General features: G+C 42.7%; 2 protein-coding genes across 2 annotated transcripts; both read left to right on the forward strand.

Moving 5' to 3' along the window:
* The first annotated feature begins 42,280 nt into the window (after nt 1-42,280).
* Nucleotides 42,281-67,551, forward strand: HTR3B (5-hydroxytryptamine receptor 3B). Its single transcript, XM_046638248.1, is given in 10 exon segments — nt 42,281-42,311; nt 42,573-42,724; nt 56,600-56,644; nt 56,967-57,076; nt 57,478-57,647; nt 58,173-58,330; nt 66,955-67,165; nt 67,300-67,358; nt 67,360-67,484; nt 67,536-67,551. Coding segments are annotated over 10 exon segments (1,077 nt in total).
* Nucleotides 67,552-91,583: 24,032 nt separating this feature from the next.
* Nucleotides 91,584-104,003, forward strand: HTR3A (5-hydroxytryptamine receptor 3A). Its single transcript, XM_046637873.1, has 9 exons — nt 91,584-91,726; nt 94,003-94,169; nt 95,271-95,315; nt 97,267-97,376; nt 98,854-99,023; nt 101,138-101,298; nt 101,653-101,863; nt 101,968-102,189; nt 103,705-104,003. The coding sequence occupies exons 1-9, from the start codon at nt 91,660-91,662 to the stop codon at nt 104,001-104,003; spliced, it is 1,452 nt and encodes a 483-aa protein (XP_046493829.1). The 5' UTR covers nt 91,584-91,659.
* Nucleotides 104,004-105,226: the final 1,223 nt, after the last annotated feature.

Below are 105,226 nucleotides of genomic sequence, written 5' to 3' on the forward strand. Positions count from 1 at the left end.
AAAAGCTTGTAAGCTCTCCAGGAACTGTTATCTAGCCCATCACCAGTTCCTAAGACTGAAGGAAAAAAAGGAAAAAGGAAAGAAAAACTGCCTGTGGGGTGCTGTTTCCCAAAACATAGCAGCTTGATTGTCTTGTCCACAAATATTTGTAGAAAAAGCTTAAAATTTGGATTCCTAACTAGTGAACTTTGTCTTACCATACCTGATTCATGGCAGTATTTTTAAAATGATAGCTCTGGAGTCTCTGTGTATGTGTGCCTATATATATGTTATATATATGTGTGATTTTTTTTTTACCTCCAAATGGTATAATTTCTAAAAGGAATTCTATTTAATCGACTTAAAGTACATGGTGATATAAATGTAATAAAAACTAACCCAAATGTCTTTCAAGGTAATGTGATATAAAATGATTTTTGGTAAATGAAAGCTTATTTGAAATTGTTGGTTTTATTGAAATAGGAATGTGAGTTATCAACACTCGATATGATGCAGACATGCAGCCTTTATTCTAACCTGGGTTTATTTACCAAATAAGCTCATGTTCTCTCTGTTACAAAGTTTTTTAGCAAAAATAATAACTTAGAATAATAGCTAATTTTGCCTAAATGTCTCATGAAGTCATGTAAGCAATCTAAATAACTATTGGGAAGAAGTAAACTAAATATATGTGAAAAAGATAAGTTCTTTGTGAGAACTTTGTGAGAATAATAATTATGTGTTATGGTGTATGTACTTAACGTCAAAACCTTTTGGTAACTTGAAACCTTAGAGTTCTGCTAAAGTAAGTTAAATGATAAGATTTATTGAGTATCTAATCACTTCCACATAAGAAATAATATTTAATATTAATTACTAAACATAGATTTGTAAACCTTTGGCTTCTTATTACAGAGAAACTGAAAAATATCTGAGATTACTGATAAACATGTTTTGTGCCGCACTGAGAAATTTTCTATGAGAAAGCACATGTTTCTAGACAGTGTCTGTGGATCTGCCAGGCAACAGGATGCCAATACATAAAAAATAAGGAGAGCAAGATGTATGTTTTCAGTAAAGAATATTTTAACTGATGGAGATATTTTTGTTTGTTTTGTTAAGAAAGATAAATTTGTCCTAAAGTACTGGGAGGGAAGAAGGAAGGCATGGGACAAATTCTGAATGTAAAAAGAAAGTTATAGAAGGTTTATGCAAGAGGAACTCTGAGGAAAGAGTTTCATGCAGTCAAGTTGGCTAAGATTAAAATGAATTTAATTAAGTGAATAAGTTTTAATATCAAACATAAGCTGGTACAAAAATTAAAATTTGATTTTCTGTCTTTTAAAAAGATAATTTTCCTGAGCTTTTAGTCTGCTCTTGATAAAGATATTATAAAAGGTTTTTCTTTATTTTTTAATAAGTCTACCTAAAAGATAGAATATCTATGTTTGGTCCAAATAATTTCCTATGTTCTAAAACAATGGAATCTCACTATTAAGAGAACAAAGTGTTTTGTTGTTAACTGTTTAACTCTGTATGTTTGCCTTTTATACATTCTGTTGTCACTTTGGTTAATTGGATAACTAAGCATTGTTTCACAGTGAGCTATGATCCTATTTGACCAATGTTTTAAAACTTTTTGATATTTTTGACAAAATTCCCCAAAAATTCATATCCTAAATAAAGTCATTCTTTTGACTTGAAAGTAACCTTGAGAATTTCCAATGGGTCCCTGAGATGTCTCAAAGAATTTGTTCTCTCTGTAAAGAGGCATATATTAAACCAGCTAGGCTTATTTCATATGTTAAATAACATGGGAGGCATTCTCAAATAAATGATGATAAACCTTCTCAGGTTATATTGCATGAGTGAATGTTGTTAACATAGTGTTTTAAAAATTATATAGCATTCCTAAAATTCTGATCTGTCCTAGTTATCAGTCATAATTCCAGTTATTTTAAATTTTCATGCATCACAAAAATAACCAAATTTCTTTTCAATTGCCATTTTTTAGTATTTTGTCATTTGCAGACAGTTGTTTTACTCTGATGTTTTTGCAAACATGTTTCATCTTCAGAGAGGTTCATGGAAAGGACTCTTACACTTACTCTAAAATACAAGTTTCTGATGCTTTCGGATTGCAAAACTGAACTGAGGAAGAAATTAGAGAACTCTAATGGAAAAACTGATGGCTTCATAAAACTGCTAACAGAAGATCAAAATCAAGAATTGATTACATGTGACTGAATGAACTGATGAGGATGATTACAATTTTTATGACTTTTTTGTTTGAAATAGTATTGATTTTTTTTAGTGTTTTGTTTTTCAGATTTAAGGAAACATTTTTCTCTTTTCTCTTAGGTTAATTATGACTTATAGCAGTTTGGTATATTATACCTTTGTAAGCAGAATTGAAACATCTTTTTCTCTCTGCCTTATCCCTCCAAAATTTGGGAACAGTTCATGAGTGAGTATTCTTATTTTCACGGCAATATAGTTATTTGCATAAGTTCAAAAGAATCTCTTCTCCTTATAACAGGACAGAATTGCAAACATTGGTTATATTACCAAGGCTTTGACTAGAATGTCATATTTGAGAGGAACACACATAGACTCAGATATGACCAAACAGCTTTATTCCTTTCTTTTGCCTAATTGCTCTAGCCAAAACTTCCAGTACTATGTTGAATAAGAGTGGTGATAGTGGGCATCCTTGTCTTGTTCCTGTTCTCAAGAGGATGGCACTCAGTTTTTGCCCATTGAGTATGATGTTGGCTGTGGGTTTGTCATATATGGCCTTTATTATGTTGAGGTAATTACCTTCTATCCCCATTTTGTTAAGAGGTTTTATCATAAATGGCTGTTGGATCTTGCCAGATGCTTTCTCTGCATCTATCAAGATGATCATGTGGATTTTATTCTTCAATTTGTTGATGTGGTGTATCACATTGATTGATTTGCAGATGTTGAACTATCCCTGTGTCCCTGGTATGAATCCCACGTGATCAAGATGTGTAATCCTTTTGATATATTGCTGAATTCAGGTTGCCAAAATTTTGTTGAGGATTTTTGCATCTATGTTCATCAGTGATATTGGCCTATAGTTTTCCTTTTTTGTGCTGTCCTTGTCAGGCTTTGGTATCAGAGTGATGTTGGCCTCATAAAATGTGTTAGGAAGTCTTCTCTATTCCCTAATTTTTTGGAATAGCTTGAGAAGGATAGGTATTAAATCCTCTCTGAAAGTTGGGTAAATTCCCCAGGAAAGCCATCTGATCCTGGGGTTTTGTTCTTTGGGAAGCTTTTGATTACTGTTTCAATCTCTTTCCTTGTGATTGTTCTATTCCAATTGTCTGTTTCTTCTCAACTCAGCTTTGGGAGGTTGTAAGAGTCTAAGAATTTATTCATTTCCTCTAGGTTATCCATTTTGTTGGCATATAGTTTTTCGTAGTATTCTCTTATAATCCATTGTATTTCTGTGGCGTTTGTTGTTATTTCTCCTCTTTCACTTCTGATTTTAATTATCTGAGCTTTCTCTCTTTTTTTCTTTGTAAGTCTGGCTAGCGGTTTGTCAATTTTATTTATCTTCTCAAAGCACCAGCTCTTTGTCTCATTGATCCTTTCTACTGCCTTTTTTTGTTTCAATAGCATTTATTTCTGCTCTGATTTTTATTATTTCTCTCCTTGTTCTGACTTTGGGCTTTGTTTGTTCTTCTTTTTCTGATTCAGTTATGTGTAACTTGAGATTCCTTATTTGGGATTTTTCTTGTTTGTTAAGGTGTGCCTATATTGCAATGAATTTCCCTCTTAATATGGCTTTTGCTGCATCTGATATGAATTGGTATGGTATGCTATCATTTTCATTTGTCTCCAGATATTTTTTTATTTCTTCCTTAATTTCTTCAGTGATCCATTGCTTGTTCAATAGCGTGTTGTTTAGTCTCCACATCTTTGTCCCTTTCTCAGCTTTTTTCTTGTAATTAATTTCTAGCTTTATAGGATTATGATGAGAGAAGATGCTTGTTATTATTTCAATTTTTAAAAATTTATAGAGTCTTGCCTTGTTTCCCAACATGTGTAGTGTATCCTCGAGAATGTTCTGTGCGCACCTGAGAAGAATGTGTATTCTGCTGTTTTTGGGTGGAGTATTCTACATATGTCTATTAAGTCCAACTGTTTTAGCTTTTCATTTAATTCCACTCTTTCTCTGTTGATTTTCTGTCTCAATGATCTATCCATTTATGTGAGTGGGGTGTTGAGGTCCCCTACTATTATTGTGTTATTTTTAAAATATTCCTTTATGTTTGTTAATAGTTGCTTTATGAACTTTGGTGCTCCTGTGTTGAGAGCGTAGATATTTACAAGCATTATTTCTTCTTGATGGAGTGTCACTTTGATCATTATGTACTGCCTCCTTTGTCTCTCTTTACCTGTCTTATCTTGAAGTCTACTTTGTCTGATAGAAGTATTGTGACACCAGCTTTCTTTTGTTTGCCATTAGCTTGGAGTATCGTCTTCCACCCATTCACTCTGAGCCTGTGTTTGCCATTGGAGCTAAGATGTGTTTCCTGGAGGCAGTAAATTGTTGGGTCTTGTTCTTTAATCTATCTTGCCACTCTGTGTCTTTTTATTGCAGAATTCAATCATTTACATTTAGCTTGATTATTGATGTATGAGGGCTTAATGCTGTTACTCATTTTTTGGTTTTCCTGCACTTACTTTGTTTCTTGTCCTGTGTGTTTTGGTCTACCTATTGAAGTATGTAGGTTTTTATGATGTGTTTCTTTGTTTGTTCCTTATTTATTTTTTGTGTTTCTGTTCTGATTTTTTGTTTAGTGGTTACCCTGAAGTTTGTATTCAGAATCTCATGTATAAGATAGTCCCCAAAGAGCTTTAAAGAACAAAGGTTGAATTTATGAAACTAATAAAGCCACTTGGAAATATTCGCCTGGTTCTTTGCTTACAGGATTCACAGCAACCTTACCAAATGAGTAAAGAAGGTCACTTCCCTGAAAGGTGCAAGAACTTCAGGATATTTGGGGGAATGTCAAGAAGAGACGAATCCACCCAAATCTATAGATTTTGTAGGCAAAATCTGATGACAAGTCCTTAGGTTGGTTTTCCTGGTCTCAAGAGTTCTTTAAAGTTGAATCTGAGATTCTCTTTTTTTTTCTTTTTTTTTTTGGTGAGAAACATTGGCCCTGAGCTAACATCTGTTTCCAATCTTCCTCCACTAAAACCCCTTTCTTTCTCCTCCATTAAAACCCCAGTACCTAGTTGTATATCCTAGCTATAAGTCCTTCTAGTTCTTCTTTGTGAGATGCCACCATGGCGTGACTTGATGAGTGGTGTTTAGGTCCATGCCCACGATCTGAACAGGAGAACCCTGGACCACCAAATCAGAACACATGAACTTAACCACCATGCCACTGGGCCAGCCCCTGAATCTGAGATTCTTTATGAAAAGTTCCTGCAAAGCAGATTTTTTAAACCCTATATGATCAGTTGTTATTCTTGTGGTACTTAATGTAAATAGTTGGCCAAGTTTATTGAAACTAGACATTTTACAAACCAGTGAGTCTTAATTTGGTTGCCTTTGGCAAAAATGAGGGTTATTTTAGAGAAAAACCTTATGTTTCAGTAGAAACTATAATACACATTTGTGGATATTAGATTCTAGTTCTGTTAATTGTCTTTGAAGTTTTTGTTTTCTATCTCTAAACTGGACTAGATCCTGAATTCTCCTAGCCTCCTCAAATATCTGGCTACAAATTTCCAAACTAATGTTTTCAATTTTTTTCTATCATTTTAATTTGGAATCATTGAGAACTGAAACCACATTTTTTCCCAAAGCCCTGCAAACTGAAGCTGGACAACTTGATATGCACTTAAGAGAGATTTATATCTGTTGCTGTGTAAGCCATTCAGAAAGATATCTGAACACTTGATGACATCATCAGAAATATTTCAAACTGCAAAAGATGCTTCAACCCTGACACCTATAAATCTTCTTGACTGGCTGCCCCTGGGCTCAGAAACTGGCTTATAATTTGCTCTAACCATTAACCTTGTTTTTCTTTTTGTTTCTCCAGAAATTCTTCTTATTAAATACCTGCTTACTTGTTTATACAATATAGGCCTAACTGTGGTAGCCCATCTGCATTGCAAACTTACTAAGAGACTGGTTCAATGAGATGGAAAAACCTACACCCCTTATCTGGAAGAAGCCAGAGCAGTCAGTTGTTGCCTTATATCCCTAAAGATTGAGGAATGAACAACAAAAAGGGGGGATTTGTAATGATGGACCCTCTATGACCAGTTCAAACTGATCCCATCTTACCAATGGAGTAATTAAGAGTAGTTTTTTGGGAACCAAGATACAACCCCTTGTTCAGTTAAGGTCAGTTGAGACCACCAACCCATCAACTGGGCCTGTGCAATGTCCAATAAGTGACCCTTTTGATGTGAAGGGGCTGAAAACTCCACCTTCACATCATACTAACACCATCATTTTGTTAACATATGTCCTATGAAGAGTAGTGAAGCTTGACCACATTTGAGCAGATCATCAATGACCTCACTTCTCCTTACCTCCAGTCATCTATCTCCATACTTCAGTCTGCCGTGTCCATCATAAATTTTGCCCCAAGCTCTGGATCAGGGAGACAGATTTGAGAGCATTGCCCCCTTGCAGATTGATCTCGCAATAAAGCTTTTCTCTTTACTCAAAAACTTATGCCATAATAACTGGCTTTTTATTCACTTCAGGTAAGAGAACCCCAATTTTATGCAGCAACACTAGTAAGTAGAAATTATCATTTGACTATCCTCAAGATAAAACAAATGAAAGATATTACCATTCCATTTTATGCAGAGTATGCCAAAAATCCAGATTTTACATGATGTATAAGGAGTTAGCAAGCCTATTTTATAAAATAATTTTCCTTTTATCTCCCAGCCTTGGGAAAGAGTCTGTGTAAAGTTGGGGCTTCCCTACCAAAAACATGACTTAGGATAAAAACCGGAAAGCCACCTAGGAAAAGAAAATAAAAATTTGTATAATGCAGAAAGTACCATGACTTAAATTAGGACTCTAGGTGACTTAATTTATTCACCCAGGACACCACTGAAGGGAAAAATCTTTCTCAAAATATCAGAATTTGAAAGAATAGATGAGGCAAGAAGAGTAACTAAAACAAATTTGCCTTTAGAAATCCAAATGTTTTTACTGATCTGATACTTGACTCTGGAAGAAAAAAATAACATTTTTAGAGGAAGTAATATCTAACTTTACTCAGCACTTATAGGCTAGGTAGTGGTCTGAGTGCTTTGCATGTATGAACTCATTTTATCCTCACAGCACCCTATGAAATAAGTATTATTATTTTAATACCTGCTTTACCAATGTGGAAACTTCCACAGGAAGGTTAATATTCCCAAAGTCTTTCTACTAATAAAGGTAGAGCCAGGATTCTCAGCTAAGCAGTGTAACTCTCTCTTTCTATAGCCTGAGGCAAAAGACAAGAAGATTCTGATTTAGATAAATCCTAGCTGAGAAAGATGAATAGTTAGAGAAGCAGCCTCTAAACATTTCTCTGAGGAGGTGAAAATTGAGCTCAGCTGAGAAAGACAGGGAAAGCTGAGAGAAAGACAATGGCAGTCTTGACCTTTAGTCAGAAGACTAGTTATAGTTGGGGTAAGCACAAGTCCCAGTTTGCCTGGGGGAATTCTGGTTTACCCCTATTTTCCCAGCCTGATTATTAGTAGCTCCTCCTTTCTCAGACCTCCAGGTTTGTATGATAAATTAAATGGTCACCCTACTTATGGCACAGTTTATCTTGAATTTAAGAAATGGTCCTAGAAAATCTTACCATAGTATTTCCCAGAGTCTTTCAGATATAGGTAAAATGCAAATCCCCAGCCAATTCTGGTACGCATGAGTCATTAACAAGAAGTGGTTAATCTGTTTCTAAAGAACAAAGCCAGAGGGAATAGAGGGCACCCCACTGAAAGTAGGTGATGTCACTGCCTTGAGTCTCATGCCCTTAAGAGACTGCAGCTTTTTCTCTTTTGTAAGCCAACTTCTATTGGCAATTAAGGCCTAGGTGCCTCAAGGCCATCCCTGAAGAGATAGAGACAATGAGGAGTTCAAGGAAGGAAAATATTTGATGGTCTCTGCCAGAGGGGTAAAAGCTAAGGGCAAAGGTTGAACGGGGCTTTCCATCCCCATTGGAGAAAAGAGTTTAGAATTTCAGAACTGGGATGGCAAAAGTAACAACTCTAAAGTTCTGAAACAATTGTTTGTTGTAGTATTTATTGTGTCTTATACTTTTCCAGAGTAATACATAGCAAGAAACTTAAAATCAAATGAACAGGGTGCTGAATAGACTGTCTGGACTCTTCAGCCATTTTTGTGAGGAGCTGCAACCCTATAGAGGAGGTGTCAGTTGCTTTAAGGAGTACAGGTAGTATTGCATTCTTGGGGCTAGCAGATGAGAGAGTTGGTCTGTGCAAATCAAGGAGTTCTAGTAGCAGGGAATAAAAAGTCTTAGGAAAGTACTTCAGCTTAAAATTGTTAGCCTTGTGTTTTGAAGTAGAAGATTCTCAACTTTCGTTCCCTTGGCTTTATGATCCCAACAACTATTGTTTTATGCTAAATCTCATTAATTTCATTGGCAAGACAGAGAATGGAATGAGGTCAAAACCAATACTATGGCTTGATCTTGTGAGTAGGTCTTTTGGTGTCTGAATGATATTAAAGAATAAAAATTTAGCCAAGTAAATTTAAATTGGCTGTATTCAGTGATTCATGTATGGGGCAGCATCCCATCTAGCAAGTGGAAAGGAGCTCTGAGGCACTGTACAATGTGGGAGGATTTTATAGGCAGAAAGATGGTGGGACAAAGAAGTTAAAAGAGTGGACTATTTCAGGCAAGCTCACTTTCCCTTGGGGTAAGACAGGGGGTCTTATCAGGCAGGGTGTCTCACTAGTGTTAATCAGGAAACTCCAAACTGATTGGTTTAAAATTCCACTCCTGGAAGAGGCCAAAACTGCAATTACATTAGATATTAGGTCTTGGTGGGGCTTAGCATAAGTGACTCCATTTGGGGCCTGTTGTTTCTTTTTAACATTGTTCTGGTTATAAGCTCATCTGAAGGACATACTAAAAGTATTTTGAACATCATGAAGTGATATTTGACTAAGTTTTGATTTTTAAAAGAGCTAAATATGCATTACTCAAACTGGATGGGGTAAAGAGCCCCTTTTCAATGATTTTGTGGACCTTACCAAGTAAACCTACACATTCAGGGCAGATTCTAGAGATTGCTTGAGGGAGGTTTCTTAGTACAAAATTTTTGTAACAAATATGACATTTTTGTTTCCTTTCTTGGTTGGGAATTCATTCTTAGTATTTAACCATACTAGAAAAGCTATGATACATCTTTTGTCATTTCCACTCATGTACACAGCTTAGTTGAAAATCTCTGTGTTGGTTATCATAAAAGCTAAAAATCTGAACCACTCATTGATGTGAGACCTCATCTTTGTCTTAAACTAAGCTACTAGAGCTACTTTTCCCTCTTACAAATGACAGATTGAAAATAGTTTTATTTTTCTCATAAAAGAACTTATATTTTATAAATTTATCTATTGTTTCATATAGTTCTTGTTTATTTTTATTTTCAGTTTTGAAAAATTAATAATAATTAATAAGTGTTATTTTTATGATTACGTTCAGTCCATAACAAGTAATAGTTATTTTCCTTTTATATTACTAATATAGTTTTGCATTTTTAAATAAATTAAAACTAAAAAGTGAGTCAATCAAGAGTTTGATTTTGGAGTGAAGGAATAAGATCTCAACAAACCTACTTTCCAACAAATAACAATTATAAACTCAGGACAAAATAAAAAACAAGTATTTGAAGGATCTGAAGATTGAACAGAGGTTTTAAAAGGGAATCAAAATGTGGAAGAAAGGTCTGGCAAGGGGTATGTACCCTATTTTTGCTTCTTTACTCAGACAACAGGCCATAGTCACAGCACGACACTGAATAGTTGAATCACTGATAGAAAACCAACCAGGTTTCTGGCCTGAGGGATCATAAACTAGAGCTTGGGACAAACACAGCACCCAAAAGTGAGGAACGGACTTGTGAAAAGGAGAGAAGTAGAGAGAGGATCCCTGGGTTCTCATGTAGAGTCTGCCCAAGTCTCTGGCTGACTCTTCTACCTTAGACACAAAGCACCTCAAAAAGGACAAAAGAAATCAGCTGAGCTGTTCCCTCCTCAGAAGAAATTGCAGTTTGGGTCTAATTCACTACTAAAATGAAAACTTCGATATTCATTGGAGGAAGATTTTACATACACACACACACAAATATCCTCCTCACTTTTTAGATATAGTAGGATCCAGAGTCTCAACAAAAAAAATTCATAATGTACAGGATACAATCCAAAATTACTCAGTATATAAAGAGCCAGGAAAATGTGACCCATTCTCAAGGGAAAAGACAATCAACAGGCCAAATCAAGATGTTGGAATTATCAGACAAAAATATTAAAGTATCTATGACAAGTATACTCAAAGAAGTAAAGGAAAACATACTTGTAATAAATGAAAAAATAGAAAACCTCAAGAGACAACTAGAAAATACAAAGAAAAACAAAGTAAAAATTTTGAACTTAAAACATTCAATATCTGAAATTAAAAAGTCATTTAATTGTTTTCATAGCAGGCTACATATTACTGTGTACAGGAAAAACTATAACATTGTTTTATGGAGTGTATAATACATTTAGGTGTAATACATATGACAACTACAGCATAAATGATGGCAGGGGCTGGTAAATGGAACTAAACGATTGCAAGATTGCTTACATTTCATGGAAAGGTGCAGTCCTAACTCTGGAAGTAGATTGTGAAAAGTTATGAATGCATATTTTAATCCCTTGTGCAACCACTAAGAAAATGATGCAAAATGCATAGCAAAAAAGCCATAATCTTAAATGGAAGTTAAAAATTTTTAAAATTCAAAAGAAGGCAGAAAATGAAGAAAAAAAAACCCCAGGAGAATATAGAAAACAAATAATAAAATGGGAGACCCAAATCCAACCATATCAATAATTACTTTAAATATTAATGGGTTAAACATTCCAATTACATAGCAGAGAGGAGCAAAATGGAATTAAAAGCTAGACCCAACTGTACTATACACAAGAGATGTATTTTAAATATAAAGACATATGTAGACTGAATGTAAATAGATGGAAAAAACAGATATGCCATGTGAGTTGGACTGAATGTTTCTATCCCCCTAAAATTCATATGTTGAAATCCTAACCCCCAATGTGATGGTATTAGGAGGTGGGAGCTTTGGGAGGTAACTAGGTCATGAGGGTGGAGCCCTCATGAATGAAACTAGTCCCCATATAAAGGAGACCCCAGAGAGCTTTCTAGTTCCTCTTTCCACCACGTAAGGATACAAGGAGAAGTTGGCGGTCTGCAGCCCAATAGAGTGCCCTCACCAGAACTTGACCATGCTGGTGCTCTGATCTCAGACATCCAGACTCCAGAACTGTGAGAAACAACTTCTCTTGTTTCTAAGCCACCTAGTCTACGGTATTCTGTTACAGCAGCCCAAACAGACTAAAACGCCATCCAACAATAAGGATAGGAAGGCTAGAGTGGCTATTACTATCAGACAAAATAGATCTCATGATAAAGAGTTTTATCAGAAAAAAAGAAGGTTGTTTTATAATGATAAAAGCATCAATTCATCAGGAAGACATAATAATGATAAATAGGTATGTGCCTAATAAGAGATCTTCAAAAATACATGAAGGGAAAATTGAAGGAATAATAAGGAGAAACAGACAATTCCACAAAAGTAGTAGGAGATTTTAACATCTCTCAGGAAGAGGTAGAGCAAGAGACTAAAAACAAACAAAAAAAACCAGTAAAAATATAACCTAACACATTATCAACTGCCTTGATCTAATTGATATTCACAGAATGCTACATCCAACAATGGCAGGATATTCCATTCAAGCATGCATGGTGCTTTCACATCAATAGAGCATATGCCAGGCCCTAAAACAACTCTCAGTCAAAATAAAGTCATTGAAAGCATACAGAGTATGTTATTTGACCACAACAAAATTAAACTAGAAATCAAGAACAATACAATATCTAGAAAAACACTCAGAATTTTAAAATAACTCATTTCTAAATACTCTAGGGTTCAAGAAAGAAATCACAAGAGAAATTAGAAAATATTTACAACTGAAAAGTAATGAATATACAACATATCAAAATTTGTGTGATGCTCCTAATGCCGTACCTAAAGGAACTGTACGCTTTTAAATGCTTATATTAGAAAAGAAGAAAGGTCTTAAATCAATGACCTAAGGTTCCCCTTTAAGAAGATAAACAAAGAAGAGCCAAGTCAACTCAGAGTAAGTGTAAGGAAGGAAATAATAAAGATAAAAGGATGTCAATGAAATAGAAAACAGAGAAAAAGAAAGTGAAAACAAAGCCAAAGGCTGGTTCATTGAAACATAACTTTAGAAAATTGATAACCTTCTATGTTATAGACTGAGTTGTGTCCCCCCAAAATTCGTATGTTGAACCCTAACCCCTACTATTATTGTATTTGGAGATAGGCATTTAAGGAGACAATTAAGGTTAAATGATGTCATAAGGTTGGGGCCCTAATCCTATAGGACTGGTGTCCTCATAAGAAGAGGAAGAGACACCAGGAATGTGCATGCACAGAGAAAAGATCATGGGAAGAGTGCAAGAAAGAGGCCATCTACAAGCCAAGGAGAGAGGCCTTGGGAGAAACTAACTCTGCCTGTACCTTGATCTGGGACTTCCAGACTGTAGAACTGTGAGAAAGTAAATGTCTGTTGTTTAAGCCACCCAGTCTGTAGTAATTTGTTGTGGCAGCCCTGGCAGGCCTGTACCCTTTGTGTAGACTAACCAAGAGAGAGAAAACACAGATCATCACTATCAGAAACGAAGGAGAGGTTATCTACAGATATTGAAAGGCTAATAAGAGAATATGATGACTAACTTTATCCTCACAAATTGAACAACTTAAGTGAAATGCACAAGTTCCATGAAAAATACAAAATTGACCCAAGATGAAACAAAGCCAAAATAGCTGTGTGTCTATGAAGGAAAGAGAGTTTATTATTAGAAAATTTCCAGAAAAGGGAAACTCAAGGCACAGATGGTTACACTGGTGAATTCTATGAAAATTTTAAGGAAGAAGAAACTGCCTCAGGCCCAGAAATTGGGCAGGGATCGTGTCTGTTTATTGGAATGTGTGCCCTCAGGCTCCTGATCATACATTCTTGGTTTCACACACTGAACTATACTCTTGTTGGCTGTCTAATTCATGCCTAGACACATCCTGTTCTAACTACCCCACAACTCTATGCAAGCTGGCCCTCTTGGCTGCCACTCTGACATTGCTACTCATTACAATAGTTGTCTCCACCTGACTTCTGATGGTTTAGCCCTGACACCTGGTCTCTGTTGTTTCAGTCTTATTCCCATCGCTACTAATGAGCTCAATTCTATAACAATATCTACTCCCAACAGCTCTGGCCTAGGGAGGAGAGCCACAACTGAACGTAGTCATGTTTGTATACTTCCCACTAATGCATTCCTGTTGCTTTGGTAAATGATATAATCTTTGGGTCCTCCCACAGAACATAATCAAGTGGTGGGTTTCCTAGCCTTTTGTAGCACATGCACCCTAACATTTCCACTGCTCTGAGCCTTGTAGTCCCTCTTCCACCATCTACCGCAGCCCTTCTTGCACTTTCCTCTCACTTAGTTTGGGCCATGATATTTTCCATGGTTCTAGGATCCATCTAAGCAGTGTCATTTATTAGTGTCATTCTTTAGTGTCATTCTGTGGGGTTCTTGCTGGGGTGTTAAATTCCATGCCTAGAAAAATACTCCCATATGGAAAAGTCTCTTTTATGCAAGTTTATGTTCTCCCCATTCCATCCCCTTTGGCTCTGGACACCAGTCTTACACGTGTGCTCCCAGCTTCCGCTCATATGTGTTGTCTAAGCTATGCAGCTCCTTTGGGGAATAGTTCTTTTAGGCCCAGCACATTCCCGTCTAGGTTATATATGTACTTAACCTAATTTTTAGTCTAGTGGCCAGGAAGGAGGTGGGGATGTATTCTGATGCAGGCTCATATTATCTTGTAGTGGAGATGCCTCTGCATTGTCCTTAAGCAAGGGGGTAGGGGATAGTGCATTATCCCATAGTAAGGAGAAATGGACCAATTCTGCAGGCTTAGAGGGTTCAGGAGAACCTGGGAATTCAGGATTTTTAGATGTATTAACCCAGATATCACCATCTTATGTGTCAGGAACCTTTTCTTTCCTAGTCAGAGCCCTGACCCTGGCATAGCAGACGTGCTTTTGTTGGGAATTCAGCTACTCTGCGGATTAAGTCCTGAGCCTGGTTCTCAGCTTTCTCTACCCTTCCACTACAGGAGATAAGTTCCTCTTTACATGCTACTAAGGAGGCTCCCTGGCTTTCACACTTAACTTTTAATTTCTGGTTAATCATTCTCAGCTTTTCCTTATTTTTTCTGGAGCTTTAGTCAAGATTAGCCATAGCCACTCGATACCACTGTATTTATAGTTATTATTACCTCCATACATCTCATACACCAGATATATTGCACTAGCTAACACACTTCTTTCTATTGGCATATCATCCTTATTCATCGCCAATGCAAGTTTTAACAATTGCACTTCTACTTTGTGCAGGGGCTACTTGTGAGTACTGATATCCTCTTGCCAGATGGATATCAGGTTATCCAACTACAAAATCCCCTCTTAGCATCCATTTTCTTGGACCAATCTTGGCACCAATCATTGAATGTTGAGTTCCCCAGGAAATAAACTCTGAGAAAAATCTAGTGTGCAGGACATTTTACTAGGGAATGCTCTTGGGATCACGAGGGAGGGGAATGAAATAGAATTGAACAGAAGGAGAAGTTTAGCTGTGATGCAGTCGTAACAAAGACCTCAGCTGATCTTGCAGGAAGCTCTAGATTTGGAATGAACCTTCTGAGTTGTCCTGAGTTGGACACGGATAGAGGGAAGGCCTTTATACCACCACATCAGTCAACCACTAGATGTGGGCCACCCCAGAAAGGGGATATAACCTTGGGCAAAGTAACTGTCTTCAGCCAAGGCACTTCTTAAAGTGGCTGACAACTGAGGGCTTTCTGCTGACAACACTCCCAGAAGCTGGGGGAATAATTCTTCTATTCCTGAATGTGGATCATGGTAGCACATCACAGCATCCACCACACCCAAGAATATAAGATTGGTTAATATTTGAGAATCGATGTAGTTCATCACTGCAAGAATGTAGCCAACTACAAAGTTACAGGGATCATGGTATTCATATAAGATCACCCTCACTTCTGACACCAACTGTAAATTTAGGCATCCCCAAAACCACTCTTAGTTTTGAAAATTCACTAGAGGGACTCATAGAACTCACTGAAACCTGTTATACTCATGGCTATGATTTATTATGGCCAAAGGACACAGATTTAAATCAGCAAAGGGAAGGTGTGCACAGGGTAGTGCCCAGTGCAGAGCTTCTATTGTCCTTTTCCTGTGGATTCAGGACAGAATTACTTTCCTGATATAGGCGTGTGACAATATGCAAAGTATTACCAACCAAGGCAGGTCACTTGGGCCTTAGTATCCAGAGATTTTTATTGGGGCTCCATTGCATATACATGATTGATTGAACACATGGCTGATCTCAGTTTCCAGTCCTTCAGGAGGTCGAACTGATGTTGTGTGACCCAAAGCTCCCATCCCAAATGATGTTGTTGACCTTTCGGCATGGTCAGCTCTCACTGTATATATCATGTAGTGTAGCCAGTCCATCAGCAAACAAAGACCTTCCTATCAGGCATGACATTCCAGGAACTTAGAGATTACATCCCGGAAGCTGAGAGGGCCAGACCTCCTTTTGGGCATGGTTAAATTCTTTAATATATAATCACATTAACCAAATAAAGAACAGAAACCATATGATCATCTCGGTGCATGCAAAAAAAGCACTGACAAAAACTTCAAAACCCAATTGTTATATAACTCACAGCAAGCTAGAAACAGAAAGAAATTTCTGTGACCTGATAAAAGACATCTATGGAAAACCAATGACTAACATCGTAGTTAAGATATATTGAGATGCTTCTCCTCAAAAATGGGGAAAAAGGCAAAGACATCTGGTCTCACTACTTTAATATTGTATCTGTGCACCTACCTAGTACAGAAGGCAAGAAAAATAAAGGCATGCATATTGGAAAGAAAAATGTAAATTTGTCTTTATTTGATATGATATGACTATGCATAAAATCCTAAGGAACCTACAAAATAACTACTGAAATTAATAAGTAAATTTAGCAGAGTTATAAGATATACAAAATCAACACACAAAAATCACTTTCATTTCTGTATACTAGTTACAATTTGAAAACGAAATAAAAATTATCAATTGCAATAACATTAAAAACATAAAACACATAAGAAAAAATTTAATAAAAGATACACAAGACCTCTTTGCACAATATTGCTCAATGAAGTTTAAAGAGCCCTAAAATAAACAGATACACTTTGTTCATGGATAGTGTTATAAACTGAATGTTTGTGTCCATCCAAAATTCGTATGTTGAAGTGTTAACCCCAACTGTGATGGTTTTTGGAGATGGGCCTTCAGAGGTAATTGTGGTTAGATTAGTTCATGCGAGTGAGGCCCTCATGATGGGATTAGTGGCCTTATAACAAGAGGAAGAGAGATCACATACATATCTCTGTGTGCATGCTCTGAGAAGAGGCCTTGTGAAGACAGTGAGAAGTGGCCATCTACAAGCCAGGAAGAGAATCCATTCCAGGAATCAAATAAATTAACACTTATTGGACTTCTCAGCCTACAGAACTGTGAGAAATAAATTTCCACTCTTTAAGCCACCCAGTCTATAGTATTTTTATTATGTCAGCCTGAGCTAAGATAGTGAATAAGTTTTATGCTATTAATTCTTCCCAAATTGATCTACAGATTCAAGATAATTTCATCAAAATCTCAGTAGGTTTTTTTAATAAACTAAAACTTATATAGAAATGTAGAGGAGCTAGAATAGCTAATAAAGTCTTGAAAAATACCATGTTTGGAGAACTTATACTATATGCTTTCAAGTCAGGTGCTGTTGGCAAAAGGATATGCAAGTGGCTCTCCCTGAGAGTCAAGTTTGTCCCCCAGGAGACATCTGGCAATGTGTGGAGACATTTTTGGTTGTCACAATTAGGGGAGGGGTACTACAGGTATCTAATGAGCAGAGGTCAGGGACACTGTTAAATATCCCATAGTACACAGGAAAGCTCCCCACAGCAAAGAATTATTTAGCCCAAGATATCAATAGGGCTGAAGTTGAGAAACCGTATGATAGACAAGTATATCACTGTAACAGAATAAAGAGTCCAGAAATAAATTCACAGAGTCAATTTTTCAGAAGAGGTGCTGATGCACTTCAGTGGGGAAAGAAAAGTCTTTCCAATAAATGGTGATAAATGACAAGATATTTGTATAAAAAAATGAAACGACTTAAATCTTACATCATATACAACAGCTAATGCGAGATGGGCCATAGATCTAAGTGTAAAACTGAAACTTTAATGCTCCTAGAGACAAAACCACATAAGAGAATACCTTCTCTACCTAGCCATAGGCAGAGCTGTGTTTGACAGGAAAGTACACTAAACATAAAAGAAAAAATTGATGAATTGGCCTCATCAAAATGAAAACTTTATGATCCTCAAAAGACTGTTAAGAAAATGGAGAGACAAGCCACAGACTGGGGGAACTCTTACAAAATTACTCATAACTAGGTGCATAAAGAACTCCTACAAGTTGTTAAGAAAAAGACAGCTCAATTTAAAAATGGGCAAAAGACTTAAATAGATACTTTAAAAAGTGGGATATATGAATGGCCAATGCGTCATTAGTCATCAAGGAAATGCAAATTAAAACTGCAATGTAATACTTCTACACACCCACCATGACTAAATATGAAAGACTTGAGAAAGTGTTGGAAAGGATGTGGAGGAACCTAAACTCACATATGTTGCTGGTGGGAGTATAAAATGGCAAAGCCACTTCGGAAAACAGTTCTTTAAATGTTAAACATACACCTTCCTAAAACCCGGTAATTGATTCCTAGGTTTTCACTGAGGAGAAATGAGGTGTGAGTCCACAAAAAGACTTGTACAAGAACTTCTTGGGCCAGCCCTGTGACCGAGTAGTTCAGTTCGTGTGCTCCGCTTTGGTGGCCAAGGCCTGTGCGGGTTCAGATCCTGGGCGCAGACATGGCACTGCTCATCAAGCCATGCTGAGGCAACGTGCCACATAGCAGAGCCAGAAGGACCTACAACTAGAATATGCAGCTATGAACTGGGGGGCTTTGGGGAGAAGAAGAAGGGAAAAAGGAAGACTGGCAACAGATGTTAGCTCAGGTGCCAATCTTTAAAAAAAATAAAAGAATGTCTGTAGTATGTTTATTCATAATAGTCCCAAATTGGAAATGATCCAAATGTCTATCAACAGGAGATTAGGTAAACAAATTGTAAAATATCCATATGCTAAAATATCATTAAGCAATAAAAATCAAAGAATTATTGATATATATAACAACATATTTGAATTTCAAAAACATTAAGTTAAGAGAAAGAAATCTCACACAAAAGAGTTCATACTGCATCTGATTCTAATTATATGAAATTCTAAAACAGGCAACAGATATGAAGGAACTTTTTGGAAATGTACTATATCTTGATTGAGACGTTGGTTACATGAATGTATACACTTTTCAAAACTCATCAGACTGTACATTTAAGATCTGTGCATTTTACTATCTGTAAAATTATTATTTCCATTGAACAGTAACAACAACAAAGCACAAAAAAGAAAAAGATTTTAAAAATAAAAGAATTAACAAGTGAGCTGGCCAACTGAGGGTGAAAGCTAGAGTAAAAGCCTTTAAAAAGCTGTTTCCAAAAATCTCATGATCATGTCAATAGATGCAGAAAAGGCATTTGACAAAATCTGACATTCATTCATGATAAAAACTGTCAGTGAACCAGGAATAGAGGGGGACTCCCCCAACTTGATAAAGAATATCTACAAAACCCTACAGGTAACATCGTACTTAATGGTGAGAAACTCTAAGCTTTCCCTCTAAGATCAGGTAGTAGGTAAGGATCTTTCCTCTCACTGTTCCTTTTCAACATCATACTGGAAGTTCTACCTAATGCAATAAGACAAGAAAAGGAAATAAAGGTATATAGATTGTAAAGGAAGAAATAAAACTGTCTTTATTCACAGATGGCATGATCGTCTATGTAGAAAATCCAAAAGAATTGACAGAAAAAACTCCTGGAACTAATCAGTGATTATAGCAAGGTTGCAGAACACAAGATTAATATATAAAAGTCAATCACTTTCCTATATACCAGGAATTAACAAATGGAATTTGAAATTGTAAATACAATACCATTTACATTAGCACCCCCAAAAATTCAATACAAAGGTATAAATCTAACAAAATGTGCACAATATCTACCTGAGGAAAGCTAAAAAACTCTTGTGAATGAAATAAGAGAACTTAATAAATGGAGAGATAATCTATGTTCATAGATAGGAAGACTCAATATTTTCAAAATGTCAGTTCTTCACAACTTATCTATAGATTCAATGCAATTCCAATCAAAATCCCAGCAGGTTATTTTGTGGATATCCACAAACTGACTCTAAAGTTTATATGGAGAGGAAAAAGACCCAGAATAGCCAATACAATATTGAAGAAGAAGAACAAAGTTGGAGGACTGACACTACCCAACTTTAAGACTTACTATAAAGCTATGGTAATCAAGACAGTATAGCATTGACAAAAGACTAGATTGTAGTATTGGCAAAAGACTAAATAGATTAATAGAACAGAATAGAGAGTGCAGAGAAAGACCCAAATAATTATAGTCAATTGATCATTGACAAAGGAGCAAAGGTAATACAATGGAGCAAAGATAGTATTTTCAATAAATGATGCAGGAACAACTGGACATCCACATGCGAAATAAATAAATAAATCCTAACACATAACTTATACCCTTCACAAAAATTAACTAATAAAGGATCACAGACCTCAATGAAAGCATGAAACCATAACACCCCTAAACAATAACACAGGAGAAAACCCAGATAACCTTGGGTATGTCGATGACTTTGTAGATACAACACCAAAGTCACAACCTATGAAAGAAATAATTGATAAGCTAGACTTCACTAAAATTAAACACTTCTGCCCCATGAAAGCAGTGTCAAGAGAATGAAAAGAAAAGCCACAGACTTGGAGAAAATATTTGCAAAAGACACATCTGATAAAGGACTATTATCCAAAGAACTGTTAAAACTCAGCAATAAGAAAACAAACAACCTGATTGAAACATGGACCAAAGACCTTAACAGACACTTCACCAAAGAAGGTATACAGATGCAAATAAGCACATGAAAAAATGCTCCACATAATATGTCATCAGGAAAACGCAAATTAAAACAACAATGAGGTACAAGTACATACCTATTAGAATGGTCAAAATCTGGAATACTGACAGCACTAAATGCTGGTGAGGATGTGTAGCCACAAAAACTCTCACTTATTGCTGGTGGGAATGCAAAATGGTACAGCACTTAGGAACACAGTTGGACAGTTTCTTACAAAACTAAACGTACTCTTACCATACTATCCAGAAGTTGTTCTCCTTGATATTTACCCAAAGGAGTTGAAAACTTATTTCCATACTAAAACCTGTACATGGATGTTTATAGCAGCTTTATTCATAATTACCAAAACTTGGAAGCAACCAAGATGTCCTTCAGTAGATGAATGGATGAATAAACTGTAGTACATCTGGACAATGGAATACTATTCAGCACTAAAATGAAATGAGCTATCAAGCCATGAAAAGACATGGAGGAACCTTAAGTGAATACTCATAAGTGAAAAAAGCCAATCTGAAATGGTTACATACTGTATGATTCCAACTATATGACATTCTGGAAAAGGCAAAACTCTGAAGAGAGTAAAAAGATCACTGTTTGCTAGGGAGTTGGATGGGGTATGAAGAGGCAGAGCACAGAGGATTTTTATGGAAGTGAAAATACTCTGTACGATACCATAATGATGGATTCACATCATTATACATTTGTCCAAGCCCATAGAGTGTACAAGAGTGAACTGTAACGTAAACTATGGACTTGGGGTAATTACAACATGTCGATGTACCTTTATCCATTGTAACAAATAAACCACTTTGGTGGGGGATGTTGACAATAGAGGAAGGTATGCATGTCGGGGGGCAGGGGGGTGTATATGAGAAATCTTTCTTTTTGGTCTGTCCTTTTTTTCTTTTCTTTTTTTTTGTTTTGTTGAGGTAAAATTGGTTTATAACATTAAATTTAAGGTGTACATCACTATATTTCGATTTCTGTGTAAACTACATTGTGTTCACCACCCAAAGTCTAATTGCCATCTGTCACAGTACACATACACCCTTTTACCCCTTTCACCCTCTTCCTTCTTCCCTTCCCCTTTGCTAACCACCAATCTATTCTCTGCATCTCTGTGTTTGTTTGTTGTTGTTGTTGTTATCTTCCACATATGAGTGAAATCATATGGTATTTGGCTTTCTCTGTCTGACTTATTTCACTTAGCGCAATGCCTTCAAGGTCCATCCATGTTCTTGCAGATGGCAAGATTTCATCTTTTTTTAATGGCTAAGTAGTATTCCATTGTACATATGCCACATCTTTATTATCCATTCATCTATTGATGGGCATTTAGGTTGTTTCAAAGTATTGTGAAAAATGCTGCAATGAGCATAGGAGTGCATATATCTTTTCAAATTAGTGTTTTCATATTCTTTGCATAAATATCCAGAAATGGAATAGCTGGATTATATGGTAGCTCTATTCTTAATTTTTTGAGAAATCTCCATACCGTTTTCTATAGTGTATGCACCAGTTTACATTCCCACCAGCAGTGTATTACTGTTCCCTTTTCTCCACTTCCTTTCCAACACTTGTTATTTCTTGTCTTTTTAATAATAGCCACTCTGAGCGGTGTGAGGTGATATCTTATTATAGTTTTTTTTTTTTTTCGTGAAGCGTTCCATATATTTTTTTATTAAGGTTATAAAAGTTAACATCCTTGTGAAATTACAGTTGTACATTATTACTAGTCATGTTGCAGGTACACCACTTCACCCCTAGTGCCCTCCCCCCACCCTCCTTTCCCCTGGCAACCACCAATCAGTTCTCTTTGTCCATATGTTAACTACCACCTATGAGTGGAGTCATGCCAAGTTCGTCTTTCTCTGTCTGGCTTTTTTCACTCAACATAATACTCTCAAGGTCTATCCATGTTGTTGTGAATGGGACAACTTTGTCCTTTTTTATGGCTGAGTAGTATTCCATTGTATAAATATACCACAACTTCTTTATCCAATCATCAGTTGCTGGGCACTTAGGTTGGTTCCATGACTTGGCTATTGTGAATAATGCTGCAATGAAGATAGGGGTGCATAGAGCTTCTGAAATTGCTGATTTCAGGTTCTTAGGATATATACCCAGTAGTGGGATGGCTGGGTCATAAGGTATTTCTATTCTTAACTTTTTGAGGAATCTCCATTCTGTTTTCCATAGTGGCTGCACCAGTTTGCATTCCCACCAACAGTGTATGAGGGTTCCCTTTTCTCCACAGCCTCTCCAACATTTGTCACTCTTGGTTTTGGATATTTTTGCCATTCTAACAGGTGTAAGGTGATATCTTAGTGTAGTTTTGATTTGCATTTCCCTGATGATTAGTGATGATGAGCACCTTTTCATGTGTCTATTGGCCATCCGTATATCTTCTTTGGAGAAATGTCTGTTCATGTCCCCTGCCCATTTCGTAATTGGGTTATTTGATTTTTTATTGTTGAGTTGTGTGAGTTCTTTGTATATTATGGAGATTAACTCTTTATCGGATAAATAACTTGTGAATATTTTTTCCCACTTAGTGGGCTGTTTTTTTGTTTCAATCCTGTTTTCCCTTGCCTTGAAGAAGCTCTTTAGCCTGATGAAGTCCCATTTGTTTATCCTTTCTATTGTTTCCCTCATGTGAGGGGTTATGGTGTCCAAAAAAATTCTTTTGAAGCTGATGTCAAAGAGTGTGCTGCCGATATTCTCTTCTAGCAGACTTATTGTTTCAGGCCTAATCTTTAGGTCTTTGATCCATTTTGAGTTTATTTTAGTAAATGGTGAAAAAGAATGGTTGATTTTCATTCTTTTACATGTGGCTGTCCAGTTTTCCCAGCACCATTTGTTGAAGAGACTTTCTTTCCTCCATTGTAGGCCCTCAGCTCCTTTGTCAAAGATTAGCTGTACATAGATGTGTGGTTTTATTTCTGGGCTTTCAATTCTGTTCCATTGATCTGTGCAGCTGTTTTTGTACCAGTACCATGCTGTTTTGATTACTGTGGCTTTAGTGCGTTTTGAAGTCAGGGATTGTGATGCCTCCAGCTTTGTTCTTCTTTCTCAGGATTGCTTTAGCAATTCGGGTCTTTTGTTGCCCCATATGAATTTTTGGATTCTTTGTTTGATTTCTGTAAAGAATGATGTTGGAATTCTGATTGGGATAGCGTTGAATCTGTATATTGCTTTAGGTAGTATGGACATTTTAACTATGTTTATTCTTCCAATCCATGTGCATGGAATATCTTTCCATCTCTTTATGTCGTCGTAGATTTCTTTCAAGAAGGTCTTGTAGTTTTTGTTGTATAGATCTTTCACTTCCTTGGTTAAATTTATCCCAAGGTATTTTATTCTTTTTGTTGCGATCGTGAATGTGATTGAGTTCTTGAGATCTTTTTCTGTTAGGTCATTGTTAGCATATAGAAATGCTACTGATTTATGTATGTTGATTTTATACCCTGCAACTTTGCTGTAGTTGTTGATTGTTTCTAATAGTTTTTGTATGGATTCTTTGGGGTTTTCTATATATAAGATCATGTCGTCTGCAAACAGCGAGAGTTTTACTTCTTCATTGCCTATTTGGATTCCTTTTATTTCTTTTTCCTGCTGAATAGCTCTGGCCAACACCTCCAGTGCTATGTTGAATAGGAGTGGTGAAAGTGGGCACCCTTGTCTTGTTCCTGTTCTGAGAGGGATGGGTTTCAGTTTTTGTCCATTGAGTATGATGTTGGCTGTGGGTTTGTCATATATGGCCTTTATTATGTTGAGGTACTTTCCTTCTATACCTATTTTATTGAGGGTTTTTATCATAAATGGATGTTGGATCTTGTCGAATGCTTTCTCTGCATCTATTGAGATGATCATGTGGTTTTTGTTTCTCATATTGTTAATGTAGTGAATCACGTTGATTGACTTGCGGATGTTGAACCATCCCTGTGTCCCTGGTATAAATCCCACTTGATCATGGTGTATAATCTTCTTGATATATTGCTGTATTCGGTTTGCCAAAATTTTGTTGAGGATTTTTGCATCTATGTTCATCAGTGATATTGCCCTGTAGTTTTCCTTCTTTGTGTTATCCTTGTCAGGTTTTGGGATCAGGGTGATGTTGGCTTCATAGAATGCATTAGGGAGTGCTCCATCTTCCTCTATTTTCTGGAACAGTTTGAGAAGGATAGGTATTAAATCTTCTTTGAATGTTTGGTAGAATTCTCCAGAGAAGCCGTCTGGTTCTGGACTCTTATTTTTGGGGAGGTTTCTGATTATTGTTTCTATTTCTTTACTTGTGATTGGTCTATTCAGATTCTCTATTTCTTCCTGATTCAGTTTGGGTAGGTTGTATGAGTCTAGGAATTTATCCATTTCTTCTAGGTTGTTCAATTTGTTGGCATATAGTTTTTCATAGTATTCTCCTATGATCCTTTGTATTTCTTCGGTATCTGTTGTGATTTCTCCTCTCTCATTTCTAATTTTATTTATTTGAGACTTCTCTCTCTTTTTTTTAGTGAGTCTGGCTAAGGGTTTGTCGATTTTGTTAATTTTTTCAAAGAACCAACTCTTTGTTTCATTGATCCTTTCTACTGTCTTTTTTGTTTCAATATCATTTATTTCTGCCCTGATTCTTATTATTTCCCTCCTTCTACTGACTTTGGGCTTTGTTTGTTCTTCTTTTCTAATTCCGTTAGGTGTCGTTTGAGGTTGTTTATGTAAGATTTTTCTTGCTTATTGAGGTGAGCCTGTATTGCAATGAATTTTCCTCTTAGGACTGCCTTTACTGCGTCCCAAATAATTTGGAATGGTGTGTTTTCATTTTCACTTGTCTCCCGATAATATTTGATTTCTTCTTTAATTTCTTCAATAATCCATGGTTTGTTCAGTAGCATGTTGTTTAGTCTCCACATTTTTGGCGCTTTCCCAGCTTCATTCTTGTAGTTGATTTCTAGTTTCATAGCATTGTGATCAGAAAAGATGCTTGATATTATTTCAACCCTCTTGAACTTATTGATGCTTGCTTTTTTTCCCAAGATATGGTCTATCCTTGAGAAAGTTCCATGCGCGCTTGAGAAGAATGTGTAACCTACTGTTTTTGGATGAAGTGTCCTATATATATCTATTAGGTCCATCTGATCTAATTTTTCATTTAATTCTATTATTTCCTTGTTGATTTTCTGTCTGGATGATCTGTCCATTGGTGTTAATGGGGTGTTGAGATCCCCTTCTATTATTGTATTACTGTTGATGTCTCCTTTTAGTTTTGTTAAGAGTTTCTTCACGAATTTTGGTGCTCCTGTGTTGGGTGCATATATATTTATGACTGTTATGTCATCTTGGTGGAGCGTCCCTTTTATCATTATATACTGCCCCTCTTTGTCTTTCATTACCTGTTTTGCTTTGAAGTCTACTTTGTCTGATATAAGTATGGCAACACCTGCTTTCTTTTGTTCATTATTGGCTTAGAGTATTGTCTTCCACCCCTTCACTCTGAGTCTGTGTTTGTCTTTGGGGCTGAGGTGTGTTTCCTGGGGGCAGCATATTGTTGGATCTTGTTGTTTGATCCATCCTGCCACTCTGTGCCTTTTGATTGGAGAGTTCAATCCATTCACGTTTAGTGAGATTATTGAAACATGGGGGCCTACTGTTGCAATTTTATCACTTGCTTTCCTGTGTCTTTTGATTGGAGCATTCAGTCTATTTACATTTAAAGTAACTATTGATAAGTATGTACTTATTGCCATTTTGTTAATTTTTTCTGGATGTTTTGTAATTCTTCTCTGTTCTTTTCTTCTTCTCTTGTTCTCTTCCCTTCCATTTTTTAGCTAGTACCTTCATACTAGATTTATTGGTCGTTGATCCAGTACCTTTCCTGTATATTTATCTTTACCAGTGATATTTTTCTTTGATAATTTTCTTATTCCTATTTGTAGCCTTTCTTTTTCACTTAAATAACTCCCTTTAACATTTCTTGTAAGGCCAGTTTAGTGGTAATTAACTCCTCTAGTTTTTGCTTGTTTGGAAAGCTCTTTATCTCTTCTTCCACTCTGAATGATAACCTTGCTTGGTAGAACATTCTTGGTTCTAGTTTTTTTCCTTTCAGTCCTTTGTGTATATTGTGCCTCTCCCTTCTAGCCTATAAGGTTTCTGCTGAAAAGTCAGCTGATAGCTTTATGGGATTTCCTTTGTATGTAACTTGTTGCTTTGCTCTAGCAGCTTTTAGGATTCTCTCCTTAATTCTTGACATTTTAATTACAATATGTCTTAATGTGGGCCTCTTTGAGTTCATCTTGTTTAGTATTCTCTGTGCTTCCTGTACCTGGAGGTCTGTTTCCTTCCCCAGATTAGGGAAGGTTTCAGCTATTATTTCTTCAAATAAGTTCTCTGCCCCTTTGCCTCTTTCTTCACCTTCTGGGACTCCTATAAGACAGATGTTAGTATGCTTGATGTTGTTCCAGAGGTCTCTTAGACTGTCCTCATTCTCTTTTCTTTTATCTGTTCAGCTTGGGTGATTTTCCCTACTCTATTGTCCAGATCACTGATCCACTCTTCTGTATCATCTACTCTGCTACGGATTCCCTGTAGTGAATTTTTCGTTTCTATTGTATTTTCAGCTCTGATTAGTTCTTTTTTATATTTTCTAATTCTTTATTGAAGTTCTCCTTGTGTTCATCTATTCTCCTCCCCAGATCAGTGAGCATCCTTATTACTATTAGTTTGTACTCCTTATCATGTAAATTGTTTATCTCTATTTCATTTAGTTCTTTTTTTTCCCCTGAGGATTTGTCCTGTTTCCTTATTTGAAACATATTCCTTTGTCTCCTCACTTTGCCTATTTCTCTATGCTTATTTCTAGTATTAGGTAGATCAGCTATGCCTCCTGAACTTGGAAATGTGGCCTTATGTAAGAGATGTCTTATGGGGCCCAGCAGCATGCTCTCCTCTCATCACCAGGACCAAATGATCCAGGGGTGTCCCCTGTAGGCTGCACATGCCCTTCTGTTGTGATGGGGTTGCTATTGCTGTGAGTGCATGGGTAGGCTAGGCTGGCCCACAGGCCAGCTGGTTATGAGTTTCAGCCATATTTGGCTGCTACAGGCATTTTACTGAGTGCAGCAAGCCCTGACATGGCTGGCTGTGAGGTTGGTAGCACACAACTACTGCAGTTTTGCTGGCAAGTGAGTCAAGCCCCCAATGTGGCTGGTTGCTAAGCCCAAGGACACACAATTGCTGCAGGCCTCCCTCCCCCTTGTGGTTCCCTGCTATGCTCAGCTTCCTCTATGTTGGTGAGTGGGGAAGGCTTCAAGTGAGGCTAGCTGTGTGGCATGTGGTTGTTGTCAGCTCACTTATGGATGGGGCAAGCTCTGGCAAGAAGTGACTCTGCTGCGCTGATGGATGGGGCAGCACACAACCATTTCAGGCTTTGGAAGGCAGGGCAGATCCCCTGTGTGGCTGTTTGCAATCACCAGCAGCACAAGTCCACTGTGGGCCCACAAGTCCACCACAGGCTCATTGGTAGGTGGGGCAGTCCCTGGGGTGGGCTGCCTGCTGCCTGGCCATGCTTGATTGCCTTGAGTGCTCTAGTGGGTAGGGCAGATGCCTGCACTAACAGACTAGAAGGAAGATTCCAATGGCACCTGCCAGCCTCTGTGCGAGCACAACTGAACAAGGTCACAGTAATGGCTGCCACCAGTGTCTCACTCCCTGGGGGTGGGTCCAACCATCTCCTGCCTCTCCAGGATGCATTCTGAGTTTAGTAAGTGAGTCTCTTTTACCAATGGACTATGCAATTTTTTATCTGATGCTTTTGTTCTGGTTCCAGGTCAAGTGATTCTGTGTGGGGGTCCTTTAAGAGCAAGTTTTTCTTTCCCTGAAGTTCTGTAGTTTCCCTGGGCATATTCTCTGTTGGCTTTCAAACCCAGCAATGCCAGGTATTATGGAAATCTGTGTACCTTCCCCTCAATTTTCCTGTGAACCTAAAACTGCTCTAAAAAACATAAAGTCCTAATAAATAAATAAATAAATAAATATAAATGAAGCAAAATTAAAAAACACTGTATCCATACTAGTTTTAATAAGAAGACTGTGGTAGGAACTTACCTAATTTTCTGAAATTAGTAGCCTTAGATTTCCTCCAAGGGCTAATCATGTAATTTGGAGTTAATTCAATCTCCAAGATTCTTCCAGAGTTACAAACTAAGAATGTGAAGGAGTTGGCACCTTTAGCAATGATGGAACACCCAAGAGTCTTTAGTCTGGAAGACTGCATTAGTCCTGTTCCATTATGATCAATAAAAATGGGTTGAATAAGTAAATAAGTGCACATATATTGTTATGGTCTGAGTTGTGTCCCCTAAAAATTCATATGTTGAAGCCTTAATACCCAGAACCTCAGAATGTGACTATATTTGGAGACAGGGCCTTTAAAGAAGTAATTAGGTTAACATTGGGTCATTAGAGTGGCCTTTAGTCTAATAAGACTGGGACCCTTGTAAGAAGAGGACATTAGGACACAGACACATACAGAACTTAGGAGTGACAATGTAAAGCCACAATGAGAAGGTGGCCCTCTGTGAGCCAAGGGAAGAGGTGGCCCTCTGTGAGCCAAGGGGAGAGGGCTCAGAAGAAATCAATCTTGCTGACACCTTGATCTTGGCCTTCTGGCCTCCAGAACTGTGAGAAAATGCATTTCTGTTGTTGAAGCCACCAAGTCAGTGGTATTTTGTTACGGCAGCCCTAGCAGACTAACATATACATATTGTGTTTGACAAGCCTAATAGTTGAATTCGACAATTATTTCTTGAACATCCACTACACTACTTTACTGTGCTAGATGCTGGCTGCATGATTAAGGCACAGCCTCGTTCCCTGAAGGAGCCTTCAGTATAGAGGGGTAGACAAATATGGCGGTGGGGAATGATTCGACACAGGCTCAGAAACACATGTGCACAATCAGCTTACACACTGTATGCACTTTATGTTTGTACTACCCCTCTATGTACTTTACCTAACAGAAAGATATTTGGGGGCAAAGACTTAGCACCTGGCCAAACTACCATTGCTTTAACAAAAACTTTTTAGTTATAAGCAATAGAAACCAGCACAAAGCAGCTCAAAGTAAAAAGTGGTCGGGAGGGCGATTTTTTTTTTTTTTTTGGAGGCCAGAGAGCAATATTGTAGTAGTGCAGCCGGGCTGTACAAGTACTAAAACCAGTTCTTGGAGAATCATCGGAAGTCAAAATTACTCCTGTCTTTGTTGCCACATGTGTTTTCTCATCCTTTCTCATCCTCAACAGGTCTGTTTTCTTCTTCTTCTCTGTAGTCCAGCATTCTTTGCTTCTCTGTGGAAATGGTGGAAATTGGCATCACCCCAGCCCTGGGTCCATGACACTTTTCCAGCCCCAGCACCACTAACCAAGTGGCTAGTGACTTATTTTCCTGGTTCCAAGTTCTGGGAGAGAGTCTAGTGGTCCACTTGGACCAAACGTCCACCCCTTATCCCATTAGCTTTGGTCAGAGAAGGTGAAATAACATCTATGTCCACTGGAACTGGAGAAAAAGGCAATTCTCAGAGAAGGGAAGTGTAGACAGGCAGACATTCCGACAGTTTCCTTTTACAAGCATCAAAGTAGAATTTGATAATAATTGAATGGAATTGAATTGAATAATTGAATCCGTCCATCTATGAGTGAGTCTATTTGCATTGATTTCAACTTGTGGTTTTCAGATCTGCCTGCACATTGGAGTCACCTGTGGAGTTTCAGAAACATGCTAACGCCTGCTCTTCAGCTTGCACCATAACATCAGAATCTGTGGAGGTGGGGCCCAGGAAATTTTTAAATACTCCAGATGATCCTGATGTGCTATCAGCATTGCAAGTTACTCGTTTAGACTTCACATCAGTATAACTTAGACTTCAGATTTTATGATTTCATACCTTATTCTTAAAAGACGTGATCAAGTTAGGAATCAGGTGTCTGAGCTAAAATTTATGGCAAAATCATCATTGATTATTTGGGGAAGAGAAGTGCTTTCTTCGGGAGGGTTAGTATTCATTTGAAAATAGCTGTTTATATTTCTGTATGATTAGGCTCCCAAAAAGTCGATCATCGGGTTCCTTGGAATGTAACTGTCTTCTGGAGAAATAAGAAACTTAGTGCCTCCCGTAAATCTTCACCGTCTCTGCAGTGGAAACCTTCAGTGGTCTTCCTAGATCTTCTCAGATCCCTTTTGACTGTTTCTCTGCATCCCTTCTGTGTGCTATTGCTTCCAAACATCCACACCTAGAACTTTTGTAGACCTCTCTTGGGCTAGCAAAGCTTTGCCTGCCCAGAAAAAGAGCAAGAAATGCCTGGGAGTTGTCTCCCTGTCATCTCGGCCCTCAGGACCATAGCTAGTGACTGACAGGTGTGAGTGAGAGTAGGACAGCCAGGCTCCCTTCCTAATGAACGAACTCTTAGTGTAGCTTTCACTGTCACATTTGCACGTAGAGTCAGGTTAAAACCACCCTTGTTCCTTAGCTATTCCATTGTGCGTTCTTCTGTAATAAACACTCAGACGCAGATCCCTATCTCAGGTAGGCTGCGGGAAAACCCAATCCAAGACAGTCAACTTTATGGAATTTTATCCTTTCAGTCTAATATTAAAATTCTATATGGTTTTTAATAACACAGTTTAAAACTTTCCAGAGGTGGAGAACCAAGGCTTTGTTTATTCCTACTCTTAGGAAGAGGACGGGGAGGTTACCCGCTAAGAAGTCACTGAGTCGCTGGGAAACTTGGAAGCTCCCAGGGGCAGAGTTTGGAGGAACAAGAGTAAGGAAGTAAGCGGGGAGGAATTGATTGACAGTTGTAAGCAGAGTGGAAACAAACGAGAAGGGTTGGTGTGAGTTGGGGTTGGGGAACCTGAAGAGGGATATTTAGAGCAAAGAAAAAATCGTGGTGGCACGAATAGAGGCGTGACATGACTTTCAAGTCATGTAAAAGTGTTCCGGGATAATAAAATGTAAAATAGGTTGGAGTTTTCTGGGGCTGCAGGCATGATGGCTGCCACAAGGCGGCGCTCTGACTACATTTACTTTGGTTTCCACCTAGCTTTGCATTTTCCTATTCCTCTGCTTGGAGTCTTCAGGGGCTCTAACTAGAGGTCTGTCACACTCTAGCCATAGTCAGCCAGCCTATCATTAGTGCCCAGGCTTCCTCCTGGAGCAATGACAGTGTAAATTTCAGCTATGGCAGAACGGGGACAAGTACAGCTGTTGTGCATTTTAGAATAATTGCTACAGGCCATTTGGTGACAGCTTTATAATAACAGCACTTATACAGACTTATACAATATTTCACTTTTCCATTTTATTTCTCCCTCAACACTTGGTATCGTAGATTTGTTAATCCACTCAACTCATGTGAATGTGGAATTATCTGCCCCCAAATTTTACGAAGTGAGGCTTGCAACCCCTTGGAAGTTCCCATATTCTCTTCTCTCACCATCCAGCTTTTCCACCTGCTATTCCCTGCGCTGGGAGCTCCACGATCCCTCTCCTCACCTAGCTGACTATCTTTACCTGGCACAAATGCCATTTGTAAAAAGTCTCTCCTCACCCCACCCCAAATCTGGGCTTTTTTTTTTTTTACCTCCATCCTCCCCAGTTCACTCATCTGCTGGCATTTATCTCATTGTATTCTAAGAGTTTCTTATCTATAAACTCCACCCTAAGTTCCCTGAACTTTCTTATCTTTATAACCCCAGTGTCTACCACAATTCCCCACACAGTGAGTGGATGAATGAATGAATAAATGAATAAGACAAGCTCTAAAAGATCAAAGCCCTTGCCCCATCTTGAGTCCAGAGCAGAGATGGCAATATCCAGAAATTTAGACCTGAACCAGAATAACTTACTGGCTGCCATGATTGACAGTATCCAGGCCTCTCCATAGGAAACTCCTAAATGGCCTAAATGGAAAAGTCCTGGGCCCTGCAGTGAGCCACAGATCATGGGAGATTCCCCAGTGCTGGCACAGCAAGACTTCGAGGATTAGGATCTGGGCAGAAGACCCAGACAACAGCTTACTGAGTAAGACTATCTGCCTTGCATTGCCGTCTAAGCAGCTTCCCAGAACTGACGTAGTTGGGGCATAAACAGAAGCAGAAGGCCCATGGTTCTATGTTCCTCTGGGTTTTGGGGGAACATCTCACTCTTGATGACTGCAAGACCCCTGAATTTTAGGCACCTTCTGAGAAAATCAAAGAAGGTCATGGATACCTTGCATCTGTGTCCCATGTTTATCCTTTGCACTTCTTGCTAGCCACTTCTAGAGCAAACCAAATAAAAGCAACCTTGCTCTGAATCCAAGTCATCATTCTCGCCCGTCCTTTGTGAGCTGGGTGATATAAGGATAGCATATTGGATATGGTTGTGAAAAATCTGGGCCCTTCTTAGTGTCATCTGTCTCACATAAACCAAAATTCTTTTCTGCGCATTTGTTAATCTTCCTTCCATCCTTCTCCAACATTTGATGAGCCCTAGGTACCAAGCTCTGTGCTGGAGATACAAAGATGTATAAGATACAATGCTCTACCTTCAAGGAATTCACAGAATTCTGGAAGAGATAGGAAAGTAAACCTATAGACATACGACACTTGAATAAGTGCTATAACAGAGGTGTCTGCAAGGCCCTGTGAGTTCAAGGGGGTGGGTTATGATTGCAAGTAGCTGTTTAGTAGCCAGCTGGTGGAAGGGGCCCTAATTTGCAGCGTTTGCTGATTTCCCTGTGGCAAATACTCCTAACAGGGCTGATTCCAAATTACTAACTTGCTGTCACTGAACACAGCTTTGGGAAGGGATGTCCACAATTGGCTCTTTTGACGCCGTGAGAGCCACCTCCAGTGCGCCTCCATGATTACCGCCTTGTGAGACCCTGAGCAGAGAATCCATCCACACTGTGTCTGAGCTCATAAATGAATTCTGTCTTAAGCCACTAAGTGTGTGGTAATTTATTATGCAGCCACAGAAAACAAAGCAGAGCCTATTCTACCCCTTTTACAGATATGAAAACTAAGGCTTAGAAACAGTAAGCAGTGTGACCGAGGCCGTGAGCATCTAGCAAGAGATGGAGCTGGGAGGCCAAACAAGGTGTGTCTGACTCCAAAGCTTGGAACCTTGGCTCCTATGTTCTATGACCCCCCCCATAGGAAACCGTGTCACAGAACCTGGAAGGGTCAGAGTCACGGGGAACGCTGTTCCTTGGTTTATTTGTTTGCTTACTTGTTTATTTATTTATTTATTCTTAGGGACCAGAAAATATGCATGATTATTAAAAATGAAATTCTGAACCAGAAGGAAATCAAGTGTTGAGCCTGGCTCTGGACTTGAAGTGGTGTCCTGGGGTCACCTTGATATTTATTTCAGGGGATAATGCTATAGAGTAAAAGAAATTTCATATGGGACTCTGCTTATTAAATATTTGAGTTTGGCTCGAGTGTCCATTTCTGCTTTTCTCCTCCAGCCTGACCAGATGTGCTCAGAAAATTTGGTTCCCCCTGAATATGTACATCTGTCAAAATTCCTGTCCATTTTAGCACGACTGCCAAGGGAGTGAACAAAGAGAGTTAGAGATTAACTTCAAAGAACTTTGTTGGAGAGGAATAAAGATATTTAAGGCCTATTTTGTAAACTAATTGCATTTGCATATTTATGGGATTTACTGATATAGCAGTAATTAAAAACTATTTAGTAGTCTTAAAGGACACATAACTCAGTTGCTGTTTGCATAATAAACACTTCCTTATTATGTCTGCATAATAAACCCCTTCCCCCTGCTTCTTCCAAAAGATACTGGTCCATTGAAGAGGTGTCATGTCTTACTTGGAAATAACGGAGAAATGAAGTGCAAGGGCTCATGGGAATGTGGAGGGGGGACTTCTGAAGAAACATGTTTCTGGGTACTCTATTAATGATAGGTCTGGCTTGAACTACTGTCGGAGAATAGTAGATTCAAACCTCAGATTAGTAAGTCTTTCTTTTTTCAGGTGATATTTAAGAAGACTGAATTCATAGCCCCTGATAATTCCAATTTTTTATTTTAGTACACTGATCAGCTTGAGGGGCTGGAATGGGGTTCACTCCCACCCTCATCCTTCCTAAGGAGATGTCTAAGGGGGTGAAATCTTTCACTGATGGATTGCTAGAAACAACGTGAGTAAAAAGTGCTCTATTTAAGGAGTGAGAAGAGACAGTTTTCATGAAAATTTAAAGGTTGAGTGGGGAAGACATACTAAATCTAAAGGCACTGAGTGAACAAAGTAAAGCCTGACAGGACAGTAAGGCTGGAAAAAGGAAGATCTGAGCCATCTCATGCCGCAGAGCAGGGTGACCAAAGAAAAATCAGGAAGCATCTGTATATAAACCACTTTGAAGACAAGTCTCTCGCGCAAAACCTTTCCCGTCTTGGCAGAATTCATCAGCCAATAAAGAGCAGTAATGGGCAGGATCACCAGACTGTTGTTAAATTAGCTAATGAAGGTCGTAATGTACCTGTATTACACATCATTAGCAATGGCCTTCCAGTAACAGATGGGTATATGAGACAGTGAGACAAAAAGGGAGGGAAGCACGTCCCAGAAGGTTTGACTTAGAGTCATGGCTTACTAAAACGCGTGGCAAGAATACAAGGTCGATATCATCTCGACTAAACCTTTGCGTAAAGGCAAGCTTCTGTGTTTCCTTCCCATAAAAAGTGCTACTTATATAGACAGGCTGCCTGCAGCTTGCCTTTCTCTTGTTCTAATTCATCCCATAGGTAGAAGCCGGCAATTTAGCAAACTGATGGGAAGGGCTGAGGCTTTGATGGCCAGATCGGTCAGTCATCTTAACTCTTGACAAAGCCCCATTTTTCTGGCCACCCTCTCTAAAGGGTATTTCTCAAATAAAATTTCCGTAATTTTGTATCAAAGTTCCTCTACCAGGCTATATTTATTTATTTTTTCTTTTTCTTCTGAAATATTTTCAAATGCAAAGTAAAACTGGAAGAATGGTAGAAACACCTCGCCCCCCACCATTTCAGACTAAGTTGCCAACATGACACCCCTTCACCTCTGAGTACTTAGCGTGTTATTCTTACAAACGAGGACATTATTTTACATCATGTCAAAACAACCAAAATCAGGAAATCAACACTGCTGTATTACTGCCATCTAAGCCACAGACCCCATCTGAGTTTCACCAATTCTTCTTGAAATATTCTTTATAACAAAAGGGTCCAATCCAGAATCACACATTGCATTGAGTTGTCATGCCTCTTTTATCTGCTTTTGTGTGATACAGTTTCTCAGTCTTTCCTTAACTTTCATAACCTTGATACTTTTCAAGACTATATGCCTGTTTTTTTGTAGAATGTCCCATGATATGAGGTTGTCTGATGTTTCCTCCTGGATAGATTCAAGTTACGAATTTTTGGCAGGATGATAACAGAAGTGCTGTTGTATCTTCTTGATCCTTCCTATCTTGTGGCACACAATTCCAGTAACTGGTGATGTTAATTCTCATTTGATCAAGGTGTTGTCTGCCAGATTTCTCCACTGATAGGTTTTTTTGTTTGTTTGTTTGTTTTGAGGAAGATTAGCTCTGAGCTAACATCTGCCACCAAACCTCCTCTTTTTGCTGAGGAAGACTGGCCCCGAGCTAACATCCGTGCCCATCTTCCTCTACTTTATATGTGGAACGCCTGCCACAGCATGGCTTGACAAGTGCTGTGTATGTCCACACCCGGGATCCGAACTGGCGAACCCCAGGCCGCTGATGCAGAAGGTGCGAACTTAACCCCTGTGCCACCAGGCCGGCCCCTGAAAGTTTGTTTTTCAATCTTTGTAATTAATAAGTATTTTGTGTAAATGTCCTGTTCCTCATCAAACTTTTCACCAGCTAGTTTTTATCACTTACTGATGTTTCTTGAGTGAATTAATCATTACCATGAAGGTTCCATCATTCCTTCTGCATTTATTAGTTGGCGTTCTAATTTAAGGAAAAGCTTTCTCTTCTTCCCATTCATTTATTTACTTAAATCAGTATGGATTGGTGGATTATTATTTTATTTAGTGGGTTATAGTTCCTTATCACCATTATTGATTTTGATGCTCCACTTCTCCCAGATTTGGCCAATGGGAGACCCTTCAAGCCGACCATGTCCTTGGATCACAACCCCATCCTTCTTTTAGCACTTCTTTACTCTATGATACGGTGAGATGTTCTAGGCTTTTCTTATATTTTCTCTGCCCCAGCCCTGGCATCAGTCATTTCTCCATCTCTTCCTTTCAGGTTGGTATGGTACTTAGAAACTAAGATCTGAATTTTAGGTGGACTCATTGCTATTGGGGTGTCCCTGCTCCCAGGCCCTCTAGTAGACAGAGCTAGGGTTATATGTGTGTATGAACATGTGCACACAGACATCTGCATTTGTATTTACTTCTGCATTTAGCTACGTATCCTGAAAACCATGAGTTCACACTGACACCTCTAAAACCAACTCAGCACCACAGGGTTCCTCCTAGGTTTCTCCCTTTCCATATTTGTAACTCTCTTCACAAATAGCAGGAAACCAATCAGGCTACATTTTATTGGTAGATGAAAATTCAGAACAGAGCTTCATGGAATCTAACCAAATGGACTGAATAATTAGGAGAACAGGGATCAAGTATATACTTTTCCCCCTCGATTCGCTCTGTGAAAACTTATCTCAAACCTGTGCTTCTACATTCCCATTTATAGTAAAAAGCAGGCAGATGTTGGAAATGATATGAAGTTTAGTGTCTGTTTCTAGAGCATCTAGGGGTCTACCAATGGAAGATAGAGTTATATAGAATTACACATCTTTTTGCTTAATAATGAAGAATGAATGGGTACTCAATCAAAAAGTGGAAAAAAAATTTACTGAATGATATTAAACTTTAGTAGTTCTCATCTTCAATAAGCCTAGAAGCACTCTCTGAATTGTGGGCAGTGAAAATTTAAGAAGCACTCCTATTTATCAAAAATCAACGTTTCTTTTAATTTCAAGGACTCAGGAAAAACAAAAAGCCCTTTTCCCACTGTGTTGTTAGCAGTCGTTCTTCATTAGAGAATACCAGGTTTCCATCAGCCTTGTGTAATTCAAGAGTCCAATAAACACTGTCAAATGCTGAAGATGTTACTGCATAAGTCTGATTTAGAACAGCTATTTGGATCTCAATTATTAATGAAATTAGTGTCCTGAATGTCAGCAAGAGCATTGCCTTAGGTAAAGGCTGTAAAGGAAATCATATTAGTGTGGAATTTCCTCTCCTTTGGGGCTCCTCTCAGATTACATTATTCACTTAGCTAGCTCCTGTCAGGGAAATTGAAATGCTGGCTATGATCTGATCCTGGGGCAGAACCAAATGGAGAAGTTAAGGAGTATCACGATGGTGTCAATTCCAAAACATTTGTGTGGTGGTGCTGGTGTTGCCTTTGGTCCCATTTAGCGTTTATAAAGTAGTGCCAAGCAAGGACAGCATAAATTGGCAAACAGAGGAGAATGGAGTAAAGAGGAGCCCTTTTAGGAAAAATTGAGTGGCATTCGATCCAATAGGCAAGTTTGCACTTCTCCTCTTTGGGACGTGCCCAGGAACACGATGGCAAGAGCAATGGCTCCTCTGTGGCCATTCATCCCAGTGGCTGCCTCAGGTGAGTCCTCTTATGATCTCACTAGACATTGAATATTAACTCAGAAACTAGAGTAGCTCCTCACAAGTGCTAATTTTTATTCATCATCTGTAAATACCAGTCCCATGAAGCTACATGGAAACCAGTGGCTTGTTTTGACTCGGCTCCTACAATCACAGGTACATGTACATGCAGAGTCACACAGGGAGGCTTTTTACCTAGCTGAAAATGTGCTCTGAAATGTTAGATTTGTTTGATAAATCTCTCCTTCTCTAGAAATCAAGCTCTCTCTGCAGCAATTTACATTGAGAGTTTGGGGCATTCTTTTTCAGATTTGTTTTATGTCTGAATAATACATTTTTCTTATTCAAAATAGTCTTGGCTTCATTATAAGTTTTTGGTAACCCGGAAGAAGAGTCCCTTGGACACATCATGGCTACAGACACCTGGAGATCATTTTGATATTAGGCGCTTTACGTCCAGCCGTACAAAGTCTGTATAGCTGAACATATCTCTAAAGACGAGTACTATAAACTTGCATGTTTTGAGTGTGCAAGTCCCCTTAAAAGCACATTAGGCACTAACATAAAATTTCTGGAATTAACTTCCGTGGTACCAATGTTAACTCTACTGAACTGAATCATTTGAGTTAGGATACAATCGATTCTTAGAAAAAATGCACGAATCAAGAATTTATGTTTATGCTGGTGATTCCCAATATCCCACTTTCTTGAGGGTTCTCCTAGAGCTCGCATCTGAATTTCCATGTTTTAAAATATAACTGGAAGTGGAATGAGTCAATTATGGAGATGAGGAAGGAATTCGGTAGCCAAGCAGCTGGAAATGATTTTTTTATTGGGTAGAGAAGAAAAATAGCCACTTATCATTAAAGTATAAAAGTCCTGGATGTTGAACTTAAAGGATAAAAGCATATCTTAATTACAAAAATGAAAACAGAGGAAATTTCATTAAATGCCAAATGGGTTTCTTAGCAGAAAATAATTATGAGCATTAAACTAAGTAAGATAAAATAGAAAAATGAAGGTAAGAAAACAGAAGAAACTCTTAATGATGTCTCTTTGTAATGTTTTGCATTAGGCTTGATTTTTGTTCTAAATGTGGCAGAAAAAAGTGTTTTAATACTGTCTAGTAATAGTGCTTGACCATAAATCATACTGAAAACATTTGTTGTAGAAAAATCAGCCCTTTGGAATTTTTACCAAGTTAGTATCGAGGTGATTCATAAATACAAGAGCATTGAACCAACTACCAGTTCACAGCTGCTCCCTGGAGGCAGTATGTGTGCTGGGGTGGGGGACCTGGCCCAGGAGAACCATTCAGTTCCTGCTCCACTACTCAGCAGCCAGGTGACCCTGGGCAAGTTAATTCATCTCTTAGAGATTCAGTTTCCCTGTGAGCTAACTGTTTTGTATATTCATGAAGGTCAAATAAGATAGCATTGTGAAATTATAAGATGCAACACAAATGTAAGATGTTATTGCCCTGAAAACACACATACCCAGAAAATAACAATGGGCTGTTTCTGCCCAATAATGTACACCATGCATCATGTCAGTCTTCCTTGTGAAGCGTTACTCAGTGCTGGGCCTAAAATTCTTAGGGAGCCAGGTCGGTGTGGTGTCATGATTAGGAGCTTGGGCTTTGGATCCAGATCAGCTGTGTTTGAATGCCAACCTCTTCACTTGCAAGTTCTATGACCTTGGGTGGTACTAACCTCCCTTACGCCTGTGGTCCCCCACCTGTAATAATAGTGACTCCTCATAGAGGTGTGGGGTACCTATCTCCTAAGGCTGTTGTAAAAGTGAAATGAGATCATTTATGTAAAGGGCTCTTAGCCCAATGCCTGGCATACAGCAAGTATTCAATCAGTATTAGGTATTCGATAGTACCACACACCTAAACCTCTATTTCCTTGTAACCTCTCAGATGTATGTATAATTCTCTTATAAAGATAGGGAACTCACTAAAGCAAGAATAGCTCTTTCCATTGAAGTGCCCAGAACACTTTAAGATAGGTGTGTGTGAGCGTAACTCATTAATACAAGGAAAACAAAGGAATAATTCTATTGTGTTCTTATCTTTCTAAAAAAATCTCTCTTCACCTAAAAGTGCTTGATAGCTTAGTGCTTAACACATTCTACTTTCCAGAAATCTTACAAGTGAATTATTTGAAGCTATCATTAGCATTCAAGGAGGCAGTGCAAGCGAGGCGTCTTTCCTGGGTCTGGTGATAGCTTCCATCAGCGTCTCTTGAAACATCACTGAACTGCGAGTCATTTAGTGCTTGTGTGAATGTCACATTAGCTTTCAAGGGGCATAATTTACTGTTAATTAATGGTCACTTAAATTCTTAATCTCTCTCCTGTAATTGATCTTTCTCCTCAGGCAAATTTGCATTCATAGGAGAAATGTAATTTATTATTTCTTCCCATTTTAAACAAAGAACTCTTTCCCCTTATAGTTTATTTAAGCACACTTTTTCATTTGCTTCTTATTTTCCTCCTATCTTTGATTTTTTTCTCTTTTGTTCCTAATTCTAGCTTCCAGAACTGTCTCTTTTTACCCAAAGACTTTGACACAGTCTAGAAAATATATATTTATTCATAGGGGCCCTATGAATTGTTTCCTAGCAAAGATGGCAGAGGGGAATTTGAGTCTTCCTGAGCAGAGGGTGGAGGGAACACACATTCATTGCTCAGAATTATGTTTTAACTCTGTCTCAGGTAGTTTCCTCTATTGAAACATGTACATTTCAGTATTTCCCCAAGTGGGACTTGGATTGGGAGCTTCCAAGCGAGTTAACGGTGAAGTTGCCCAAACTGAAGTTGTCAAGAAAGGCACCAGACCAGCATTGCTTTGTGCTCCTGACTTCTCTCACCTGGGGTATGCCAACAAGAAGTGGTCTCAGGTAGAGAGATTCACAGTGCATTTTTTGACAATCACAGTTCACAAAGCCGTAAAAATGATGCCTGATGCAAGTTACCCACCTTAGTCCCGCACGCCTGCATAGCTGATGCCACTTGAGGCATCTTCTTGGGTGAATAGTTAGGGAGTTAAAATGCTCATTGGATTCCCAGTTCGGATGGTAATGAGAGTGAATATTCTACTGCCCACAATGAGCCTGGAAAATCGCACCTCCAGCATCATTGTTAGCATTTTGGTCACACTGACATTGATAAGTCATCGAAATTGCTGCCTGTGGCAGCAAGCGACGTGACATCATTCATAAAGAAATGGGTATAAACAGGACTGTCGCACAGGGAGAGGATATCTCATTTACAGTTTCCTGCTGGATCCCACATACCTTCAGCAGCTCATCAAAATAACCATCAAAACCACTGAGAGCTGAGCTGAATTCACGCGCAGGACACTACAGATAGATTTCACTCACGCACTGTGGCAGGAGGTGTGCAATTTGCTTCAGTCCAATGACTTAGCGAAGCTTTGAATCCCCCAAGGGCTGGCAAAGCTTGTGAACAAAATATCTTTTTGCAATTCAGAGAAAGCCCTCACAAATTTGTCACTTCCAATTGTTGGTGCTCATTTCTTTTGCTTCCTTTCCCTTGGCCTCTCCTGCCTCAACGCCAATCACTGTTTCTCTACAAATCAAGATTCTTGGGTCATAGGAAATGGTTGTTCCCTGGAACCAGAGAAAATTTTCCCAAAACAAAGATCTCATTTTCTGACAAGTGCATTTTAAAGACAGACTGAGGGAGAAAAGAGTTTTTTTTAATTATTTGTTTGTTTTTAGAAGAAATGTAGGAATTGAAATCTCAATAACCCCATTATTTAGAAATCCACCCAGATCTTTGAGTTCATTGGTTTGTCTAGTTTATGCTTGGGTTTTCTAATTAATTGCTGACTTACAAATGGAAAAATCAAAAGAAAAATCCAAGAGGGAAGTTAATTTCTGCATTAAGTGTATAGGAAGGTTTCTTCCAGGTACCTGGAGAGGATAATACAGAAATAAAGAAAGAATTCTGTCTCCAAGATGCGTGATTGCTGTAAAAATGGAATTACAGGTATGGTTTGCGTCCACGGAGATGGGTTGATTTATTTATCTTCATAATGAGATTTCTCCATTGGGCACTTAGGCCATCAGCTTGCTTGAAATAAGCATCTGACAAAAAGCCTGCCAACTGGCTTTGAACTTAAGCAGATTGGGGTGAGCTAAAGACTATGTCCTGCTAGGAGCCATCAAGTCCTGAACAGTCTGAGATCTCCCAAAGATGCTAAGTTTCTCTTATTTTCATCCTTACAGTGATAGTTGTAAAGAATCGTAGCCATAGATACACCTCATCCCAGGAATTCTGCTCTCGATCATCTCCTCAAGAAACTATTACAGAAATATCACAAGGAAGTGAGGCGAGTTCACGACTGGACGCAGGTCACCACTGTGTACCTGGACACATTTGTCGGCGCTGTATTGGATGTGGTAAGGGCCATCTTGTCCTTTCCTCTTCCTGTTACCCTTCTGTAAAACCACCTGCCATTTATGCAAGAGCCTAGGAGGAGTTTTATTCTGAGACTCTAGTTGAGCTGGTAGGGAAGTTGTGCTAGACTCATTTTAGCAGTGAGCGTGAGGCAAAATGTTTATTAGGCAAACCACACTTTCTAGCCCCCAACTTACATTGTGAGGGGCAGATAGTCTAAAAATATGAGTTTCATGGAATCAACATGTTTTAAGAATTGTGGTCATCGATCACAGCACATATTTTATGAGTATTGCTGAAACCGAAAATGGTAATAGGTATTTTTTTCTACAGTTCACATTCCTTAGTGATAATAATAGTAGATTTAAGAAAACATTCACCGCTTACTGCCTGGAATTTTAAAAAGAGGAAAAAGTACCTTGGTATCTTGAGTTTATAGGGGACTTTTATACCTAAGGTGTTTGCTAAGGATGGTGGGAAGATTTGTTTATTAAATCATGTCTTTTCTACTATATCTGAAAAAAGGGTTGTTGAGGGAATTAAATGAGAAAATGCAGTAAAGCAGTTAGCAGAGGTCTTAGTAAGCCCACGATAAATGATGGCCCTGGCTAGTATCCCTGCTTCCTCTTTTTCCTTTTGCCTGATTACAAAGTCTCCAATATCGGTAGCTTCCAGATTTATTTTGATTTCCCTTAAAAGCAGACTTTACTAAGCTTGTTTTGTTAAAGTAGCTTAATAGCAGTTTTTCAATCCACTCCTCAAAACTTTTCTAATTGAGGTATAATATACATATATTGACATGCACAGTGTTCAGTTCAATGAGTTTTGATAACTGCCTGCACCCATATAGTCCATATCCCTGTCAATATATCAAACATTTCCATCACCCCAGAAAGATCCCTCATCTCATTTCCTTCCCAGTCAATCCCCATCCCCTCCATCCACTGAGACAACTACCATTCTGATTTCTTTCATCAAAGATTATCTTTACCAGTCCTAGAACTTCATACAAATGAAAATTTATTGTATATACTCTATTGTGTCTGGGTTTTTCACTCAGCATAGAGTTTTTGGGGGTCACTCATGTTGTGTAAATCGGTAGTTTTTCCTTTTTATTGGTAAGTAGTATTTGGTTATGGATAAACCATGATTTGTTTATCCATTCGCTTGTTGGTAGGTGTGTGGGTCATTTCCAGTTTTAGGATATTATTAATAAAGCTGCAATGAACGTTCCCGTACAAGACTTTTGATGCACGTATGTTTTCATGTCTCTTAGGTAAAGCCTAGAAGTGGAATAACTGGCTCATAGTATAGGTTTATGCTTAATGAGAAAGTGCCAGACTGGTTTACAAAGTGATTGTACATTTTACACACCCACCAGTCAGCTATGAGAGTTCCCATTGCTCCACACCTCCACCAACATTTGGTGTTATCAGTCTTTTTAATTTTAACCATTCTGGTAAGGCTGTAGGGTATTTCATTGTGGTTTTACTTTACGTTTCCCTGATGGCTAATGATTAGGGCCTCTTTTTCATGCACTTATTAACTACTTACATATCTTTCCCTGTGAAGTACCTGTTTAAGTCTTTTCCTATTTTTTTATTGGGTTGTTGGTCTTTTTGTATTATAGATTTGTAGGAGTTGTTTATATATTCTGGACATAAGTCTTTTGTCAGATATGTATTGTGAATGTCTGTGTCTTGTCTACTCATTTTTCTAATGGGTCTTAGGATGAACAGAAATATTAAAATCTAATGAAGTCCACTTTTTAATCAATTCTTTATTTATGGTTAGTGCTTTCTGGGCACTGTCTAAGAAGTCTTTGCTACCCTAAGGTCATAAAAATATTTTCTTATATTTTATGCAAGAAGATTTATAGTTTTTAGCTCCTTAGATTTAGTTCTGTGATCTATTAAGAATAAATTTTTGTGATGGTGTGAAGTAGGGGTCAAGGCTTTTGTTGTTGTTGTTTTTGTGTTTTGTTTTGTTGGGTTTTTTAGTTTTGGTTCTTGGTTTTTTGCATTTTGATAGGAGTTGTTCCAGCATCATTTTTTTGAAAAGGCTTTCCTTTCCCCCATGGAATTGCTTTGGTGTCTTGGTTGAAAATTAAATTGACAGCTAAGTTTTGGACTATGTCTCTTGAAATCAGGTAGAATAAGTCTTTGGATATTGTTCTTCACTTTTAAGATAATTTGGTTTTTTAGGACATTTGCATTTCTACATAAACTTTATAACCAGCTTGTCAATTTCTGTTTTTTAAAAATACCTTCTAGGAGTTTGTTTAGAATGGTATGGGATCTACAGAGAAATTTAAGGGAGAATTAACGTCTTAATATTGAGTTTTTCCATCCTTGAATATGGATATTCTCTCTATTTATTTGGATCTTCAACAATGTTTTGTAATTTTCAATGTAGAAGTTTTACACTTACTTCTATTAAATTTATCCCAAAGTTTTTTGGTTTTTGTGGGTTTTTTTGGTGAGGAAGATCAGCCCTGGGCTAACATCTGTTGCCAGTCTTCCTCTATTTTGTACGTGGGATGCCACCTCAGCATGGCTTGATGAGCAGTGTGTAGGTCCATGCCTGGTGTCTGAACCTTGAACCCCGGGGCCACCAAAGCAGAGTGTGAACTTAACTAAGCCACTGGGTGGGCCCGTATCCCAAAGTATTTTTGATACTACTATAAATATTACTTAACATTTTTTATTTTCTAGTTATTTGTTGTTATAAAGAAATATGATTAATTTGTGTGTTGACTCTGTATCCTGTGATCTTGCTGAATTCACTTACTAATTCTAGTAGTTTTTTATAGATTGATTAGATGTAGATTAATTGGACATATACAATCATGTCATCTGCAAATAGTTTTACTTCTGTCTTTCTAATCTATATGCTCTTTATTCTTCTTTTCTTATCTTATTGCATTGCCTAAGGTCTCTACTTCATTGTTAATAGAAGTGGTGAGAGCAGACAGCCTTGTTTGTTCCCAGTCTTAGGGAAAAATCTTTCACTGTTAAGTATGATATTAGGTATGGGTTTTTTGTAGATGCTTTTTATCGGACTGAGGACATTCTCTCCTATTTTTTCGTATGCTGAGAGGTTTTTCTTTTTAATCCTGAATGTATATTGAATTACATCAAATATTTTTTCCCTATATATTTGGATGATCAAATGAATTTTCTGTTTTATATGGTTAATATGGTAAATTATTTTGATTTACTTTAAAATGTGATACCACCTCTGCATTCCTAGGATAAACCTCATTTGATTTTGGTATATTATTCTTTTTATATGTTTCTGTATTTGAATTCCTACTTAATTTAGATTGCATCTATGTTAATAAGGGTTATTGGGCTATAGATTTCATTTCTTGTAATGTATTTGTCTGGTTTGGGTATCAGGGATATCTTGGCCGTATGTAAGTAGTTGAAAAATGTCCCCTCCTCAATTTTCTGAAGGAATTGTGTAACACAGATATTTTCCTTTCTTACTGTTTGATAGATTTCACCAGTAAAACTATCTGGGACTGGAGTTTTCTTTGTGGGAAGCCATTCAAATGTCAACTCAATTTCATTAACATACATAGGAATGCTCAAATTTTCTATTTCTTCTTATGTCAGTTGTGGTAATTTGTATTTTTTAGGAAATTCTTCTATTTCATCCAAGATGTCAAATTTATTTGTTTAGACTATTGTCTTTTTATTCTTTTAATGTCTACAGGGTCTCTAGTGATACTGCCTTTTTCATTCCCTGTATTGGCAATTTGTATTTTCTCTTATTTTTCCTTGAACAGTATTGCCAACAGTTTATCAATTTTATTTATCTTTTCAAAGAATCAAATACTGGTTTTGAATTTTCCCTTTGGTTGTTTTCTATTTCACTGATATCTGCTCTTATCTTTATTTACTTCCTTTCTTCTACTTATTTTGCATTTAATTTGTTGTTCTTTGTATAGCTTCTTAAAGTGGAAACTTAGATCGTTGATTTTAAAACTTTTTCTTTTCTAATTTTAGCATTTAAAGCTATAAATTTCCCTCTAAGCACTGCTTTAGCTACATCCTACAAAGTTTTGATACATTTTTAAACTGAGGTATAAATTACATAGAATTAAGCTCATCTTTTTAATCCAATCCCTTCCTCCTACCACCAGTCCCTGGCAAACACTGATCTTATTTTTTTTTCACTATAGTTTTGCTTTACCGGAATGATCTATAAATGCAATCATATAGTATTTCACCCTTTTTGTTTTGGCTTTTTTCACTTAGCTTAATGCCTTTGAGGTTCATCCATGCTGTGTTGTTGCATATATTAGTGGTAGTATTCCATGACACAGATGTACTGCAATTTGTTTATCTGTTTACCAGTTGTTAGACATGTGAGTTTTTTCCAGTTTGGGGAAATTATGAATGAAGCTGCTATAAACATTTGCATACGTTTTCACTTCTCTTAGATACATATCTAGGTGTGGGATCCCTAAGTTGTATGATAAGTCTGTGTTTAACGATATGAGAAACTGCCAAGTTGTTTTCCAAAGCGGCTGTATCATTTTGCTATTTCCACCTGCAATGTATGAGAGTTTCAGTTCCTCCACATAATCACCAGCACTTGATATTGTCAATCTTTTAAAATTTTAACCTAGTAGATTTGTGGTGGCAACTCAACGTGGTTTTTAACTTTCGTTTCACTAAAGACTAAGAATGTTTAACATCTTTTTGAGCACTAATTTGCCAATTGTATATTTTTTGGTAAAATAGTTGCTCAAATATTTTACCCATTTTAAAAATAGGGCTATTTATTATCTTCTTATGGAGTTGCAAGAGCTCGTTGTATACCTTGGGTCTATTTCTGCACTCTATTCTGTCCAATTAATCAATATGTTTGTTTTTACACCAATGCACTATCTCCATTCTGTAGCATTATAGAAGTCTCAAACTCAGATAATGTGAGACTTCCAATCTTGTTCTTCTGTTTTAAATTGTTTTGACTCTTCTAGGCCCTTTGTATTTCCATAAAAATTTTGGAATTAATTCATCAATTTCTATATTAAAAAACTACTGGAATTTTTATTGGGATTGCATTAAATCTACAGATCAATTTGAGGAGAATAGACATCTTAACAATAGTCTTCCAACCATGAGTACAATGTATCTCTCCATTTGTTTAGTTCCTTTTTAATTTCTCCTAGTAGTGTTTTGTAGTTTTCAGTGTTTTGCAATATTTTGTTAAATTTATTCATAAATATTTCACATTTTTGATGCTAACATAAGTAGTATTTTAAATTGAATCTGTTGCTAGCATATAAAAATACGATTGATTTGAATGTATTGGCTTTAGATCCCTTGACTCTGCCATCTCTTATTAGTTTTAGAGGCTTTTTTGTAGATTCTTTCAGATTTTCTATGTAGAAGATCATGTTGTCTGTGAATAAAGACAGTTTTATTTCTGTCTTTCCACTCTTTATACTTTTATTTTCTTTTATTGTCTGTTGCACTGGCTCAGACCTCCAGTACAATGTTGAATAGACGGTGTACTGTTCTATAAATATCAATTTGATAAACGTGTTTGATACTGTTGTTGAAATCTTCTATAACCTTTTAGTTTTTTTGTTGTTCTGTTAATTTCATAGTGAGGAGTGTTAAAATCCCCAACTATAATTGTGATTTGTCTATTTTTCTGCTGTTATTAGGCACACACACATTTAGGATTGCATGTCTTCTTAATGAATGGATTCTTTTATCATTATGAAATGCCCCTCTACATCTCTGGGAAAATTCTTTTTCTTGAAGTTTTTCTTATGCTTGCTTTTCACATGGTATATATTTTGCCATCCTTTTATTTTCAATCTACTTGTGACATTGTATTCAAAGTCCTTTCCTGGAGAGAGCATGTAGTTGAATCTTGCTGGTTTTTTTCAACTTTTTATTTTGAAATAGTTATAAATTTACAGGAAGTTGCAAATAAATTTATAGGGAGGTTCTGTACACCCTTCACCCAATGTCCCCCAATGTTAACATCTTGCATAAATATAGTACATCAATAGTAAATACTAATACTAAACAGTAAATCAATACTAGAAAATTGACATTGGTGTAATCGACAAGAGCTTATTCAGATTTCTCCAGTTTTAGAAGTACTCATTTGTGTGTGTATATGTGTGTGTGCTATGTAATTTTATCATATGTGTAGCTTTGTGTAACCACCACCACATCAAGCTACATGATCATCACCACAAGGCTCTCTGGTTCTGCTCCTTTCTAGACACAACACTTTCTCCCCCCAGTCTCTAACCACTGGAACACGTAAATCTCTTTTCCGTCTTTATAATTGTGTTAGTTCAAGGATATTGTATAAATGAAACCATGCAAGATGTAACCTCCGAGATTTGCTTTTTACATTTAGTATAATTCCCGTCAGGTTCATCCAAGTTGTTGTGTGTACCAATAGTTTGTTCCTTTTTGTTGCTGTGTAGTATTTCAGGGTATTGCTTTTTTAACCTGTTAATCTATGCATTTTAATTACAGTGTTTCTTCCATTTATCAATACCATCTTGCTGTCTAGTTGTCCCATCTGGGTTTTCTTGTTCTTCTTTTCCTCTTATCTTCCCTTATTTCAGGTAAGTTAAAGCTTTTTTATTATTTTATTTTAATTCTTCTGTCAACTTTTCAGCATCTCTCTTTGAATTATCTTTTAGATGTTGCTTTAGGGATTTCTCTGTCCATTATTCACTTAATATGGTGTACGTAGAATTAAAGTTATTACACTTCACATAAAATGTGTGAGTCTTACAACAGTAAAATTCCATTTACCTGCTCTCCTGTCTTTTGTACTATTTTGTCATCAATTTTACATTTACATACATCATATACCCATAATACAATGTTGTTATTTTAATGTATTTTGTTAAAAATAACAAAATTTCTCTTTAATTTATTTTAGTGGAGGTGTTTTTCTGTGTTAATATCTTAGTGCTATGCTATGAATCATAAACTCTGATTTTTTTGACTGAGAATTAGGCATTAAAACCGATGGAAAAATAATTTGAAACTAAAAGTATAATTGATATATTGTAACAGGATTTAAGTTATTTTTTCACCTGATGCAAGTTATTTTAGCATAATTTTCCTCCATCTTAAACGCTAATCATTATTTCTTTGTAAACAGGAACATTTAAATGATACACAAAAAATCCCCCTTTTAGCAACCAAGTTCACTTTTCCCAGCTGTATTTTCCCACTCACAGTAGTGAAAGTATTAGATCTAAGATCTTAGAAAATACTGTTTAGTTAAATAGCAGGAAATCCCCACCCCTACTCCAAAAGGCCTACAAGAAACCCCAAAAAAACTCCTTTAAATCTCTTCTCTAAATGTATGTTGAACTAGAATTTTGGAGACTTAATTTCCTGGGGCTGTATCTTCCCCTACTTAAGAAATGTTAGTCCTTGCTGTTAGTTGTGGGTGGGTTCTTATGACTGTATTGTTCATCAGACACTGTACAATGGGAAAAACATCATTTGAATAAAGACACATGAAATGAACAGTGTCATGTGAAACCTCAGGGCAGAGGTATAATCAGTCTTGAGTAAGGGATTAAGACCGCCTTCTGGGTCTCTCCTCATCCTTCCACTTTCTAGCTTCATATTGATTAAGATTAAGTAGAATTGCTCAGACTTTCCTTTAGAGACTTATCTGGAGACAAATATAGAAAAGGAGTAAAATCTTTATATTAATATTTTCCCTTGGAACAATTGTATCAGATTGAAAATTTTTGTCTAACTCTTTCTTTCTACCCCAATAAAAGAAAATAAAATCAGATTCCTTGTGGTACTTAAGGGGAACACCATTATTTTTTCAAAGATGTGTTTTTCTCCAGTGTTTTGGAATATATGAATTTTTTACTAGAATATGTTAAACATAGTATATTATTTGATATGACAAACTTTCCTTCAGAATCTGGAAAAATGTTATATTCCATCCATCTAGTTTTATCCCTATCTAATGTCTTGACCTTATCTTCTACAGGTGCTTAATACTACGATGAAACTGAACCCCTTGTTGTCTCCTGCCTGTATTCCATCCATTCTGCTGTTTCCTCCACTGACTATCTTCCTCCTCATTCTCCATCTGCAAGATAGTATAGTTCTTCAAATCTCAGCTCCTGGAAGAAATTTCCCTCAATTCTCCCAGCTGACAGTGGTCTCCTTCCTTTAAACACACTGAAGTCTGTATATTTCTTAATTCACATTTTATTTGTTAAAATGTCACATACCTTAACTTATTAACAAGCTACTTGAGGCAAGAACTTTCTTACTCATATTCAAATTTCCCACAATATGCAGCACATATTACTTCAAAGATACTGGATAGATATTTGTCTAACAAATTAATTAACTAATTAAAATATGTAAGTACCAGTTCTAGGATGATCTTTATGAATGGCTTTGTCTAATATGCTTTGCAAATGTCTCTATTCCATTCAGGTGCGCTAAGCCTAAAGTTTGTTCCAGAAGGTAGGGCCAGTTTTGAAGGACTCGATAAAATCACTCACAGATTCTGCTCAGACAAGGACACTCCCAATGTGAATAGATAACTTGTCAGATGCATCTGCCAGCAGCTGAACTGCTGGCAACTTTTGTTTGATGTGAAGAGCCTTCAGCCCAGCTTTCATCACTGCACCTCACTTCCATTACAATGTTTTGCCTCCTGTTTTGTTTATGTGAAAGACTACAGTCTTAGAATTTCTGGGTATTATGAGTACCTTAGGGAAATCTGATTATAGAGATAATCTACTCAACACTGAAGAGTTTCAATTTGTTTCTATTGAATTTTGTCAATTCCGAATCCCAGATACCTTTGTATTCCAGTCCATTGACTAGAGCCTCCCAGCCAGACGTTGAGGCATCTGTTTCTATAGTCTTCGGAACTGGGAAAGATAAATAAGAATGTGCGGGAATTATCTGTATATTTGCTAACCACCAATTTAGATCTAAATAGACTCCCTCTGTTAGGAAGACTAATGAATTCCAATTCTCTGAAATATCCTTTGCTTTTAACAAGCAAGATGGAAGGTATCTAAAGAAAAAAAAGGGAGATACACAGAGAGAAAAGCTGTGAATAATGCCACCAGAGAGCCAATTATGTTCACCAGCTGGCATTGAGAAACTTGTTTCCTTTGACGAGAAAAGATTTCAGATTTAGCCCCAAACTCCTTTTTGACTTTGCATTCTTTAGGGCTGAATGATGAATCTTCCCAGACACCCCCACAAGATGTTGGAAAATAATTCTCAATACTGTTGTTAAATGTAAGATGACAAAGCAACGGGCAAGAAGAGTTAAGGAGTCACTATGGCAGTAAATAAGAATCAACTGGATAAAACAATAGTGAAAAGGAAATATTAAAACAGAGACCTTCTCCCCAGCCACGTGACTGAGTCAAGGCGATGCATTCATGACGTGGCGTGACAGCGATAAGGACATTTCATAGCAGTAGAACTATATTTGTTGTGAAAGAGTAGTTAACAGCCACATTTCCCAGTATAAACGACATTTTAGCTTGTTCCCCCCCCCCCCCCCTTTGGTGGGGAACCCTCATTGATTGCAGCTAAGCCTAGAACTGAGCCTTTGGGCTTTGGTGGGTGAGACATGATCTATTTCAGGATCTCTCAGCTGCTGGAACTTGGAAGTGGTGTCACCTAGCTCCGAGCTCTCAACAGTGGTCTTTTTTCAACTACTAGGACCCCTGCATGGCTGATCTTGTCTGGAAGGCCCCTCTGTACGTCCTCCAAGCTCTTCCTTGGGAAAATACTTGCGAATTTGGTCTTTTCACTTTGTGTACAGCTTTAAAATCTGCCTCTCCCAAGTACCTACTTGAAGTCCATAAAAATCTGTAGAGCAAGTCTGCTCAGACCAGCCTCTGTGGAGCCACCGAAGTAAGGTCACTCCATATCTGCTCGCAATACCTTTTTCTTTCTCAAGGTATCTAGAAATGCTTATTCAATAGCAATTTGCTTTCTTGAGTGCAAAAAAAGGGAAACTTCAATCTAAAACGTTTATTGTTTTTCTTTTAAATGATGCCACCGTGTGTATGCCTGTATAGTCTGTGTACGGCACAATTCTATGTGCACCATCCACCTGGACTAAATAGCAATGGTGCCTCCGTACCCCCACCCAACTTGGATTGCAGAGTGTGGTAGTCTTGACCTTATGCACAAAGATTATATATTTTTGATATGGTGGGATAATTGGCTGGATAATTAATTTAGTATACTCTGCTCTGGGGAGAAAAATGGAGCTGTTATTTGCTTTCATGCCATCTACTCCCCAAACTCTATTATTTTACTAAAACTTGGTATTGAACTAAACATTACAGAAATAAAAAGGTCATTTACATGACTCTTTATCTTTGAAACTAAGACCCCAGGGGAAATATTTTAGGCATTTTATTTCACGTCTTCATGTTGAATTTTCTGGTCCTCTTATTCTCTTCTAAAGATGCAAGTTTTAGTCACGACTATACATGGAAAGGAATGAAAAATACAAGCTCAAGGAGAATTCATTCATAGCTTGTATCAGCCTGCTTGTAAATTCCCTGAAAATGTCTTCAAAAATGACTTTACTTTTCTTTATTACATTTTTTTAAATAGTTGAGATATAATTCAACCACAAAATTCATCCATTTAAAGTATACAATTTAGCATTTTTTAGTATATTCAAAGTTATGCAACCATCACCACTATCCAATTTCAGAACATTTCATCACTTCAAAAAGAAACCCCATACCATTAGCAGTCACACCTCATACTTCACCCCCACCAGCCCTAGGCAAACACTAACCTACCCTCTGTCTCTACAGATTTGCCTCTCCTAGACATTTCATATAAATGAAATCATACAATAAACAGCCTCTTATGACTGACTTCTTTCACTTAGCATATGCCTTCAAGGTTCCTCTATGTTGTAGCATGCATCAGTATTTCATTACTTTTTACTGCTGAATAATATTCTATTGTATGGATATACTGTATTTTGTTTATCTCATCCATTGATGGACATTTGGGTTATTTTCACATTTTGATCATGAATAATGCTACCATGAACCTTCCTGTGCAGGTTTTTCCATGATGGACTTACATTTTCATTCTCTTGGTTACACACTTAGGAGTAGAATTGCTGGGTTATATGGTAACTCTATGTTTAACATTTTGAGGAACTAATAGACTTCCAAAGTGGCCGCACCATTTTATAATCCTCCTAGTAATGGATGAGGGCTCCAGTTTCTCTACATCCTTGTCAACACTTGTTATCTTAGCCTCCTAGTTGGGTGAAGCGGTATCTCACTGTGGTGCTTACTTGCATTTTCCTTATGACTAATGATGTTGAGCATCTTTTCATGTACCAACTGATCATTTGTATATTTCTTTTGGAGAAATATCTATTCAAGTCCTTAGCTCACTTTTTTAATGATTATTTTTACTTGGATAAAATGCACATAACATAAAGTTTGCCATGTTAACCATTTTTAAGTGTACAATGCAACAGCATTAAGTACGTTCTCATTGTTGTGCAGCCATCACCACCGTCCATCTTCAGAACTCTTTTAAACTTGCCAAACTGAAACTCTGTACCCATTAAACACTAAACTCTCCATCACTCTTTCCTCTCGTCCCTGACACCCACCATTCTACTTTCTGTTTCTATCAATTTGACTACTCTAGGTACCTTATATAAGTAGAATCACACAGTGTTTGTCCTTTTGTGACTAGCTTATTTCACTTAGCATAATGTCTCAAGGTTCATCTATGTTGTAGTGTGTGTCAGAATACCCTTCCTTTTTAAGGCTAATATTATTTTGTATGTTTATATTACATTTTCTTTATCTATTCATCCATTGATGGATACTTGGATTACTTCCACCCCTTGGCTATTGTGAATAATGCTGCTATTCACATGAGTGTACAAATATCTGTCCGAATTCTTGCTTCCAATTCTTTTGGGTATATACCAAGGAATGAAACTGATGGACCATATGGTAATTCTATCTTTAACTTTTTTGGGAAGTGCCTGCCATGCTGTTTTCTGCAGCAGCTGCGCCATTTTACATTCCCACCAATAGTGTATAAGAGTTCCAATTTCTTCACATCCTCACCAACGCTTGTTATTTCCTGCTTTTTTTTTATAGTAGCCATCCTAACGAGTGTGAAGTGACGTTTCATTGTGGTTTTGATTTACATTTCCCTAATGATTAGTGATCGAATTAGTCAGCTTGGACTGCTATAACAAATACCATAGACTGCACAGATTAAACAATAGAAATTTCTTTCTCACAGTTATGGAGGCTGGGAAGTCCAAGATCAAAGTTCCAGCTGATTTGCTTCCTGATAAGAGCTCTCTTCTTGGCTTGCAGATGGCTGCCTTCTCACTGTGTCCTCACATGGAGGAAAGAAAGAGATCTTTCTCTCTTCCTCTTCTTCTAAGGCCACCAATCCTAAATGGACTAGGGCCCCACCCTTATGACCTCATTTAACCTGAATTACCTTCTAAAACCCCATCTCCAAATACAGTCACACAAGAATTTGGCAAGGACGCAATTTGGTCCAAAGCAGTGATGATGAGCATCTTTTCATGTGCTTGTGGGTCGTTTGTCTATCTCCTTTAGAGAAATGTCTATTCAAGTCCTTTGTCCACTTTTAATTTGTGTTTGGCTTTTTGTTGTTGAGTTGTAGTTCTTTATATATTTTGGATGTTAACCGTTTATCAGATATATGATCAGCAAATATTTCCTCCCATTCTCTGGATTGCCTTTTCCAGTCTGTTGATTGTGTCCTTTCATACCCATCTTTCAATTGGCTTATTTTTCTTTTTATTGTTGAGTTGTAAGAGTTTGTTGTATATTCTGGATACAAGGCCCTTACCAGATACATGATTCACAGATATTTTCTCCCATTCTGTGGCTTGTCTTTTTATTTCTTGATGGTGTCCTTTATAGCACAAAAACATTTTGTTTTAAAAACAAAAACATTTAATTTTGATGAGGTCCCATTTATTTTTTCTTTTGTTGCTTGTGCTTGTGGTGTCAAATCTAAGAAGTCATTGCTTGATTCCGAGTCGGGAAGATTTGCTCCTGTTTTTTATAGGAGTTTTATAGTGTTAGCTCTTACATTTAGGTTTATGATCCCTTTTGAGTTGTCTGTATATGGTATGAGATATTCCTTTTCTTTGAATTCCTGAGAACATGGTAGTTTTAGAATGTTCTTTACTAGATTAGATATGAAAAAATTAGTAAAGAGATTTCTTTCTTGGTTATCATTTTTGAAGACCTTTTAAAAAAATCACTGACTCATTGCAGACATAGGAAATCACACCTATTTATATCATTGAAAATATACCTCGTTTACATTTAGCTCATTCAGTCTGTTTTATAAGCAGGGAAATCCAAACATAAGGTAACTTAAAAGGAAAGGCTGTCGATAGCAGCTGAGATAACATTCATTGAAAGATTATGAATAATGTCTTGATTACAAATAAAAACTTGGTCTCATCTTTTCAGCCCAGAATTGGCTAAGACTCCATATCATTTTTTAGTCTGATTAATGGCGGAGTAACTAATTAGAGTGGGAAAGAGATGAGCAAATCATTCAAGATGTCAAGTGCAGTTGAAGTGCCATTTTGTCATAGGTCATATAATAAAGCTCATAGTGACAGGTGTGCATAATAAACAGGAACTGAGAATACTCGGATCTTGAAGAGTCAAGGTAATGTTTTTAAAATCAGCATTATTTAGTTAGATTTGATTTTCTTCCTCCGAATTGTCATAATGTTGAATTGGGCTTTGATTTACTGACGTGCTAAGATTTGGTATGGATTTTCTTTCTGCTTTGCAGGATGCACAGAATCAAAAATTAAAGCGAAGTGTATGGTACCATGAGGCAAATGATTATATCTCCTCCTGTGCATGCTGGACTCCTGATCTTGATCTCTCGCAAAATATAATTACTCTAAGGAATAGATATCATCTTCATGTTTACAGTTCCTCAGATCTACAGCAGACCTGATGTATTAGAATCCATGTAAGTGGATGGCCATGGTTTCTGGTTGGGGCCACCATCTTTAGGAGTTGGGTGGGAAATCCTCTCCCCTAACAGATAGTATACTAATAGGCTGATCAATTGGGTTATTCATCCAAATCCCTCTTTGGTGAGGTTGACATTGCCCCTTTTGATAAGTTTCCTTTTTGGCTTCTCCTAACACGTTTGGGATGATGAATTTTTATCCTGTAACTCCAGCATGTTTGATGACATTCGAGAGATCTCCCTACCTCTGAGTGCCATCTGGGCCCCTGATATCATCATTAATGAATTGTAAGTGTGCTGGGATACATTTCTGTGGAGTTTAGACTGCTTAGAATATGCAGGCCAGTGCTGTTTACTTTCAGCCATTGTTATTTTTTGTTTCCCAACTTGAAGAGGAGAAGAGGAGCATGTTATTGGGAATATTCAGGTTAGAAGTACCACAAGTTGACATCATTTAAGATTTGGATTTGATTCCTAATGCTTGTGTTATAACATAGCAAGTAAATTAACATATGAGATTGTCATTGCTGAACCCATCTCTGCCAGGGTAAATTATCTCATGGGAAAAGTGCTTCTGTCTTGGCACTTCTAGGCTAGTCCTGAATGTCATCATCACTACCATCTCATAATTATTTGTTTGTGTATTGAAATGACTAAAGCTCTCTCTGTAACTACAAAACTTCATATAGTGTGGACAATGAAAGGTCACCCAACCTTCCCTATGTTTATGTGAACTCATCTAGGACAATTAAGAACTCTAAGCCCATCCAGGTGGTCTCTGCACGCAGTTTAGGGACATACGCTTTTCTGTTTGATAGCCAGAATTGCAGCCTAACCTTCAATAGCATTCTGCACACAGGTAAACCATGAAAGGTACAGTCTGCTAGCGGGAAACATGCCTGTGCTGGGTTGGCACACATAGGTGAAATTATATTATGCCATTCCTCAGGTCTATTTTATTCTTGCACGTAATTGACTTTTTACAAATCTAAATCTCTTCCTGTTGTTATTTGGCTCCTGCTGTAATTCAGACCAAGTACAGTATTGTGCCCAGATGTATAGCCCGTTGCTGTTGTTGGTTTGGAAATACAATATTAGGCCTCCACTGCCAGTGAGAATGTTACAGAAGTCACAGGAGCAGTGCCGTCGTTCTATGGATAGTGAAATCTACACCCTAAATTCATAGGGGTTTTTTTCATGGCTAGAAAGATCTTATTCCGCACATCTACCCCTAATTCAAAATGGTTATGTTGAACCTCATCTCAGTAAGACTGTACATCTGGGGGCAGGAGTAAAAGGAAGGATTTGATCAGGAGTTAGAAACATGAGTTGATGTTGGTGTCTCTCTCTTTACAGGGAAGTCGATTGTTTCTGCTGTTCTCAGTGGATGATATGGACCTGGCCTTCCTCAGGAGCAGAGAAAACATTAAGCATGACAAAAAGGCATTTTTGAATGACAGTGAGTGGGAACTTCTTCCTGTGCCCTCAACATATAGCATCCTGCAGAGCGGTGCTGGAGATTTTGCACAGCTTCAGTTTAATGTAGGTCCTTTCCCTTCCTGACCTGTTGCCCACTTCTCTGTAATCTTTGGCCTTCTCTATTGGAATCTCTGCTCTGTTACATAGTCTCATTCATTATCATCCAGGAACAACTGATTCGGATGGCTCTGGACATCCACTTGCATCCCGGCATTTCAGAGACCAGAGATTCAGTCACAGATCTCAAGTTCCTGCTGTAGGTATTTCATACGTGAACATAAAGACAATGGTTTGGAGACCTGAACCACCTACTCCACAGGAATCTTCAAGCCTTTCAATACAAACTGACATCCTCATTTCTAACTGCTACTGAGAGAAAAGAAAAAAAAGAGAAAACCCACACACAACAACGACAAATTCAGAGAAGAGTGTTTCTTCAAAATTATTGTCCTGTTTTTAATTGAGTAAATTATTAATTAATTCCAGATGCAGATACATAAAATTATTATATTATTAACTTGAATATTTTGAGAAATTAGCTAACAAATCACCTGCAGGATCCTCAGAGACCACTGGTAGTTTCTGGACCGGAGAGAACGACGGTCCTAAAAGGACGTGATGAGAACCCGAACTTCTCAGATGCGCCACTGGGAAGGCTCTTGGTTGCATTCTTCAGAGGGAAATTTGTCCAGCAGGAGCCTGAGCGGCAGTGGGAGGGTAGGACAGTGAAGCCTGCTGCTGTGCACTCCAGAGGCACCACTCTCCCTTCCCTGGCCCTCCTGGCAAGCCGTCCTGATACGTGGTCTGCAGCAGGTTCATGCAACCGGTAGACTCACATCATTAGTAGTCAGCTCTGCTTTTCTGCACAAAGTTAGCTAAGGTGGTAGTAGTTGGGGTAGGTCTTTCATGCCAGGTAATGGATCCAATTGAAAAACAGAGACTACAGACAGGTCAGGATTGCACACAAGATGAATTCTCCTGGAAACAAACCTTTTGAATAAAAAGGAAAATTCAGACAAGACTAAGGTGCTATGGTTACAATGGATAATTATATGCCAAGGGTGGGTGGTAGTGAAATAAGCTATTATTGAGGGCACACATGAAGCTCTGTGGGTTAAAAGGTGGTGTGTGCAGCTTTCCAGCAAAACTCTTGTTAAATCAGGGCCTCTTAGAAACAGCTGTGTTTTGAACCTGACTAACGTCTAATGCTGGGTCCTAGCTATTTGCGACTCACACCTTCCTAGCGGTGGGGTTTGGGTTCTTGCCTATTCTGCTTGGGTTTTAGCAAAGCTTGCATTGTGGGTTTTTTGTCCACTTTTTTTAGCGAGGGAAAGGGAGGGGTAAAAAGAAAGCTTTTTTAATTTCAATGAGTTTCTTGGCTAAGAGTAAACACCTCATTAATTTTAAAGATATCAGCCCGCAAACATTATTAATGCAGCCCGAATAATGGAGAGCATTAAAGGGAAATGTGAGGGAGTAGCACGTGCGAGGTGGAACACCGTCACCTACCAAGCGCTCCGGAGAACGCTGCACACACCATTACCTACACCGCACGGAGGAGACAAACAAAGGCGAGAGACGGGGCAGGTAAACAGGAGTGTGCCTGCACACCCACACACGCGCACACACGCTCTCACTCTCTCCATAGGGCAGCCATTATTTGTAGTTCCCTGTCACCCTTCATCCTAAATATTAATCTGTCTTCTCAACAGTGGCAAAGTTTTTCTATGTACGAGTTCCATTACTAAATATGATGAAGAGGTGTAGAAGATTGTTTAAGGAAGCAGAGGACCTCAGGAGACAGTTTCCCATTCCTTTGCTCTGTTCACGACCATGCTGCTTCTCCATTCACAGCATTGACATCGAGGCGTGCTGGAAGTGGGCATGTTCATGTTCTTGGAGCTTTTCCCTGGTCCCTTTGCCCTGGGGGCTAAGGTGGGTTATCTAGCAGGGCTGGCTTCCACCCTGACCCTCGGGAAAAGAGTAGGGAAAGAATCTGGAGTAGATTCACAGATCATATTTGGTCGGGCAGGGAGCCAGACTCAGGAGTGATTCTGCACATTTAAGAAAGCTTAAGAAAGACTTAAAGTAGATTCAGTGACTGTCCTGGTTCTCTGTCTCCCTCAGCCTCTCTCACCTCCGTGCCTCCCCGTTCCTGCTGTGTGCACCGTGGTGAGGCTCATGTTCTCTTACTCCGTGCCAGACATCCTACTCTGAATTTAGCAGCCGAGGCACTCTGGCGTCCTTCAACAGCCCTCGGCCGATGACGTGAAATTCAGAGCCTGGTTCCATGCCAACATGGGGCCTGCCAGGGTCCCAACGGCAAGGGGCCATCTCCCTCTTAATCTAATCTCCTGCTGTGTTCCAGGCCAGGCTGGGGCTGGGGATAGGTGGGGTAGGCAGGAGGAACAGTGACTTATTCTAAACATGTCTTCACCCTGGGCCTGAAGTACACTGCTGCCATTGATGCTAAGCCCAATGCTCCAGATGCCCTGTTAGTGTCAGCTAATGTGCGATCATATCTGTGGGCTCTAGGGCACACGCTGTTTATGAGGAGGCACCACTGACGCTTTGGAGTCAGGCTGCATTCCACAGGGAGCCCGGGGCACAGGCATTTCTTCCTACAAGGATGTCTGTGTACAGCCTGGCATCCAGCAGCCACGGGAGGGGAGGTTTCCTCCAGAACATTATTGGAGTTGCTGGTTCCCAAAAACAGCAGGGTGAGCATTCGATTTCTGTATGGTAATGTTCTGTTTTGTTTTTTTAAAGAATGGAGGTAGAGTGGCCGGCCCCATGGCTGAGTGGTTCAGTTCGCATGCTCCACTTCCCCAGCCCAAGATTTCACTGGTTCGGATCCTGGATGTGGACCTGGCACCACTCATCAAGCCATGCTGAGGTGGCATCCCACATGGTAAAACTAGAAGGACCTGCAAATGGAATATGCAACTATGTACTGGGAGGTTTGGAGAGAAGAAGAAAGAGGAGGAGGAGGGAGAGGAGGAGGGGGAGGAGGAGGAGGAGAAAAAGAAAAGAATGGAGGTAGAAGTGGGAGTAGGTAGGAATAAAATTTAAGAACTCACGTTGGATGGAGCAGGGTGGACAGCTGTGGGAACTAAAGTGAGTCCAACCACAGATATCCTCACACTGAATAAGGTGTTCACTCAGGCAGGAATTGGGAGGCCTATAGGGGACTCCTAGAAAAATTCAGAGGGGCTTTTGAGAGAGAAATGTGCCTCATTTATTCTCTTTTTCTGACATAATTTTCCTTTCCAGGTTAGGGTAATTTTGTTGAGGTAGCCACTGAATGCAGCTCATACACTTGACAGAAGATCCTCCTGAGCTCCCCCAGATCACTCCAGAGAGAAAGAGAAAGAGACAGAGAGAGAAACAGAGAAACAGAGAGAGGGAATGAGAATTCAGAGCCCTGGAAACCTTTCCAGGGTCACTCAAGGAGTCCTGGACCCAGCCCAACCCGTGGCCAGATCCAAGAAAGTCTCTGGTGCAAGGATCTTACGTAAATGGCAGCAACTTTCCCCTTCTTTCGGAACTGGGAATGTTGAGAGGGGCTTGGAAGAGGAGGAAAATGGGCTTCTGTATGAAGCGTGAGTCTGGGCGTCAAAATTCCAACTATGTCATAAAGACGGTCATGCAAAATTGAGTACTGGTGGGGTCTACCATCAAGGAGGCAATTAGAGGCTAACCTTGGGGCCTATTCCATCTCCAAGGAGCTCTCCACACACACATTCTGAATTAGATTGATCTCTTTCATTAACATCAATAGGCTCCAAATACCTTTGTGTACTTATTATTACCTGGCTTTAATGGATAATGAAATTGTGGCATAATATTGCTAACACCTGAAGGGTGTCTAATGGAGAACACGGACTGAAACTAAAGTGCTTTTTCTTCCTTTTCTGTGGAATTTAAAGGCACCAGCTCCTTTAGTCCGTTAGAAACGATGGGCTCTAGGTAGGGGCAGTTCTGCAGAGAGCAGTGACATACCTTCCCTCAACATAAGCAGGGGTTACTGCCTTTGGCGTCACCCCCAGAGAGGTAGCCGTCAGAGGACTAACCTCAATTGGAGAGCCCCCATTTGGGCTAACTCCATTCTCCCACCCTGTTGGAACTAAAAGTAGCATTATTAACACACTGTAATACAACTCAACGCACATCTGTTGAGCTATTACAATATGCCAGGCTCAATGGTAAGCACTGAGGACACAAGCATGAATAAAACGAGACTCCTGATATCAAGAATTTCAAAACCTGCCCAGGGAGACATAATAACAATAACTGCAAAACCGAGCACTTGCTCTGCGTCAGGCATCATTTTAAGTTTGTACGCACAATCCTGACATTTCTGTGAGATGGGTACTCAAGTATCTACATTTTTACAAATGGGTGAATTGAGGTGCGGAGAAGTTAAGTAACTTACCCAAGGTTACAGGGTGACTGGTGAAGCCCGGACTTAAACCCAGGCAATCTGACTCCAGAAACTATGTGCCTAATCCTTTATGATGGTGACACACAACTAAACATAACGCAGTGTGTTCCAGCCCATTCTTTGGCATCCATGCACTGTGTGTTACTGGGCGAGTCGCCTGTATTCGTTTCCTAGGGCTTCTCTAACAAAGTACCACAGACTGGGTGGCTTAAAACATAGAAATTTATTCTCTCACAGTTCTGGAGGCTAAAAGCCTGAAATTAACTTGTTGGCAGGGCTGGTTCCTTCTGGGAGCCCTGAGGAGCATGCCTCTCTCCTAACTTTTGGTGGTTGCTAGCAATCTTTGGCGTTCCTTGGTTTGTAGATCTATCACTCCAATCTCTGCCTCCATCTTCACTTGGCATTCTCCTTCGTGTGTCTCTTCTCTTCTTGTAAGGACACCAGTCATATTGAGTTAAGGGCCCACCATACTCCAGGAAAACTTCATCTCAACTAATTAGATCTGCAACAATCTTGTTTCCAAATAAGGTCACATTCTGAGCTTCTGGGAAGGACAGGAATTCTTGGGGGCATTATTCAACCCAGTACAGTCTGCTGCCCTCTGGCACTCCAAAACTCATGTCTGTCCCATGCACAAAATGCAGTTGCTCTGTCCCAACATCCCCAAAAGTCCTAATCCATTCCAGCAGCAACTCTAAGACCAAAATATTTCTAAACCCAAAAAAGTCCAAATATCATAATCTAAATCAGGTGTAGACTCTGGTTATGGTCCATTCTGGGGCAAACTTCCTCTCTGTCTGCAGGCTTGTGAAATATCTAACTACCAGAGTCTGGTACCTGATCCCATAAGATGTCGGGGGGGAAGGGCAGGGACCTGTCCTGTTAACACGTCTCCCTCCAATATTGAGGATAGTTCCTGACACTCTGTTCATGCTCAATTAATGTTTCTTGAACAAAGGAATAAAGGGCTTTGAGGATCAAATGAGATATGAAAACAAAACATTTCTAAAGACTGTGATAAAATTAGAGTTTCTTTAGGCTGCGCTTGGCTTGTAGAGAAAATTAGTTTGGTCCATAGGTAATATCACCCCTAAATCAACCTAAAGAAAAAGGCAGGTCCTTTGTTCTTGAAGAAAACCAAAGCCGCAGGTACTATTTGGTCTGTCTTAGGAGTGGGAACATCCTTGCTAAAGGCAGGAACATGGATGAAGTGGTTTTGGACGGCCTGTCTAGTTTTACTCCTGTATAAGCCAAACATAGATGGAGATTTCTGCTTTATGTTACCACAGAAGGTAATTTTCTGTTTTTATACTTACATATTTCCTCTCTACTTTCAGCTACTGTTGATATCCAGTGAGGAATATCCTCTCCTAGGACCGGGTACATAATTTGTGGGGCCTAGTGCAAAGTGAAAAGGCAGGGCCCTCTGTTCGAAAATTATTAAGAATTTCAAAATGGCACCAGCAGAGCATTAAACCAAGTGTAGGGCCCTTCTAAGTGCTTGGCTCTGTGCAACCACATGGGGTGCATGCCCATGAAGCTGTTCTGCCTCCCAACATCTTAGCTCTTGCCACACCTCTCCCTTGGCCCCTTGGGGAATATGTGGTTTGATAAAACTGCACTTTCTGGAAATCAGGGACGCTCATAAGCCACAGTGCTCATCTTTGGTTCTGGCCCAGATTCACATTCACTCTCTGCATCAGGCTCTGTGTGGAGAGGAGTCATCGCAGCACGTCTGTTTACACAGGAACTTTATTTAGAGAGTACGGCAGCTCATCTCAGTTGTACCCAAGGTGTTTGGCACGGCAAAAGTAAACTGCTGTCTAAAAAAGGGGAAATCAAGGCATGGAGAGGTCAAACACCTTACCCAGGATCACTTAAACTGGCACATGTAGACAACTTGAATTGAGGGCTCAGGAGCTCTGTTCCTTTGCCTCTAAGCCTGGGTGGTTTTTTTCACTTAACATGTCCTCTTGTACTTTTCTTTAGGGTGGTATTCTTGGATTTACATCTCCTTCATGTAATATCCACCGTGAAGTCTCGACAGGGTCTTCCTGCTTCTACCCACCAGAGACAGCAGGCTTGGTTGCCCCCAACCACCCCCTATAGCCAGACCACCAATAGCCCAGGCTGGGCCCACAATGCAAGGCCCCCTGTGGACTCTAACCATTTGACTCCCTTCTTACTGCCCCCACCTGACCACAGTGGTCTCAGTCATAGCATGACGAAGGGAGCTAGAGAGGTGCAGCTTGATGACAGCTCGTGTTGTTGTTGTTTTTCTTGTTGACTGCACTTTGGTAGAAAGGTATTTTAACCAAATTATTGCAAAGCAGTAATTGCTGCTCCTGTTTAGATATTTGCAGCCAATCGTGTTTAATGTGAAAGACAACAGCCAGACTACAGTCCGCCAAACAGCTCCAGCCTGCCAAGCTCCACTGCGTCGGGATATGCTCTCAGACCCGTTGGCTGGGGAGCCCCCACTCTCATCAGCCAGGTGATATCTGGTCTCATCCAGCCAAGCTCTGCCCCTGCCACCTTCTGCTCCATCCCTGGCCTCTGCCTTGGCTCATTTCTATGTGAGTCCCTTCCAGAGAGGGAGACAGAGACGAGGGAGAAGAACTCACAACTCAACTCAGAGTCTGCTCAGATCAAGAGGACGCTGTACAGGAAAGAACACCGGGTTTGGAATCAGAAGATGTGGGGCACATCCCAGCTCTGCCACTGACTCAACTTACTTAAGGGGCTGAGCTTTGTTTTTAAAAATCTATGAAGGGGGGATGTTTTATTACCTGCTAACAGGCTCACAGTGAGGATTAAATAAATCACATCACAGGTGTAAAAGCATCAGTTAGCACACCATCTGACTCATAGAAAGCATTCATTTGTTCGGTGAATCAGAGAAATGGGAGATTTCGCACATTATTTTTTTCCAAATCTGACAACAAAAGGTCCAGAACATCCATTTGTTCAGCAAATATTTATCAAATACTGTAAGATAAGTATTCTTTTTTGGCCCTGTGAGGGGTTAAAAAAAAGTTGCTGCTCTCACTCTCAAAGGGTCCACAGCCTGGTGGGACAGTAGCCCTGATATTTCCTGGTTTCTCTCCAGGAAGGATGAAAACAGAGCTTGTGTTTATTAAAGACACTTCCTATCACCATCCCAGAGAAGTTAGGTATAAAAAAAATGGCAACAATCATTGTAATTTTATGAGACTCAAATTCCCAGCTGCAAAACCCACTCAGCAGCTCTGTGCGCCCAGCCATACCACAGGCTCCTCGGATATCTTCAGCTGGCCCCTCGCTCAGATCCACATTCCGCCTTCGCCTCCTGCTCTGTGCTGCTGGAGACTGGGCGGCGGCCTGCAGACATGGGACCTCTGGTCATGTTTGGCCGGTAGAGGGCAAGGGGAGCAGTGGCAGGAGATGGGAGGTAGGGAGAGTGAGTAGGGAGCTTCTCTCTCCATTTCCTTCCCTGTGGAGTCCTCCTGCTGGCTATGCCCCTAAGGGGAAGCCACGACTCCTGTCTGACAGGCCTCTCTCTTCTCAGGCTCCAGTAACATTCCCAGCCCTGGGCCCCTTCCAGCTCACTCAGTGCCCCTGCCCTCTGCAGCACTGCCCTCCTGTTTCCTTATGTCTGGCCCACACCCAGTCAAGCCCGCCTCAGATTTCCCAATTTAATTGCGCTATTTCTTCCCGCCCAGACTCTGACAGATACGCAGGTGCTAAGGCACTCGCATTCCAAGTAAGAGGATAGACTAAACCAAAAACAGTACAATATATTGCATAATAAGCAATTTAAGAAGAAAGATTTTGGTGTAAAGCTGGTTTTAAAACAGTTTCTCACTCACCAGCTGTGTGAGTTTGGACAAGCAATTTCATCTCTATGAACCTCAGTTTCCTTGCGTGTAAGATGGAGGTGATGAGACCAGGCCCTTAGAGCTGTTGTGAGGACTGAATGAGATGAAGCATCCAACCAGTGCCTGGGCTCCAACAAGCGGTAAATAAATGGTAGCTGCTTCCTATTATTACAATTATTAATAATATTAATATTAGCTCTACATAAAAGCCTAAAGGATTTTTTTTCCTATTTTCTACATCACAAAACAATCTCCTATTTCTAAACTACATAGACTTTTCACATTATGCAAACATGTTTGGACTTCAGGGAGCGTTCTTGGCTATGGATTTGGCCAAACATTGTTGTGTTGGCTTAGACCCTCTTTTCAACAGATTCCCTGGGCAGGTGGTGATTCTCAGGTGCTCACTGGTCTATGTCGTGAGGCTGCCGATTCCCAGCATCTTCCTCATGCTTGTGGACCTGGGGAGCTTCTAGCTGCCACCCACCTGCTGTGCCAGGACTGTGTTCAACACCAGCGTGCTGGTGGGCTACACCGTCTTCAGGGTCAACATGTCTGCTGAGATGCCCAGGAGCACAGTGAGCACCCCTCTGGCTGGTAAGCAGCCTTGGGATTACCAGACCCCCATGTATATAACTCCCCTCAAAGATCTGATGCTGCATTTCAGACGAGGAGAGGGAGAGGCCCCAGAGGCTCAGACGAACTCCACCTCTCCTGGTTCCTTCCCTCAGGGGTCTTCTTCACAGTCTGTATGGACTTCTTGGTTCTCAGCTTATCTAAGTGCATCCTGTTTGGTCAAATTCCTCCACAGTGAGCAGCACAGTGGGCAGGAGCAACCCCTCTTGTGCCTTCGAGGGGACACCAATGCTGACGGGCCGAGAATGGATCCCAGGGCCCCAGCTTGCTGTAGTAACAGGTTTGGGAGAAGCCTTGAGGACCCTACCCTGTCTTGCTGTTTCACCCTCAGCACCGGTTCCCACTGATGGAGCGCTAGGCTGTGTGAACAATTTGAAACTCCTGCTTCTTATCCTCTGCACTGCATTTTACATTATCATTCTGGGGATGGAAGACCACTTCCTGCTGGCTTTCCAGAAAGCCTCGTTTTAGCTTGGTGGTAGGGCCCTCAGTCACCTTAGTTTTTTTTTTTTTTTTCCAATTTCAACCAATTACCTAAAGTGACTGAGTTAATGACTCCAGAATAGTAGAGTGCTGGTGCACTGACACATGGAGTTTGTATAAATTTGGGTTCTAGTAGCTTAATATGAAAAAGTATAAGAATCATCTCAGCCCCTAAACTCAGACTGAGCCAATGTGGGCTGGCCCCTAGCTTAGAAAATCTCCTGGGTGGATCAAGCCAAGACATCCTACTTATACAAGGCAGCTCTGTGCAGCTCAGCACAGCCTTGCCTCTCCTCAGCAGATAGAGAGAGTCCCCAACCCACTGCCCAGGTTTGCCCACAACCTTCCTTGAAGGACCAGGCCATCAGCTTCAGGGAAGTCCAAGGGGGCCTCAGAAGCCTCTGGCTCACCTAGGGTTAAAAAGCCCTTGAGTCCCCATTGCCTCTTTTCATTCAGCCCAGGTACTCACACCTAATGGGCTCCTGAATGACCCAGGAGGAATGCAGTCATGATGAAAATGTATGAACAGTATGAGGTAGACAGTGGAAAGTAAGCCTGCCTTCTTATCTGAGTTCACTCCCCAAAAGCAACGACATTAGCAATCTTTCTTTCAGAAAATTTCTAGGCATACAAGTATATATGTATGTTTTAACAATTTTTTAAAAAGTGTAAGACCAGTCCATCTCCCAGTCCTGTGTTGGACACTTATTCAGTCAACCATTCAACATAACCTTTACTGAGTGTCAATTGAGTCCTAGACATCATGTTAGACACACCAGAGAATACAAAGTCAGTCAGTCACAGATCATTCTTTACATGACTTGATTCTCGAGGTCAACCTTGTACAAACCAGAACACAAAATCCCCACCATATCTGTGTCCTGAAACTCCTGTTTCCACTACCCTGGTTGAGTCCCTCTTCCTCTGTGCCTCTTTAGTGCATTACTGTTGGAAGGAATCCAGGTGCCAAGTCTCCCAGCCCCTATCTAGCACAGCATTTAGTCAACACACACTGTGTGGAAGGCACTGAGCTGAGGAACAGGCTAAATGCATGGCCCTTGGGTTTAAGGAATTTATAATCCACTACCCTGTGTTAGTCTGCTGTGGCTGCCATAGTGAAATCCACAGACTGGGTGGCTTAAACAGAGATGCATTTTCTCACAGTTCTGGAGGCTGGAATTCCGAGATCAAGATGCTGGCAGGGTTGGTTTCTTCTGAGGCCTCTCTCCTTGGCTTGTAGATGGCTGCCTTCTCTCTGTGTCCTCATATGGTCTTCCCTCTGTGTGTGTCTGTGTCCAAATTTCCTCTTCTTAAAAGGGCACTGTTCATATTGAACTAAGGCCCACCCAATGACCTCACTGAACCTTAATTACTTCTTTAAGGGCCCTTTCTCCAAATACAGTCACATAATGAGGTATTAGGGATTAGGATCCAACATATGAATCTTGGGGAGGCACAATTCAGCCCATAACACTCACGTGATTGTGGAAGTTTGGCAAATACAACATCTGCAGGTTAGGCCAGCAGGCTGGAGCCTCGGGGAAGAGTTGCGGTTCAAGTCTAAAGGCAGTCTGGGGCTGGCCCCGTGGCCGAGTGGTTAAGCTCGCGCGCTCCGCTGCAGGCGGCCCAGTGTTTCGTTAGTTCGAATCCTGGGCGCGGACATGGCACTGCTCATCAGACCACGCTGAGGCAGCGTCCCACATGCCACAACTAGAAGAACCCACAACGAAGAATACACAACTATGTACCGGGGGGCTTTGGGGAGAAAAAGGAAAAAATAAAAAAAAATCTTTAAAAAAAATAAAAAATAAAAAATAAATAAAGGCAGTCTGCTGGCAGAATTTCCTCTTCTGCTGGATAGGTCAGTCTTTTTCTCTTAAGGCTTTCAAATGATTGGGTGAGGCCCATCCACATTCTGGAAGATAATCTGTTTTACTCAAAGTCTACTGATTTAAATGTTAACCCCATCTAAAAAATACCTTCACAGAAGCATCTAGAAGAATGTGTGACCAAATATCTGGGTACTGTGGCCTAGCCACATTGACATATAAAATTAACCATCACAGTCCTAATGGCCCCTTAGCTTCCCTCTATGTCCACAGCTAGCTGTCCAGAACAGAAGAGCCCTGATCACCTGGCACTTGGGTAATGAATCAAGACTTCAGTAGCCAAATCTGAATTCAGCCTATCTTAGGGCAGGTCCTGGGGCCTCACAACCCGAATCCTAAGATTAGAATCTCAGCTTTCCACAAAATTTCCCTCCACTTATATTTGCCTTTCTTCCTTTCTCATTGCTTTCTATGACATTTTTTTTTTTTTGGATTGGCACCTGAGCTAACAACTATTGCCAATCTTCTTTTTCTGTTTTTATATATATTTTTTATTTCTTCCTTCTTCTCCCCAAAGCCCCCCAGTACATAGTTGTATATTTTAGTTGTGGGGCCTTCTAGTTGTGGCATGTGGGACACCGCCTCAGTGTGGCCTGATGAGCAGTGCCATGTCCGTGCCCAGGATCTGAACTGGCGAAATCCCAGGCCTCCGAAGCGGAGCACGTGAACTTAACCACTGGGCCACGGGGCCAGCCCCTGCTTTCTATAACAGAGTTTTCAATCAAGCCAAGCCAACCTGCATGCCATTCTCCTCAGGAAGGGTTTTATTTCCATCAAAGCCTCCACTTTTGACATGCTCTTCTTTTGTTTCACCAAGTGTGTGTCACTATCTGAGAACCCTGCTCAAAATAGTCTTATTCTCTCATCTTTTCACCTGATCACCCTATGACTCAGTCCCCTCTTCTCTGTCTTTAGTCTTATCCTACCTTATAGCCTTCTGTCTTTGAATGTTTCGTGGCCTCGTGTGTGTGTGTGTGTGTGTGCATCACTCGTCAGAGAGATCACACACTCCCAGAACAGTAATCCTGTTTTCCATTTCTAGTTTATCCCCATCTCTGCCCAGGTCCATACAGAGTTTTGCTCACAGTGATTCTGCAATAACTACTGCAGACCTACTCCTTCCAGCTCACGGCTGATGGTGGACACATTTCTAGTGTGTCTTCCCAAGTCTGAGGGACAAAATCTACCCAAGGTCAGACACATGGTCCCTCAGCATCCCTCACTCAGGGCCGCCATCAGGAGCTGGTGGGCAGAAGAACACAGCGGGCTGACAGTCTTTGCTCCTAATGCAGCCGCAGAGGACACAAAAGTCCAAAGCTGTTTGTTAGGAACTTTTCCAGCACTAAAATTGCCTTTAAAAAATACCTGTCCCCCATCCCCCCAAAGAAAAAGAATTTAAATTCAAACAGCCTTTACCTGCATCCTCCTTCTCTCATTACCTCCCAGTTAGTGCTCAATGCCAATTGTCCATGAAATTCCACTGCTGCTGTTAATGAAATGAGGAACATAAGAAGTTTGTGAACAGGAAGTGTCCATGCAAACCTCCACCTGTTTCCCTCCTCACTTCCCACTTTCTACCGCTGGCCTCCTCTGCCTCCACCTGCTCAGGTAGCCTCTGAATTGATCCCTAGGTCTCTCTTCCTCAGTTACTAGAGGAGGAAGAGGTCTGCAGTAAGCTCTTTCCTTTCCAGCTGTGCCATGGGGAAAGCAGCTGGTTTTGGTCCTGGCTCCATCACTATCTAGCCAGGGGACCTTGGCTTAACTTAGAGCTTCAGCTTACCATGTTTGAAGTTGAGGCTGCTTATACTTATTCTACCCACATCACAGAATTTTGAGGAGCAGAATGACGAATGTATTTAACAGCACTTTGAAAAGTAAATAATACGTCACAAAATAAAAACGAGACCCGCCTGCTATCAACAGATGGGTTCTAGTCTTGAGTCTTTGGTGTGACGCCTCTCTTCCAACTACCTCTATCATAATCCAGTTATAGGCCCTGGTTCTCCCCAGAAGTGCTTTTATTCCAGGACCCAAAGGCCAATGGCTGAATCCATCACATATCTCCTTCTAGGGGACTTGGGGTGGGGGGGGGGGGGCGCTGCCAAAGGGACTTCCCATTCCACTTCCCACACAGCTCACCTTTGCTCCCTCCCTAGTGGACGTCTCCCAGGTTCTTTACATCAGCCTCTAAGAAGCGGCCCTTCAGGAGGGAAGCCTAGCCACTGAGCTGGGCCCCAGTGCGGACTTCCTCTGTCTAAGTACCAAGTGGCCCTCACCTCAACATGGCAGCCAGGGACTCATTCTAGGCCCCAGAGTCAAGTGTGCCTCCTGAAGCAGCACCATTATTAACAAATGGCACTGGCGACCTCCTCCTGGAATAGCGTCCCTCTGCAGTGGGAGGAAGATAGGGTGCCCGCAGCCCTTATTTACAGAGCAGCTTTAGCTCAGCCCCTCCAAGTGTTTATAAATTTCACGATGCCTGTTTCATAGAGGAAGGAAACTGAGGAACAGAGCAAAAATGGGATTTTCCCAGCTGTGAATGCTCCTACCATATGCCGTTTCCCAGAATCTAAGGTAGTTTCAGCACTCACTAAGAAATCACAGCTCCCATTCTAGGGACTTCACTGACATCTAGAATAAGGAATTAGTTAAGCACAGCCCCAGGCTAGATGGGCAGCCCTGCGTTCATCATTACATCTCAGAACAACTTCCAATTGCTGCTGCTATGATCTCCCATAGCCTCCCCAGCCTTTTGTATGGTCAATAATCAGGTGGCAGAGGGTCTCACCCTCGTCCCAAGACATCCCTGTCTCCCTCTCTGTTTGTCCTGGAAGAGAGAAGCCATTGTGGTTAAGTAAGCTGAGCCCTCATCTCTTACATCTCTATGACCCAGCCAGTCTCCTGTGGTCCAGCTTTAAGCCTGGATGGGTCAGACCAGGAAGCAAACCAAAGAGCTGCCCTGGATAGCAGAAGGGGATGCAGCTTAAGTTTTTTCTCTACCCTGTGGCTCTGAGGTTTCTAGAAAACTTCAGATCTTGGGTTTTAAAGGTAAGGAGTTCCTCCATCAATTCCCCACTGATGGATGATCACCCCAGGGCAGAGACCCCAGCTCCCGTGTTCCCTCCGGGAAGGCTGTGCCTCCCTCGCTGCACCCCCATCTGTGCCCTGGAGCCCACCTCAGGCATCTTCCTGGCCTGTTCCCTGGCTCACACTCCCTCTCAGCAGCCGGAAGCTCTCAGTCCTGAGTTATTTACCTGCCGAGACAGTAAGAGCTTCATAATTAGCTGAGCAACAGCAGGCAGGCTTTTATGAGCAGCCACGCCCGCCACCACACTGTGGTGTCCGTAATTGAAATGACCCACGCCAGTGATTAGATTAGGGGGCTGAAGCAGCCCAGCGTGCCACCCTCAGCCCCCGCCCCTGTCCTGTTGGGGGGGTGATGTAGTTAAGTTTGTGCTTCATTGGGCAGAGGCCATAAAGCAGGAATTGCAGTGGAGCTTTCTGCAGGGGCGGGAGGGCACCGCTAGGCAACAGACTCCAGATCTGGGCCCTTTACCTTGTCCTCTCTACCTCTTGCCCAGCCTAGTGCCACGCTCCAAAGACCTGGCGCCTGTGTCAGTCTAGTGGGATTATCAGCCCTCCTTGGTGTCACTAGGGACCAGGGCTGCATAGGGACCAGCATGGCCAGCCCTTGATCAGACCCTGCTCCCAGTCACCCCGCTCATCCTCCTTGGGGAGCTCCAGGCCGAGAGCAAAGGGAGTCGAGGTGTTGTTGGCAGTTCTTTTTCTCCCCACCTCCTTGGCCAATCTCAGCTTTCCAGCTCTTCCCCTTACAAGCTCCCTTCTCCACCCCAGTCCCATCCTCCTGCCACAGCCTCCTCATGGGTGGTGGACACCAGAGGCTTTGGGGTCAGAAACATTCATCTGTTCCACTACAGAATAGTCACCCAGAGCTGACACAGATTTGGTCTCAGTGCAAACCTGAGGGTTTGGCAGAAGCTGCCTGGAGTTCTGTCTTGAGACAGATTTTGGGGCCACAGGTGGGCTCTGTGGGAACAAATGCTGTGATCAACTAGTGATGTCTGCCATAGGCAAGGTGGATCAGAGGATAAGCAGAGCTAACTTTTATGGAGGGTTTCGTAATGTGCCGAGCACTGTGCTGAGTGCTTAGCTGGTGTTATTCTAGAACCCCTAGACGTCAGCCCGGGAAGCAAGAGTTTACTGTGTCCACTGCTGTATTTGCAGTGCCTACGGCAGTGCCTGGCGCACAGTGGACCCTCGATCAGTATGTCGATATGTGTTGGGTGAACCACATATTCCCTCTTTCAAATTCCAGTTCCACCACTTATTAGCTACGTAATTTGGAGAAGTCATTTAAACTCTGTGCCTCAGTTTCCTCGTCTATAAAATGGGACTAATATTAAACCTAGCTTGTAGCATTATTACGAGAATTAAATGAGTTGCTACATGTAAATTGCTTAGAAAAGGGTCTGGCACATGCTAAGGACTTAAGTGAGAGTTTTTATCATTAGTGTCAATATCTCCATTTCACAAGTAATATCACTTATATCGATGCCAGACACTTCTCAACGTGCTCTATCTCTCTGATCTCCTTAGATAGATAGATAGATAGATAGATAGATAGATAGATAGATAATACTAGGGTTATTATGAGGATTATGTATATTATGAGGTATGTATATATAATGAGATCTCATAGTGTATATAATCCTCATAATAACCCTAGTATTATTATTATCATTCCCATTTCACAGATGAAGAAACTGATGCACAGAGAGGTTAAGTTGCCCAATATCGCTAAGCTAGCAAGTGGCAAAACCAGCATTCACATCTGAGCGGGCTGAGTCCAGACCCCACGCTCTCGAGGAGTCAGCTATACTCAGGCACACTCTGACTCCAGAACTTGCCCCCTTGGTCATTACTTCTTAAAGCAGGCTCATATTTGCCCACCTTATATACGGATGGAGGAGAGGGCTCAGGATAGAAGGTGGGAGTTTGAATTCCAATTCCACAGCTCCTGGGGTTTGTGGCCTAGGGCAAGTTACTGAGTTCTCTCAGAACCTCTGTTTTTTTCCCACCTGTAGATTCTGAGAAAGAGCTCTTCTGCCAAAGTGCTGTAAGGATTGAATGAGATAAGATTTTATGAAGTGCCAAGCACAACACCTTGCATTAGAGCGCTGAGAATGAAAGCAATTATTATTATTACTCACCACTTTCTACAGGGCTGTTGCAAGAGCCCAGAGAGATCACATATGTTAAAATGCATGTAAACTCTAAAGATTTCCTGCTCATAGAATGGCCCCTGGATCTGCAGCATCAGCATCACCTGGGACCTGGTTAGAAATGCAGAACCTTGGGCCCTCCATCAGAATCTGAATTATAACCAGGTTCCAGACAATTCACTTGCACATTACAGTTGGAGAAGTGTGGATCTAGAGAAGGATGAAGGTAAAGGGAGATGGTGTGAACTCTGGGAGGGGGCCGCACGACAGGCCTGGGAGCTGGGGGCTCAGGGGCAGTACAGCATCATGTGGAGACCGCCTCTGCCACCAGGGCAGCTGGGCCCGCTGGGCACCTGCCAATCACTGCTCTCCACTTGGTAATCTGCCCTCCCCACAGTCAGAGCAGTCAGACACTCAGTGCAGCTGGGCGGGTGGCTGAATTACAGGCTGTGGGCAGATGGCGGAGATAGCTCTGTGTGTGCCGTCCAAGGAGAGACGGGAGTGCAGGGGCAGGAAGGCCCTTTCCACGGCCCTCCTTCCCCTGACAGCAGCCACACTCTTTTCTGGAGAACCAGGCTGCCAGCCCAAGCAACCAGGCACCCCTTTCCCCGAGAGCCCGCTCACTGCACGAAGCAAATTCCTGAGCCGTCCGGCCTGCTGTGTCATGGCCACAGCCTCTGGATGGACCTCGATCATGTGACTCCCTCTCCTCCCGGCAGGAGCTGCCTCTGATCAGATGTAGCCTTTGTTCACCCAAACCCTCGCCTCTCCCCAGAGCTTGACACATCAGAAAATCAAGCAGAAGCAGACCTGAGACTGGAGCGGCCACGCCATGGTCATCCTTCCATAGCCCCGGCATCTAGTACAGGCCTGACACAGAGCACCGGCACAGAAAGTTCTGGAGGAAGGAACGTGCGCTCCAGTTTCCCTGAGAGGCAGCCAGCCAAGCTGCACTAGGTGAAGCACCTTGCTGCCACCTCGTATCAAAGCACTGGGTGTTAGGGGTGGGGAGGGGAAGAACCCTAGGTGACAGAGTAGTCCGTGCTGCTGTCACTGCTCATTCTCCTGCTTCCCAGAGGTGCCAGTGCTGGGAGGAGGCGCCAATCAAGTGAAGCCAACACTCTGTCTCCCTATTCAGGTCTCCAAGGTTGCCCACTGGCCTGCTCTCCCTGCCACCGTGTCTCAGCCCCGGTCCCTGGGAGGGACGAAAGCTCTCTGCATCTCCCAGATCTTCCCCTGCTGGTGATATTTCAAACACCCATTAGGTTTTATGGGTGCTGCTTCCAGGGCTAAGGGGGTGGCTCTGGGGCTGCACTCCAAGCCCTTAGCTCTCCTTACAGGATGCTAATCCTCCTGGCCGCCTGGCCCATCTCCCCCTCACCCCTTGCCCACTTGCCTTCCAGCCACCGGGACACTCTCCCTGCTACCTGAAGCTCCCACTAAGGGTAGCTAGGCAGGTCAAAGGCTTGTCACTGTGGCTTTGTAGGCCTGGAGTCCTCCGTTCTGCCTCTTTGGGGAGCAGGGTGTGTATGCCTATACGTGTGTGTGTGCATGTGTGCTTGTATGTATGTGTTTGAAGTGGTAACTCAAAGTTGGAGGGAAACCAGACCAGCTCATTCAAAGCCCTCATTTTGTAGATGAGGCTGGGAGAGGATAACTATAAATCCAAGATAATGGCAAAGATGATGGTAACGATGCTGATTACTGATAGCTAGTACCTATGGGAGGCTTACTGTGTGTCACGCATTGTATGAGGACTTCCCATATTGCATCTAACTTAGTCTTCATGGTAGAGAAAATTTACAAATATGGAAACTGAGGCCCAGAGAGGTTAAGTAACTTGCCTGACATCAGACAATGAGTAAGTGAAAGAGTAGAACTTGAACTCAGGGTGATCTGACTTAACGTCTAGTAGCTTTAGTATCGAGATATTAGTACAGTCCTGCATCACTTAACAATGGGGATGCATTCTGAGAAATGCATCGTTAGATTTCACCATCGTGTGAACCTCATGGAGTGCACTCACACAAACCTAGTTGGTCTAGCCCACTACACACCTAGGCTATGTAGTACTAATCTTAAGGCACCAGCGTCATGTACACAGTCCATAGGTGACTGAAACGTCATTATGCGGCACATGACTATATCTAGATGTAGCTAGTATCTCTAGCATTTAGAGGGATGGTGACAATAACTGGTACCCTCCCAGTCACAGGGAGCTGTGGCAGTTAAATGAGCTCCTGTAGGGATGGAAGTTGCAAAGGTGATGGATTATCCTTCTCAAATGCAGAGCCCAGAGGTGAGCTAGGGTCTTCTGCTTCCCAATGCAATGCGTTTCCCTCCAGGCTGCATCCTGCTGGGAAAGAGCCCCTGCCCCAACACGCTCAGGCTAGAAGATGTGCATACTGCCTTGGGCTGGAATCCTGAGGACTCCATGGGCTCTTCTGCCCAGGCTGAAGAGAAGGAGGTGGGAAGGGCAGAGGGAGAGGTCAGAAATGGGGCTGGGCCACTACAGGTCAGGTCAGGATGGGGGCGGTCCAGATTTGAGGAGAAGGCTAGAGAAGGCTGGTGTGTTGGAGCCCTTGACAAGCCTTGATGATGTGGGAAAGTGATGGGGCTGGTTGGAGGGTGGAGTAGAGGAGGCTGGGTTTAGGAGAGGATTATGTGCACAGTGCTGAGGGAATTCTCTTTCAAAGAAGAGAAGGAAGATAATGGGGAGAGAGTCATTCAGGCCTAAATTCAAATCCTGGCTCCACCATTTAATGGCTTCGTGACCCTGGACAAGTTAAATCGTTCTCTGAGCCTCAGTTTACTCATGTGTAAAACTGGGATAATGATGTCCAACACCTAGGCTGAAGACTTTGCAGGTAGACAAGGCACATAATAGCTGCTCAAAAATGTGGTCCCCTTCCCCTTCCTGCCAATCATTTCTAACTAGAGGACTCTGGGCAATTTACTGAATTTCCTTTATAATAATAACAGTAATAACAAGAGTGACTATAACTCCCATTTACCAAGCATTTACTACGTGACAGGCACAGCACTAGGAATCTTACTCATATTCTCTCATCAAATCCTCCCCAAAACTCTATGGGAGATGCCCTGCATCCATCCTGCCAAGCCCTAGAGTCTGACTGGCTCATCCAAGGCTATGTAGCCAGAAAGTGGCAGAGCTGACATTCGAGCCAGGTTAGTCAGGAGAGGCTCAGTTGTACTGTGGTAACACGTGACGCCCTCACGGTGGTGGTTTACAGCAGCGTGCTGTGTGCCCACCGCAGGTCAGCTCTAGCTCTGCTCCCTGTCCTCCCTCTGAGACCAGGCAGGTGGAGCAGCCTCCAGCTGGGGCATCGTCAGTCACTGTGGCAGAGAGAAAGAGATCTCACAAGGAAGGGTCTTGCCTGGCCTGGAAGACACACCTGTCGTTTCTGCTCACAACTCGTTGTCCCATTGTCCTCACCACGCAACCAACCCAAACACCACAAGGCCAGGAGGTGCAATCCTTCCAAGCGCCCAGAAAAGGGGACAACTGGAAAATTTGGAGGATAGTACTGGTGGTCGCCATATCCAGTTTCTAATCACCACACTTGACTGATTCCACGGTACAGTGAGCCTCAGTTTCCTCATCTGTAAGGAGGGAGTAAAATTCTCCCTCTCTGGATTGTCATACTGACTAAATGACATAGTAACAACAAGAAGTCCAAACCTGGCAGCACCGAATCATGGCGATCTGTGTTCACGTGTGAAGTTCAGGAATGTTTTGGGGTGGGTCAGTTCAACCCTTGTTTGGTGGAATGACAAATCGAGCTGTAGAATTCAGAAGGTTTCCTTGGAAGGAGAGGATGTGCTTTGGAAAGTGCTGCTGCTCTCAGGGCTCACGAAGTCACCTTCACGGGAGCCCGAAGGGGAAGGAAAGCTTCCAGGATGACGAGCAGTGGCAACAACAGATGCGCAAATGCGATTACGTCAGCAAATGTGCAAAGTGCTGTATGCTTTTGGAGGACTCTTCATTTAGGGCTAATTAAGTACTTGAAAGCAGGAAGATTGAGAGGGTTCTCTTGGGGAAGCTACTCCAGGCCAGCAAGGCACTTCAGGGTCTATTTACAGCGGTTGGAAAGCTCCAGAAGAGGAGGAAGGGGGTGGCTCCACTCGGAACAACGCTCCGGAGGAGGAACATGAGGTTGTCGGGGCTGAAGTCACCTGGGACCTCGCAGGGTCCATCCACCCCAGCCTGAGGGTCTGAGGTTTTGTGGGATGTGAGAAAACAGACCTGGGGTTTGTACCGGTGGCTGTGAAGGGGGAGCTGCCCGAGGAATGGTTTGTATTCGTTTCCTATGGCTGCTATCACAAATTACCACAAACTTAGTGGCTTAAAACAACACAGCCATGTTCTCTTACAGCTCTGGAGGTCAGAAGCCCCAAATCAGTTTCACTGGGTTCCAGTCAAAGTGTTGGCAGGACGGGTTCCTTCTGGAGGCTCTGAGGGGAGAGTCTGTTTCCCTGCCTTTTTCAGCATCTAGTGGCCTCCTGCATTCCTTGGTTTGTGGTCCCTCCCTCCACCTTCAAGGCTCACCACTCCAGTTTCAGTTTCTGTCATCACATGGCCTTCTCCTCCTCTGTCATCAAATCTCCTTCAGCATTTGGGGATGGGAGGGAAGTCAGAAACAGTTTCATGGGCTTCTGGATTGGAGATGTGTCGTAGCAGCAGTGTTAGGACAATAAAAAAGTCAGAGTTGGGAAAATGTTTGCAGTCACTGGCCTCTAATACAGAACCGAAAGAAGTTGAGTTCACTTTCCACTCTACTAACTGGTAGGACATGTGATGACATTTAAGGCTGACGGGGATAATCCAGGATAATCTCCCCATCTCAAGATCCTTAATGTAGTCACACCTGAAACTCCCTTTTGCCACATAAGGTAAGATTCACAGGTTCCAGGGATCGGGACCTGAGTGTCTTTGGGGCCATTATTCAGCCGACCACATGGGACATCTGAGATGGGTTGGAAAGTAAAAGGAGCAACCATGAACTCAGTCACACTCCACAGATCGCCCCCTGGGAGCTGGGGTAGGGGAACTTCTCGGCCATGACCATGGGTGGGACCTCTGTGGGACCATAGGAAAGCCTGTGTACACACCTCTTCCTTCAGCTGTGTAGCCTGTGCTCCACACACAGGGCTACAGAGCAGCAAAGACACGTCATGTCATCAACCAACCCATCCGTTAACAAATATGCGTCCTATTTCAGGTGATTCAGGAGGCCACTCAGACCTGGGGCCCTGCTGGTTCTCCAAGTAGGAGATTCAGTCAACAAATATTTCTTGAGCCCCTAGTAGGTATCAGGCATTGTCTAGGTACTTGGGATACGTCAGTAGACAAAGCCCCCAAAGCTCCCTGCCCTCACAGAGCTCGCATTCTATCAGCGGAGACAGAGAACAGAGAATCAACACATGTCAGTCATGCAGAGTGTAAGGACCTGATGGGGCTGTGGAAAAAAGAAGAAGCAGGGCGGGGTAAGAGGGATCAGGTGTGCTGGGCGGGATGGATGAAGATATCGCATCGAGTGGCCATGGTAGGCCTCATAGAGCAGGTGAGATGCAGGCAATGACTTAAAGGAGAGGAGGGGGGATTAGCCGAGTGGACATCTCGGGGAGAGAACTCTGGGCAGAGGGAGGAGCTGAGCAAAGGTTCTAAGGCGGAGTGGACAGAACAATGGGAGGGTCACAGCAGGTGAGGACAGAGTGGGAACAGGGGCCAGATGGGCTACAAGGGCCTCTGTGGAGCAAACCAGGCCAAACGGAAAAGAAAAGAGAACACAAAGCAAAAACAGGTCTCTGAACCCTCTGGTATGGGACTCTGGAAAATCCTCTGAACTGGGAGCTAGTTCTGGAGTGAGGAATTGCATGACCTTGCTGAGGTCACTTATCCTTGCTGAAATTCACTCTCCTCACCTATAAATCGAGAACTGTGCACCAGATTCTTTCCCTCATCCATTCATTCAACAGACGCCAATAAGTGTCTATGATGCCCCAGGCCCATGGCACAGCCTTGCAGACTCTAAGGTGAGTCATGCACAGCCTCTGCCTCCCTGCGTGGGGTCCTTCCTGCTCTAATACTCTGTGCTGAAAGAACTGAGGGGCTTGGGGCTACAGTTGAGAAGGCATGATGATGGAAGGACTTTGATATCAACAAGGAATTTGCCTTCTGAATAGTCCCAAAGGAGAGCACTGGATGTTTTAGAGAAACAGATCTGAGGGAAAGATTTCTGCAAAAGTGAGATGGGCTGTCATGAAAGTTCTCCTCATCATTGGAGTTCTGTGAGCAAAAGCTGAAAGATCATTTACTGGGGATGTCATAGAGATTTGGGTGCCAGCTGGAGACTAGACCAGGTTAACACCCAAGGGTTAAGGCCCAAGACATCTCTAGATACCTCTCACTCTGGAGGACATTGATACAAAGGCAGGTTGTGGCTGTTGTGATTGGTCAAGGGCCTTGCTCTAGTCTGAGAGACAGATTGTTCTCCCATAAATGCCAAGATGAATGAGACAGTGGTCCCTGGAGCAGGAGGGCCATGTGACCACCTCAGTGGATCCTGCCTCTGCACCGGGTGGAGGGAAGAATGCTCCTCAGCTGAGGCCTCCTGTGAGCCCTCACTGCCTCCCCCTTGTTAGGAATGAGGCTGGTACTTCTTCCATGCCTGCCCTCTCCCCATTGTCCCACCACTCTATCTACTCACATAGGACTACAGGCTATTTCCTTTCTCTGGGTAATGGCAGCTCAGGGGGCCCAAATGTTCCCCATTCCAGGAAACACGTTACTGCACAGGCCGCCCAGTGGTCACCTGAGTCTCACTGTGTCACCGTCCAAGAGAGCAGCAGACCGGAGTTGTGGCAGCAGTGGGACCATGGCAGTCTGTTTGGTACCTCCCCGGAACCAGAGGAGGCAGCCAAGGATCCCGGCTCCTGGGCTGGTGGCATCCTTCCTACCTTAGTTGACAGACCCCCTACCCCCAAGGAAGTGAGGAGAGCTCCAGAGCACAAGTACTAGATATCTCCACTTTTCTTCCCTAATACTATTTTCTTCTGCTAATACCATTCATTCACCCAACAAATATTTATTGAGCATCTACTTTTGACCAGCACTCTTCTAGTTTCTGAGAATTCATCAATCAACAAAACACATAGAAATCCCTTCTTCTAAAGTATGGTATCTTCAATCAGTGGTGTTGGGAAAACTGAGTATCCACATGCAAATGGATGAAACTGGATCCCTATCTTACACCATTCACAAAAATAACTCAAACTGGATTAAGGATTTAAATGTAAGACCCTGAAACCATAAAACTCCCAGGAGAAAACGTAGGGAAAAAACCCCCTTGACATTGGTCTTAAGCAATGGTTTTTTGAATCTCACACCAAAAGTACAAGCAACAAAAGCAAAAATAAACAAGTGGGACTACACCAAACTAAAAAGCTTCACAGCAAAGGGGACCATCAACAAAATGAAAAGGCAACCTACAGAATGCTAGAAAATATTTGCAAACCATATATCTGATAAGAGGTTAATATATAAAATATATAAGGAGCACACACAACTCAATAGCAAAAAAATAATAATAATCTGATTAAAAAATGAGAAAAGGACCTGAAGAGACATTTTTCTAAAGAAGATCTTCAAACGGCCAACAAGTACACACACAAAAATGCTCAGCATCAGTAATGAAATGAAAAGCAAATCAAAACCACAATGAGATATAATCTCACACTTCTTAGGATATCTATTATCAAAAAGAGAAAAGACAACAAATGCTGCAAGGACGTGGAGAAAGGGAACCCTTGTGCACTGTTGGTGGGAATGTAAATTGGTGCAGCCACTGTGGAAAACAATATGGGTCTTCCTCAAAAACTTAAAAATAGAACTACCATATGATCCAGCAATCACACTTCTGGGTATATATCCAAGGGAAATGAAATCAGGATCTCAAAGACATATATACACTCATATGTTTGCTGCAGCATTATTCACAAAAGCCAAGATATGGAAACAACCTACATGTCCATCGATGGGTGAATGGATACAGAAAATAAGATTATATATACAGTGGAATATTTATTATTCAGCCATAAAAAGAGAAAATCCTGCTATTTGCAAAGTGATGAACCTGGAGGGTATTCTGTTAGGTGAAATAAGCCAGAGAGTGAAAGAAAAAAAAAGTCAAACCCAAGAGGGTAGTCGCTAGGTGGTTGCCAGGAGCCAGGGGTGGAGGAAATGGGGAGATGTTGGTCAAAGGGTACAAACTGCCGGTTATAAGATGAATAAGTTCTGAGGATCTAATATACAGCCTAGTGATTATAGTTAATAAAAGTGTATGGTATACCTGAAATTTGCTAAAGTATTAGATCTTAAGCATTCTTACACACAAAAAAAGATAACCATGGGAGGTGATGGATATGTTAATTAATTTGATTGTGGTCATCATTTCATGATGTATACATATATCAAATCATCAGACTGTATACTTTAAATACACTCAATTTTATTTGTCAATTATACCTCAGCAAACCTGAGCGGGGAGTAATCCCTGCCTTTGTGGGGTTTACATTCTAGAAGGGGGAACAGATAATAAACAAGACAAATGAAGACCACATAGTATGTTAGGTGGTGACAAATGCTGTGGAGAAGGAAGACAAAGAGCCATGGCGGAGCGTACTTTTAGATAGGGTGGTCAGAGGAGGTCTCACTGAGAAGGTGACATTTGAGGAAGGTGATGTCCACTTGGGTCGCAGACACACTGTTGTTTTCCAGGTCTCCCCTCCCCTATTCCCGGGCTTCACCCTCAGGCCACTGTGACAGGCTGCTCAGGAACAACCCCTTGCAGGTTGTGTTGCGGTATTTAACTCTTTTAGAGTGTTCACAACCCATTACCTCACTTATTTATTCACTCTATTGATCCCTTTTATTTGTAATGGGAAGGAAATGATCAGATTTTGAGTACATCCTATGTCCTACCCTGTGCCACGTGATTTTCACCCAGCATCTCATTTAATCCTCACAGTGAACTATGTGGATGAGTATGGTTATGTCCAATTTAGACATGAGAAAACCGAGGTTAAACACTATAGGTATCTTGACCAGGATCATGTAACTACTTATCTGAGGAGCTGAGATTTGAGCTCAAGCCAAGTCTGACTCCAGAGTCCGTGCTATTTTCCTAACACCATGAATTGTTATTTTCATAATCGTGTGTGTGGTAGGAAAGAGGGAGCAGATGTCAGAATATCTAGGTGAGGGGACAGGCATAATTTGAACCAGGTGATGCTGATGTTGCCTTCTCCATCCCAGATTAATAATTGTTGAACTACAGTATTCTCAAAAGAAGTCCTGTGAATTTGGTAGATAGATCAATCTAGTGGGCAGGCCAATTACTCCTTTATTCCCATGTTTTACATGATGAGACCGAAGCTTAGACAGTTCAGTTGGTTTGCCCAAGGTGACACGGAGTTTATGATGGAACTAGGACTGGACCTGGTTTGTATTCCATTCTTCCCATTGATTCTTCTTAAAAACTCATTTAAATTTTTTGACTAGGTAATATATTTACATCGCACAAAATTTAAAAGCGTAAGAGGATAAATAGAGAAAATAAGTCTCCCTCTCTGCCCTATTCCCTCAGATCCACATCCCCCAGAGGTAGCAACCGTTATGGTTTGTTGCTTTCCTTTTTGCTTCTTACCCCAGTAGAAAAGGTAGAAGACAGAGTCAGATCTTCGTGAGTGCTGCCCTAGCTTGGCTTAGGGTTCTAAACCAGGCTTGGACACCTATAAGCTGAGTGACCTTGGGAAAGTCACCAAATGTCTCAGAGTCGTAGCTCTTCATCCATAAGATGGGGATGTCGCCTACCTCAGCGTGCCCTAGTGAGTTTCAGAGTGAATGCGAGAATATGCATGAACACGTATTGTAAACTGCGCGGTGCGCTACAAAGGTTGGTCGATGTTATTATTCTCGGCCTCTGCTTTCTTCTCTCTGGAAGAGCCCAGAAATGACCACTGTGTTCTCACTGCCTCTCAAAGACAGTGGAGCGGATGGATGGGAGATGGGACTCATTTCTACAGGATGAAAGGAAATGATTCAAATTGTACCAAGAGCAATTAAAGTTAGATATTAGGAGAAACTTTGTTTTGGAATCCCAAAGGAGCTTGTGAGGTTTCTTTCTTTGAAAATTTCTCAGAAAATACTAATAACAATATATTAAGACACTAATCTTCCTGGAAGCAAGAGGATGGCTAAAAAGGGCTCTCCAGTCCCTTCCTTTCTAGAAATTAGAATTCAAGTAAGAGAGAAATTTAAGCCAAACCATCTTCTCTCCCCAGGTCCAGTTGTGGGGTGGCCAGATAGACTAATGGGCACTCACCAGGAATAAGATGACCTCTTTGGTCCCTTCCTCCCTGGAATTTAGCAATTCTCTTGACTTAAAAAGAAATTTAAGCCAAACCACCTTCCGTCTGCAGGTCCGGCTCCGGGGTGACCAGATGGGCTAATGACCCACCCCCAACCCCATTAAGGCCTTGCCTTTGCTACCAGCCCACTAATCCCAGATGCACTTTCCAGGGTGACCTTCTGCCCTGGAGACCACCCTGGAGTTGGCTCTGTTGTTCGGGGCACAGAAGAAAAGCTTCCATCTCACGGAGATGAAAGAGCGCAAATTTGATGGAGGTTTGGGGAAAGAGGTAGGCAGAAAGTGTCGTCTTACAGGAAAGGGACATACTCAAGAGGTTGGAACATCACCATCTTGGATACCTGTAACGACTGCAGTGACACCTCCATCCTCCTGCGCCACAAAGGAGGGGAAGGGTTAGAAGGAAGGACAGGCCCCTGCCTGCTCTACTCCCTCTCATACTCCTGATTTCCTATGGCTTGTGTGAAGGATCACCACCTCCCTTAGGAAAACAAGTCCTCAAATCTCCAAAGTTTAGCCGCAGGAACATCTCCAGGCAGACGGCGCAGTGGGACCAAGCACCCCATCTCAGTCCCTAGGGCTTCACTTTGCCTGGGTGCTTCTCTCTCAGACCCTTGCTGCTGTCACCATACTGGCCTACTCAGGAACAAAGGCCACCGGCCCCCATCTCCTCCCCTTGGTGCGAAGGATGAAGGTTGGGAATTCCCACAGGAATATATATTAAGGGAAGAGACAGGGAAATAAGCAAAGGGGTATGAAAGGACCAGAACAGTCTGCCTTGCCCGGAACAGGGTGCTCAGCTCCCCTAGACGTGCTGAATCCTTCCTAGTGTCCCAAAATAGCTTCATAGAGTCGCAAAGGCACAGCACAGCTTCACAGGCCGCTTGCTTGGGTTTCGTCATTCCTACTCCTTGCCTATCTGCACGTGGAAGATGGCAATGTAAGCACCCAACTCCTAAGACCAAACTCTGGGTCCTCTTGACCTTTTGGGGTCAATATTGAGAGAAAAAGCCCCACTGTGCCACTTACTTCAGGATCTGGATCCTGTCTGGTTAGAGGGCAAGAAAAGGGCCTCTTCTCTAAGTAACAGGAGATGGGAAATAACCACATCTTTCTGAGGAAGCCCCGCCCCATGTACCCAGACTCTACAGAATAATATTACACTCCAAAAACTCTAGCATCACTTCCATACTATGAGGAGGGGCTGCAGAGGTTGTCAGTTCCATATTTATTGTGAGGCCTGATCCCTAACATTTGCAGAAACTGGCTTTGCTGAGACCAGGATGGTGGACAGCAGTATTTCTGAACGCTCTTCATAGAGAAAATAGTAAACTTAATGGTCCATTAACTTACTGCATATTCTTATGACACTCTTTAATAAAAATATCTTTAATTAGTGGGCTTATGTAGGGCCAGCCAAAAGAGCCTGCCCTTTCAACAAGAGCAATCAAGGTGGGAGTGGGGACCCCCATCCATTCCCGGGACTGCAACCAGAGTCCAATCAGCCTGGGTCTAAATCCAAGAGAATGCTCTGGGACTCCGTATCACCAGGTGGTTAAGAACTCAGGCTTTTGTGCCTGTAAGACCTAGTACCATACCTTCCACTTACCAGCTATGTAATTCTGCACAGGTTACCTAACTTCTCTGTGCTTCAATATCCTCACCTGCAATATGGGAATAATAATATCTTCTTCATAAGAAATAAGGGTTGAGTAGGCTAAAGAGCTCGGCACAGTGCCTGCCACATAGTATGCTGGACAAATGGTAGGTACTGTCAGCGGAGTGGTGGCAAACTGCGCCATTCCGAGGTCCAGGGACTTGATAAAGAAAAGATCGTGATAGAACATGATGGGACATCAAAGAAAGAAAGACGAGGAGGGAAGAGATCCTCCTATGTCTGTTGGGGATGCCGCTCCTCCACTGTCCTCCCTATAAAGGCCGCTGCTGCCTCTTTGGGCAGGAGAACTAGGAAAACTGAGTCAGGCATCTTCGCATCCTGATGGCTTCCACCCTCTCCCTGGGTAGACGACCCCTAAATGTTTTAACCTCCCTGCCAGGCCGTGTCAGGTCCCTGGAACTGGGTGGAGGAAAGGCTGCCCCTGTCTGTCCTCCCTATGCCATCCCCAGAGCAGAAAGAGGTGGGTCTTGTAGGGACTCCATGAGCAAGTGCTAAGCTCGGGTGTCTAACCAGTGGGGCTTCGTGGATCCCTCTCCCCCAGGTGATGGGGGAGGATGAAGCTCTGTCCCCCATGTAGCACCATGATAACAAACCATAAGCCTCCCTCAACCCTTCCCTAGCAGGTGGGCCCCTAGTGGGGCCGAGGGTTACTACAGGTTGCAGAATTTTTTGTTAAGTTTATAGGTTTTAAAAGGTCAGGCTCTTGGGTGGTAAAAGTTTTACAGACCAGTAAAAATTTACTGGAGAAGGTGAGAAACACAGCTGTAATGGAAGGGCTGGAGCCAGGAGTCTAGAGGATCTCAGCTCCCTCCGTAACTAACTGTGGGAATGGAGGCAAGTCATGGAGTCTCTCTGGGCTCTTGTGTTTTAACCTGGAAAATGAAAGCAACAAAGGTGATAAGGGGTATGACCCTGTGGGACAGGATCCCGGATGGGTGGAAAGCTCCAGGTCCCTGTGCAGTACAGTCCTCCTCCCTGTGGTGCTGGGAGCAGCTGGCACGGAGGGAAGGCCCAGGCCTGCAGGTCCTGCAGTCTCAGAGCTTTTCATTACTCACGCTGGACCGCTGCCATCTGCGTGTCTGCCTCCACTCCCTGGGAGGAGCCTGGCCGTCTGAAGGCCGAGCTCAGGAATCAAATTAGCCAGGCCTCCACTTTTTCCTCATCCCCACCGGCCAAGGAGAGTTCATCAAGGCCTCGCACTAATTCTTATCTCGTTTAAAAGGGGCAAAAGTGACTCCACAGTTTCATCGGAGGCAATTTACACCCCGCCACTGGCCAAGGCCCCAACTCCGCCCCCTCCTCTCTTGTGCCATCAAATCCATTAATAGGAAATTTCTTCAGGGGAAACTTGATTGCTGCTCCATCAGAGAGGCGCACAGGCAATACATCTCCAGCCAAGGCTGTGCCTGCCCGGCTCGCTCTAATCCTGTTACCTAAGAGGCTAATTCCCTGAGGCATACACTGTGCCGAAGACATCCTCTTCCCTCCCTAACACAATTGGGCAGTCCCAGAGGATTCCAGGAGCTCCCAGAAATGAAAGCGTAGGGACTATGGCACAGGGTCTCCAGGCTTTCTCACTGCCCCCTAGGTGGGTTGCGGCACACACCGGTGGCTGGCACTCCACTCCACAGTGTGGAGAGCCCACTTTCCAGAGTCCCAGGTGGGGAGGGGTCAGCCGCATTCAGGCCATCCTGGCTTCACAGCTCAGCCTCCTCCTGCCGCCTTGCCTCATCCTTCCTCCTCCTCTTCTTTTCTTCCTTCTCTTTTCCTCTCCACTCCGCTCCTCTTCTTGCCTTTTACTCCGATCTTCCTCTCCCTTCTTAGTTTCTTACCAATTTTTCCTTCTTTTCTTCCTTTTATTTTTTGCTTCTCTCCCTTCTTCTCCTCCACAACCCCCACTCTCCCCCCCCCCCCTCCCACACCTTTTCTGTAGTTTTAGCTTCCGTTTCTTTTCATCTTCTTCTTGCCCCTTTCCCTCCTGATTTGGCTCTGCCCCTTTCAGAACAAGTTCAATGCCTGGTGCTTCCTCCTGGCTCTCTGTGTCCAGGTGGCTCAGCTCAGTGGAAGGAATGGGCCCCAGGTACCCAGCTCGGCTTGGAGCAAGAGATGGGGAGGGCCTCGTGGATGGACACAGGGAGCCCCAAGGAGTACAAACGGGGCATTTGGGGGCAGTGGTTAGGGTTCTGTGATGGAGCACTTAAGTGTCTGTTTTGTTTTGTTTCGTTTTGCTGAGGAAGATTCAGCCTTAGCTAACATCCATGCCAATCTTCCTCTATTTTTTAGTATGTGGGCCACCACATGGCATGGCCACTAACAGAGCAATGTAGGTCCACGCTGGGGACCAAACTCCAGCTGCAAAAGCGGAGCATGTGAACTTAACCATTAGGCCACCAGAGCTGGCCCGGTGCCTGTTTGTTTCTAATGATGAAACAGCTATAATGGAGCTATAAAGTGAGTTTGCTCACTTGTGACTGCTAAGGCAAATCCTGGCCATGGCCATAAGGAGGGACCCCATCAATGAAAGGTATAATGCTGTATGCAGATTTCATAATGGACATAAACAAGAGGAGAATCCTTCTAGAAAATTACAGCCGATTTCTAAGTGGTAATGGCCATAAATGGAGGGGAGCACGAGCCCAGGAATCTTTATCACTCCAGATGTTGGACTCGAGAATGCATTTAGGAGTCCACAAGTGCTCCTTGTGAGTCTGAGCCCCTTCAAGACCTCAGCCTGGAGGCCCGAGGGCAGCCTAGCTCTTCCTGCCTTGCCTTGTCCTGCTGTGAAGGCTGGAGTCTGAGTACATTCATTCTGGGGGGTGTGGCTCTTTAAATTCCCTAGAAGTTTGGGGCTGCCTATTTTCTCCTATTCTACCACTTGTCCTCGTCTCCATTCCTCCAAAAGCAATTCTTGGAGATGATTTTCCTTGTCTTTCTGGATGACACAGGAGGAAGCACGTGACTTGAGAGAAGGGTATCCCGACCTCCTCGAGCTTGACTGAACCTTTCAGGGCCAACTCTGCCCAAGGGCCCTACGAAGGGACTCCATCAGGAGCCATGTGACGCCATATGCAGATTTCATCATGCACACGAATGAGAGGAAAATCCAGACACAACCCAAAGGGCTCACCCCTGACTGAGGTGATTTTTTTTTTACTACAATTCAGAAAATTCCTCCTTCCTACAGTGTTCTCAGCTTATTCCACATTTAAATGCAGCTGGAAAGGGATTAAAAAGAAAGAAAATGTTCTGTTGTTGAAGTTTGCTATGATTTGATACAGATGCCTCTTGCCTTTAACTCTCGAGGTAGAAACGCCCCCGTCTACCTACACAGGGAGGTGGGGCCGGGATTCCCTCCAACAGAAATTCACAGCAATTCTTTTCTCAAGGAATTTTGGTGGCACACGATTGGGCATCTGAGGGATAGATACTTGCCTATGTGACTTACAACAAAAACAGAAACTCCTCTTTTAAGAAAACGTGTTTTTTTTTATTATTTTATTGAGGTCATATTGGCTTCTAAATTGTGTAATTTCAGGTGTACATTATTATATTTCAGTTTCTGTATAGACTGCATCGTGTTCACCACCAATAGTCTAGTTTTTATCCACCACCATACACATGTGCCCCTTTTCCCCTCTCACCCTCTCCCAACGCTTTTCCCCCTGTAACCACCAAGTTGTTCTCCTTATCTATGTGTTGTTTATCTTCCACATATGAGTGAAATCATACAGTATTTGTCTTTCTTTGTCTGACTTAAGGAAAACAACATTTAATAGGAAAATGTTGAGCATGCTCATGAAATGATATTAAGCAAACAAAGACTCTGGATACAAAATCATATGTATGGCATATTAACTTCATTGTATACATATTACAGAAGAAAATGATAGAAGAATATACCCCAAAATATTAACAGTGTCTGTCTCTGGGCAGTAAGCCTATGGATGATTTTAATTTTTCTTCATATTTTTCTACAGTGAGCATGTATTACTATTATATTTTTATAACATGCATTTATCATGGATATTTAAAATACATAAATATATAGACAGAGTATAAAATTATGTATATATAACTACTTAAATATTTAACTGTGTCTATCTAGATGATGACACAAGGGCAGACATGTGGTGCCCCCAGGTCCCCTTCCTCTGTCTGCAGAGATGCACAGTCACTAGCTAGGGGCGCTGTGTCACCCTGGGGAGTGAGGGAGTGGCCCTCCTGCCCCTCCTACCTCACCCCACCTGCCCCAGCCCAGTGCAGCTGAAACTTATTTGTCATGGGACAGAAACAAAGCCAGCAGCCTGGAGCACCTCCCAGCAGGCAGGCTGCACCCTTGCTCCCGGGGCTCCTGCAGCCCCCTGTCCCCAAGCTACTCCTTGGAGAACTTAGCCAGGCCACCTGGATGAACGGGTGGACTGAGCTCCTGCTGCATGACATCAGCTGGGCGGGCTCCCATCTCACTGGTCCCCTCCCATCCCTCCCACCCTGAAACCTGATTTGGCTGAAGGACTGAGTGCAGGAAAACTTGGCGGTTTCCCAGCCCTGGTGGCCCGGGCAGTGTGACACTGCGGCCTCAGAAGTTGCTGGGAGCACTGGGGAGATGCAGCTGGCTGGGACGTGAGGCTGGCAGAGTGCAAGCAGGCTGGTTCTCCGAGGGACTCACTCTGAAGGTGGCTCTGAGGCACCCCCACACCGCGGGAAGCTCACCATGCTGCTGTGGGTGCCACGGGCGCTGCTCGCCTTACTTCTGCCCATGCTCCTGGCACAGGGAGAAGGTAAGGGGACGATGCGAAAACACGCAGGACTTGGCGGGCCATCTCAGAGGTGGGGTAGGAGACGCCTGATTCCTCCAAGGGTTGAGGGAAGGGGGATTTATGGAGTGGGTGCTGCTGCAGGAAAGTCAGGGGTCTCCCACAGAGGAGCACGAGAGAACTTTAAGGCACTGTGGTCCAGCTAGAAAACTGGGGACGCTGGGTGCCTGGGGAGAGCAGAGGAGCAGAGCAGCAGCCTGCTGTATCAGAAATGCTAGACGGGTACAGGAGAGGGGCTTCCCTCCTCTTTGCCCCTAAACTATCGAATAGCAGCTGCAAGGGACTTTCAAGCTCATTTGGTCCACCGCTTCTTGTTATAAATGGGAACGCTGTGGTCCAGAGTGGGGGAGTAATTCACACAAAGACACACAGCTCATTAGAGCAGAGTGGAGACCAGAACTGTAGTGGTCCCGTTGCATGGGCTCTCAGAGCCTTCATTTGCTAAAGTTCCCTCCCGGGACTAACTCCAATAACACCAAACTTCGCTCTGCATTCCCTCCACCCAGCCTTTCCTGCCTCGTGTGGATATAGAGCGTTTTAGTCCCAAAAGGATCCATTTCCTTTGGCTGCAGACAATATTCATTCTCGGTTTGGGAAGGTTTTCTCTCCATCCAGAGCTGGTTGAAGCTGGGGCTGGGGTGCAGTTAGGATGTAATGCAGGGGCTGGACACACATGAAGGGCTCACAGGCATAGTGGTTTTCTTCCCTGTGAGCTGTCATTGGAGAAACGCAGGGGGACAGGCAGGCCCAGGCTGCCCATTATGACTGTGGTCTGGGGAGAAGACCCCCAGGCTTGGCTGAGGAGAAGCTCTGTCCCTCCCAGCAATGGCTCTTTGCTCTAAAGCCCACAAGGCCCAGTCTGGTTCCCTCCAAACCGGTCAGAGTCCCAGACAACAGGATCTGGGCCGTTGCTGGTGTCATGAAGACACACAGGGATCTGGGTTTGAATCTCAGTTCCTCCACCTGCAGGGCACAGTACTCACCTCTCAGAGGACAGAAGTGAGTAGTATGTCAACTGATATTATTCCAGAGGAGACACTCAGTAAATGGTCTGTCTTCCCTCTCTGCTTTTCTCTGTCCTGAGGGAAGCTGAAAGTTTATCAGGGCTACGCGGTGAGGGGCAGGAAGGAGAGTCTGGAGGACCAACAGGCTGCACACGTGATGGACAAGATGAGCCAAGAGGGAGTGTTGCTTAGAGGAAGCCAGGCCTGCTGGCTCCTGAGAAAGACCCTGGTCTCTCCCTGCCCGTCCCCTCACATCCCTGCACCTGTTCCCCTGTCCTCTAGGGTGCTCCCCCTTCCCCCTACAGGTCTTTTGTCTTCATATTTCTTGGCACCTTTCAGGAAATGCTCCTGCTATTTCCCAGAGGGATAACTGAGGTGACCATGACATCCCCATAGAATGGAGCTAAATCCTAGGAGTTGGGTTTTCTTGTCACTATTTGTCCTTGTAGTCCTCCTGCTTTGGGAACAATTTGGTTTCTCCTCACTTTCTCCACACCTCCCCCCTAACCCTCTCCCTAACCCCATCAAATGTGTCCACAGAGCAACCCTAGGAAGGAGACCTGGCAAAGCCTCCCCCAGGACTCTGTGTGAACGTGGAGGGGGAGGGGTGGCAGGGGACCTTCTCCAGGTGGATTTTGCAGGAGGCAGAGGCAGTGTCCCTTTTCCCTGGATTCCCACCCTCTTTCTTCGTCAGGTGCCGGCCAGGGTCAAGGAGACAATGAGGAGCCGTGCAGGTGCTGAGATCTGACCTTGGCTGAGGCAAACCCTCATACAGACTATTGGCTTAGAAATTGCGCACTTGGGGCCCCATTTTCTTGCATTTCTCTCACCTTCCAGTATCCCACATGCAGGGCAGGTTCCTGTTGGCTCCCCAGAGCCCCTCATTCGGGGCCCCACAGGCCCACCTCTTCTGGGCAGCTCCCGACTCTCGACCCTTCTCAGTCCTTGGCCGACATTAGACCCCACCCATCCTGTGTCACCTGCTTTTACAACCCAGCTCCCTCTCTCGCGTAAATGAGTGCAGAGGTTGCCCTTCTGAGACAATGCCTTTGACTTCTGGCAGGAATCTCTGCAGACAAAATGCTCTAGTGATGAGAATTTCAGTCTGCGGGAGTATCTGGGAATTTCCTGAGTGGGAAGGGCGGGGACACTTTCCTTTTAATAGCTTTCAAACCAGGGCAAGAGAGCTGAGAGATTCAGGTTCTAACATCCACTTTGAACTGTTTTCTTTCCCAGCCAGGCTCAGGGGGGTGCCCCACACCCATAACACCTCCAGGCCCGCTTTGCTGAGGCTCTCAGATTACCTCCTGGCCAACTACGAGAAGGGTGTGCGACCCGTGCGGGACTGGAGGAAGCCAACCACCGTATCCATTGATGTCATCGTCTATGCCATCCTCAGTGTGGTGAGCGCTCAGCCCCAATCTGCTGGACTCAGAGGTGGGCCTTTTGGGGTGGGAGACCATGTGAGACCAAGTCACCCCCTGGGCAGCACAGTGGGCGTTCAAGTACCCACAGTACCTGTAGTCTGGCACCATGGCTCAGGGCAGACTACAGCACCCACCATCCACACAGATGCCCACACCAGAAAACTGGGGTCACCCGTGTGGCTGCCTCTCCTGCATCCCTGCAGCCAGCAGGTCCCTCATTACAAGAGTTTCTTCACACACTGTATCATGGTAACCATCTCCCTATGTAAGCTGTGTGAGGGTTCAGACTGTCCTAGTCACCTCCATGCCCTTGGTGTCTTACACAGGTCCTGGGACACGGCTGGTATTACTAAATGGTGGAAGAATTAATCATAAATCAATTAATTAATCAAGTCCTTCATCAATTACTGTGGCAGGGGGCTGCAATGCCCAGCAGAGGAGGTCAGACACTGTGCAGAGACAAACAAGAAGATAATTGCAGAGATGCAGGGCACCGTGTTGGGGCAGGGTGCATGGGAACAGACTTTGCAGTCGCTACTGTGGTCAGTGTGGCTACTTCAGGAAGGGAAAGTGGGGATTGGATGGGAGCGAGGGAGAGTGATGAATTTTTCACTCTATGTCGTTTTGTACCTCTTGACTTCATACTAGGGCAGGAGATAGATATAGATGTACAGATGTATATACAATATAGAAAAATAGAAAGATACATATGATATTGTTATATAAACTTTCTATTATCTCCTATTTTATTAGGTATATTATATATTTAAAATATACATAACATAATAGACGTATATAATATGCATAACATAATAGAAGGTAATAGAAAGTACATATAATTATACACACACACACACATACACACATAGGAAGTTAAGAAAGAAATCACTGTATTTCTTTCTAGGTGAGTCCTGGTAAGAGACCACTTTTCCTGGCTGGCCCTCTCCCCACCCTTTTCCTTCACTCCACTTCCCGAGGGAACAGGGACACAAAGCAGCAGCTCCTTTTGGGGTTGGCATGTGCACGGGGACCCTCAGCCCCAGGGCCACCTTCGCTGAGCTCCCTTTCCTTTCATAGGATGAGAAGAATCAGGTGCTGACCACCTACATCTGGTACCGACAGGTGAGCAGACCAGCCCCTTGCCCACCCCACATCCTGGGACGGGGACTTACGCTTCTGGGAAGGGTTTCTCCATCTCAGGGGAGTCAGGAACCTCAGAGGCTGTGGAGAGGGAAGGGGAGGGGAGGGCTCCAGAGGCATACTCATGAGTTCCGGGCGCGGGGACTCCTCTAAGCTCAGGACTGGGAACGGAAGGAAACCTGGGGTCAGTGGAAGGGAAATCCTCCAAACCCCTCTGGTTTCTGAGGTTTCTCCCAGAATCTTGTTCAACTTCTATTGATCAAACACCTCCAGTGACGGGGAGCTCCGAAGGCAGCCACTTCACTTTTAAACAGCTCTAATTGCTAGAAAGTTCTTCCTTCTGTTAAGCCAGGTTGGACAAAACCAAATTGGGCATTTGAAACAGGACGACCCCACCCACTTAGCCCTCACATCCTTGGCCATTTCCCCACTCTTCCAGCTTCTAATGGGCGTTGGTCAGGCACTGAATGTGGAAGCTCTGAGGCCTTGGCAGCACTTCTGGTCTGGGCTGGTAGGGGAGGGCAGCACACAGTGGGGGCTTCTGTCCACAGGCTGGTCACACTCTGGCAGCCCCTGAGGCTGTGGGGAAGACATCAGAGCAGAAGGAGAAACCAAAGTGGCTGAAGAGAGGGGAGCAGGAGGATGGGGACATTGCATAGAGGTCAAACCTGAGAGATGCTCTGGGGACATGCCTGGAATATATGAGTCTCTGTAAAGTCCCTCCCCGCTCCTCCTGGGCACACTCCACCACCACCCTCAGCTCACAGGACAGGGAGTGGGGTGAAGGAAGAAGCCAGAATGCTGATCCCTGACACACCACTCCCTTCCTTCCTTAGAGTGTCCCTTAATACGGAGCATACCCCACCTCAAGGGAGGGGAGCCAAGGAACAAGTAGCCTGGAGCTCCTTTCCTGGGACATCTGGCCTGGTCCCATCTCTGGACCTCTGGGGTCACTTGTCTGCTCCCCGCAGTGAGGGGATGCCAATCTACTATGTACCAGCCACTGTGCTAAAGAACCAGAATTAGAAACACAAACTAGACCCAGGCCCTGCCTACAAGGAGCTCACAGACTGGCAGAGGCCACAGACACCTGAATAAACAATTAAATGCAGCAAGACAGCCACTCAAGGCAGCAAGGACGACATGACAACTGTGGGAGCAGAGAAGAGGCACATAAAAACCCAGCCTGGGGATGGGAGTCACAGAAGCTTCCTGGGGAAAGGAACAGACAGAGGCCTTGGTTAAGTCTGGAAGGATGAGGCATTCCTTGGTAAGGAAGATGGGGATTGTAGTGTGGGAGAGGAAGAAGGGCATGATGTGGACTGTTTCGTTCCATGTGGCTGGAGAATTCTAATTCTTTTTTTCGCATGACAACAAAAAAATGAGGCTAGAGAGGGAGGTGGAGACCTTTGTTGGCCAGGAGGTTTAACTTTATCCGGAGTACAAGGGGGCGCCACTGAAGAATGTTCAGCAAGCGAGTGACATGAGCAAATTTACATTTTAGATCAGTCATTCTGGCAGCACAGTGGAGAGTGCATTGGTCAAAATTTAACAATAAGTGTCTCTACCCTGGTGAGGTACGTGTCATTATCCCCGCCTACATATGTGCAGACCAAGACTCAAGAAGCTATTTGCTAAGATGCCTCAGTTGGTAGATAGGGGATTCAAAACATTAGAAATCCCCCAATGAATGCTTTCCCCGGGAGAGGCTGCACCTGTCTGCGTCATATTGCATGTAGGAGTATGTGAGTACAGAGGTGGGGGGACTGTCAGGTATTGCTGAGCAATCTGGGTGCCACTAGATTCCCCCAAGAAAATGCCCGCCTGTTGCCTGGGCACTGAGCAGTGGAGTCGGCCTGAGTTGCCGACAACGCCCCCCCCCCCCCCCCCGAGATAGAGGGGCTGCCTGTGACCCTTCCTGCTCCTCCTCTAGTACTGGACTGATGAGTTTCTCCAGTGGAACCCTGAGGACTTTGACAACATCACCCAGTTATCCATCCCCACGGACAGCATCTGGGTCCCGGACATTCTCATCAACGAGTTGTGAGTACTGTCCTCAGAGGCTGGGCTGCCAGGTGGTTGAGGGGCTGGGAAGGCAGGGGGCAGGGAGACAGGGTCATTGCTCTTGCATTTGAGAGGTCCCACCCTCTCTTTGCAGAACTGTCTGCAAAGTTGGCTTGGGCCCAAATTCCCCTTTGCTCCCCCCTCCCTTTTTCTTTTTTAAAACTCCTCTTTTCTATGCCTGATGTTGAAGGTCTGTACTTTTTCAAGGCCCCCTTTCTGGGGAGAGGAAGCCAGGGAATGAATTCACCCTGTTATAACAGCCAAAAAGGACAGCTGCCTTTTAAGGGGGACAGGACTGTTACTGAAAGGAATGAAGGCCCAGCAGTGGCCACTGCTCCTGGTCACAGTGGAGATTTGGTGCTGAGAGACACTCACACCTCTCAAGTCACACATGTGCCTGACTGGCCACAAATTACACCCTCAATATGAAGTGTGTCCCCCCAGCCTTTACTCTCAGCAGCCAGACCCTGTCTTATTTGGCCCCAGCCAACATACCTTCTCCCCATCCTTCAGGTCCCTTCAGGCTCACTGCCTGGGCTTTTGCATGCCAGGGTGGGCAGGATGGCTGGGAGACAGATGGAAGGAGAAGGTGGCCTAGGGCCGGTCGCCCTCTGCCCAGTACCCACTGCATTGCCTGACTCCAGAGGATGCTGTTGTTTATGGGGAGGAAATTGACCTAGAGCCCCACGCCCTGCATAGCTCGGGATGGAGGAATTTGGGGAAATTTCCATTTCTGGCTGGATCTCCAGTTAAACAGTGAAGTAGCCTTAGTCTTGACTTCTCATCTCTCAGCCTGATTCCACAAAAGGCTGCAGGCTCAGGACCCCGGGCTATGGCCACTCCAAGCCACAGTGGTCACTAGGGAGAGTCTAGGGGTCTGGGATCTGCTGAGAGTGTGGGACGAGGTCTTGCCGGACTTTCCTAGCTTGACCCAGTTCTTCTCAATGATTTCTCTAGTTCCTTTTTCTCCACAGATGATTATTCCCATTTCACAGGACTTCTAGGGGTGGGGAGCAAAGAGAAGCCTGAGTCAGGATGGAACCCAAGGTTCTGCTCTTCCGCCAAGCCTGCCCATTGCCACTGGGCCAATAATCCTTGGAGCTGAGCTCTGCCCAGCCTGGGTGGGTGGCAGTGTAGGGACAGCTGGGCAAGCTCCTTACAGCCAGTGGATTTGGGGTACACGGATTCCTTGCGTGCCTTTTGTGGTTAGGTTACCAGGGGAATTGAGGAGAAATGCCCTCTACTGCTTGGAAAGCAGCCTTGACAATGGCAGGTAAGGAAGTCTAAGATAGACAAGAAGGTTGGAAAAGCTGAGGCCAGATGAAACGGTGCAGGTTATCCTGGTGCCTAGCCCCTCCCTGAATTTCTCTCCCTGCCGAGTTGCTCAGAGACCTTCAGACTCCCAGGGCTTGACCTGCTTCTTGAGCCTCCAAGCTGATCCCTCTTCCCTGGCCAGTGTGGATGTGGGGAAGTCTCCAAATATCCCGTACGTGTATGTCCGGCATTGCGGTGAGGTCCAGAACTACAAGCCCCTCCAGGTGGTGACCGCCTGCAGCCTTGACATCTACAACTTCCCCTTTGATGTACAGAACTGCTCCCTGACCTTCACCAGCTGGCTGCACACCAGTGAGTATATGAGCTTCGGGAGGGTAGGGGGCACAGATTGAGGGGTCCCTCGGACACCTGAGTGACCTCGGACACCAGGATGCATTCTCCCTCATTCAACTTTCTTATCACTTCTTTTCTTAATGCCGCTGAGCCTGTTTCCTCGTCCTCCAAATGGGACTAATATTGTTGCCCTTGTCACCTCCCTCAATTGTCATAAGGATTGAATGAGACAGTATGAACCAACAGAGAGACGCTCAGTAGGACCAGTTCTTTCCGATATCACAGACAGGGTCTGGCCGTAAGTGTCTCTCAGACCCACCCGCCTCTCTTCTCTACTGATGTGCCCTCCCCTCTGCGGCCAGCTATCCTCGTCTCCCGCCCAGATTTCTGCAGGAGCCTCCCGACTGGTCCCCCTCAGTCATTCTCATCCTCCTCCAAGTCACGATCCTCACAGCAACCAGGGAGATCTGAGTAAAATGCAAATCTGATCACGTCACTCTCTGCTTAAACCCTCAATGGCTTCCCAGCACTCCTGAGACAGAATCCAAGTCCTTCACCTGGCAGATAGGGAGGGCCCTGCAAACTGTGGCCCTGCCCACGGCCCTGCCAGTCCAGCCTCATCTCATGCATGCTCCCCTGGGCTCTGCTCCAGCCCAGTTGCCTTCCTTCCCAGGCCCCAAAGCCCCTTTATCTTTCCCTTTATCACATGCTGCCTCCTCTCCTAGGCCACCTTGCCCCCTCCCCCTCCCGCTGCCCCACTTCCTTTCCCACGCTACTCCTGCCCCAGCCACACCTAGCTTGGCCGACTCCTCCACTCACCTTCTAATCACAGCATCAGCATCAGTTCCTCATGGAGAACTCTTCTCATCCCCCAGACTAGGCATCCTCGTTGCTCAATTTCATATCATCCTGTTCTTCTCCCCATTCTATTGCACTGGTAAGTACTTATTCAATGTCTGCTTCTCTTCCAGACATAAACTTAGAGAGGTAGGAATATGATTTCTGGCCCACCATCAGATCGCCAGTGCAGTGCCTGGCTCAAAGGAAGGTGCTCGGCAAACTTTTATTGAGCAGATGAATGCTGGCTGCTCATGAAGGTCCAGTGAAGTGAGCATCACCCGCCCACAAAAAGGCATCCTCCATTTCTATTCTGATTTTATTGTATTAACTGTTCATGACAAAGGTAATACATAACTTCCTTGAACAAGAATCAGAATTACAAATAATCTTTGACCTTTGACTTCTACCCTCAATCCCCAACTGTTCATCAAAAACTCCCCACACCAAGATTTAATAGCTTTTATCATACACTTCATATAGCGTGTTCTTCCAGAGCCTTCTGTCCTTTGCATATACACACACACATCTATGGAAAACACGTGGAAATTATTTTATAGGTTTTTATTTTACACAAATGTATCATTTATGCTACTGCTTTTTGGCCCTTTTTAGTCAACAACCAATCTTGGACATTCCTAGTTAGTGCATATTTAGATCTTCCTCATGAATTCTGACTGCCGGAGAAGAGCTCATCGTTTGGCTTAATAAAACTTCATTAAGCCTTTTCCTAATGGGTGGACATTTAGATCTTTCCTAATATTTCACGGTACCTGCAGACCCCTGTCCTCCTGGCGCGTGTGTATATCTGTCTCTCTAGCATAGACACAGAAAGTAAAACTGCTATGTTGTAAGTGAGGATTTTGCTGATTTTCCTAATTCATCTTTAAAGACAGGTGTCTCTATGAAGGCAAAGGTGTAGAATGTTGACTTTTGTTCATTTCCTAAGTGGGTAATTCTAGCAGGGAACTCTAGAAAGATGTTTGTAAGGGGGGTATGTGTGTCTGTGTGTGTAAGAGAAAGAGAGAGAGGGCTTTCTAATAAATGGTTTGTCTGGTTCTCTGCATTTTGCCATGTTTCCATCCAAGACTTCATTTCGCTCACCACAGCCCATTGTACCGATAGGGACAGAGTACACTATTACCTCACTTTATAGCTGAGGAAACCCAGGCTGAAGATCGAGAGCTGAGATGAGCTAAGTCATGTGGGCACAGCCCACTCCATGGCCCCCATCACAGAGTCTGGCACACCCCTGGCACTAGACTCCAGGGCTGGCTTGATCTCTCCTCTCTCAGTCCAGGATATCAACATCACCCTGCTGCGCTTACCAGAAAAAGTGAAGTTCGACAAGAGCGTCTTCATGAACCAGGGCGAGTGGGAGCTTCTGGAGGTGCTGCCTCAGTTTCAGAAGTTCAGTCTCGAAAGCAGCAACTATTATGCAGAAATGAAGTTCTACGTGAGTGGAACGGGGAGTGGGTGTGGGTACATGACGGATAGAACTACTAGGTCCTCGCTCCTGGGGAGACTTCAGGAGGCCTGTGAGGAAGAGCCCTTTTCCCAACTCCAGGGTCACACTCACCCCTTGGAGCTTCAACAGAATAGATGGGGAAACCCAGCTGAATTGTCCCTTGCTTACGCGGAACAGGCACAAGCCTGGATCCAGAGACAGAATGTGGGCTCTGTCCATTTCCTTCTCTGAGCGATCCAGGCTAAAAGCTCCATGAAGCAGGGGGTCTGGGATGGGGTGGCGGCTCCTGGGTGCAGAACCTGTCTGCCGCAGGCTCCCCGTGAGCTCCTCTCCTGGTCTCAGGTGGTCATCCGCCGGCGGCCCCTGTTCTATGCGGTCAGCCTGCTGTTGCCCAGTATCTTCCTCATGGTCATGGACATCGTGGGCTTCTACCTGCCCCCGGACAGTGGCGAGAGGGTCTCCTTCAAGATCACACTCCTCCTGGGCTACTCAGTCTTCCTGATCATTGTGTCCGACACGCTGCCGGCCACCGCCATCGGCACTCCCCTCATTGGTAAGGCCCACTCCTGGGGAAGAGCTCAGTGTGGCTGAGGAACGAAGGGACCGCCCCTTCCCACTTCCTCTGTGTGTCCCCCCCTCCTTCCCTGGGGTGCACAGGTGTCTACTTCATCGTGTGCATGGCTCTGCTGGTGATAAGCTTGGCTGAGACCATCTTGATCGTGCGGCTGGTACACAAGCAAGACCTGCAGCAGCCCGTGCCGGCCTGGCTGCAGCACCTGGTTCTGGAGAGAGTCACCTTGCTCCTTTGCCTAGGGGAGCAGTTAACCTCTCAAAGGCCCCCCGCCACCTCCCAAGCCACCAAGACTCATGACTGCTCAGGTGAGAGAGGGAAAGGCAGAGTCCCACACGAAGGGGCCCCTTCTGGCCTGGAAGCAGGGATGTGGTGGAGAGTCCCTGAAGGGCGTGCCATGCCCGGGAATTGGGTGCTGTCCTGCACACAGTGTTCCACGCCTGGCCTCGTTGGGAGGGGACAGACTTCAGCCAAAGGCACCGATTGGACTGTTTCTTCACGTTCACATCCTCTCATCAGCCCGGGTGTGGATGGAGAAGAGGTAGGAGTCCCAGAGGCTGAGCATGTCAGGAGCTGAGACCTCTGAGCTGAGAGTGGCCTCTCTCTGAGATGGACCCAAAAGTGGGTCAAATGGATGCCCCTCGGGCAGTTACTGGACTCTTTGCTTCGCCTGCTTAAATACTGCAGCCAGGATTTCTAAAACTCTCTTTCTAATGAGCTCAAAGACCCCGGCCCTTAGACTTCAAACACCTATGAGGCAGAGAGACAGGGGTACAGAGGGACCCTCAGTGTGGAGCTTACGCCCCTGGGGAGCTGTTGCAGCCACATTGGTTGGGGTCGGGGGGGCGTTGGCTGGTTTCTTGAGTGCTTTGGGCAGGCTCCTGCAAAGCACTTTCTGTGCCTTCTCACAGGTAGTCCTCACAGCGACCCAATAGGATGCTCATTCTCAGTTTCGAAACGGAGGACACAGGCCTAGAGAGGCCAGAGATCCTGCCCTAAGTCACAGAGCCAGGAAGCAGGAAACTGTGATTTGCATCCAGCCAGGCCCACCTGCCTCTAAACTAGCATTTTAACTCTTTCATCCCACTCCACTGCTTTCTGTCCTCCCTCTGGCTAAGGCCAGGCCTTCTATAGGAGATGTTTGGTTAATCTAAGACCTTCCCATCATGAGCTCCTGATCTAGTACACCAGCCTCAAGCCTAATTTCACTGCTCACCTGGTCAAGGCAGCCACATCTGCAGGTGTATTTTCTGGTACAGGACCTGGAGTCATGGAGAGGAGGGCAGTAAGGCGTTGTGACACAGCAGAGAGAGCAGTGGATTCAAAGTCCAGATACCTAGGCCCAGGTGGCCTCACTATTAAACGATGCGCCAGCTGTGGGACTACAGGGTAGTCACTTAACCTCTCTGAGCTTTAGCACCTTCATATAAAAAGTACAGAGAGTAATCACTCCCACTCTACCTTTCTTGTGGGGGCTATTGTGAGACTCAAATGAAATAGTGGATATCAAATTGTTGGGGAAAGCCCATGGGTTAAAAAAAAATACATGGGAAGGATAAACACCAAATTCATGATCTTGGTGACCTGGGGAGGGGACAGAGGATGTGACTAAGGATGGGTATACAGGAATCTTCAACTGTATTGGCTCCCTTTATTTGCTTAAGTTGGCAGGTGGGTATGCAAATACGTAAGTTATTCTCTATACTCTTTATGTCTGAAATTGTTCCTAATAAAAATTTCTGCAGACCATGGAAACATAAGGGACAGCATTCAGCCACTTGGCTGAGCCTCCCTCCCTTGCAAATGTTCTGCCCTTCTTCCAGAGGTGGGAAACCACTGCAGCCATTTGGGAGGACCCCAGGACTGTGAGAAGACCCCAAGGGGCAGAGGCAGCCCTCCGCCACCGCCGCGGGAGGCCTCCCTGGCTGCGCGTGGGCTGCTGCAGGAGCTGGCCTCCATCCGGCACTTCCTGGAGAAGCGAGATGAGAGCCGAGAGGTGGCCCGGGACTGGCTGCATGTGGGCTCCGTGCTGGACAGGCTGCTCTTCCGCATCTACCTGCTGGCAATGCTGGCCTACAGCATCACCCTGGTCACGCTCTGGTCCATCTGGCGGTATTCCTGAGTGGCTACAGCCCAGCATGGGCGGGGCGAATGGCGCTGGTTAGGATGGGGATGGGGGAATTTCAGGGCCCAGGGGATGCCAGGGACGTTCTCGAAACACATAAACGGTTCCATCTCTGGTTCCATTGCTAGTTCATCTCAGCAATCCTGAACCGGGGGCTTAACCCTTCCCCAAAAACCTTGGTGTTCAAGACCCTTACATCCTCCCTCCCTCCCCCACCTGCTCATCATGGCTTTAAAACATGCTGTCTTAGATCAGAAGAAACCCATACATCTCCTAACTTCAACTCTATTTATGTATCAGGTTTCAATTTCCCTATTGGCACTTCCCTGAATAAGGCACTTTGGAATTCTGCTCATCTCCCTCAGCCTTGTTTTTAGATTGAAGGCAAACAACGCTGCTGCACAGGCCCGATAACTCTGCGTCAGGTTTATCCGACCTTAAGGGCACCTTCTTCACCTCACCTGTGGCCACTTCCCTGAATTGCTCCATCAGATGGGGGGGGGGGGGGTGGGCAGGGGTAATAAAATACGGTGAAGCTCTAAACTCTCTTCTTGACTGTTTGTCAGCAGCTGGGTGGGTAGAAGAAGAGGTTTAAAGTTACTGGTGGAAATGAGATTGGGGAATTATCTGTGATTTCAGTTGTTCAATGCTCCCTGCCTCAGGGAATTGGGAGGTGATCAGATAGTGGCTATTAGGAAGAAGAAACAAGAGGAGGTGGAATTTAAGGTGCGAGGGTCAGGACCATGAAAGCTTAGCAGTGGAGAGGTAGGGAGGGGGAAGCTCAGTTCTGTGACCTCTAGGAAGATGCTGGAAGTGTTCTTGCAGTCCTGTTATCATTCTGGGCTCCTGGTCTCTCCGCGAAGCTGGGAGCAAGCTCTCTCCCTGCAAGAGGATCCAGCTAAGGAGACAGGAACATCAGCACCATGGCCAGCACCAGCCGGTTTGGTGTTTGGAAGACAGGGAAAGCCAAGGCTTTTTATCTATCCCCTTTGGGAACTCTTGGCAGCCAGCCACTGGCACGTGCACCAGAAGGAGGACCATGAGGCAGACAGAATTGGGGACATGGCCTTTGATCTTACTTCTCATATCCTGGCCCCCTCTCCCAGTCATTAGGGTTTAAGATGTGCTGAGAAGCACCCCAACTCTATCACTCTACCCACCTAACAAGCATTCAGAGGAAAGGATGGCAGAACCCACCAAGAGTAACCTGTGTTAGTGTC

The sequence above is a fragment of the Equus quagga genome, chromosome 14 (assembly GCF_021613505.1).
Source record: "Equus quagga isolate Etosha38 chromosome 14, UCLA_HA_Equagga_1.0, whole genome shotgun sequence".
In the NCBI taxonomy this organism is placed as follows: Eukaryota; Metazoa; Chordata; class Mammalia; order Perissodactyla; family Equidae; genus Equus; species Equus quagga.

What these genes read in the sequence shown, in the direction of transcription:
- HTR3A (XM_046637873.1), top strand. Translation starts at nt 91,660, where the DNA reads ATGCTGCTGTGGGTGCCACGGGCGCTGCTCGCCTTACTTCTGCCCATG. An exon ending in TCTATGCCATCCTCAGTGTG is followed by an intron (nt 94,170 to 95,270) that starts GTGAGCGCTCAG and finishes TTCCTTTCATAG; the next exon opens with GATGAGAAGAATCAGGTGCT. An exon ending in CCTACATCTGGTACCGACAG is followed by an intron (nt 95,316 to 97,266) that starts GTGAGCAGACCA and finishes CTCCTCCTCTAG; the next exon opens with TACTGGACTGATGAGTTTCT.